General features: G+C 39.9%; 3 protein-coding genes across 7 annotated transcripts; 2 read left to right on the top strand and 1 right to left on the bottom strand.

The window, feature by feature from the left end:
• The first annotated feature begins 1065 nt into the window (after positions 1-1065).
• Positions 1066-14263, top strand: zdhhc23b (zinc finger DHHC-type palmitoyltransferase 23b). Of its 3 annotated transcripts, none has more exons than XM_047349158.1 (5): positions 1070-1358; positions 5972-6169; positions 7683-8375; positions 10009-10176; positions 13495-14263. In XM_047349158.1, the coding sequence occupies exons 2-5, from the start codon at positions 6024-6026 to the stop codon at positions 13760-13762; spliced, it is 1275 nt and encodes a 424-aa protein (XP_047205114.1). In that variant the 5' UTR covers positions 1070-1358; positions 5972-6023; the 3' UTR covers positions 13763-14263. The 3 variants fall into 3 exon arrangements, with proteins under 3 accessions (XP_047205115.1, XP_047205114.1, XP_047205113.1); XM_047349157.1 differs by having other exon boundaries at positions 1071-1358; positions 6006-6169; XM_047349159.1 differs by lacking the exon at positions 10009-10176 and having other exon boundaries at positions 1066-1358; positions 6006-6169.
• A 3595-nt stretch (positions 14264-17858) lies between these two features.
• Positions 17859-44970, bottom strand: ccdc191 (coiled-coil domain containing 191). Its single transcript, XM_047350399.1, has 17 exons — positions 44616-44970; positions 43379-43417; positions 43127-43262; positions 41016-41168; positions 40677-40858; positions 39966-40189; positions 37026-37167; positions 36733-36923; positions 29654-29903; positions 27554-27948; positions 25491-25588; positions 22749-22831; positions 22557-22658; positions 22325-22468; positions 21069-21221; positions 20513-20667; positions 17859-18160 (listed from the first exon to the last, which is right to left on the bottom strand). The coding sequence occupies exons 1-17, from the start codon at positions 44676-44678 to the stop codon at positions 18019-18021; spliced, it is 2652 nt and encodes an 883-aa protein (XP_047206355.1). The 5' UTR covers positions 44679-44970; the 3' UTR covers positions 17859-18018.
• A 2373-nt stretch (positions 44971-47343) lies between these two features.
• On the top strand, positions 47344-65594 carry qtrt2 (queuine tRNA-ribosyltransferase accessory subunit 2). Of its 3 annotated transcripts, none has more exons than XM_047349016.1 (8): positions 47347-47874; positions 47945-48000; positions 51102-51178; positions 51265-51474; positions 52255-52454; positions 58896-59065; positions 64923-65031; positions 65178-65594. In XM_047349016.1, the coding sequence occupies exons 1-8, from the start codon at positions 47657-47659 to the stop codon at positions 65410-65412; spliced, it is 1275 nt and encodes a 424-aa protein (XP_047204972.1). In that variant the 5' UTR covers positions 47347-47656; the 3' UTR covers positions 65413-65594. The 3 variants fall into 3 exon arrangements, with proteins under 3 accessions (XP_047204974.1, XP_047204972.1, XP_047204973.1); XM_047349017.1 differs by having other exon boundaries at positions 47350-47874; positions 58896-59047; XM_047349018.1 differs by lacking the exons at positions 64923-65031; positions 65178-65594 and adding an exon at positions 59154-59424 and having other exon boundaries at positions 47344-47874.
• Positions 65595-117744: the final 52150 nt, after the last annotated feature.

The following is a 117744-nucleotide window of genomic DNA, read 5'->3' as shown; positions in this document are numbered from 1 at the left end:
ACTGATATTTGTCTAAATGTATTTTCTGTTATATAAATAATTTTACTGCCATGTTCTAAATTAAATATTTTTAATTTGAATATAGCACATGCAATAGATATAAATCTAGATACATTAGGAATAACTTGAGATAACTCTGACCACAGCAAAGTGCCTCCAATATGATAACTGGCATGTGCTGAATATGCATCAGTAGGCTTTGGTGCCACCTTTCGGTGCACTGGTTTGAGGTGAAGCCATAACAATAGTCTAAAAAAAACTGTTGAACCTTCACTTTTAAGAGAACCCTATGAATTATTGTATTTTTTAACTTTTATGTTTAACGAACACAAATCCTGTCTCAACTGAAAAATCCCATGCTTCTGACACCATGTGTGATGGACTGAGTGTAAAAGCAGGAGTCACAGGAATCAATACAGAAAAAGAGTTTTTATTTTAACCCAAAAGTTATATTTACAAAATAATGCAAAAATAATAACTAATAAAAAAAAGAAGCAAAACTGAACTCTGGCAAAAAACTTGAACTTAACAAAATGTTACTCATTTTGTTTATCAAATGCATATTTCAACATCTTAAACATGTGTTGATTTGTGTGGACATGTGAAAAACTAGGTTGGGAAGTTACATTTTTTTAATGAAAATAAATTCTTAAACAGAATTTGAGATTTAGGAAACCTTTATTGTTTTTGTCAAAACAAAAATAACATTGGCTTATTTCAGCTTTGGGCCACCCTTAGATTTACAGTAGAAGACACAGTCTATAGATTGGTCTAAGCCAAATTATTCTGCACTGATTACAGATAAAACAGCTTAGCTAGTGAATTAAGATGTTATCCCCCTTGGTGTAAAGGGGACACAGGCTAAGCACGCCCAAAGCCCCATTCATATCACAACCGCCCCTGATGGTGGTGGTATGCGCTGGAACTAAAAGTTAAAAACATGCAATGATTTTAGTCTAAAAGGGAAACCGAACGATGTGGTTAAATGCTGTAAAGTGTTTATGAATTTTCTTTTGTATATAAAGAAAAAACAATTATGTGGCATAAGTTCTGGGCGGGGAAATCTGCCTCATCAGGAAGGAAACGGTTCCTTTCTCCTGCACAACCGCTGGACACCGCTGAGCCAGAACCAGGAAGCCGAACTCGACGAAAGTTCTCTGCCGCCGCTGACACTTTAATACGGTCATTATCCTTCAGCAGGGGCCGGTGTTCGGGTGATCTGCACCGAGCCTCGTGTAGCGGAAACAAACACCGGATACGACCCGGCGGCTGGCAGCACCGAGGCTTCCTGAGGAGGACAGAGCCGACGCTCAGGTGGAGGCCGAGGGGAAACCAGCATGTAGTTGGCCGGTGTTCAGGTAGGTTACGCGTACAGTTGGAAAGACCTGCCTGTGTCTACGGGGAGAGTATAGCTAATAAGGCTTCCAGCGTTATTTAACGCTGCAAACTCCATAAAAAATGTATTGTTATTCCTTTTAATGTTGGAAAAGCAGTTCATTTAGCAATGAAATGAAACTTTATAAACGTCTTACCTTTTTATATAAAATTTACTTACATCTACTCTAATAACACAACAAATTAAAGTCAGTTCAGCTTTTAGGTTCATATGATGTGTAATCTGTAGCTTTCCACCTTAAAAACCGTAAGTTATTCCTTTTATGAAATAAATATCAAATACCGCCTATAAATACTTCCTAGGGGGGCATCGGCAAAAGCAGAGGCTCACCCAGGATGCCATTAACATGACAAAAAAACAGCTGGATTCTTCATATATAATATATATAAATGAATAAATACAGGCTCTACTTCTTTTATTACAGTCAGACATTAAATCATACCAAACCTTTCCTGTTTTAGGTCAGCAATGATGACCAAGTTTATTTATATTTAGTGAAGCCAGGATAAATCAGAATCAGAATCAGCTTTATTGCCAAGTTTATGCATACAAACAAGGAATTTGCCTCCGGTACATTTTGCTCTTTTGTTCTGTTTTTGCATTACAGAATATACAAATTTACAATTTACAATGTACAATATACACATATATAATAAAAAAGGTGCATTTGCAACATCTGTATGCTGTTGTTTTGTACTTTATTGAATGTTCAACAGAGAAACAGCCTGGGGGAAGAAACTGTCTCTGTGGCGGCTGGTTTTAGTGAACAGTGCTCTGTAGCGGTGGCCTGAAGGTAAAACTCTAAACAGTTTATGTGCAGGGTGTGTGGGGTCTGCAGAGATTTTAGCAGCTCTTTTCTTGACCCTAGACCTGTATAAGTCATGGATGGAGGGAAGGTCAGCCCTGATTATTCTCTCTGCAGACCTGATTATTCGTTGCAATCTGGACCTGTCCTGTTTTGTGGATGAGCCAAACCACACTGAGATGGATGAAGACAGGACAGATTGAATGATGGCAGTGTAGAAGATGACCAACAGCTCCTGTGGAAGGTTGAACTTCTTGAGTTGCCTCAGGAAGTACAGTCTCTGCTGGGCCTTCTTTCGAACAGTGTCTATGTGTGAAGACCATCTCAGGTCCTCAGAGATGGCGGTTCCTAAGAACCTGAAGTGGTCCACGGCCGATACAGTGTTGTTGAGGATGGTGAGGGGGGTGTATGGGGGTGGTGTTCTCCGAAAGTCCACCACCATTTCCACAGTCTTGAGTGGGTTCAGTTCAAGGTAGTTCTGACTGCACCAGTGTACCAGTCGATCCACCTGCTGTCTGTATGCAGACTCATCACTGTCCTGGATCAGTCCCATGACAGTGGTGTCGTCTGCAAACTTAAGGAGTTTCACGGACGAGTCCGATGAGGTGCAGTCATTTGTGTACAGAGAGAAGAGGAGTGGGGATAGAACACACCCCTGGGGGGCACCAGTACGTATAGATCTGGATCAGGAGAAGATGCTCCCCAGTCTCACCTGCTGCTGTCTGTCTGTCCACTGACAAGTGGAGGCTGGGACGTTGAGCTGTGTGAGCTTCTGGTGGAGGATGTCTGGTATGATGGTGTTGAAGGCCAAGCTGAAGTCTACAAACAGGATCCTGGCGTACGTCCCTGGACGGTCGAGGTGTTGCAGTATGAAGTGTAGACCTAAGTTAACAGCATCATCTGCTGACCTGTTTGCTCGGTAAGCAAATTGCAGGCGGTCCAGCAAGGGGCCTGTGATGTCTTTCAGGTGCTTCAACACCAGCCGCTCAAAGGATTTCATGACCACAGACGTCAGGGCTACAGGCCTGTAGTCATTTAATCCTACGATGGTGGGTTTCTTGGGAACCGGGATGATGGTGGATCGTTTGAGGCAGCAGGGGACCTCACATTTCTCCAGTGACTTGTTGAAGATCCTTGTGAAGATCGGAGCGAGCTGATTTGCACAGGCTTTCAGGCATGATGGGGAGACGTTATCAGGTCCTCCAGCTTTCTTTGTTTTCATGCGCTGAAAGAGCCTATTTACCTCTTCCTCGGAGATCTTTAGTGCAGGCAGAGGATCTGATGGTGGGGGGTTGGTTGCTTTATGGGAGGAATTTGTTCCCGAATGGGATGTAGAGGGGATGATTTGAGGTGTGAATGGCTTCTTGTCATGTCTGCAGTAGAAGCCATTCAGACAGTTGGCCAGGAGACGACTCTGTTCAGGATGGGTGGAGGGGCTCTTGTAGGCAGTCAGGTTTCTCAGACCAGTCCATACAGCTGAAGTGTCACCAGTAGAAAGGCTGTTCTTAAGCTTCTCACTGTAGCTTCTCTTAGCTGCTTTGATCTCTTTTGTTAGTTTGTTCCTGGCCTGCCTGTACCACGCCCAATCTCCACTGCTGTGAGCTTCTTCCTTTTCCCTGCGCAGATTCACACAGTCTCCTCTTAACAGTTGTTCTAGAGATGTGTCTGCTGCTAGAACTCTGTGTGGCATTGACCTGTTCTCTAATCCGAGCTGCTCTTAACCTGCGATTTCTGAGGCTGGTGATTCGGATGAACTTATCGTCCGCAGCAGAGGTGACTCTTGGTCTTCATTTCCTGGGGCGGTCCTCATGTGAGGCAGTTTCTTTGTAGCGCTTGATGGTTTTTGCGACTGCACTTGGGGACACTTTCAAAGTTTTCCCAATTGTTCGGACTGACTGACCATCATTTCTTAAAGTAATGATGGCCACTTGTTTTTCTTTACTTAGCTTCTTTTTTCTTACCATAATACAAATTCTAACAGTCTATTCAGTAGGACTATCAGCTGTGTAGTGTATCCACCTCCTGCACAACACAACTGATGGTCCCAACCCCATTTATAAATCTTGAAATCCCACTTATTAAACCTGACAGGGCACACCTGTGAAGTGAAAACCATTTCAGGTGACTACCTCTTGAAGCTCATCAACAGAATGCCAAGAGTGTGTGGAGTAGTAATCAAAGCAAAAGGTGGCTACTTTGAAGAACCTAGAATATAAAACATATTTTCAGTTGTTTCACAATTTTTTGTTCAGTATATAATTCCACATGTGTTAATTCATAGTTTTGATGCCTTCAGTGTGAAGCTACAATATTCATAGTCTAAAAACATGCAAGTTAGGTTAATTGGTTTCTCTAAAATGCCCTTAAGGTATGAGTATGTGTGTGCATGGTTGTGTGTCTCTGTGATGGACTGTCCAGGGTGTACCCCGCCTCTCGTCCGATGACCACTGGAGATAGACGTCCTTCAAGGATGAACGTGTTTTGACGTATAACAACTGAATTAGCTTTTGGGCAACCTTTCCTTCAAAAAGCAAATGGTTTTGACAGTGGCTTACTAAAAATGTACCAGAGACAACTCAGCAGGTCTAGAAGGATTCAGGCTGCGGAATCAGCAGTCTCATGGTTACACGGTGACCTGGTCATCCGATTTATGGATGTTACCAACTACAGAGATTTCTAGGTTCCTAATCTTAATCCCACCTGCAGAGACACTCAAAGATCTGCAGCTGTCAGAGCACAGCACGACGCAGACAGGAAACTGCTGTGTCCCTCAGTAGTGGTATGAATTGTTGGATTAGTATTTGTTTAATTTTTGCCAGAAGAGCAGATGTGCTGTTTGAAGCTGCCTGACATCCATTAATCTGTACATGTAAGCCAGTCTGTCCTCTTTTAGGATGCTTCTTGTGAGCTTGTTGTGAGATGCCTGTAGGCTCTGTTGCTGACTCCTGTATCCTTTTATTAAACATATTGGTTGGATTATTAATGACTACTTGCGTTAGCTCACCATCATGCATTCTGTGGGTCAGAGGCTCATTCAGACCTCCTCAACACAGCTGGATCTCCCACTGCAGGGAAAGGCTTCACTCATCCCCCAGATGCTCACTTGTATGTCATCAGTTTGACTGAGGAGACACGAAAGACCTGTAGTTGTTATAAATGTTGACAACACCTCAACCTAAATCCGTCTGAGCTTTAAAAAAGCCAGTGGGCGGAAGCAGTGGAAGGGCTGTCTTGCTGTGAATCATTAAAAGCATGACAGATGTGTGGCAGATGTGTGGAAAGTGGCCGGATCGGGTCAGGTCAAGTGAAGGAGCTTTACTTTGCAGTGATCTGTGGGAAAATGGTTTTGAAACCGCTCCATCGTCTAAAACGTGCAAATAGTTGATAATCTGCTGTATTAAGTGATTATTTCAGCAAAGTGGGCTTGGAGTCATTTTGGCTTATTGTTTTCTTTCCTGGGGTTCATCTGCTACATTTCACATGTCTTAACTGCTGATCTCATCTAGACTGGCTTGGAAAAGTAATTACACTCCTTGAGCTGAATATAAATGCATGGAACACTTTAGATTTTTATTAGTAAGAAATTGTGAAAACCATACTTTTCTTCTACTTCACAGTCATGCACTTCCAAGTGTTGGCCTGTTAGATAAAACCCCAATAAAAAAAACCTGAAGTTTGTGGTTGTAACTTGCCAACATGTGGAAATGTTCAAAGGGCATGAACACTTTTTGCAACGTATAATTTGAACGCTCACTTGAATAACTCGCCAGTGGATGTTTTCTGTCTTTTTGACGCATCCTACAGGCTGCGGTGCCATCGGCCATGAATGAGCAAGCCAAGAGGGAGCTGAAAGAAGAGGGCAAGGAGGAGGTGTTGTGCTGCTGCGAGTATGTGAACAGACACGGGGAGCGAAGCCACGTTGCGGCGTGCTGCTGCGACTGCGAGGACCTGGACGACGCCTGCGACAGGTGAGAGGAGTTCGATATGACTTGGACTCGGTTAGTTTGGAGGTTTTTGTATAATATTCTTGACAAAAGCTAAATGGAGAGTTTGTCAAGTTGTTGTTTTAACCCAGCAACATTATGAAATCAGTTTGGGACATTTGTATAAAATGTTTAAAGAGTGATCGACTGATGATCAGAAATCTACTTAGTCTAATAATTTCTTTATAAATCATCATGCATGTTAGAAATATTTAACCTCCTATAATAATCAGAATTTAGAAACTTTATACACTAGGTCTTTCTTCTTCTTTAAAAAAAAATTTGATTCAACAGTAATGATTAAAAAACCTTTATAGAAACTCAAAACCCAGATAAATAAATTATACACGGTCAAAAGGGGTAAAGGCTGAAGCATCAGCTTATAAATGCATACTCGTCAGAATTAAGTCAGGTTCTCTTTTTTTATGTTCCCAAACTAAACCTTTCTTTCTCTGAATTAAGTGTATATTCATTTAATATTGATGAATCAAAAAGAAGTTTCTTTAGGTTGTATTGCATGATGTACCGTTTTTGTAAAACCGCCTTGTCACAGATTTTTGACTCATACTAATAATTTCAAACCCAGAACTGGACTAAAAATGCACAGTCATGATTCAGAAAGTGCAGTCTATCTATGTCCTTGGGTTTTATGTATGAGGATATAGTAACAGTGATTTGGTCTTTAACAGGTTAAACTACTTGAATCTTACCTGTGCACCAAAACGCAACAGAATCCATTATTTAATAACGCAAATAAGAAAGTAAAATGCCTGGAGCATAAAAGTGTACGGCAACAAAATGCCAGAGTGGAAAGAAATCAGCCATGACATTGTGAGGAGCTAGAATATCATTTTAAGGTCCCCCCAAGGTCATACCAATGCTCAGAAACAGTCCCAGAAATCCAAGAGCTCCACCTCTGATTCTACAGGCAGTTAGCTTGTAAAATATTCAGATTAATCGCAGTACAAATAAGAGAAATATTGAGCAAGTATGGCTTGTTTAGAAGAGAAAGAATCATCTCTCTAAAGATATTTGGCAGCATAACTTTGATTTAGTTGAGACCAGAGTAGAGGCCAAAATGCCAGTGCCATGTTCAAGGAAAACCAAACGCAACATATCAGCACAAACACCTCATAATGGACTTTAAGTGAATCCAAAAAAACATGAGTGGACAAAAAATTCCTCCACTGTGATGTGAGAGACAAATAAAGACATGCATACAAATTAAACAGCTTAGTTAATCCTGCTAACTCAAAGCTAGTGAAACATGACGTGTGCTTAGTGTGCGGCAGTATTTTTCCTTTTGGCCTCACCTTTGTTTTAAATAAAGTCCGTTGAGAATGTGTGGAGGAGGAAAAGGAGTTTATTAATATGCTCAGTTTTGTTTGATAAAATGAAACTGAGACCTGTTTGGCCATTTATGATGAACTCAAACCTGATAGAAACTGTAGAAATGTTATTTTACCAGGTTTTTATGTTTTTGTTTTGTTTTTTTAAGGTTTCTGAAGAGAGAGCCTCAGAAACCTGAATCCCTGTCGCATGTGGCTGCAGTCGTCTCCGATCGGATCCGTGTACCCTGGTTGTGGGGCGGAGCCCGAAAACTGGATCTGTCCATCATCCCTCCTCTTGTCCTCCTTCCTGGCCTGCTGCACCTCGCCGCTTTCCACCTCCTGCTTGGTGTACTGGTTCTGATGGCTCTGCCCGGCCTAGTGTTGTGGTACTACTTCTTCACCCACCGCAAAAAGGGACGCACGCTCTTCTTCCTCAGCCTGGCCCTCTTCTCCTTGGGGTACATGTATTACCTGTTCATCTCAGAGGTGTTTCCACGTGGGCATGTTGGTCAGTTTGAGCTGGCAGCTGTAAGTTTAGGGGTCATCCTCACCCTGCTGGCTCTTATCCACACCAAGAGAGATCCTGGCATCGTTCGGCTGGACAAACATGCTGTCCACAGCACGGTGATGTATTACAGGCCCCCCCCTGCAGACAAAGACTTTTCCTTCAATGTTGGGGCGCAGGAAGTGTCAACGGCTGCAGTCCACCGGATGGGATCATCGGAGGAGGAAGGGTTGGAGCTGCAGGAAAGTAGCCGGAGGAACTGGTGTTCAGTGTGCAGGATTGTGCGGCCGCAGAGGGCGGGACATTGTCGGATCTGTGGTGTTTGCGTGCTGCGTCTCGACCACCACTGTGTCTGGTGGGTTTCATTCATTTTGTCCCAAATCTGAAATGTGCAAAAGTTTACCTTCAGTCTTGGTGGACTGATAAAACAAGAATTGGGAGCACGAGTTTGAATTTATTTTGGATTTTGTTTTTCCTCTACACAGGATCATATTAAGATATACATCCTAATATTAGAAAAACATCCTTTACCTATGTTCTGGAATAATCAGAGCTTATTTTATTTTAAAGCCACCATCTTCTTGGCAGAAAAGATACAGTTAATTTAATCTGGTAGGTTTCTTGGCAGAGACTTGGCTTTTAAGCATTGCTCTCAGATTTTCCGGGCGGTTGAGGATGGGACCGTTTCAGGAGCTTAATCTTATCCTGCTTTATCATTTGTTTTTGTGATCCTTGTCCAGGTGTGTCTACATTTCATCTACCTAGCTAGCTTGACCTGAAGATACGTTAAAGCATTTGGAGATACACCTCTGTCAATATTCAGTCCACTTTGTGCAATGCACCAGTACCACTAGCAGCCAGACAAACCCACAGAATGACTCTACCACCACCATGCTTGGCCATTCATACTGTGTCACAAACATCTTGTTATTTTAGATTTTTTATTTTTTGACTCATCTGACCATAAACGTGCACTCCAGAAGGCATTTGGCTTCTCCATGTGGGCAGTGACAATCTTCTGTTTTACTTGATATGTATATTTCGGAGAAGCGGCTTTGTTCTTGGCTTGTTCAAGGTTGTTCTTGAACATCATAACCTAATTTCTTTCTTCTAATAGAAATAGTTTGGTTCAGGTTAGTGAAATTTGTCACAAGTGGGCGTTCCAACAGGACGACTATCTTAAACATGTGGAATGGCTGAAGCAGGCTAACATTAACCTTCTGATTCTAACTCAGCTCAAAGAAGCGTACCACCCAGACTGTTGCATGCCCAGAGTGAAGCATGGGGGTGGATCAGTGATGGTTTGGGCTGCCATATCATGGCAATCCCTTGACCCAATACTTGTGCTAGATTGGCGCGTCACTGCCAAGGACTACCGAACCATTCTTGAGGACCATGTGCATCCAATGGTTCAAACATTGTATCGTGAAGGTGGTGCCGTGTATCAGGATGACAATGCACCAATACACACAGCAAGACTGGTGAAAGATTGGTTTGATGAACATGAAAGTGAAGTTGAACATCTCCCATGGCCTGCATAGTCACCAGATCTAAATATTATTGAGCCACTTTGGGGTGTTTTGGAGGAGCGAGTCAGGAAATGTTTTCCTCCACCAGTATCACTTAGTGACCTGGCCACTATCCTGCAAGAAGAATGGCTTAAAATCCCTCCGACCACTGTGCAGGACTTGTATATGTCATTCCCAAGACGAATTGACGCTGTATTGGCTGCAAAAGGAGGCCCTACACCATACTAATAAATTATTGTGGTCTAAAACCAGGTGTTTCAGTTTCATTGTCCAACCCCTGTATGTATATATATATATATATATATATATATATATATATAAAACATATACCTACTGACACCAGTTCACTCCATAATGTGCTCCTTCTTGTGTCTGCAGCTTGCATCCATTAGGTTTCATTGTGGTGTTTGGTCTGCTTGTGTGTGTGTCTTTACTGTACCTGTGTTTGTTCTGGGGCAGGATAAACAACTGTGTGGGCCAGGCCAATCATGGGAGCTTCCTGCTCACCCTCGTCTTCTTCCTGCTGACGTCCCTGTACGGCATTGGCCTGGTGCTGCGGAGTGTGTGTCCACAGCAAAACGTCCTCACTGCCTTACTCTACTGCCCCGAGGTTTACAACCAGTACAGGTTCCACTCGGTCCACTTTCCTCTTTTAAAAAATGTCAACTGTATGTTATGCTGCCATTTTAGGGTACATTTTATTTGTAAGTTTCACCAGACTCTTAAGTACAGCCCAGGAACCCTGCATACACTGGCATGTTGAGTTGTTGCACATTTTTTCACTTTACAACCACGAACGTCAGTGTGTTGTATTGGGATTTTAAATGATAGACCAGTAGCCCATCAATAAAACACCAACTCCATTGAAGGTCAAATCATAAAATGATTTGCAAATCCAGTTGAGCCTGTATTCAATACACTACAAAGACAAGATATGTATTAAACTGACAAACGTCATTGTTTTTTTGTGCAAATATTCATTTTAATATATTTTTCTGATATTTTGAATTTGATGTTTGCAACACATTCCAAAAAAGCTGGACAGGGGCATGTTTACCACTGTGTTTCATTGCCTAGGTGGAAATCTTTCCTATTCCTGCTTGATGAGCAACTTCAGTTGCTCAACAGTCCGGGGGCTCTGTTGTACTTTGCACTTCATAATGCGGCTCACATTTTCAATGGGCGACAGGTCGTCTAGAACCCACAGTCTTTTACTACGAAGCCACACTGCTGTAACGTGCAGAATGTGGCTTGGCATTGTCCTGTTGGAATAAGCAGGGAGGTCCATGAAAAAGATGTTTCTCATTCATAATCATCACATTCTTGTCAACATATGTACTGTACCATAGCCTCGGTTGTTTAGCCTTTTGCTATAAATACAGCTGTAAATCCTTTGTTGTATGTCTCTACCAGCTTTCCACATCATTTCTTCTTTGCTATTCCATTACATCCACTTCATTTATGGACAACTTTGTGTTGTTCTGTCCCACAAGATCTCATAAAGTACATTAAATCTGAGGTTGTAACACGAGAAACAAACGTTGCGGTGGCACAAAACGCGTGACCCATACTCGGAGGCTTCAGTCCGCGACGCAGCCCATCGTTAGTTTGACTCCCAGCTCAGGCAACCTCTGCTGCCAGTCTTCCCCCTCACTCCACCCCTTTCCTGTCCGCTTTCTGTCCAAAAAAAAAGAGAAATATAAAGGCCACTATTGCTGCAAGTTTTCAAGTCCTATAAATACTTTTGCACTTCACTGTAAATTCCAAATACATAAGATCCTAGAATTTGAGTAGGATACACTTTCTTTTTACCATGGCTGTATTACAGGTCCTTCTCAAAATATTAGCATATTGTGATAAAGTTAATTATTTTCCATAATGTCATGATGAAAATTTAACATTCATATATTTTAGATTCATTGCACAGTAACTGAAATATTTCAGGTCTTTTATTGTCTTAATATGGATGATTGTGGCATACAGCTCATGAAAACCCAAAATTCCTATCTCACAAAATTAGCATATTTCATTTGACCAATAAAAGAAAAGTGTTTTTAATACAAAAAACGTCAACCTTCAAATAATCATGTACAGTTATGCACTCAATACTTGGTCGGGAATCCTTTGGCAGAAATGACTGCTTCAATGCGGCGTGGCATGGAGGCAATCAGCCTGTGGTACTGCTGAGGTCTTATGGAGGCCCAGGATGCTTCGATAGCGGCCTTTAGCTCATCCAGAGTGTTGGGTCTTGAGTCTCTCAACGTTCTCTTCACAATATCCCACAGATTCTCTATGGGGTTCAGGTCAGGAGAGTTGGCAGGCCAATTGAGCACAGTGATACCATGGTCAGTAAACCATTTACCAGTGGTTTTGGCACTGTGAGCAGGTGCCAGGTCGTGCTGAAAAATGAAATCTTCATCTCCATAAAGCTTTTCAGCAGATGGAAGCAAGAAGTGCTCCAAAATCTCCTGATAGCTAGCTGCATTGACCCTGCCCTTGATAAAACACAGTGGACCAACACCAGCAGCTGACACGGCACCTCAGACCATCACTGACTGTGGGTACTTGACACTGGACTTTTGGCATTTTGGCATTTCCTTCTCCCCAGTCTTCCTCCAGACTCTGGCACCTTGATTTCCGAATGACATGCAGAATTTGCTTTCATCCGAAAAAAGTACTTTGGACCACTGAGCAACAGTCCAGTGCTGCTTCTCTGTAGCCCAGGTCTGGGGAATGCGGCACCTGTAGCCCATTTCCTGCACACGCCTGTGCACGGTGGCTCTGGATGTTTCTACTCCAGACTCAGTCCACTGCTTCCGCAGGTCCCCCAAGGTCTGGAATCGGCCCTTCTCCACAATCTTCCTCAGGGTCCGGTCATCTCTTCTCGTTGTGCAGCGTTTTCTGCCACACTTTTTCCTTCCCACAGACTTCCCACTGAGGTGCCTTGATACAGCACTCTGGGAACAGCCTATTCATTCAGAAATGTCTTTCTGTGTCTTACCCTCTTGCTTGAGGGTGTCAATAGTGGCCTTCTGGACAGCAGTCAGGTCGGCAGTCTTACCCATGATTGGGGTTTTGAGTGATGAACCAGGCTGGGAGTTTTAAAGGCCTCAGGAATCTTTTGCAGGTGTTTAGAGTTAACTTGTTGATTCAGATTATTAGGTTCATAGCTCGTTTAGAGACCCTTTTAATGATATGCTAATTTTGTGAGATAGGAATTTGGGGTTTTCATGAGCTGTATGCCAAAATCATCCATATTAAGACAATAAAAGACCTGAAATATTTCAGTTAGTGTGCAATGAATCTAAAATATATGAATGTTAAATTTTTATCATGACATTATGGAAAATAATGAACTTTATCACAATATGCTAATATTTTGAGAAGGACCTGTATATCATATTGTGAGACATTTTTATTGCACACATTTTCAATGAAAAGTAATCTTTGTGTGACAGAGGTGCTGGCCTCAGATAGTTCTGCACACTCCTGCTTCCTGAGGATTTCAGCTTGTCCTTCAGTATTTATTAATGTTGTCGTCTACAGCAGCCTCTGCTTGGCCACCAACTCAAACTGTGGTCTTTTAGGGATTTACTTGAAAGTACACTCCGTCAATATAAAGTACAAACTTGACACACAGGTAATCAGTGCGTAGGCTTACAAATGTCAATATAATTCAACACTTCTGACTGTGTTTCTTTTTATTTTAGACGATACCAGTCAAAGACATTCAGCTGGACTTAAAGTTCCAACTCATACAAATGGATGTAAAAACCTGCCATCTTCTCCGTTATTATAGTAGATGATTGGAGATTTTATGACAAACAATGGGTAATTGAAATCTGCTCTATTTATTCCCCAGAACTCTCCAGCTGCAAATGAGCATATTAGTCCCTCTTTAATGTTTATTTAAAATGTCTGACTTTACCTTTCTGTGTTCTCCAGCTCTGCTCTTTGCTTCACCTGCGCCTGGTACAGCAGCATTGTGACCGGCGGCCTCCTGCATCTCCTTCTAGTGCAAGTGGTCAACATCAGCTACAACGTGACGGAGCGGGAGGCACGAGTCGCACTGAGGGAGAAAACGGCCCGCAGCACCTGCTGGGGACTCGTCGTGGACACAGGCGTTTACTCAAGAGGTCTGTGGAGCAACTGGTCCGAGTTCATGTCCATGGGGGACAAACTGAAGCCTCCGTCTCCAACAGACTTGGTGTAAGAGACAAAAGGGGAACGGTAGCAACACATCCGCTTCTGTCCACTAGATGGCAGCATTGCCACTTCGTCTAAAATAGCCTGGCTCTGTTGTTGAGAGTGAACATGTCTCCAGCAGAGTCAGCGTTGCTCTAAGGTACTTTGACATTTAGCAGTACTGCTTCCCACCTCAACACCGCGCATTCACTGCCATTAAAATGACAACTGGGACCTCAACTACGTGTTTGGAGCTAACGTCAACTTGGTTACACACAACTATCACTGTGGATGTCTTCCTTTGGCCTTGGACTCTGACTTTACTTCTCGGTTACATTCCAGTCCCTCGGTAGACACCTGTAGTTAACGCTCTCTGCAAAACATTTTTCTACAGCCAAAAATTTAGTATCTGGAAGATTCCTCTGGATTTTGTTTTGAGATTTTATGTTATAGATCAAGACGGGGTCATGCATAAATGAGAAGTGGAAGTAAAATGATACGTAAATAAAACTAAAACAAAATGTGAGAACATTTGTTGGCAAACAGCATCATGAAGACCAGGGAACACGATAGGCAGGTCAGAGTGAAGCTTTTATTGAAGTTTATATTACAAGCTATGAACATCTCACAGAGCTCTGTTCAATCATCTGAAAATGTAGAGTTTGCCACAACTGCAAACCTACCAAGACAAGGCGGTCCACCTAAAGTCAAGTCAAGTTTATTTATAAAGCGCTTTTCAGCAACAAGGTACTCAAGGTGATGTACATGAGGAAAAACATTACAATGATACAAAAAATCAAACAGAGGTAATTAAAAAATTAAAGAGAATAGAATGATGGATAAGAAAATGAAAGGAAAGTTGGACTGAAAACTTAAATAATAATGTTTAGATAACACATTCAAAGGCCACTCTAAAGAAATATGTTTTTAATCCTGATTTGTAGCAACTTAGGTTTTGGCACTTTTACAGTTTTCTGGGAGTTTATTCCAGATTAGCGGAGCATAAAAACTAAAAGCTGCTTCTCCATGTTTAGTTCTGGTTCTGGGTGTGCAGAGTAGATTTGATCCAGATGACCTGAGAGGTCTGGGTGGTTGATACCCTGATAACAAGTCGGTAATGTATTTTGGTGCTAAGCCATTTAGTGATTTTATAAAATAACAGAAGTATTTTAAAGTCTATTCTCTGAGCTACAGGGGGTCAGTGTAAGGACTTTAGAACCGGGGTGATGTGCTCCACTTTCTTAGTTCTAGTGAGGATGCGGGGCAGCAGCGTTCTGGATCAACTGCAGCTGTCTGATCGACTTTTTAGGCAGGCTTGGAACAGATAGTATTAATCAGGGAAGCAGCCAAGATGCTCATGGTAACTCTAGAGGAGCTGCAGAGATCCAGGTCTCAGGTCATGCACTCTACAAATCTGACCGAACGTATAGGAGAAATCCCAATGGGCAATTTACCAGAATCCAAGTAGGGGACTTGATAAGTATATGAACAAATGTGATAATTTAGATGAAATCAAAAACATTTGTGGTGAAAAGTAACACTCCACATCACCCTGAATATGCTGTCCTAGCTGTGAAACTTGAGTGGCAGAACCACTTCCCCCACTTGGAAATGGCAGCTGGTTTCAGAAGATTTTCAGCTGGAATTCACTCAATGACCAAGAATCAATTATTTGTATTTTATTTTGAAAATTGTTGAGTTCAAACCAGGTGAACAACCTTAGAATACAAACAAAAGAAAGATCTAGAAAACGTATCCCAATAAAAATTAACACATCTTACTAGAGATTAACCTTGAAGTAGAAAATACCCACATTAAAACTCACAAAATAAACATATTTAAAACTCCATTCAGTGATAATTTTAACCTTACACTTTGGCAGCTTTTAACTCCTTTACGCAAAATATCATTTAGCAAAATACTTTAACCTTTAATACCTTTTTAAAATGCTTATTTTTAACGGCACTTTGATAAATATAAACCACTTGCATTTTAAATCACATGGCTTTAACACGTTACATTTTTTACCAGAGTTGAATCACATGGCCTAATATGTTAGTCCACAGCTCGAAGACACGGTACAATCGAAAGCTCTCAAAGTCTTCCATTTTTTTTTTTGAATCAAGCCTCAGTCCTGCAGTCTCTTTTCCCAGGGCCAGATTTTCCCAGCACGTCTATCACACACACGGTTTGCTCCTTGCTGTCCTGTGAGCGAGTGCCTCCAAACTCCCCTGGTCAGATCTTCCCCACCTGGAGCAAACAGCCTGCTGCTTCCAGGTTGGGAGACGCACCCAGACCTGCAGGTCAGCTCAACAATCATGCTGTGGGGATGCTGTCCATTAAGCCCCTATTCCACACAGACCATGAATAACAGGCCAAGAATGTCAACATTTTAGGATTCTTAGTTGAATGGTAATAAGTTTCTGAATTCGTAACTGATTTATATTTCTTAGTATGTTTATACAATTCTTCAGCCATCTGCTGCCGAAATCCCGATCCCAAAAAATGTAAATTAATTCTTAACAAATGAATTGGTCAATCCTAGGTGTCCTAATCAATTCTTAGGCATTCCTATGTATTCTTAACTCAATCTGGGATTCATAAACCATTGTCTTGACCACTAAGGGCCTTTGTACCCTCTAAAAACGTCCAATTCTCTCTTCTGTTCTTGGAAAAAAAAGAAAACAAGGAAAATAATGAATAGAAAAATGTATGTATAGATATATTTTTTCAATACAATACATAAGAAATACGAAACAAAGAAAATTCATTATTTTAACTTAGTTTCTTATTACATTTTATGTCCAAGATAAACACTTAAAACAACTTAATTTCTAAATATCAAGTCATCATTCAAATAACTTGCACTCCTGCTAGTCCCTCTTCACTTTTTACTATATCTTGATGGATAATCCCACTAATTGTCAAGAATAGTAACATCGGCATGTTGTTAACTGATTCCTAACATTCGTGCAGCATTCGTAATAGATTCTTGTAAATCGTACTGAATTCTGGACAATATTCGTGCGAATCAAGCCGAACCTCAGGATTTATCTTTATTGTACCTGTGTCGTAACTGAATCTTACGGCATCACAGACTTGGACCAGAAAATTTGCAGTATTCCAAGAATTGTCACAAATCCTACAATTTCGCAGTTCCTGACAATTCTATTATTCGTGGTCTGTGTGGAGTAGTAGCATTAGCAGGGAGAGGGAAGATGGATGGAGTTAAACGCAGGGCAATCCTGGAAGAAAGCCTGTTAGAGGCTGTAAAACACTGCAAAGACTCTGGTGGAGGTTCAACTTTCAGCAGGACAACGACCAAAAACCGTACAGCCATAACTACACTGAAATGGTTTGGATAAAAACATAATCATGTGCTAGAATAGCATAGTCAAAGTCTAAAATAATCCAATTAGGAATCTGTGGCAAGAGTTTCAAATTGATGTTCCCCAATGTTCTCCATCCAATCTGACTGAGCCGAAGCTATGTTGCAAAGAACATGGGCAGAAATATTCTAATACTCTACATGTCCAAAGCAGGCAGACATACCCCTAAAGACCTGCAGGTTCTATTGCAGCGAAAGGTGGTTCTAGAAAGTATTGCCTCAGTGGGGCTGAATAGAAATGCACGTCACACAAAAAACGTTTGGAAACCATGTATCATTTTCTTCCATTTCACAATTATATAAGCTTTGTGTTGGTTTATCTCATAAATACCAATCTAATGCATTGAAGTTTGGGATTTTTATGATATGACCAAATGTGGGAGACTTCAAGGGATATAATTACATTTTCAAGGATGTGTACCTCATTCGTCTTTCCCGAATACTAACTTGTCCCTTCTTTGCCTTGCAAATTGCATCGTAGGCATTCATACCGGATAAATGAAATATCATGGCACAAGGCTAATTAAGGTACTGCGGTAGTTGATTGCATTTGTAAAATTTAAGCCTCTTTGCATCACGTTGTCACACTTCCACATGAAAGCACTCTAATATATTTCATCATGAAATGCACAAGTGTCAGCTTGAGACTGGTGAAGCTTTTTGAAGCTTTCCACTGTTAATACACTTCTAGTGGTAGTCACACATTTATATTTGAATAATTACTCTAATACATCTATGGGCTTCAAATGAATTTTATTTATTTTATTAAATAAAATTGAGAAATGAACAAGCTTTTTTCTTTATCCTATGCCACTGCTGGAGTAACTCTGGAGCTTTTGTACTGTGCCGATTGGCAGCTCATCGCCTGCAGACAAGACTGTTTCTCTCGCAGGCGTTTACAGTGGATGGGAGTAGAAATCAGACAGAAGCTCTGCCACTTTCCTGCTCAGCTTCTGCCTTCGCGCCTCCTTCTCCCTCTCTCTCCGCAGCACACAAGGAAGCTGCCTCCAGGCCTGGAAACACCTCTGCAGGACACGTCTAAATGCAAACAGATGGAACAGGGAGCAGTTGAACACAGAGCAAGTGAGCAATAACGAAGTGGATCAGAGGGACCTCTGGCTAGACAAGATGTAATTAGTTTTCACATGTTGTTTGGCAGCTGGTGGGACTTTACCTGTAGCCTGTGGTCATTTAGCAGAACCAGACCAGGCAGCTGCAGCTTAGAAATATTCATTGAGGTTGACAATGAAGAAATTACATGAAACATATTATAAATAAATAAATCCGTAGACTTAAAAATAAGGATCTGTAGGTTACTATGCCTTCATATTAATATTTTAACTTTTTATGGTTTCAGATTTAAGGTGAAATACCTTCAGAAGGAAATACATTTTAAGTAAACAAAAAGAAGCTGTATTTGACATGTAGGAGTTTTAAGATACTGAAATTAAGGTATGCAACCCAGAAACTGGAATCATTTTAGTTATTCTGTGTCTCTTTATGATGAAAATAAGTGAATGCTTGACTCATAATTACCATACTGGACAAAAGTTGCAAAAGTTAAAAACAAAATAACTTTCACATTCTGTAATGTACAACCATAAACATCAATCTATGTGTACTTGGATTTTATGGGGCACTTTCCTGACCCAAAAAATAGGTCAGAAAAGTTGGGTCTGCAGTATTTGTCATACTGTCATACCCCTGAATGAGATGCAGCCCATTTCCTTTCAGAAATCACCTTTAAAAGAGTCCCCTTTCTTTAATCTCAATATAAACACCAAGGCACACAGCAGACAGGTCAGGGAGAACGTTGAGAAGATTAAAGCAGAGTTGGGTAGTAGATCTACCAGAAATTCAGAGTATGGACACAGCTGTTAAGAACCTACTAAAATCTGGCTGTCCACCTAAACTGACAGGCCAGAGGAGACTGTTAATCAGAGAAGCAGCCAATTGTCATTGTAGGAGCTGCAGAGATCCACAGCTCAGTTGGAAGAATATTTGCTATTGAAAGGAGGCCATAAGGAGTCCTGTTTGTGTTCTGGTTAGATAAAGCCAAGCTGAACCTTTTGGGCTACATGCAAAACACTATATGTAGCAGAAAACTAGTTCTGCACATCATCCTGAGCAGCACAACCGTGTTGTGAAACATAAAGGAAGAATGTCAGAATTGATTGGAAGATTAAAGAAGCTGAATGCAAATCCTGAAAGAAGATCTGTTAATTGCTGGAGAAGACTTGGGACTGGTTAACCTTGCAGCAAGAAGACATCTCTAACATACAACCAAAGCTATAATCGATTAGCTATTGCATTGCAGCTGTATTTATACCAAGATTCTTTCACACACAGGTTGACTCTACTCACTAATTACCATAAATACCCCTTTACTTCCACTTCACATTTATGCACCATTTTGTGTTGGTCTATCACAGAAAACCCTAATAAAATGCATTGAAGTTTGTGCTTATGACGTTAAAGTGGAGTGAAGGCAAGTAGAAAAGGTTACATCTTTCTTCCCTGCAGATATTAATTTCTCAGAAAGCTGCAGTGGCATAAAAAATGGATATTAGAGTTTTGTCTAATGGTTGTAAGCTGAGCAACTCATCAAGCTGGTTGTGGAGCCCAGAAAGTTAAGAGATGGGACTGAAGAAAATGTCTGAGCTTTAGGAGACGTTTTCTAGACATCAAATGATGCTAGTTTGTTCTGTATAGAAAAATCCTTAAACTGACCTGAAGCCAGAAAAATACTTCTAATGTACGGCCTTTAAGAACTGAAAGTGACCACACTGAATTACAGCTCGACTTGGTTTTATCCTGACCTGTATTTCCACATCTTCACTGATATTGTAAATACCTTTATTACATATCCTGAGAATAAAGAACAACTGTCCTGAAGGAGCCTCTTCCACTCCTCTTGACAGGCTGCAGAGGAAAAACATTGGTTTCGAAAAGAAAATGTCTCTCCTCTACAATCAAATCGTCTCTCTCATGTTTTACGCTCTGGCAGCCAAACCCAGAATGCATTTCAGATGTCTACAGTGTTCTTTGAGAAAAGAGATTCAATAAAAACACATTTGATTTTTTGTGGTTTACCAGTCTACCCATAAACACCGGGAACACCAGGACAAAGAAACCCAAATGTTTCAGTCTCCCTGTTCTTGCAGATCTGCACATTCTACAGGTTTTGTAACCATTGAACAAAGAGAAACTGAAAAACATAGAAAGTAACTGTCATCTCACTGTGGCTGCTTGACACCTAAAAGTATCAGACATTTAGTAGAATGATTTGGTTGATTTAAGTTTTTAGAAAGAGCTGATAAAGTTTGCGTAGCTGAGTTCGTTTTATCAGGGCGGTATGAGAACACAATGTTGCAGTCAGTAGGAGCAGACCTATTGTCGTGTTCCTCTGCCAGCTTTCCACAGTCCCAGTCCACTAGCCTCTCCTGTGTCACATGGTCCAGCAGAGCCAGCAGGAACCTTCTCAGAGTGCGCTTCCGATAAAAACGCTCAGCTTGCTCTTCCTGAATCATCCGCAGGTCCCCCAGCTGAAACAAGGATAAGGATGTTGTGACTTATGAGTTAATAAAAAGCAGGAAATGCTGCTGTTTTTCTATTTATTACGTACGCAGCAATAAAGGTTACAAACTGGTTTGAGTTAAAGTTGGAGCTCATTATTTGCTGAGAAAAGCCCCCTCAGCATGATACTTCCACCACCGTGGTTACCAGTGTGGATGGTGTGTTCAGGGTGATGTGCAGTGTTTATTTAATCTCCCATTTAATTTGGGAGAAAATCTTCAGATTTTTTTTTTTTAAACCCCAAAAAACAAAACATTAAACTTGTGGTGTTCTGTCAAATAAAATCCAAATAAAATACATTGAGCTTTTTGTGGTTGTAAACTTAAGAAAACTTTTGCAAGGTACCATGAATGTGCAGGGGTATACCCACTCTCTTCCAGCAGTTCAAGCTCTTACGAAGCAGAAAATGCTGCTGTAGTTGATCAGCACAGGCCTCTCTCTCACACAGGGACTCTCTTGCATACTGTAGCCATCCCAGTGTGCATCGCCTCAGGAGGGAGAGGTTGTGATGACTCTTAGCCAGCTGGAAAGACGTTGGAGGAGATAAAATAGAAAAAAACTTATATTTCCCAAAACATAGCCATGGAAAACATCTTATTTGTCCTAACACAGTTTAAAGCATGTAAACACAGCATCCTTAGTGATCACATACGACAGGAACATTGCTACCTCTATCAAGATGGCCGCAGCAGTTTTCTTTCCATTATAGTCAGTAGTTATTACTTTTAATTGTTGCACTGAACAAGGTTTACATCAGTAAAATTGTATGTGTTGCAGTCCTTCAAAATAAATAGCAGACCTCCTGGACAGTAAAAGCCCGATCATTTTGCGTGTCGACCAAAAAGCTCAATTTGATCAGAACACCTTCTTCCACATCTTTCCTATATCGCCAGTATGGCTTGAGAAAATCCTTCAATGGGACTTCTAGCTTTCTTTCAACAACGGCTTTTTGTGACCACTCTTCAATAAAGGCCAGATTTGTAGAGTGCACGACTAAAATATATCCTATTAAACAATTCTCCAACCTGAGCTGTGAGTCTCTGCAACTCCTCCAGAGTTACCATGAGCCTCTTGACTGCTTCTCTAAATCATGCTCCCCGTGCCTGCCCTGTCAAGTTAGGTGAGCAGTGTCTTTGTGGGTTTGTGCCATACTCTACATTGTTCTGGATCAAACAGGGCTCCGTGAGATATTCAAAGTTTAGGATATTTTATACCCTAACCCCCCTCTAAAATACTTTTATGCTCAACAACTTTGCTTTTTAATGATGGCCCATTACATAAAAACCCTAAACCACTGAAGTTTGTGATTGTAACATGACAAAGTATGGATACGTTTTGGCTTCTCTTTATATGTTATGTACATACAAACAGAATAGTGGTGGAACATTATTTTAACAAATGTCTACAAGAAAATAGATTTTTTAATGTCCATATATGCGGTTTATTTTTTGAGCCACAGTTAGGCTTTGTTGTGATTTTGGAGACATAAGGAGCCTAAACAATTACCACCTGATAAATATAATCTGCCCCACAGCCAACATTAAGCCATATCTTTGTTTATATGTTAGTGGACTTGGAACAGGCTGACTTTGCACGCCGCTACATTTGACAAGACAGGCTGTTTACCTCCATGTTGGCATGTCTTAACTGAATGAGGCGTTTCCATGGCGCCAGGCCTCGATGTGACAGCAAGGTTGTGTTACGGTGTTTACATGCTAGTCTGATGAGCTCCTGATGCCTTTTTAGTTGCCTTTGTCTTTCGGCTTCCCTCTGTACGTCACAAAGGAACATTATTTTAATCTTTTGTGTAATTTGTACTAATTTGTGTCAGGTTTATAAATTATGAAATACTTTTGACCTCTCGCTCCAGCCTCTTCTCCTCCCTCTTCTTTTCTGCTGCCTTGCGCTTAATCTCCTCTTCCTCCCTCTGCCTATGTTCCTCGGCAGCTTTCATCTCGGCCTGAAAATTCAGTCATTAAAATCGGTGCACATGAGCTACACTATTAATGCTTGAACTTATGGTTACTCTGGAAGGATTCGCCAGTCTCACCAGCTTTTCCTCTTCTTTCCTTCTCTTGATTTCCTCGATCTCCTGCCTTCGTTCGGCGCGCTGTCGTGCCCGAGTTTCCATGGCTTCAAGGAGGCAGAGAATAGAGTTTTAATGCAAAAGAAACACTTTTGTAAAAATGCATAATTTTGTAGGCCACTGAAGACCTTGACTCTAGAGGGAAGGTTTTTAGGAATGCATTGCATCACTTTATGCAAAGGAAATGAAGAAGCGGGCATATTTATCAAGGGCATTCCACATAAAGGAGATAAACAGAACTAGTGTGTGTGTGTGTGTGTTTGTATAAAGGTCAGAATATCAGGGAAGTTTAAATCAGGTTGTGTGGAAGTATTTCATGTTTGGAAAAGGCTGAGTCACAACCCCTGAGGAAAGATGTGAAATGATGAGAGGAATCAGCTATCTACCAGCTGGAGAGAGACTACGGGCGTCATGGAAAAGCATCATTTTCTCTATTTCATTCTTTTTAAGGCAAATAAAGATATATTTTTTATTTTACATAATTCATTAACTGATTGATCAAATAGTTTGTTAATTTAAATTCTTGTTTCTTCCAACCTTTAAAGTCAAACTATGTGAGTATTTTATGAGTGCTATTATCTAACACCAGAAGCAGTAGGATAGTGGGTACGCTGAGTGGGAAACTACTGGGCGGCAACCCAACAACCACTAAACCAGAACCAACCTAAAGATGCATAGTATAAAAAGTATAGTCTTCTGTATGAAAGTAAAAGGTTTTCAGCATCCTCTATTTTCTCTTTAATTCAGTGAACCTTTCCTGTACCCTTTGTAGAAAAACAGCCCCAGAGCATAATGCTTCCACCTCCATGCTTGAGAGTGAGGTCTCATCTGACCACAGTACTTTCTCCCAAGGCTTCTCTGTTCACTGGAGCTCCAAATCAGGGGCGACTGATGGTCCTCATTTCTGGATAATTGCACCATCAGTCCAACCAAGCTTCTGGCGGGTGGTCTCGTGGCTCCAGCCTTGTGCAGATCCATCTTGTCCCTGACATCCTGTGACAGCTTGTTAGTTTGTCTATGGTGCTTGAAAGGTTGGAAGACACTGATTCTGTGGACAGCTGTGCTTTAAACACATAACTAGTTGAGATCTGGGGTATCTGTAACTGACTGAATGGTTGTCATGTGTCTATGAAAGTCAGTCCAGGTTGGATCACAGTGAATTCTTCTTTCACCCCAGGATATGTAAATCAGTTTATAATTGTTACGTAATCATTTTATTTGTGATTTTTTAAATGATATTCTGTCTATTTGCATTTTAAATTAAACTCTCATAATAATGTTTATTTCTTTGTTAGTGAGCAAACTCATAAAATCAACAGGCAATCAAACAATTTCTTCTGTGGTTGTTTTAAATTATATGGATGATTGTTAAAGTCTGTTTGCTGGTAATAAAATAGTATAGTCTTGCTTTGTGTTTATAAATGGGTAATGGTAATCAGAACAGGTTCTCTTGTTCTTTCTTAGGATTAATTTCAGACAGCAGTAGCACTGGGATAAGATGCATGAAGACATGAGAAGGTCGAAGGTCAGCTGCTGCAGAATAGACATCTTGGATAGGTTAATCCTTTCCGGTTTATGTAGTGATACGGATGGCTGCCTGACAGGAGAGAAGACCGAGGATGTTTCAGGTGAAGGATGTCATTTAATTTCCAACAGGGTGTGAATCTAAATCTATAAAAGCAATCTCCTGAAGATGGACGGTTAAACGATGCAAGATTTGTCTTGTTTGGTGTCAGATGTGCTGAAGATGGTGGAAGAAGAGGTTTTGGTAACAGACTGCTGCATAGAGTTAAACATTTTGGTTCTGCATATGATTATTTAGACTCCTTTTATCTCTCAAATTAAAAATATATGCTGAATGATTGAATCATTTCAACAGAAAAACAGCATGACATTGAAAATGGTGCTAAAACAGATTACTGAACTGCCTTAACTGGATCATTGGTTACAGTTTCATGCTGAAAGTACCGGCTTTTTATTTCCGCAGTGGTAGTCTTTTTCCAGCTGAACAGGACGTTGTGATTGGTTGAAATTTAGTCAAAATCTCTAGCAGTAATACATGCCTATAAAGTTTGGTTTGATTTTACTTTGTTTTATAAACCATAATCTCTATGAAGCAATCTGGAATTAATGTTAAATTGTTCTGATTTCACTCCTCAGCTGAAGCTGCATGAATAACCAAATTTGAATGTTGCATTTGCAATAACAATAACAACATCCCTGCTGTCCAAGTAGAAGCTATCAACTTAAGTGATTAATAAAGATTTATAGTGGTTGTGTTACACCATCTGGTTTATTATGTTTCCAAATCAGCAAGACCCCTGCAGGCGGAACGGAGGAAAAAGTGTCTCCCTCAGCCTCAACAGATGTTATTTCCATAAACATCACAGATTTTGCTCGGCAAAACCGAAAAGCACACATCAAGCAACCAGGGCAAAAAAGAAGGTTACGGGACATTAAGTTTCAAGAAAGAAGTGTCGAAATACACCTTTTCTGTATTGTTAACATTTTTGTTTGTTTTGCAGCTTCGTACATTTGCTAAAAATGAAAAATACGTACTGATTTTCTATAATCTAACTGAAAGCTAGCAAAAAAAAGAAAGTGAAAAATGTAATGTAATGTACTGTCTGTGTCTCCTTACACTGTACGCGTCTGTGAATGTTCGTTGTTGTTCAGCTTGCAGACTGACAGAGCTTTGAGACTGACCTGTGATGATGGGATGGGGGCAAATCTGCTTCATGACAGGTTTCCTGGAAGGTGCGCTCTGACTATCGGGTTCCCCAGTAGCCCTGGGAGCTCTGCAGCTGGGATGATATCAGCCAGAAGAAAGAAAACCTGTCAGAACCTTTGTTTGCATGCTCACATCATCCTGATGCTTGCCTGACAAATTTCAGTTGGCAAAGGGAAGGGTCCAGTGGCGAGAAGTAATGTCAGACTGGCCATAACTCTGAAACTACGGATTTATCTCCAGTAGAAAATATATTTTCTTTGTTTTCACAATAAATTATCACACAAAAAAAATCTCAGTTCTTGCTATAAAGTTTGAAAGCATCCTTTAGTTTTCTAGGTATTAGCTTTGATTATATTTATCTTAATATTTGAAGCTATTTACACATTTCTAGCACTGATAAAGTAATGAGCACATGCACCACACTATATTCAGAAGTGCTTTTATCTCATTTATTAAATGACTGAGCTGTCAGAACAAAAAATCTGCCAACATGTAACCATGAAGTAATTGCTCCTCATTTAGTGAGGCGTTTTATTCATTAACTGGCACAATTTACATATTAACATTATTCCATATACTCCTTTCACTTTGTAGTGTCTTAAATTGCAATCACATATTAATCTAGGTTTGTAACGTCAATTATAAGTTATTTTCTAAATTGGACTTATAAACTCTTCATAGCCACTTCATAAACTGCATTTTTGCTCAGAGATTTAAATACATTCATCATCGGTATGAATGTCATTTTATATTTGGCCTTTTATTAATTGATTTAAAGTGTTCTGTACCAGGGCGGAATAATCAAACATTCAACTTTGAAGACCAGAACTGACAGCACAAGTTTGATTATTTGGTTTTTTCTATCCAAACAGGGTCAAAATTATACGTACAAGCTCAAATATATGCATACAGCCCTATTATTAATTATCCTTCAGCAAGATGCATAGAAAGTGCACACTTTTTGAAGTAATCAAGTTGTTTTGATATTTATGGCTTGATATTTAACCTCAGAGTTGGTTTCCTGGCATGGACCTAGCTTTTAAACATAGTCCACAAGCATTTAGCAGGATTGAAGTCGAAGTGAAATGTTAGCGTGCTTTATTATTTGCAAAACCAGCCTTCATGTGTCTGGGATCGATGTCTTGTTAGAAAACCATCTAGCTGTTACTTTGAAATGAAGCTGAAGAATTTGGTGGCATTTGTTATTCCATCTACATTGTGCATTAACATTGTGGCCAGATAGGTCAACTTTTGTCTTCTCTGATCATAACCTTTTTATCCAGAAGTCAACTGGCTTGCCTGTCTGAGGAGCCACAAATTTCAGTCTTGCTTGAAAATGTCCAATTATGATGTCTTCATTCTTGATCAACACCTTGTCAGTCCTTGAGCATTCAGTGGTTCTGAATTTCTTCTTGAACATCTTAATATATTTCCTTTCATCCGAGGGTGACAGTTTTCATCTAATGGTGGAAACTTGGACGTAATTTGCTGTTTCGACAGAAAACTGATCCAAAGCTTTTTCAATTTAAGCTTCAGGAATGCCACCAACCTCAAATTTATTAAGAGTTTGTGGACTGTGATTTATGAATGGTTCCATGCCAGGTAACCATCCACTCTTTGTCAATTCCACTAAGAAGAGTGGTCAAATATCCATCCAGAATCATGCCAGAAGCTTGTTCAAGGCTACAAAATGCAAATGGCTGAGAAGCAACATGCTAAGGGACGTTTTAACAAAAAAATAAGTTGGGGTTTATGAACATCTTTAAGCCTCTTGAAATAATTTTGATTAGAGAAAATAAGCAATAAATTAGGACTTGTGGACTGGTTGTTGCTTTTAAATGAAAATGACAGCCAGCCATGACGAATGTATGTGTCCAGATGTAATTAGTAATTATAACTAAATGTCCTCAACATGAGATTTCTTAGTGTTAAATTTTAAGGTTTTCAGAAGAGTAAGTCAGCTGAAATCCCTTTAGTGGTGCTGCTTTGAAAATGATCTCTGGTTGCTTAAATTTTTAATGATGTTCAGCGAGCCAACCTCTGCTCCCCGGGGCCAAGGCTGCAGCTCTTCGCTTTTCGTAGCAATGACAGCTGGGTAAGCTGTACAGTCTTCTCCATTTCCAACTCCAACACCATCAGGCTCTGCTTTTCCTTCAGCTGGGCGATTTGCTCCTGCTGCTTCTTCAGGAGCTTCCTCTGTTGTGTGATGATCTGCTGATGGACAGCCTGTCTGTTTTCAGACTTGCCTTCTGTGCTGAGAACCCCATTTTCTCTTATTCTCCGTCGTGTATCTTGTAGCTCTGCAGCGGTGGGTGCTGCGTGGCATCGGGTCACATGCCATGGTTGCAGAGCCTGGCCCACATGACCCACAGAGGCTTTACCCTGATGTCGTGTAGAGGCATCAAGCACTTCATTCTCTGCTGCACTGTGATCCTTCCACAGAATATATGACAGACCAATGAAGATACGATTAGAATTTGAAACAATCTGCATCTGCTAACAAATCTCCAACACAGGTACATCTAAATAAATTATAATTTAATACATAAATGTTATGGCCAACAAATCATGGTCAACATAACAGCTGTCCAGCAGAGAGTCAGATATCCTTCACAAGGAGGGTGTACAGCAATGAGTCCCTGCTAAAGAATGCTGTGTTAAAGTATATTAATGGGAAGATGAGTGGAAGAAAAAAGTGTGGTTAAAAAATGTGCACAAGCAATAGGGACAACCACAGCCTTGAGATGATTCTGAATGATCCTGAAGCGTTTGGGGGAGATTTATAAAGCATTGACTGAAGCTGGAGCCAGAGCTTCAAGAGTCATCACACACAGATGTACTCAGAATAGGGGCTACAACTGTGGCATTCCTCGTGTCAAGATTCTCCTGAACCAGAGACAACATCAGAAGTATTTTACCCAGGCTAAGGAGGAAAAGAAATGGACTGTTGCCCAGAGGTCCTCTTTTCAAATAAAAGCAAGTTTTGCATCTTATTTGGATATCAATGTCCCAGAGTCTGGAGGAATAGTGAATTAGCACAGGATCCATGTTACTTGAAGTCCAGTGTGTAGTTTCCACAGTCAGTGATGATTTGTGGAGTCCTGTCATCTGCTGGTGTTGGTCCACTGTGTTTAATCAGATCCAAAGTCAACGCAGCCATTTACCAGAAAGATTTAGAGCGCTTCCTTCCACTGATGAGCTTTATGAAGATGCTTGGCACCTGCCCATACTGTCAAAGGTATCGAAAGCTGGTTCAATGACATTGGTGTTCTGGTGCTTGGTTGGCCAGCAAACTGGCCTGACCTGAACCTGAAATCTATGAGGTCATTACACCAGACCCAACAATGCAGACAAGCTAAAGGCTCCTAATTAAAGCAACCTGGGCTTCCTTGAAACCCATTAGTCTTATTTTTATTAGGAACTGAATTTTAGGTGGTTGTTCACTGTAAGTCATAAGCCTTACAATGAATAAAAAATATAAAGGCTTGAAAGGTATCTCTGTAATAAATCTACAGAATATTTGAGTTTCACTTTTTGAATGAAATTATCTTTTTGATGATATTCCGTTTTATTGAGATTTTATCTTAATTCTGACACATAAGCAGCATTTACTTCTTTCTTGACTCCTTCACAAAGAACTCGTTCGACTCTAACTTTATGTTCTTCGTCTTTAGTCACTCAAACCCCTTTCACTTCTTTTTGAGTGTTTGTGACAGTATTATAGAGCAATTCTACAGTCCAACAGAAACATGTTGAAGAAGAACAGGGCACTGATGGGAGGTAATGTTCCACATGGTCAAAATGTCTTAGTTTAAAGTAGAAAACTTCCCCATGCCCTCCTGCCATTCTTCTCTATCCTCCCTTCAGATCCGGAAAACTTTCAGCAGCGGTTTTTTCTTCTTACTGGCCAGCACACTGTGAAAGGTTCATGTTGGGAGAAATGTTAGAGAACAGTTTTGTTATTTTTTTATTACCCAAAAGGAAAGAAAAATTTGGCTTTTTAAGGTCTTCAGGATTGCCCAAGAAAGAATTGGCTTATGTTTTATCATGTTTGTGATCCTACAGTCAAAATGTAAAAATAGGGTCACTTTTTGTTGAAAGCATCAAAGAAATGTGTATGGGAGGTTGCATCCCTCACCTTGACTCCTGTATCCTCTTGGTTCTTAGGCTCTGGTAGGAGACTTTCTGGTGTATCAGCACATGTTTTTATGGCTGTGAGCTTTCCTGCAGCTGCAGCGTTGATCAATGCAGCCATCTTAACTTTGGTCTCCTGCTGCCGGGCCAAAAGGTCCCGTTGTGACCTCTCCATCCGACACCAGAGCTGCCACTCGTTTAGACATCGCCGCAGCAAGCGTCTTCGGTCATTTTCCACAGCCAGCTGGCACTGTCTGAAGGACCATGAAGATTTGTCCAATATTTTATCTTTAATGCTATTAGATCAAGGTGAAATATTTAACTAATCATCTCAATTGGAAAATTAGTTATGTGTTATAGTGCCAGGAAAGCAGTCATACGATCTCAAGCTTAGACGTATTTAGTGGGATTTCTTGTCCAGAGCAACACAAAATAGTGCAGAAATGTAAATTGAAAAGAAAATAATACTTGGTTTTTAAAATCTTTAAAAATAAGAATCTAAAGGGTTTAGCTTGCATTTAAAAACAGAAACTTTGGATTATTTTTTATAAAACCCACTTTCACTGCAAGTACAGCTGCAAATCTTTTGTTTATGTCTCCACAAGCTTTCTAATTCTTCTTTGTAGAATAGCTCTGACTGGATGGAGGTCTGGACTTTGAATGGGCCATGAATGAATAATCTTTGATCTAAACCAGCTCTGGCTGTATGTTTAGGGTTGTTTTCCTGCTGGAAGGTAAAACTCTTCTCACGTCTGAAGGTTTTCTACCATGACTCAATCCCTCTTCCCATCAGCTCTGACCAGCTTCCTCGTACCTTCTGAAGAAAAGCTTCCCCACATCATAATGCTGCCACCACCATGTTGCACCACACCCTTTCCATATTTTTTTTAAGAGATTGTTCTAGTCTTCAATTTAGTCTTCTCCTAAATTGCCAGAGAAAAAGCACCCCACTGGACCAAGAACCCTAATAGTGGGCAACACAGCTGTGAATGGGATTAAAAACTTCTGCAACAAGATAAACACAGAAGTTATGATTGGTACCAGTAACGTGATGTCCGATATCTCCGAGAATATTCTTGCAATCACAGAAAAGCGCCCGTCTCCAGAAAACCTTATTATACACTGTGGAGCCATGGATGACGTGGCTAAGAAAAAATTAGAAGGACTGAAGGAGGATTACACTCGTCTTCTGAATATTGCAGGAGGTCTCAATATCAAGGTGTTTCTCAGCGGACCCTTTGCACCGATTTTCTGTGGAGATGAGGTTTTTTCCAGACTTCTCATGATTAATAAGTGGTTGAAAAAAAACATGTGCCACCACACCTGTGAACTTCATCGACAACTTTAATATTTTTTGGGAAAAAAGACAACTCTTCAAGCAAGATGGTTTCTGTTTGAACAAGCCAGACGTCTCACATCTGATCTCTTCTATTCAGTAAATAATCCGCCAGCAGCTTTGACCTTCAGCAGAGAACATGGAGTATCAACAACAATGATAACGCTGCCAGTTGGCTGAGAAAGAGAGGTCATCACAAAAGGTCTCCCCGTCGAAACCACAGGAAAAGTCGACCCCCCCCGTTATACCCCCCTCCCCCCAAACCCAGACCCAGACCGACACCCCCGGTAAACCCCCCTCACCCCAGACCCAGACCCAGACCGCAGAGAACTCTCCCATCTCCCCACTGAGCCCGCTTTTTGCTTTACCGGATTCTGATAATATGAAAGGAGCTCTTAAAATCGGGACCCAAATGGCTCTGACATCTTCTCCAATCAACACCCCCACATGGCTGAGGCCCTGCTACTAAACAAACATCTTCCAAATGCCGCAGAACCCCACCACCTCATAATCTATCTCCTCCTAATCAGGACCTTCAAATCACTTCTCTGTGATGCAGTCTGGGCCCCAGTGGCACCTATCAGAAATGAGCATGTCCAGGAAAAACCTGGGCCCCTAATAGGAGATAGTTGTAAAATCTCTGTGCTTATACGTGCCAGAAAGAACAAAGCCAAAAGAATAAGAGACAGTAATAAACAATCCAAAAAAAAGCCATAAACTGTCAGGTACAACCAGACACAGAGTTAATATCAGCAACTAAGTCATATAAACTGGCTTTATTGAACATTAGATCTGTCAGGAAAATTATTTTTAATCAATGACTTCATTACTGACCACGATCTTGATGTTATATTTTTAACAGAAACATGGTTACATGAATTTAATGAAGCTCCCATTCTGATAGAGTCGATGCCTCCGAATTACAATTTTCTTTGTGAGAGCAGACAGCAAAGAAAAGGTGGAGGGGTGGCCACTTTGTTTAAAGATTTATTAGAGTGTAAAAAAGTATTTCTGGGCAAATTTGACTCTTTGAATATTTGGCTCTCCAGGTAAAGAGCCCGGTCCGAACAATGTTCTTGAATATTTACAGGCCTCCCTAAGTCCAAAACAAACTTTTTCAGTGATTTTAATGAGCTTTTATCTGTGATATGTGTTGATTATGACTGTTTAATTATTGTGGGAGACTTCAACATTCACATGGACAATCCTGAAGACAGAAGTGCAATAGATCTATGTGACACTCTTAGAAATTTTGGTTTGACTCAACATGTTAAACAGCAATCGCACAAACAGGGACATATTTTGAACTTGATCATCACTAGGGGTCTAAACATTTCCAAGGTGTCTTTAACTGATGTTGCTCTATCTGACCACTTTTCTGTTATTTTTGAAAGCATCATCTGCAATGACTCAGTTTGCCAAAGAGAAATGATAAGAAAACGCATCTTTAAGGACGGTGCTGCTGAAACCTTTAACCAGATTCTACCTCCACTTTGCCCTGTAACACTGTAGATGAGCTGGTAGAAAACTTTCATTCTAAAATCTCATCATTGATTCAATTGGTCCAATTAAAGTTAAAGTCATTTTTGGGAAGAAAATGTCTCCATGGAGAAGTGCTCCACCAGTCAGAAGTGAAAAAAAGGAGTGTCGACAAGCTGAACGCAGGTGGCGAAAGACTGGACTCCAGGTTCACTATATTATCTATAAAGAGAGACTATACAGATATAACCTACAACTGAAAAATGCAAGGGAATCCTTCTTTTCTGAGATCATCAGCAAAGACATTAACAATGCTCGTGCATTATTTGCCACGGTCGACAGGTTAACAAACCCTCCTGTAACTGTAGCATCTGGACTAAACTCTACCAGGGCCTGCAATGAATTTGTTAAATTCTTTACTGAAAAACCCCAAAAGATCAGAGGGGCAGTCAGCACATCCACATCAACTCCAGTACCAAAGTTGTCTCCAACTAGAACTGATTTTGCCAAAATTTCCCAATTTCACCAAATAAACGACAAAAACTTAGAAGAAATCGTATACCAACTAAGCTCTTCTTCCTGCTGTCTCGATCTTTTACCCACAGCTTTCCTTAAGAAAGCTTTGCCTGTAATAACATTTGATTTAACAGAAATAATAAACACGTCCCTTTTGTCAGGTGTTTTCCCCCAGGCACTGAAAACAGCAATTATCAAACCTCTATTAAAAAGAGCAAATTGGACAAGCTGCTACTAAAGAACTACAGGCCTATGTCAAACCTCTCCTTCATCAGTAAGATTATTGAAAAAGCTGCATTTCAACAGTTAAACAACTTCCTAACAACAACCAATCGCTTCGATGTCTTCCAGTCAGGCTTCCTGCTCACCACAGTACAGAGACTGCTCTTGTCAAGGTGTTCAATGACATCCGTATAAATGCAGACTGTGGAAGAACCACAGTGCTGGTATAATTGGACCTTAGTGCAGCATTCGACACTGTTGATCACTCCATTTTATTAGAGCGCCTGGAAAACTGGGTCGGCCTTTCTGGTACAGCACTCAACTGGTTTAAATCCTACTTGAAGGACAGGGACTTTTTTGTGTCAGTAGGTAACTTTACATCAGAGAGCACAAAAATCACATGTGGCGTTCCCCAAGGATCCATATTAGGGCCCCTCCTATTCAATATCTACAAGCTCCCCCTAAATCAGATTTGAATAAACAACAACGTAAGTTATCATAACTATGCAGACGACACACAGCTATATGTTACGATGTCACCAGGTGACTATGAACCCATTCAAGCGCTGGGTAAATGCTTAGAAGAAATCAATGCATGGATGGGCCTAAAATTTTTTCAGCTGAATCAAAACAAAACTGAAGTAATAATCTTTGGACCAAAGGAAGAGTGTTTAAAAGTTAGCACAAAGCTTCAGTTAATACAGCTAGAAACCACCAGTCAGGCTCGAAACCTGGGTCTAGTGATGGACTCTGACCTGAACCTTCAGAGACACATAAAGACAGTAACAAGGTCGGCCTTCTATCATCTAAAGAACATCTCCAGGATTAAAGGACTAATGTCTCAGCAGGACCTTGAAAAACTAATTCATGCGTTCATCTTTAGTAGAAATGATTACTGCAACGATGTCTTCACAGGTCAGCCTAAAAAGTTGATCAGACAGCTGCAGTTGATCCAGAACGCTGCTGCCCGCGTCCTCACTAGAACTAAGAAAGTGGAGCACATCACCCCGGTTCTAAAGTCCCTACACTGGCTCCCTGTAGCTCAGAGAATAGACTTTTAAATATTTCTCTTAGTCTATAAATCACTGAATGGCTTAGCACCAAAATACATTACAGACTTGTTGTTAGTGTATCAACCAGCCAGACCTCTCAGGTCTTCTGGGTCAAATCTACTCTGCATACCCAGAACCAGAACTAAACATGGAGAAGCAGCTTTTAGTTCTTATGCTCCACTAATCTGGAATAAACTCCCAGAAAACTGTAAAACCGCCAAAACCCTAAGTAGCTTTAAATCAAGATTAAAAACTTATGGGTTTAGAGTGGCCTTTGACTGTGCCATCTAAACATTATTAGTTATGTTTTCTGTCCAATTTTCCTTTCATTTTCTTATCCATCATTCTATTCTCTTTAATTAATATTTTTTTTTTTGGTAATTACCTCTGTTTGATTTTCTGTAACATTGTAATGTTCTTCCTTATGTCCAGCGCCTTGAGTGCCTTGTTGCTGAAAACCGCTATATAAATAAACTTGACTAGAAAAAACGCTTTCTAGATTAGCAGTTCTAGAAAACTTAACAGGCTCACAGAGCACTGCTCACGCTTTCTAGAACCGTCTCTCCAACCTGTATGTTGTGTTCTCTGGTCTTCCTGATTCTGTTTGTTTTATGGGTATCACAGTAAAGGGGGGTGTTAATCCAAATGCACGCCACATTTTTTAGATTTTTATTCGTAATATACAGTACAGACCAAACGTTTGGACACACCTTCTCATTCAAAGAGTTTTCTTTATTTTCATGACTATGAATATTGTAGCTTCACACTGTAGGCATCAAAACTATGAATTAACACATGTGGAATTATATACTGAACAAAAAAGTGTGAAACAACTGAAAATATGTCTTATATTATAGGTTCTTCAAAGTAGCCACCTTTTGCTTTGATTACTGCTCCGCACACTCTTGGCATTCTGTTGATGAGCTTCAAGACGTAGTCACCTGAAATGGTTTTCCAACAATCTTGAAGGAGTTCCCAGAGATGCGGTCTACCTCACCCCGAACCGTCTCGATTGGGTTCAGGTCCGGTGACTGTGGGGGCCAGGTCATCTGGCGCAGCACCCCATCACTCTCCTTCTTGGTCAAATTGCCCTTACACAGCCTGGAGGTGTGTTTGGGGTCATTGTCCTGTTGAAAAATAAATGATGGTTCAACTAAACGCAAACCGGATGGAATAGCATGCCGCTGCAAGATGCTGTGGTAGCCATGCTGGTTCAGTATGCCTTCAATTTTGAATAAATCCCCAACGGTGTCACCAGCAAAGCACCCCCACACCATCACACCTCCTCCTCCATGCTTCACGGTGGGAACCAGGCATCCGTTCACCTCTTCTGCGCCGCACAAAGACACGGTGGTTGGAACCAAAGATCTCAAACTTGGACTCATCAGACCAAAGCACAGATTTCCACTGGTCTAATGTCCATTCCTTGTGTTCTTTAGCCCAAACAAGTCTCTCCTGCTTGTTGCCTGTCCTCAGCAGTGGTTTCCTAGCAGCTATTTTACCATGAAGGCCTGATTCACACAGTCTCCTCTTAACAGTTGTTCTAGAGATGTGTCTGCTGCTAGAACTCTGTGTGGCATTGACCTGTTCTCTAATGTGAGCTGCTGTTAACCTGCGATTTCTGAGGCTGGTGACTCGGATGAACTTATCGTCCGCAGCAGAGGTGACTCTTGGTCTTCCTCTCCTGGGACGGTCCTCATATGAGCCAGTATCTTTGTAGCGCTTGATGGTTTTTGCGACTGCTCTTGGAGACACTTTCAAAGTTTTCCCAATTGTTCGGACTGACTGACCTTCATTTCTTAAAGTAATGATGGCCACTCGTTCTTCTTTACTTAGCTGCTTTTTTCTTGCCATAATACAAATTTTAACAGTCTATTTAGTAGGACTATCAGCTGTGTACTGTATCCACCTCCTGCACAACACAACTGATGGTCCCAACCCCATTTATAAGGCTTGAAATCCCACTTATTAAACCTGACAGGGCACACCTGTGAAGTGAAAACCATTTCAGGTGACTACCTCTTGAAGCTCATCAACAGAATGCCAAGAGTGTGTGGAGCAGTAATCAAAGCAAAAGGTGGCTACTTTGAAGAACCTAGAAAATAAGATATTTTCAGTTGTTTCACACTTTTTTGTTCATTATATAATTCCACATGTGTTAATTCATAGTTTTGATGCCTTCAGTGTGAAGCTACAATATTCATAGTCATGAAAATAAAGACAACTCTTTGAATGAGAAGGTGTGTCCAAACTTTTGGTCTGTACTGTATATATATTTTTTAAATACTGCATCAGTTTAATTCCCCTTTAGAGTTCTGAACTGTATGTGTTGGTCTTTTACACAAAATTGAATTAAACACTTGAAAAACTTACTAACAAAATACTAACATGAATACTTTTCCAAGGCACTGTATATTGTGCAACTTGTTGGTGTAAGCCAACTGGGATCCTTTGACCTTGACATTAACCATTACTTGCCTGTTTTCTGTTCGCAGTTGTTCCTCTGTCCTCGCCACCTCTCGCTTATTATGCTCCGCCCACACCACAGCTCGCCATGCTTGCCATGCTTTCAGCTGCCTCCTCCAATCACAGAGGGCCACTGCCTTACCCATATGTATCCTTCGTTTTAACACCACTGAGTGCCATCCAGACAGATGCCTGTGCAGACACTAAAACAAGTACACAAATGCATTAATATCCGTAGGTGAAACCACAATCTGAATCCCCAGACTGGTCTGTAAACTCATATACGGCACAGCTTAGGCACCAACCTTCAGATTGCTCATGTTAATCTTTGCTTGAATCTTCTGTTCTTGATGTAGTTGATTACAGTCCTGCCAATGCTGCTTTGAGGGTAGTGTTGCGGTTGACTCAAGGCTTCTGACCGCTCTCTGCACTATTTTCTCTTTCTCTCTGGAAACCACATATATAGCTGTTGTTGTTTTTTTGTTTTTTTTACTTTTAGGACATATTTTAGGATAAATTACATCAAAGGTTTACAGAAACATGAATCTGTCAGGATAAAAAAGAGAAATGCCCACCACCTTCTGTAATTCAAATATCTACCATTTTCTATTATATGTTTTGATCTTTTTCATGTAGAGGCTTGCAAAGTTTTGTAATTTTAAAGTAACATAGCGTCAGAGGCAGCAGCTCAGGAAAATGATTAGGTTAAGATCTGTTTTTTTTTTCCATCACAACATTTTAAACAGTAAAACAGAAAAAAGTTCATTTATAACATATATATACAGGGGTTGGACAATGAAACTGAAACACCTGTCATTTTAGTGTGGGAGGTTTCATGGCTAAATTGGACCAGCCTGGTAGCCAGTCTTCATTGATTGCACATTGCACCAATAAGAGCAGAGTGTGAAGGTTCAATTAGCAGGGTAAGAGCACAGTTTTGCTCAAAATATTGAAATGCACACAAAATTATGGGTGACATACCAGAGTTCAAAAGAGGACAAATTGTTGGTGCACGTCTTGCTGGCGCATCTGTGACCAAGACAGCAAGTCTTTGTGATGTATCAAGAGCCACGGTATCCAGGGTAATGTCAGCATACCACCAAGAAGGACGAACCACATCCAACAGGATTAACTGTGGACGCAAGAGGAAGCTGTCTGAAAGGGATGTTCGGGTGCTAACCCGGATTGTATCCAAAAAACATAAAACCAAGGCTGCCCAAATCACGGCAGAATTAAATGTGCACCTCAACTCTCCTGTTTCCACCAGAACTGTCCTGTCGGGAGCTCCACAGGGTCAATATACACGGCCGGGCTGCTATAGCCAAACCTTTGGTCACTCATGCCAATGCCAAACGTCGGTTTCAATGGTGCAAGGAGCACAAATCTTGGGCTGTGGACAATGTGAAACATGTATTGTTCTCTGATGAGTCCACCTTTACTGTTTTCCCCACATCCGGGAGAGTTACGGTATGGAGAAGCCCCAAAGAAGCGTACCACCCAGACTGTTGCATGCCCAGAGTGAAGCATGGGGGTGGATCAGTGACGGTTTGGGCTGCTATATCATGGCATTCCCTTGGCCCAATACTTGTGCTAGATGGGCGCGCCACTGCCAAGGACTACCGAACCATTCTTGAGGACCATGTGCATCCAATGGTTCAAACATTGTATCCTGAAGGCGGTGCCGTGTATCAGGATGACAATGCACCAATACACACTGCAAGACTGGTGAAATATTGGTTTGATGAACATGAAAGTCAAGTTGAACATCTCCCATGGCCTGCAGAGCCACCAGATCTAAATATTATTGAGCCACTTTGGGGTGTCTTGGAGGAGCGAGTCAGGAAACGTTTTCCTCCACCAGTATCACGTAGTGACCTGGCCACTATCCTGCAAGAAGAATAGCTTAAAATCCCTCTGACCACTGTGCAGGACTTGTATATGTCATTCCCAAGATGAATTGACGCTGTATTGGCTGCAAAAGGAGGCCCTACACCATACTAATAAATTATTGTGGTCTAAAACCAGGTGTTTCAGTTTCATTGTCCAACCCCTGTATATTAATGATAACATTCAAGCTCTCTGTCTGCACTCAGAGTTTGTAGAAGGCTGCTGGAATTACAATTTAGTTCAAAAATATGAAACCCTTATACAGTTTCATTACATACAGAGTGATATTTATTCATAACTACTTCTGTTAAGTTTAAAGATTAAGCCTTACAGCTATTCAAAATTAAAAATGTTATTTCTCAGAAATGTCAACTATTACATTAGACTAAAAAGGATTTTTTAAATATATAAATGTCATGTTATGGCCTACACAATGATGGAGAACACTGCGGACTTAACAGTTGTCCAGCAGATAGTCGGTTGTCCTCTTTCCTCCACAAGCACGAAAGGTACACCCTAAAAGGTCGTCGCTAAAGAGGCTGGTTGTGCTGTATCCCAGAATGATAATGGAAAGTTGAGTGCAAGGAAAAAGAGTGGCAGACAAAGGTTCCCAAGAAAGCCTTTTTGTCAGTCCTATGCATTTTCTGAGAAACTGCACTTCGGGTTTTCATTATTTCCTGTAATTCTTAAAAATAACAGAAATAAGAGATGATACACACTGTATTTCACTCTGTGGGTGATGATATACATTTCACTTCTATAATTAAATTTCTGAAATAAAGCAACTTTTAGATTGATATTCTAATTTCTCAAAGTATCTGCATCAATGGGGAGAATAAACCTTTTTTTATTTTTTTTCAGGGACAGGGAGTCTAAAGCAATCAGAAAGTTCACTTATAAATCAGGCCGGCCCAAGATGAGATTCCTACATGGACCCAGCAGCAGTTTGTCATTGCAACAATAAATGTCAGTAAATACTGAAGAAAGCAAAGTAAAACAAATCTCCATCAGGATAACTTTCTTCTGCAAGTAGAATATCAGAATATATTTCAGGATCAAAACACAGTTCAAACCCGAGACTTGAACTTTATGGAAGTTCTTAAATGCATGAGTCCTGGGTTAACTTGTACATCTGTGAAGGTATTATTAAAGCTGGATTCCTGCAGGTTGTGGAACATGTGCTGCCAAACTGGTGTTATATTTCAGGCAAGGCTTTGTTTAATTCAACAAGAAAATGGAAACAGATATTCACATCTATATGTCATATTTTATTTAATGTTTGCTCCTGCCTGTTTTATTGAAACGGTTTGGGTCAGAGCAGATCTAATAGCAAACTATCCGATCACGTAAAGACACACCTTTGACAAGCAAAATGTTGCAGGCTCTTCTTTTCCTCCATCAGTCGTCTCAGTCTCACTGTCTCCTGCTTCACCATCTCCTCCTCCCAATGTTCCTGTTGCTTCTTCCTCATTTCCTCCTCTTGCTCCTTCCTCTTCGCCTCCTTCCTGGCATCCTGCTGAGCCTCCTTCTCCCTCTGCTTCCTCTGTCTCTCAGCCTCCCTGCGTGCCCTGTTCTCTCGTACCTGCAGGAGGAACCAGTGGCAGCTTGTGTCCGCTATCCAACTCAAAGCATTCAAATCTGTAATTCAACCTAAGAAACTGAACCTACAGCATGTTGCAAAAGTATTCAGACCCTTACAACATTTTCACATTTTGCTATGATACAACAACAAACTTTAAGATGTATTTTATTGGGATTTTAGGTGACAGACCTATAAAAAGTAGTGCGTATATGTGAGGAGGAATGAAAATGGCACCTGATATTTAACATTTTAGCAAATAAAAGCCTGGAAAGAGTGGCATGCATTTGTATTAAGCAAACTTGACTCAATACTATGCAGAATCTCTTCACTGCAATTACAGCTGCACGTTTGTTGAAATATGTCTCTGAGCTGTGGGTCATTGCAGCTCCGTCTGAGTTACCATAGGCCTCTTGGCCGATTCTCTGATTAATGTTCTCCCTACAACTGGCCTGTTGATTTTAGTTTGTGGACATGCACAGACCCAAACCTGTTGTTGTCTTGCTTCCATGGTGACTGCTGGGTTTCTAAACTTCTTCTGCCTTTCTCGATCATCAATAGACAACTCCTCCATCATCCCAGAGTCCAGCAGCTCTTGCTCCATTAGATCTTGGAGGAAACTCTCAACAGCAAATTGTTCGTCTTCTTCTTCAACCAGACAGTTATACAAATCTGAAATATGATCAAGAAGAAATAAGTACGATTACCTTTTTCAACCAATTAAACTGATTTCCATCCATTTTTGAAGCCTCTGGTGTCAGTTAATATCTGCAGTATTAAGATAACATGATATTAAACATTTTAGATCTGCTGAATAAAATACATTTACCGTCAAACTTCTTGTAAGAGATGGAAGTAGGCTGGGCACTAGCTACGGCAGTAGGTTGAATATTTTCATCCTGGACCTTCAACTCATCATCATCCTCCATGTCCAGCTCTTTCCGTAACTTATCGCTCAGCCAGTCGTCTAGAAGAGCCCGAGCTACAAGAAACAGCAGGTTGTTAAAAAACAAATTTTCTGACACTGATTTTAAGAACTGATGGAATAATGCATAACGTCTTAGTAAAGCTGCCGTTGTATAGATAAACAGATCATGTGAGCACTGTAATAAAGACATTTGTGGTTTTTGAAATTGCAAAGCTGGGATGTGTATAACAATATAAAAGGTGTATAACAACTTACTCCAATTTCCTCAGTTTCTGAACAACTTGTCATACTGCATACTGGTGGAATCCAGAATCTTTTGGGTTTTTTAAGATTCCTTAGTTTGGTTTTCATCAACAACTGTTGTGTTACTTAACTCCTCGAAACTGTTGTCCACATTTATATACAGCTCTAGTAAAGAGGTTTAAAAAGCCCTACAATAAATAAATATTGCATGGCAGTAGTATAAAATTCTAAATTCACTAATAATAAAAAATCCACATTTAAAATGAGCATTCTGAAAAAGATTTATATCAACTAAAAGAAAACTGAATATTTTTTCATTTGTATTTTACTTGTTCAGAGTGTTCAGTTTTAGGTAGTATTGACCATGACTTCCTGTTTTCCAAGAACATAAATTGAATTGAGCTGAACTAAATTGAATCTAATCCAACTGAATGACTTCCTGTTTTCTTGGGATATAATTAAATGTGACGCAGTGGCCCTTTTTTCACTCTTCAAATTGGAAATACAAGAAAACATTCAATTCAAGTAAGCCAGGTAAGTTGAAAACGGCATTATGTCAGGAAATGGCTTTCTATAAGATGACTTTACGCTTACACTTACCCATAACCAACATCTGAGTTATTTATTATAGAGATTAAAACAGCTGAAATTGTGACAAGACTGGAAAAGGACTAAAGTTTATCTTGTCACAATGCATAGTGGGAAGGCTGGTAAGGGAGGTAAACATATCTTCAGCTTTTAGAGAACTGCACCAAAACGTGGCATCATGGGGTTCACCAAGTCTCCATAACAACCACTAAACTTGATGTACATGCAGACCAGCTGTTCCGGAAAAAGCCCAAAAAACGTTTCCGTCCAACCATCCTAAAAGTAAACATGGAGCTTGCTAAACTTTACTGGGTCTTTAACTGGAACTGGATTACTGTAGTCAGATGAGAAAATGATTAAACTTTGGCAACAAATACTTCAGGTGGGTCTGGCACGAAACAAATGATGAACATGCAGAAAAGCACCTTATGTCCACTGTATGATGGAGGATCTGCGATGACGCTGGCCAATTAATCTTCCAAGGGTTATAGGAACTTTCTAAGAACGCATAGCAATCTTTAAGCAGAGTAATGATCCAGAATACATGGCCAAACCAACACAGAAATGATTCGCCAGACACAAAATCAACCCTTTTCCACAAATTACAGTGTGTAGATTACATTTTACAGAAAACATGGCATGAGCGGAAGAGAAGAGAAACGAGCCTAAGAGAGGACCCGAGACTCTGTATGATCTAGAGAGACAGTGTAACAGTGTAAAGAAGAATAGCTAAAAGCCCCTTTCTCTGTATTCTCCAAAGTTGTATATTGTTATAGAAGAGGAACCTACAAATGGTGTTACCAACTTGGATTTCCTTTAAGACCATTTTCACATCTTTAGCTGGGGTGCTAGTAAGTGTGGAGGGTGCAGTGGATACATTAAGCATAGTCTCAAAGTCAAACTCTCTTAAGGTTTTCCCTTAACTTTGATGAAAAACGCTGGTAGGAGTAATTTACGAGAATTATTCTGCAACTACAGTCTGGCAAAATTTAATTACAACAATCAACTGTGAAACTATAGTGAGATTGTTTATTCGGCATTCATATTATTTAATTATCCCCACTGCCTGAAAACACAGACACATTTTTGATGTTAACAACCTAAAGGTTTTACAATCATATAAACATCGCTGCATACAGTTTATCACTACTCTAGAAACCGTTCTCTGTAAGCTGACCTACCTTCACTGTAAGCATCATCATGATCCCTCAACTGTTCAGAGCTTTGCAAAGAGGCAGCTACTCTGTTTATTCCTGACTGAGGTTTCCTATGGGAGAATACTTCAGACACGGCAAACTCTGAGGCCATCTCCACTCGCTGAGGACAGAGACAAAGGCAATGAGACACATTAATGTGGCTAAAAATAAAAGCAGTCTAAAATACAAGAAAAAAAAAACTGACTTTGAATAACCAGCTCAATGTAAAAGTCTCACCTTTCTCCACTCATCAATGTCATCATTCTTCACAGGTTTCTGTTGTTGAAGGACATAAATATATATATTTAGGTAAAATCAGAAACTGAAGCAAATGCAGGTCTCATTGTCACCTTTGCCTTTCTGAAAATCCCCAAACAAGCTCTGTGACACCTTGAGCTGCTGGTGCAGTGTGCAAATTGTGTGCTGAGGCAAGGGCCTGGTGTCTGTGGATTATTTCACAGGAAAGCTCAGCTATCGCCTTAAATCCACAAATTACCCAAGGAATCATTTCCCAGACTTCAAAAGGTGAGCGGTTTACCCGTGGCAATTCCACTATCTCAGTCTCCGGCTGCAACGGTGTACAGCTGCAAGCGTGGCAGTATCTGACAATATACCTGGATAACATTTAACATTTACTTAGAAAAACTACACGTCTATGCATACTCTAGCTGTAATATGTGCTTATCCTTAATTTATCATTATGTACAATGGCTTGAAAAATATTCATACCTCTTAACCTTTATCACATTTTGTCAGGTTACAACTAAAAAACCATTCCATTGTAGTTCTTGTTTTGTTTAGTGTCTATGTCCTGCTGGAAAATGAACCTCTGCCCCCAGTCAAACTGGTTTTCTTTGAGGATTTCCCCACGTTTTGCTCGATCCATCTTCCAGTCAACTCCCACCAGCTTCAATTTCTCTGCTAAAAGCATCACCAAACCATGATAATGGTACTACCATGTTTTACCATGGGGATGGGGATTTCAGGATGCTGTGCAGTGTTAAGTTTAAACTGGTATTATAATTGCACACAGGTGGGCTTTATTTACTAATTAGGAGACACCTAAAAGCAATTAGCCATGGATTTTATTTAGGAATGTGGAAATAAAGGGTTGGACACAAATGCTTGCCTCACATTTCAGATTTTTATTTTGAAAAATGTTAGAAAAAACTAGGAAAAAATGTGCCTTCCACCTAAACATGTGCGGCGTTGTGTTAATTAAATATAATGACGTTTGTTGTAACGTGACAAAATGTAAAAAAGCACAAGACGTATGGATACTTTTGCAAGGTACTGTAACTATATGCTTGATGTAGAATAGGGATTAAAATATCAGAACACAAATTAATTTGACATATTTGAGATAAAAAAAAAAGATTGAGACACTATCTTTTATAACTGTAGGCCGTTTTTTTCATTTTTGTTAAGAATAAATGAGATATTTATTCTTTATTAAAGCGTAAATCAAGCTTACCTTGTTGGCAGACGCGAGTCTTTTCCACCTGAACAGGTGAGAATTGTAACTGAATGATGCCATCTCACATTTTTATACATCTACATAACATTACTATGTAATCTCTAATCCTATTCTGGAGTCGTTTATTTCCACCGTGTACTGCTAACGCAATTAGGCCAACCAGAATGAGTTGAAAAAGTTACCACAGAGTAAAAGAACTAAGAAACGTGTAAACGTAACTAAAGCTAACTTGGATGGCAAAGGACTCTGGGTAATGGAGTGACTAGAACATCGTTTTTCATTAGATCTTGGGAAAATAAAGACTTTCGGTACTACGTGTCCCGGCAGACTTCAGATGTTGCTCTGAAAGGCAAGCTGGTGTTACCATGGCAACGATGTTCACGTCTGAAAACACAAGGAAAATAACGGATTTTTAAAACTGTGTGTGTGTAGGGTGGCACAGATTAAATAACAATAGATAATATTAACGGTCTGTATATATGTTTTAGGATCTAAAACATAGTAAGTTGGTATTTTAGGTGTTCGGTTTATCGCTGTCGTCACGCCATGGCCACGGGTGCATTCAAGTGCACCTCGAACACTACATTATCCATATTTAAATAACTAAAATATCAAATCAAGTTTTGTTGTAATTCCATGTACCCAAAGTCTAAATCCACACATAATAAATGACATCCTTTACTTTTTAAACTCATTATTCTGTATCTAACAGAGAATGTGATAAAAACACAAGTTAGTTCTGTTCAGGTCACTCTTTTTAAAATGCTGAAATATAATAAAATCCAGTGGTTATTAGAAACACCTCCGCCTCAGCCTCTTTGAATAATTGCTTTTTTAATTAAAAAGGTCCAACTGACTGTCCAGTACCATTAACATCAGCACATCAGATATCAGATTAACAATGGAAAAATACTGATGTTTATTATGATTTTAAGCCTTTAGGAGCTATGTCCACTAAACATACTTGGTCCAGTCACTATGTCAGCACAATCCGAAGTTACATTTTTGTAGGCACTATATTGTGGTTAACTTTAAAAGGAAATCAGTGGATAACGTTATACATTTGATGCATCAAAAATGTCTGTGTTTGTATTATTGAGTCTCAGTGCTGCATTTGGCAGTTATAAATCTGAGCAACATATGGGCTTCATCAAGGCTGGTTCTTGTGCCTATCTCTAGGAGTTAGTAGATGAGATGTAGGGTACACAAAGGTCGCCAGCCTGGGACTCTCAAAGGAAGATCGAGTACCCGGAAAGAACCCACTCATTCACACATTTTAAATATGATGCTTGCAACACATTAAAAAAAAAGCTGGGACAGGGGCATGTTTACCACCTTTCCTTTTAACAACACTTAATAAGCATTTGGGAACTGAGGACACTACTTGTTGAAGCTTTGTGTGTGGAATTCTTTCCCATTCCTGCTTGATGTACAACTTCAGTTGGTCAACAGTCCGGGGTCTGCATTGTTGTATTTTGCGGCACACATTTTCAATGGGAGACAGGTCTGGACTGGAGGCAGGCAGGCAGGCCAGTCTAGTACCAGCACTTATTTACTATGAAGCCACATTGTTGTAACACGTGCAGAATGTGGCTTGACATTGTCTTGCTGAAATAAGCATAGACCTCGCTGAGAAAGATGTTGCTTTGATGGAGGATATGTTGCTCCAAAACATGTATGTACATTTCAGCATTAATGGTGCCTTCATAGATGCGGACGTTGCCCATGCCATGGGCACTAACACACCTCCATACCTTCAAAGAAGCTGGTTTTTTAACTTTGCGCTGATAACAATCCAGATAGTCATTTTCCTCTTTGGCACAGAGGACATGACGATGATTTCCAAAAACAATTTAAAATGTGGAGACCGCAGACCACAGCACACTTTTCCACTTTGCATCAGTCCAGCTGAGATGAGGTTGGGCCTAGAGAAGCTGGAGGCGTTTCTGGTTATTGTTGATGTATGGCTTTGGCTTTGCATGGTAGAGTTTTCATTTGCATTTGTTGATGTAGCGACAAAGTGGGTTAGCTGACAATGGTTGTCTGAAGTGTTCCTGAGCCCACATGGTAATATCTGTTACAGAATAGTGTCGGTTTTTAAAGCAGTGCCTCGTGAGGGATCGAAGGTCACGGGCATTCAATGTTGGTTTTCATGCAGAGATTTCTCCAGATTCTCTTTTTCTTTTGATGATAGTCTGGACTGTTGATTACAAAAACTCTTAATTCCTTGCATTTGTATATTGAAAAAAGTTATGGTTAAACTGTCACAAAGCGGGGAAGCTCACCCTATCCTTGCTGTGAACAAATGAGCCTTTCAGGGGATGAACAGGATTTGCAAATCATTGTATTGTGTTTTTATTTGTTTTACACAATGTCCCAACTTGATTGGAAATGAGGTTGTATGATGTACAGTTAACATCTAACTGTTATATGAGTTTAAAGAGTTTTTCATGTGCCCTTAAAATAATAATTCCTGGCAAAAAAAAAAATTTGATTAACTGGATACGGTGCAGAACTAAATTTGATAGTGTTTTGGTATATTTTTATACAGGCAAATTAAGGTCTATGTGCTTTTCAACGCAATGTGTAAAATTTTTGTCTGTTATTAGCACTATTATACATAATATAGGGTAAGAAAAAAAAGATTAATTAAAAGTAGTTGAACGTTAATCTTATAAGAGGCTCCCAAGGAGAACGTGCCACTCACAATTTGGCAGACGTGTTGACGTGTCATTTCCACTGACGTCATAATTCCCCGACATGTAGTTCACACGAGTTTGTAGGGGTACGCCGAAAACGTGCCTATGAATTAGACAAATATAAATATTATGCGTTTGCCTATAAATGTATGGCCTCTACTAACGTTATTTCGATGGATTAAACATTAAGTTAATAAACGGTTTTCTCGCGTCGTAACTTTTGTGTGGCAGAGCTAACTATTTACGTGGCTAATCTCCACTCTTTAATAGTGGCAGCTAAGTGTTGCTCGTTGAATCATTTAAGATATTTTTAGAGGCTTTTTTTAAGAGCTGTTGGTGATGGCTGGCAGCAGGATGAAGCTGGAGTTGTCCCAAGTGGTTCAGGGAAGAGGTCGTTTGGGTCTACTGCAGGGGATAGGGAGGATGGGGCAGCACACGCTGGACATTCCTGGATGTCTTTTGTACACCCACCTTGGCAGCGTCCCCCACCTCACCCAGGACGCCCTGCACACCCTCAGGAGCCTCCCCGCTGTCACCCAGGTCACCTTATCCAACATGTAAGCTGGACCCCTCACACACTTTCCATTACGCACCCTGATTGGTCCCCTAAAACTTATCTCTCTCCAGGGCAGAGCACCAAGAAGTGCTGGAGGAGTTTAAAGGCGGATTTAAGAAGTTTGCAGGTAGAAATCACGTTTCGTTATTTTTAAATACCTTGTTTACACATCTTCAGCGTGGAGGGCCAAAAAGTACCTTAATTTAATACATAAATTGGTAAATAAATATTTACCTGTCACAATTTAAATAAAATTCGAAACGCATAGATTCATTAAACTAATATGGGCATAAATACTTAAATGGAATTGAACTGAATTCACTGGATTTCATGGGATCTTTTGGAAAAGTGTGTGTGCTTGCACCATCCTTTCCCATGTTTCCACAGACCGGGCAACAACAAAACAACAAAAAACTACTTTGGTAGAAGTTTGAGGAAAATTCTGGAAACTTTCCATGACTCACAAGGTACAGTACAGACCAAAAGTTTGGACACACCTTCTCATTCAAAGAGTTGTCTTTATTTTCATGACTATAAATATTGTAGCTTCACACTGAAGGCATCAAAACTATGAATTAACACATGTGGAATTATATACTGAACAAAAAAAGTGTGAAACAACTGAAAATATGTCTTATATTATAGGTTCTTCAAAGTAGCCACCTTTTGCTTTGATTACTGCTCCGCACACTCTTGGCATTCTGTTGATGAGCTTCAAGAGGTAGTCACCTGAAATGGTTTTCCAACAGTCTTGAAGGAGTTCCTAGAGATGCTTAGCACTTGTTGGCCCTTTTGCCTTCACTCTGCGGTCCAGCTCACCCCAAACCATCTCGATTGGGTTCAGGTCCGGTGACTGTGGAGGCCAGGTCATCTGGCGCAGCACCCCATCACTCTCCTTCTTGGTCAAATAGCCCTTACACAGCCTGGAGGTGTGTTTGGAGTCACCAGCAAAGTACGCCCACACCATCACACCTCCTCCTCCATGCTTCACGGTGGGAACCAGGCATGTAGAGTCCATCCGTTCACCTCTTCTGCGCCGCACAAAGACACGGTGGTTGGAACCAAAGATCTCAAACTTGGACTCATCAGACCAAAGCACAGATTTCCACTGGTCTAATGTCCATTCCTTGTGTTCTTTAGCCCAAACAAGTCTCTTCTGCTTGTTGCCTGTCCTCAGCAGTGGTTTCCTAGCAGCTATTTTACCATGAAGGCCTGATTCACACAGTCTCCTCTTAACAGTTGTTCTAGAGATGTGTCTGCTGCTAGAACTCTGTGTGGCATTGACCTGTTCTCTAATCTGAGCTGCTGTTAACCTGCGATTTCTGAGGCTGGTGACTCGGATGAACTTATCGTCCGCAGCAGAGGTGACTCTTGGTCTTCCTTTCCTGGGGCCGTCCTCATATGAGCCAGTTTCTTTGTAGCGCTTGATGGTTTTTGCGACTGCTCTTGGAGACACTTTCAAAGTTTTCCCAATTGTTCGGACTGACTGACCTTCATTTCGTAAAGTAATGATGGCCACTTGTTTTTCTTTACTTAGCTGCTTTTTTTGGCCATAATACAAATTCTAACAGTCTATTTAGTAGGACTATCAGCTATGTACTGTATCCCCCTCCTGCACAACACAGCTGATGGTCCCAACCCCATTTATAAGGCTTGAAATCCCACTTATTAAACCTGACAAGGCACACCTGTGAAGTGAAAACCATTTCAGGTGACTACCTCTTGAAGCTCATCAACAGAATACCAAGAGTGTGCGGAGCAGTAATCAAAGCAAAAGGTGGCTACTTTGAAGAACCTAGAATATAAAACATATTTTCAGTTGTTTCACACTTTTTTGTTCAGTATATAATTTCACATGTGTTAATTCATAGTTTTGATGCCTTCAGTGTGAAGCTACAATATTCATAGTCATGAAAATAAAGACAACTCTTTGAATGAGAAGGTGTGTCCAAACTCTTGGTTTGTACTGAATATGTACTTCAACCCATATTGCCACAGCCCAAGTGTCGGGGTGAAAGCTGTCTTCATCTGGCTCACAGTGCCAATAATATATGACTAAAATTGTGTTTCTAAATCATCCTCATCTGACCGCTCCAGATAGGCATCAGCCCCTCACAACCCTGCAAGGTAGACGATGGAGGGATGGGTGGATTATCCTGGTCCAGATTAATCAGTTTCAAATATGTGTGAATTTTATAAGGTCTTGTTTATTGTGTTTGTTTTGTTGTGAAAAAAATCTTTAGTCTGATATAGAAGGATAGATGGAAATGTTCAGCTTCATTGAGCTGATCATTTAACCTACTAGAACAGTCCTTTTAGACCTAATGTAATCATCAATTTCTTCCTTCCATATTTACCCTTTTCTCTTGTGTCCATTTGCCCTACCTCCCTCTGTTACATATACCTCGGTTAAATGTTTGTCCGTCCTTGTGTTCTCCTTTCCATCATTACTCTCATTCCTACTTTGTGTCCTTCCATCCTTATTTAGTTATATCCTTTCATTCCTCAGTCATTCCCTTCTTGCTATCCTTCGTTTGTCATTCCTTCTTTTCTTCAATGTGTCCTATGTCAATTCTTTTTTGTTCTTCCTTCTTACTTTATGTCCTCTCCCCTGCTTCCTTCCTTCTATTTGCCAGTTGTACACATACCTGCCACAAATTCATAGTGCATCTTTGTATTTTATATTTAAAAATCATCATAAAAAGGGCTGACAAGTCTGGAAAGTTGAATCTGGAAAAGTCTGGAATTTCCACATATTAAATTTGTTAAAACCTTATTAAAAATGTAATATATGATGCCTCTAAAGAAATACCTCAGTGGAATATTGACAATCTCATTACCACACTTAAACTTGACCCTATTCGACTTTGCTGCACGTCAGTCGCTGTGGTGCTGAGCTCTCTTCAGCCCCGACAACCAAATTTAAAGTTAGAAGTATAATCATCGTTTCGTTTAACATAAACTGTCAAGGATTAATATAGTGTTGTCTCTAAAGCTGCAGAAAGCACTGATTTAATTACTAGAAATAATAATTAGGGCCTTTTGTTTTCTCACCTTCTGATCTTCTGCTGCAGCTGGCTTTGCTGATAACTTCACATGCCGTCACATTAGCATGCGCTAATGGAGCACGTCACTCTCTCGGCTTGCTCAGAGCTCAGCTGCTGCTGCTGGCTATTAGATTTTTCAAGTTTGTTCTCATTGAGTGACTTCTGGGCTTTTGCTTTTCAGGCCTTCATGATACTGTGTTGTACTGCTCACTCCACGACCCTGCAGCCCCCTGCCCGACAGGCCACACTACCAACAAGGTCAGCTGTGTCTCCTGAAAGTGGTACTTTCTCACTGAGGCGTTTTAAAGAATGTAATGCAATTGAATGTAATTATCCACCATTAGACGGTGTCAGTGTGGGGCAGCGGTGGGAGGATAGAACTCAAGGTGGATAAGTTCATGGCCCTTCAGAAGACGGTGCAGCCGGACTGGTACCAGAGCATGGCGGATGGGGAGACCTGGCAGACCAGCACCTCTCGGAAGAGGGTTCGAAAGTCGGTGGACCGAACTCTGGCTCATTTGGATGAATGTCTGACGGTGCATCAGAAATCGCAGGTACACAGACGTTCAGCTGTGAGTAAACAAACACAATCTTTTGGAGTCAGTCTTGTATGCAGACAAAAACATTAACCGTGGGTTGATTGTTCGGTGACTGTGGCTGGCATCGCCTTGCAGCTGTTCTTCTGCTGGAAAAACATTAAGATTAGGGTGAATACATTATCAGCAGATGTGCAAGCCTGCAGCACTAAGAATGACAGATTATACTTTTTCGTACTAATAAATGCCACCCTATTCTCTCTGTTTTTGCTGAGTAATCCTCCTTTCAGCCACCAGAACATTTCTGTTTGTCTATTTTAATGTCAATTTCTAGGTTTTTCCACCTTCTTTATCTTTTTTTTTTTTTTTTTTTGCCTGACTGCCAAGCGAATGTTCCTTGACACAATAAAGTGAGAAATCATGTAGAGCAAAGAGAACTGACAGAGTTACTGCAGGTCATTTTTTATCTAGCATATAACCAGTGAGCTGTGAGATTGCTGCCAAGTTCCCTGAATCCCCCCAGTGTGTCTGTCCTCGTCGTGATGTGCAACTGCTTGTTGAGTAATCAAAACCCAAATGGAGTCTGGCAAAGGAAAAACCTCTTAACTTATTTATTTATTCCCCTGAAGAAAAAAAAAACAACTTCTCACCACTAACTTTTTCACGCATCATTTCTATTGATAAAAATAAAGAGTCAGGGTTTTTCTCTTATTTTTCTTCCTCGTCTTCTATCTCTCTTGTTTTCTTGAAGAAGTATTTCCTCTGGTTGTAAACATCAGTGTGTCTTTCTCCTGCCAGGAATTGGATGGAGTCGGTGTGTTCGGGGTGGTAGAGGGAGGGGATATTCTGGAAGAGAGGGTGCGCTCGGCCAGGGAGACAGCCAAAAGGCCCGTGGCGGGATTCTGCCTGGATGGCTTCCAGACCGGCGCTATGGATCAGGCCCTGAGGAGTCAGCTCATCACTGCTGTGACTAAGGAGCTGCCCGAGGACAAACCCAGGTGGGACACTGACAGATACCTGATACCAGTGTTATATATTCCCAAGAAATCTAACAAGTCTTTAAGGTGGACTAAAAATAATTTAGTGAAAATAGTGAAACTGACCCAATATATTAAGCAACAAAAAATGGGTGGTTTATCCCTGTCCAGATTAATCGGATTTCAATGTGTTCATTCTGTATGCTCTTGTTTATTACATTTGTTTTAATCTGAAAAATAAAACTTAATTGGATATAGAAGGATGGAGGGAAGTGTTTAGTTTCATGGTGGTTGTAATTCAACCCACTAGATTAGTCCTTTTCAAGATGTTCTTGGCATACTGATTTATAACCTAAGCTTGCTTTAAATTTCTCTACATGTTTCTACCTGAGCTGTCTTCATGACGCCGTTTTTTCGCTAATATTCTTTAGCAAACCTCTCAGGCCTTCACAGGATAGCTGGGTGTTTACTACGATTAGGTTAATCACAGGTGGACTATGTTTACCAGGGGAATTGGTTTTCATTGGATTTTATTAAGGGGTATCAAATAGGGCTGAATTAAAAAGCACACCACACTTTTCTGATTCTTATTTTTAAAAACATAAAAACCATACAGAATTTTTTGTCCACCTCCCAATCATCTGCTACTTTGTGTCAGTCTCTCACATAAAATCCAGTTCAAATACAACGAAGTCTGTGGTTGTGAAAAGTTTGAGTTATTTCTGCAAGACACTCCACCTCACATATATCTACCAGATTAGAAGTAATTGAATAATTGTCTCATTGAAACTCCGGGTTGAAGTTTTGATAATGTCTCTTACATAAAAAATGATCTTTTGTGTGTGAGGTTTATTAGTTCAAATTAATTTATTTTAAACTAATTTAATTTTTTTGAAATGCGCTTCACAGTTGGTTGATGCCCAGTCAGTTAAGTTTCTGCTTTCATTGAATGTAAATGAAACCCAGCAGCTTGGTTTCATCCTGTTTCTTCAGTCTGACAGCCGTCAATGTCGCAGCTCAGTCTTAAAGGAGACATGTCATGATCAAAAAAATAAAGCAACACTTTGAAAACACATCAGATTTTAATTGGGGAATAAATCCTGCTGGACAACCATACAGATATGAAATGGGTAATGTGTTAATTAGAATAGGAAGCCACATCTTTTGATGAAAATGAAAATTATCGACAAACAGAGGGCTGAGAAATTTGAGTGAGAAAACTGATGTGGCAGACTAGTCCAATTAGCTGAAATGTCATTGCAGCATCTCAAAATGCTAGTTTTTATGACCCCCATGTGCTTGCATGCATGCCTGACCGCGTCGGAGCATGCTCTTTGTGAGATGACGGAGGGTGTCCTGGGGCACCTCCTCTTAGATCCTGACCAGGGCATCACTGAGCTCCCGCACAGTCTGAGGTGCAACCTGGTGGAGTCAGATGGACCTTAACATGATGTCCCAGACATGTTCTATTAGATTTAGGTCAGGGGAGCGTGGAGGCCAGTCAGTGGTATCAATTCCTTCATCCTCCAGGAACTGCCTGCAGACTCTTGCCACAAGAGGCCGGACATTATCCTGCATCAGAAGGAACCCAGAATCCACTGCACCAGTGAAGGGTCTAACAATGGGTCTAAGGATTTTATCCCAACACCTAATGGCAGTCAGGGTGCCATCGTTTATCCTAGACAGGTCTGTGTGTCCCTCCGTGGATATGCCTCCCAGACCAACACTGACCAACTACCAACCCATATCAGGCTGAACAATGTTGCGGGCAGCATAAAGTTCACCACTGCTTCTCCAGAGTCTTTCATGTCTGTTACATGAGCTCAGAGTGAACGTGTTCTCATGAAACAATCGTCTCATCTTGAATGTGAATAAAACACAGGAGATAATTGTAGATTTTACAAGAAACAACAATTGCTCAAACACTATTTCCATCATATAAAAAAGTGGAGGTGGTGGAGGAGTATAAATACCTCGGTGTTCACCTGGCCAACAGACTAGAGTGGAGATGCAACTGTGAAGCCATCTACAAGAAGGGACAGAGCAGACTGTACTTCTTGAGGAAGCTTAGGACCTTCAGTGTTTCCAGCAAGATGCTGCATATCTTCTGGGGAAGCAGCATCAGAGCCAGGGACTTAAAAAAGCTCAACAAGCTGATAAAGAAGGCTGGTTCTGTTCTGGGGACTCCTCTGGAACCTCTGGAGATCATTGTGGAAAGACGGATTCTTCATAAAATGAAGAACATTATGGAGAACCCTGAGCATCCTCGTCGTACAACACCAGAATGTCTTCAGTCAGAGGCTTCTTCAGATCTGCTATAAGACGGATCGCTGCAGGAGATCCTTCCTACCCACAGCCATCAGCATCTACAAGTACTAATGGGAGACGTTGGGCCCTCAGGCCACCCTCATGAAGTCTGTTTCTAATGGTTTGGTCAGAGTCTTTCATACCAGTGGCCTGCAGGTGCTCACATTTTTGGCTCTGTCTGTGCTTATCCTGTTCTGCCTTGGACAAAGGAGCAGACACTGGTCCTGCTGATGGGTTAAGAACCTCTGATGGCCCTGTCCAGCTCTCCTAGAGTAACTGCCTTTCTCCTCCATGTTCTTGAGACTGTGCTGGGAGACACAGCAAACCTTCAGGCAACATTGATGAGTCGTTCTGGTGGACTTGGACTGCCTGTAGGGTCCAGGTATTGCCTCATGCGGCCAGAAGCGGCACTGACCCTGGTCAACCCTGAAAAGCAGTCAAAAAAATGAGGAGAGAAAATATCTGTGGCCTCCACCTGCAAAACTATTCCTATTTTTGGGGTTGTCTTATTGTTTCCCCTTTAGTGAGAACCTGTTGTTAATTTCATTAACACTAAAACAGCTGACACTGCACTGATTAACAACCCCCTCTACTACGTAGCTGACTGACTTTAAATTTTTTAGCAGTGTATATAGCGTTTAAAATGAAATCTTGTTAACTTAAAGAAGCAGGTGGCATGCTTCAGTCAGAATACAGCAGGATTACAGCATGAAGCGTCTCTCTTATGGCTTATCTATAACTGTTTTGGGGTGTGTGGTTGCCCATTCCATTCCTCCTTTCTTCTTCATGGGTGTGTGATTCTGGAGGCGTTTGAATGCACAAGGTGTTTTTAATCCAGCTACAGTTGAAGGGTTTCTACAAGTACAGTACGTTGGATGCAAGACTTTATTGAAGACTGCTATGATGCAAGTAAAATGAAGTATTATTGACTTGAATTGAATATTGAAAAATAATTTAAGAATTTACTAAATAACCATAATTGAACTTACTTCATAAGTTAGCCATACTGTTGCCCTTTAAACGTGTGCTTTTACCCCTAACCCCTTTTTATGCCAGTATATAGAAAGAGTTTTAACAGGTGTTGGTGATGGGTTTTAGCTAGCTATTCCAGTTTTCAGGTCCAGCATCGTTAAATATACACTATCCTATGATAAAGGAACTGATGGTGGATAAGAGTAACGAGATTTTTTATTTCCTGAACACAACAATAATTCTGGTTTAGGAGCAGAATATCATCCCTGTCATGATTTTAGACCAATCATAACAGGAAAGACTGTATGTTGCTGAAATTTCTCCCAAACGACCCTCTGAGATGCTTTTCAATGCAAGAAGCAATGATTGGTTGACCTATTAACAGGGATGCACCGATTGCAGTTTTCTGGACGATCACCGACCTTTACAAAGCCTGATCTGCCCATTCCGATTTTGGCCCATAGCAATTTTTTTTATAATTGACACTGTCAGGTGTTAAATGGTCACAATACACCTTTAAGGTTCCAATCTTATTTATTAAAAAACACTGAAGAATACCCATAAAATAATACAAACTTGTTTTAACTGCACACGAGTCGGTTAAAGTTAAGAGCATTTTCCTTTAGTCTTTCATTTTTCACATTTTAAAAACAAAACTTGCACAACAGGTTGGAGAATTAGATAAGATTAGTGAAAAAGATCAGTTTCACAAGTAAGTATCGTCCGATCACCAATCACTCAAATTTAAGGAAATCAGGGCCGATCAATTATTAGGCCTGAATACATGATGTTCTGCTCATATCCCCCCATCTACATTTGAGGCTTTGCTCATTGATAATTTATAACAATACTGATAATATATAATATATAGCCACAGTTTTGTCAGAATGAATTATGTTTTATTGAAGTAAGCTATTAAAACATTGCCCCACAGTTACAAAGGCTGAGCTCCAGCGTCAGTTCATTATTCAGTTGCTTTCTGTAAGATTTTAAGCCCAGCGTTCAGATATTCACATCGGAGCACATTTCTCCATTGGTATCCACCCCAGCTGCTTCTACTGTGTAGGACTACAGTAGAACCAAGCCTTGGGATCTGATACAGTAGAAGATTTCTGTGTGCTTACGATAAGATGCCCGCATTAACTGAAGGACGGTTAGATCGCTGATGTGGATACACGGGGCGCATCAAAGCGCACCTTAGAAGGCTCCTCCAAGCCATGAAGAGGAACTTGCATTCCTCCACAAAGGGCTGTGCCTACCTAGGTCATGGAGGTGTTGCAAAACGGCACTAACTTTGAAATAAGACGAACTAAAATATAAGGAATGCTTTATGTGTATTGTTTAGTTCTCGTTTATATAAATGTTCCCTGTAACCACATATGAAACAGCCTGACATGAACAAAAAAACTTTTAAAGTTTTTTTTAGGCAAACACATTTCAAGAATGTCACCAAAACTGTTAAAAGAGCAGAAACAACAGCTGTGCAAGTAAGTCAGGATCACAGGCTTAGGTTCAACCTATTTAATAGGCTCATCTCCTCATAATCACGGGCCCAACATCTTTCAAACTTTGCACTGAAAGAAATGTCACACTTTCCCAATAATGAGCTTTGACGAAATAAATATGGGTTCGTGTCCAGCCTGGTTTGCAACAGGTTTAGTTGTTTTCAGCTTTCTAGTTATATTTTATTTTCCCCTTGTAGGGGGCCCTTGTAGCCCAGGTAAATATGAAGTCGTAACAGTTCCTTTACACTCTGATAAACTTATAAAATTAAAGTTAAATCATAAAGATCCTTCAGTTACATTTATAAAAACTCTAACCCCCCGCTTGAATAAAAGTACGAGAGTTAAAGGTTGTATTTTTCTAGATTATTTTGGGTGTGAGGTTATGTGGTTGGAAAGGAAGGTAAATTTACTTTAGGGCTTTTTACACATCCTTACCCAGGATGCCTGTCTTGCAAGGTTTGAACTGGAACCTGGGAGGAGATAATAGTGACAGCCCAGAGTTTCTTTCTCCAAGGTGGAGCAGTGAGATATTTTTCCAGCTGACATCAGAACTGCTCACTGAGTGGAATATTTTAAACACTAGATGCTATAAGAAGTGACAGCATTTGGCTTAAATTATGGATTTCTGAGCTGGTAGGGACTCAAATATATCCTCTCAAGCACTGAAAAAGTTTTCTTTTACATATGTCCTCTTTAAAAGTACCATCTTGTTTCTCCAATAATTTGCATCACCTGAAGTTTTTAATTTATTTGTACTGTGCTAAATATTTGGAGAAATATCTTATGAACTCCATCATCAGTCCTGGACATAGATGGTAGAAGGGGTCAGAATTTGACCTGGCTGCTCCAGAGGGCCCAGAATATCGGCTGGTGCCGCCAGAGACAACATGCTGTTAGTTTGTTGATGGGCTGTCATTGAGCCACTCTCCGTGGCCTCAGCTTTGGTGAAACCTCCTTTAATCCTTCACTCTGCAAGGTCACAGAGCTGCGTTGACAGATGCAAATGTGCAACGATAAATCAGCCCTGACTCAGCAAATGGTAGCTATCAGATGGATGTTATGATAAAACAGAAACGTTGACATGATGATAATTTTACTGGAGATGCTTAATGTTAAAAAAATCTGATTCTTTAAAAGATATTCAAATAGACCTCTGTGCCTTTTTCTAAAGATACGAGGACAAATGTTTGTCTGGAAATTGTTGTGTTCTGAGCTAAATTAGCATGTTAGAAACTTTTCTGCCTCTGAAGGCTCACATCGACGCTCCTATTGTGGTGGTGGTGGAGGAACTGCGCTTGTTGCTAGAGGCTCTAAGCGTTATAGTGGAGCTGCAAGCAGCAGTAATATGTTACCAGGAGCTCCCTGTGAGCTTCGATTCGTTGGCTGATCTGGAACACCATGGGGCATCCCCCCTGCTGGTACTTCTAGCTGGAGGGAGGTGCAGCTTCCAGCCAGAAAGTGGAGTGGAGTCATTATCGGATGCTAAATTAGGCTTGACCTTCATGCCTGCAGGCAGAGAGTGAGAGGCAGCCAATTTTATGGAAAGCTCAAAACACACAAGAGGAGGAGTGAGAAGGCATGCTGCAAATGTTTGTGCACATCACTTGTCTTTATGTGCAGACATGTTGTATTAATGTTTAAAACTTGTTTGTTGACTATGTGTTTGTGTGTGACTCAGATTGCTGCAGGGTGTAGGGCGACCTGATGAGGTGCTGGCGTGCGTCGAAGCAGGCGTAGACCTTTTCGAGGGCTTCCTTCCTTTCCAGACGACGGAACGAGGCTGCGCTCTCTGCTTCAGCTTCGATGTCCCACTGGACCCGGAGAGCGCAGGTACAGCAACCCTGACAGGTGTGGTGAAGAGCTGTGAAGCTTCATCTCTGTGGCGGCTTAAACTCATCAGATTTGCCTCACTGATAATAATCTCTTTGTTTTCCAGGTGTAAGAGCCCCCACTGATTCCTCTTAACTTCGATACTGCACCGTTTCTATGTGATCATCTGTATCAGTAGGGGTCTAAGAGTATATTGTGCATGGCAAATGTATTCCGATCCTTTGAACTTTTCCACATTTTGCCACGTTACAACAACAAACCTTAGGGTCATTTATTGGTTTTATGACATAGACCAACACAAAGTAGTCTATAATCCTAATGGAAAAGGATGGTTTTGGCATTTTTATAATGTTTTGCAAATAAAACCCCCAAAAATGTGTTGTGTGTATATGTATTCAGCCGACATAGTCAATACTTAATGGAACCACCATAAGCTTGAATTAAAGCTGGAAGTCTTTACCAGCTTTGCAGATCTAGAGACTGAAATGTTCCCCCATTTGCCACTGAAAAGATGTCACGGTGCCTAAGAATTGACAGCAGTTTATAAGTCTTACCAAAGATTTAGAGCTTTCTGAACTTTAACTGGGCCATTCTAACAAATGAATATGCCATTCCATTGTAGCTCTGGTTGTATGTTTAGGGTCATTTTCCTGCTGGAAGGTGAACCTCCATCTCAACCTCTATCAAGGTAACTGATGCATTAGTTTTGCGACACAGATTATGTTTTACTTGTAGAAGAAAAAATATAATTTTGGTCTCCTTCTACCACTTGTTTGGTGTGTTCCCCTACATGACTTGTAGCAAACTCCATTGGGACTTCTTATGACTTTGTTTCAACGATGGCTTTCTTGTTGTTATTCTTCCTTGAAGCAGTCATCTTTTTTTTTTTTTTTGAGTACACGACTCAAAGTTTTCCTGTGAAAACCTCTCTTACCTGAGCCTTTTTGTCTCTACAACTCCTCCAGTTCAACTTAGTAACTTCTCTGATTAATGCTCTACTTTCCTGGCCTGGCAGTGCAGGGGGATGGCCGTGTCGCCTTAGGTTTGCAGTCACACTGCCAACTCTTTCCATTTTCTTTCTGACCGGTCTGCTGTGTTCCCTGGTCTGCATGATGATGGTTGTTCCTTAATGCTCTCTAACAAACCTCTTACGCCTTCACAGAACAGCTGGATTAACACTGAGATTTAATTTCACACAGCTAGACTATTTACTACTTGGGTGACCTCTGCAATTTGTTGCATTGGATTTGGGTTAGGAATATCAGAGTAAAGGAGTTTGAATACAAATGGATTTTTAGTTGTGAAAAAAAAAAAACACATTCTTTTCCTTCCACTTTGTAATAATTCAAAGCTTTTTGTTGGCCTATCACAGGAATGACAATAAAAACATCAAAGGTTGTGTTTGTAACATGACGAAATGCAAAAAAAAGTTAAAGGGGTGTGAATACTTTTCAAGTGGCACTGTATCATTTCCATTTAATTTGCATGAACCTCTGTTGTAAATGTCCTGTTTCATCTCCTTCAGGGCTCAGATTTCCCATAAAACTGCTGTCTTGTACTCATTAAGCAGCGCTCTGTAACTGTCACTCAGTTTAAGACATTTTCAAACTGTGCAGCATTTATAATTTAGTTTTTTTTGTCAATCTTTCTATATGCTAATGACCTTTTCAGGTAAAACCACCTTGCCCAAAGCAACAATGTGACATTTTAATGAAACTATGGTGGAAAAAAGATACAAGATGCTGGCATTTAACTCCAGCAACTTGCAAAAATATGTGCCTGAAGCTAAATTAAATCAGCGTATTTTGGAAGTTTTCACATGAGGTCTTTTCTCAGATTATAATGACCCCTTATTGGAATTTGGACATCATGGGAAATTTGATTCCTCCTGCATAAAATAATTTATTTAGCTTTAATTTAATTCATAAAAGACGTGCAAATGGAGAACCAAGATTAGATTACAGTAAGAAAATATGCTGATTTATGAGGAAATGTTGGAGATGTTAGCGCATTAAAAACATTGTGATCAGCTTTGATGTTTTTAATTGCACAAAGTTGCATTGAACTGATACAACTGAACTCATGATTGATTAATGAACCTAGTAGGATTTCTTAATTTTCAAAGGGGGGGCCTCTGATATTTAAAAAAAAAGCACGCTTGTGGTTTTTACACGGATGTAAAGGAGCGGTCTTTCCACGCCCCTGAGCAGGGAATTACACCACGTTCAATTACATCTGAGTGGTTTAGTCTAAAGGCCCTGCAGAATGTTGTCAGTACACAAACAGCCCCTCATTTAGTCTCAAACTGCAATAACAGCCGGTTTTCTCCTGATGAATGGGAAATAATTTGTATTTAGAGTTCACGTCGGACATAATGGCTGCTAAAATTATGCATGCATGGCAGTGTGTGGAGATCGGTCTTAGATTAGTTAACTCGTTGGATAAAAGAAAACGGAGCAGGTGAAATGAAATCAATAGGATATCTCCTGAGCAGCTTCAGCGATGTAACAATTAGGTGCGACCCCGTCACTCTGATTGTTGTCCTTGCTGAGGACCTGAAGAAGTGGAACGGAAAGAACTGTGGGTGAAAGGCTTCACTGAACTGTCCTGATGGTCGACTTTGTGGTTAATTAAAAAGTTGCGTTAAACTCTCCTGACAGAGTTTGGCATATGGGAGCATGTAGTGTCAGAAAAGGGAGTAATTGATTCTGGGCTGGGTGCATAATGGAGTTCAGTGGAGGTTAGAGCATTAATACTGTCAAACCCTGGGAGAAACTGTAATTCCCCCCTCTCAGGCAATTATGATACCCCATGGGAAAGGTCACAACCCCCCCTCCCTCGTTAGGATCCTCTGACACATCCAATTGTTGACTCGGTTTACCCCTTATTTCCTTTTCACCCTCTGCTAGTTTTCTTGGGTCACACTGAAATTTCAGAACTTTCTCTTTTCATTCTTCTGTCCAGTCCAGGGGAGTGGTGGCCTAGTGCTTAGAGAGCATGGTGTTGGCGTCCTGAATGTGATTTTCTACCTGAACACATGCAGAATGTTTATATCTGGAACCAAGAGCGCAATGCAAAGTTCTGTAGAGCCACTTTAAAAAGTGACACTAAAACAGTACAGAGAGGACTCCCAGCTACTGCTATACTCTGCTATTTGGGAACAGCTGCAGTGGAGAAAGAAAGGCGGACTGAATCAAAACTTTATATTAGCGAACGCATCTTTCAACAATAAATTGTTGCTCCTCATTATCTTGATCACAGTTCTTGTGACTCTGATGTCCAAATATTATCTATGAAGTTTGCACAAAATACTGATCAGTGAGCTCCTGCTGTTGGTGCTTTTGCAAATTTGATGTCATTAACCTGTGCAGTACCTGATTGTTGGAAGATGCACAGAGTGCTTTTATTAGTCTAAATGTTTTCACTCCTCAGAAGTCACGAGCAAAGGTTAAAAGCTAACTTGATGTTTTCATAGGATTTAATTAGGAAAGTAGCAGTCAGGTGATGCTAATCAAATGTACCTGATCATGTGATCCTATGAAAGTAGGAGTTTGCTGGCCTGAAGCATACAGGTGTGTGGTAACCCTAACCCTGCCAAGTTAGATCGGACCTCAGCTATTACCTTAGGGACGCATTAGCAATCTCTGAAGGGTTATAAGGCCAGGTCCAAATAGCTTATCCATTACTCTACAGCAAGAATGAATATTCAGAAGAGGAAAACGTTTAAGAATTTTTCCAGCAATGGATGTTCCTGCAGATTCAACCAAAAGTCAGAATATTCAGTGCTCTGAGCAATCGTAAAGGAAAAAACATAGCTACAGTGGGTGTCAAAAGTTGACAGCCATGTTAACATGCCAGATTTGTAAAAAATTAGTTAATGTATCATTTCTTCTACAATTCTACGAAAAAGTGAAAAAGCTTCTATACCCTGGTTACAAAAATGCGCACACTGTCACACCGTATAAGCATCTCTTCATTCAATTTTAGCGTCTAGTCTTGTTTGGTAGGAATCCGTCAGTATTCCACATCTGGACTTCGGAATATTCGCCCACTCTACCCTGCAGAAGTTCTTCACATTTATCAGATTGTCAGTGTTTAGATCCTGTCCACAGCCCTGTTCGAGCGACGCTACAGATTCTCTTTCAGATTTAGTGGACTGGCTATGCTATTGCCAAAATTTGATCAATGTGAAAATGCATCAGCGTATTTTATAAAGATATTTTAGCATCAGAACATTAGAAATGAAGCCAGATCAGATTGTACCATGCACAACTGAGTTCCCATGTATACATTTTTTACCAACAAAGAAACATTAAACTATTCGTCTCAAACTTTTACAATGCATTTTTTGTAAACCACGAAAAACATGCTGTTATGCTCTTAATGCTACCATTTTTGGCCCTATTACATACATTTAAACCAAATGGAGTTAATTACAGTTCCTTGCTTCCGTTTAATGGCTGTCTCTGTTTAAATACCTCATTGATCTAATTAGTTGTCACAGGTGGTTCATTTAATGCAGAATCAGTTTATGAATTTCTGCCAGGCAAACAGTATCTGTTGGGGACTCTCCAGATGGTTCTGTGTTACAAACCAGCTGGCACGTTAGGTTAGCTGTGTGCCGGACATCTGCAACTTCTGTGTCTGAAAATGAAACCGTCCTCTCTTCTCCTAAGTGAGCGCTTGTCTTACTGAGCGTGGCAGCACGGCAGCTTAGAACAGCAACTTTGATTTTCTATCTTCAGAAAACATTTCATTTTGTCCTTCATGGGGTGGTTGTAAAGCTAATGTAAATTCAACGAGAGGTTGGTTTCTGGTTGGAATAGGAACACACTGATCTGATGATACACAGTTAGTTAAAACTAATGTACTCTTCATACCAGAACAAACAGAGCTATGTTTGCCTCTTAGAAATCCCTTCGCCACAGAAAGCCTGAACACATCGTCACCCTGGACACCGTGGATTTCTCCAGTTCAGTTTTCCCTATTGCCAGTTTGTATTCGCATATTGTTCCTTCCTATCTCCATTTTATACTTGTAAACAAACCATTTCTGTAAACCCACCTCCATCAGTTTCCTGACGGGGAGGGTGGGAAACAGGTACTGAGAACGGAACATGTAAAACTGGCTGGAAACAAGATCATTGGTGACGCACCACCTTCTGCCGTCATTTTCTTGGTAATTAAATATGAAAATAATACATCATTGAGAAATATTTGAGATAAATAGTAAATTGCTCAAAGGGGTGAAATAATCCACATATCAGTTTCCTGCTAAAAAATCCAAAAAACGTAGTTTATATCTGTTTCAAAGCCTTCAAACTTCCCATTATCCCTCTGTTGGTTTCTGTATTGCTGCTGCTCTCCGTATTTGTAATGCATAACTTATCCTCAGCACAGGTGACATCTCTCTGCTTTGCATTTCGCCATCGTTGGTTGAGTTTTGTTTAGTCCCGTTTTCTTCTCATGCTTATCTCCCCAGCATTATGCTGCAGACAGACTCAATTATATAATGTTTTGTTTCTCTTCACTCCAGTTCACCTTTTTGCTTATTTCACAACTTTATCCATTTTGCACCTTAATTGACTGTAGATCTTTCTCTAATCCTGTGCTTTACTACCATTTCCTTTACTACCTCTTCCCTTGCTCTTTCTCACCATCCCTCGTGCTCCTCTGCAGTTCGTCTCACTATTCTCCTTTCTTGTTCAATTAGGTGGAGTAAACCCAAAGGGAGGACCCATCTGTGTAAAACAAACTTTGACATTCACAGCATAACCAGTTAGGATTTATGCCATGGCACGGGAGAAAACACAGGATAGGATTATAGGTTGAATGGTTTGTTTTGAAATTATTAAGGTGCATTTGTGTTTTGGCAGTGCCAGATGAAGAGCAGCACACAGCGAGGGAGACGCAACCGAACAGAGATCTTAATTGGGATGATCAAACACACACGACGCGCTTCGAGATGAATCTCAAAGACAAAAGGTTTGTAGCGGGATTTGTGAAACCCCCCATGGGGTTTCACAAGCAGCCGTGCTCGCAGACTCTCTGCTTTGATGTGGTTGATTTACATTTACTCTGATTGTTCGTGAAGTCGACTCAGCTTGAGCTTTCGATGAACTTCTGTCCAGGTTTCAGGATGACTTCAGGCCACTGGTGGAAGGGTGTGGCTGCTACTGCTGCAGGAACCATCAGAGGGCGTACGTGCACCACCTGCTAGTGACCAATGAGTTGCTGGCTGGAGTCCTGCTCATGATTCACAACACGAGCCACTACCACAGCTTCTTCAAAGCAATCAGAGAAGCTTTGGCCAATAAAAAAATGGACCTTCTCAGGAGGCGTGTGCTTGGGAATGGAAAGGAGTAAAACGGATAAGTCGGCTGGAACTAAGAGGGACAAGGAGGCAGAAAATGTTTTTCTAAACTGGCACAACACTGTTACAGGCAATTCTTTCCCAGGCACATTTTACTGTAACGCTGCACAGATCTTCAGATGACTTTTTTTATATCCAGATCTCTGAAAAATAAAGAATCAAAAGACCAGATAAATATTGAGCGTTCCGTTTGTGTTCTTGGTTCACCTCAGGTTCACAGTGGTTGTTCAAGGATTTTATCCTAATCAGCAGGCAACAATAAAAATAATAAGAGTCCATTAGCAGATGCTTTGGAAATTCAGAAAGCCAAGGACAGAAATGACAGGAATAGTTTAGAGTTGTTGAAGTGAGGTTCTACTTTACATTACATGTGGTAGACAACTTCATTTAGTATAGATCCAGATTATTTGGGCCTGTAGGCTGAAGCCAATGGCTATCGTCAGAGGGGTCGAAACTAAAGCGGTCTCCTAACATCTTAAAACAAATCCAATAAAAAAAAGTCATTGTGATGTGTACAAATGCTATTTTCTGAATATTTAAACAGCAGTCATGACATTTGCACTAGCTGGTTATTTACACAGAAGCCTGTGATTATTTACTCAGGGGAGGGTAGGAAACGCGTACCGAGAACGGAACATGTAAAGCTGGCTGGAAACAAGATCACAGGTGACGAACCACCTTCTGCCGTCATTTTCTTGGTAAATATATGTGAAAATAATTAATTAAAATAATATTAGTGTAAATATCAGTCCAATGCAAGCATGAAATTGATTTAAAAGATTTGATAAATATTATTTGAATAAACTGGTTGGAGTTCTGAACTTTTATAAGACCGTAAAAGTTCACTGTTGTGTGGGTACCACTTGGACTCGCCATCAGCCTCTGGGACTATCGAATCTGGATTTATACAGAAAGATGACACCAAGAGAGTAATCTACTGCAGGTCAGATATTAACTACTTATACCTGCTTAGAAGAAGCTCACTTTAATATTCTTGAATTATTCCTTTGAGCTTCAAGTTTTGAGCTGTTCGGTGGGTTGTCCCTGCAAACTCATTCTGCTTTCCAGTTTATTCTAAATTGCTACATTTATCCCTTAACTGGAAATACTAGCCTACTGTTTACAAAGTAATCTTTTATCAAGGTTAAAGCTGACCTTTTTTTCATATGTTGTCACGCAGAACCAGTAAAGTTATAATTCGGCGAAGCTGGTATAAAAACAAGTAAAATGTCAATACTTACCGAATTGACTGGAGTTTTCTCCAGCTGTATGAGCTGGCTGAAATAAGGCTACTACACCTTTTCTTCGCTAACAGGAAAGTTCAGATGAGCAAATTTATTCGTTTAAAATTTTGTCGTGGGAACTTAAGAACCTCCATCCATCCCTCCTGTTGAGTCAAGACTGTTTTAAAATTACAGATGGCAAACTATTATCTGCATGTCTGTGAAGAAGCACACTGCAGGCTCTCCCTCAGCTATACATGTGTTTATATCTTTATCCTGTACATAAAACCTAATCTTGGTAGGGAAATCTGACATTAATTTATAAATTTGAAAATTAAACTTTAAAAAATATACAGCAATTGATTGGGATCTCTGGTTTTGAGTCTGGAAATGTATGGAAATGTGTCATGGAAAGTGTGCAGGTACACTAATAGCCTGCTATTTACGCTATAAAGAGAAATGACAAAAAAACAGATAATAAAAGATAAACAGAAAAACATAATATTCTGCTAAAGAAGCACTTGAATATTGATGCAAAATTTTACGAGTGTTTATTCTATATTTACTCACAATAACAATATTTAGTCACAAGAACAATAAATAAATTATATAGATAACATAATTGCAATAAATGCTGTATTTTAGCAGTAAGGGTGGTCATTATTGGTTTTCTAATATAAAGCAGTTAGGTTTATGTTTTTTGCGTAAATCTCGTGAGGCATTTTTTCTAAAGATTATGATACCATTAGAATCTCATGCCGGTCCTTGTCTAGTTATAATATCGACTGAACTTTGTAGCTTCAACTCTTCCTACAAGTTGAGCCACTGTTTATTAAAAAGGGAAGCCATTTCAACAGGGGTCATTGCCCCAATAGATCCACCCCTGGTTGTGCCCATGCTACAGGATGACAGTTCATTTAATGTGAGCAGACAGCCAGGAGAAAGGTGTGTTTGTGAATAAGAGTTGGGATGCTGACAGCGACTAAATCCTTGTGGTGGCCTAACTACTGGAGGATACGATGTTTATGTTTTCAGTGGCTTAGCAGCACATAGTAGAAGAAGAAATCAGGATAATTTATTACAGTTAAAAAAAAACATTATTCTTGTGCTTAGTATAAACAGTTCAAATTGATATGTCTAGATCAGATGCTTCTGGATTGTCCACTTCCCGGCTAGCAGGTTGTTTGTTGACAGCTCCACCCTTCATGCTGCTGACAAAGGATAAAGATCAGATAGAGATAGGGGTTTCTGCTGCCTCCCGTGCAGTGATGGAGCAAAGCTCCTTGTGAAGGTGAGAGGGTATAATTGACTGCCAGAGTGTGCAAATGTCTTTGGCAGGGACAGGGGACAGACGTAGTAAGAGGAGCGTGTGACATACAGTACAGACCAAAAGTTAGGACACACCTTCTCATTCAAAGAGTTGTCTTTATTTTCATGACTATGAATATTATAGCTTCACAATGAAGGCATCAAAACTATGAATTAACACGTGGAATTATATACTGAACAAAAAAGTGTGAAACAACTGAAAATATGTCTTATATTCTAGGTTCTTCAAAGTAGCCACCTTTTGCTTTGATTACTGCTACGCACATTCTTGGCATTCTGTTGATGAAATTCAAGAGGTAGTCACCTGAAATGGTTTTCACTTCACAGGTGTGCCCTGTCAGGTTTAATAAGTGGGATTTCAAGCCTTATAAATGGGGTTGGGACCATCAGTTGTGTTGTGCAGGAGGTGGATACAGTACACAGCTGATAGTTCTACTGAATAGACTGTTAGAATTTGTATTATGGCCAAAAAAAGCAGCTAAGTAAAGAAAAATGAGTGGCCATCATTACTTTAAGAAATGAAGGTCAGTCAGTCCGAACAATTGGGAAAACTTTGAAAGTGTCTCCAAGTGCAGTCGCAAAAACCATCAAGCGCTACAAAGAAACTGGCTCACATGAGGACCGCCCCAGGAAAGGAAGACCAAGAATCACCTCTGCTGCGGACAATAAGTTCATTCGAGTCACCAGCTTCAGAAATCGCAGGTTAACAGCAGCTCACATTAGAGAACAGGTCAATGCCACACTGAGTTCTAGCAGCAGACACATCTCTAGAACAACTGTTAAGAGGAGACTGTGTGAATCAGGCCTTCATGGTAAAATAGCTGCTAGGAAACCACTGCTGAGGACAGGCAACAAGCAGAAGAGACTTGTTTGGGGTAAAGAACACAAGGAATGGACATTAGACCAGTGGAAATCTGTGCTTTGGTCTGATGAGTCCAAGTTTGAGATCTTTGGTTCCATCCACCGTGTCTTTGTGCGGCGCAGAAGAGGTGAACGGATGGACTCTACATGCCTGGTTTCCACCGTGAAGCAAGGAGGAGGAGGTGTGATGGTGTGTGGGTGCTTTGCTGGTGACACTGTTGGGGATTTATTCAAAATTGAAGACATACTGAACCAGCATGGCTACCACAGCATCTTGCAGCGGCATGCTATTCCATCCTGTTTGCGTTTAGTTGGACCATCATTTATTTTTCAACAGGACAATGACCCCAAACACACCTCCAGGCTGTGTAAGAGCTATTTGACCAAGAAGGAGAGTGATGGGGTGCTGCGTCAGATGACCTGGTCTCCACAGTTACCGGACCTGAACCCAATCGAGATGGTTTGGGGTGAGCTGGATCGCAGAGTGAAGGCAAAAGGGCCAACAAGTGCTAAGCATCTCTGGGAACTCCTTCAAGATTTATAAGGCTTGAAATCCCACTTATTAAACCTGACAGGGCACACCTGTGAAGTGAAAACCATTTCAGGTGACTACCTCTTGAAGCTCATCAACAGAATAACAAGAGTGTGCGTAGCAGTAATCAAAGCAAAAGGTGGCTACTTTGAAGAACCTAGAATATAAGACATATTTTCAGTTGTTTCACACTTTTTTGTTCAGTATATAATTCCACATGTGTTAATTCATAGTTTTGATGCCTTCAGTGTGAAGCTACAATATTCATAGTCATGAAAATAAAGAAAACTCTTTGAATGAGAAGGTGTGTCCAAACCTTTGGTCTGTACTGTATAAACAGCAAGGTAGAGTCCCCCCCCCCCGCTGCATGTTGAGTTACCCTAACTGCATCAAGCTTGGCAAAGAAGTAGGTTGAAGGATTTGCTGTCATTAAGTAGATGGGAGCTGAGCATAGGTACCTGAGTAATAAAAGCACAGAACTGGCATGGAATGATAAGAAAAAAACTATTAAAGCCTTTGAGAAATGCGGTAAAATCTAAAACAAGCAGTGCTCCCCAGACCATGTTCATTTCAAGGTCTTATGGTTTGGAAGCGGATAGAAAGTATTGCGGGAAAGGGTATAAGAGGCAATCTGCCACATTAGTCTGTAAAAATAGAAGCGATTAGATCTCGCCCTTCCTCACCAGGAAATCTGGTGCAGATTCTTCACCCTGAAACATTTCCAGATGACGTTTTCAGCCAATGAAAAGAACGCCAGTGTATGTGACAGAAACTGAAAGAAAGGTCTGCACAGCTAACCCACCCATGGTGGTTTCATCTGGTTACAGCTCTAATGTAGTCTTTTAGAAGACTTTACTGCTGACTGATGATTGAATTTGCCTCTCAAAGGTCTGAACGCCTTCAGTTCATTTACACAGATTTATTGAGCTTGTGGTTGTTTGTGGTACAGTATAGCAAAACACAAATGTAATGAATAAAATGACTTTAAATAGATTAATCTTTTATTGCAAGAAATAATTTGGTTTTTTTTCTCAAACTATTTTCATAAAAAAACACTTATTTTTAAAAATTCTTTAATTAGCAAAATCAAAGGTGGAATAATTATGTATTACCTATATAGTACCTGTGTTGTCAATACTTTATACAAACTTCTTATTCAGCAAGATTACACTTAATGTTCTTCAGCACATCTTAAATATTTCACAACCTTTGAACATACAGAGTGAGGACACTTTGACTGTCTCTCTAGACCAGGGCTATCCACAGCGCAGGCCAGGGGCCCTTGGAATAATTTTGTGTGGTCCCCTGAGTTGCAGTTTTGTGAGGTCTGGAGAGGTTTTTTTGGACCTCACTTGCCAACCTCTTCACTGTGGAGGCAAGACCAGCTTGGATCCTTGTCTATTCCACTGGTTAAAGTAATTGGCTTCTGTGTCATGTCGTTTTTGCACCCCAGGAAATATAAGCTCATTGGTTGCTAAGTAGAAGCCCCTAGAAATTCATTTCAAATGTATGTATTTTATGTTTTTTTTAAAGGGATGGTGGAAGCTGCCTGTTCAGGAGCAAAGAACATTGAATTTTTCCAAAGCCTAAAAATATTGTTAAGCGCTTTTGGACATAATTAGAAAAGTGTGTTTTATGTACATGCTGTGACACAGCTAGCTGATACAGGAAGTTACAACAGGTTCAGTTTAAAACTCACCCTCAGAAATAAGAAAAAAAGTATTTTTCCCGTGTTTAATGTTAATGTGAGTTTCAGTGTCTACATAAGACATGTATTCTTCAGTACTGACAATGTAGTTAGCCATTAATGGTCCCATGTTACAAAGTTCTTTGATAATAACTCTGGAAAACCTATAAGAGTTGTGGCTGCACAACTTTGATAAAACCTCTGTCTTTTGCTGGTAGCAACACCAACTATGGATAAAGGTGTCACCAAAACGCTACCAGTTTGTTTCCTTAACTTGTATGGTAGCTCTTTATCTTGGATGCAAGTATTGGTAGGAACAGGCTAACAGGCAGTTGATGGAAATTTCTTACGTTTTAAGGTGTTCAGAAACTCCTTCAGCATTCTTCCAACAATGAGCAAACTTGGGCTCTTTTGGGTAGCTGCTCAGAGCTCTGAAAGTGCAAATAATTTGGGCAAAAAAGCAGCAGTGTTGTAAGAAGGTTTGAAAGTGGTTTAGAAGAACTGGTTGAGGTCCAGGTTATAATAAATGTTTCTGAATGTCTAACAGAATTCCTAAAAAAGACAAATCAAAACCATGTTTTACTACAAAAAGACTTACAGGCTTAAAACACCACAGAACTGATGCACACTATTAAAGTGTTGAGGGTATTTTAAGATAAATCACGAACACAATCACTTCTCAGTCTCACATTAAACCAGGGTTAGTTGAATTTCTCATCCTGTGACACTACTGGTCTAAATTCTAAGAAAGGCTTCACATTTTTAAACTACTGGGAACTTTTTTGCAGTTACCTCAGAAAAAATGCCTGTTGTCAGAAAGCAGAATGTCTTTCACAGACTCTAAATCAATCTGAGCAGTTGACCTTGAATTGCTCTAAATCTGTGGACACCAGTGCCACTAGGCCTTTTTTATTACTGTGTCACATTCCTCAGTATTTACTAACTGCGTTCCAAATAAGATCCCAGACAGAAGCTGGCAGTGTGGGAAAAATGAAAAATTACACGAAAGGCAAAAAACAGAAAAAGCTGAAACCTGTGGTTTGCTGAGGATTGGTTTCAGCTTTAGGAGTTGGAAACTGAAAGATCGCAACATCAAGTGTGGGATTTTTGACAATAATAAGTAACAACGTGGTTGACAGAAATGCCCAGAGTAACAGTGTTTATTATAAGCTGTTTTTACAAGATGCCCATTTTTCTGTACGAGTACATCTCCTAAATAAACATCTATGTGTTGGATTAAACTGTCACTCTTTAGAGACATTTGTTGTTAGACAGATAAATTAATTAGATTAACATTAGTAAAAAGCTAATATAAGATTAATGTCAAATTGTCCAGAACCTATAACAGATTTACTACCAGGATTGGCCTGTATTTAGCTTTGTCCATCTTTTCCAACAGCTTCTCAACCTGCGACAAACAGCATCCCCACACCATGATGCCACCACCACCGTGTTTAGCGGTGGGGATTGTGTGTTCATTATGCTGTTTGTTCACTAATGTTTTCTAACACCATATTGTAACAGAACAGCTGGATATATAATGAGAATAATCACTCACACCCAATTACTGTAGGTGACTTCTGAAGGCAAATGGATGCACTTAATTATGTGTAGGGTTATTGTGATGGCCTCAACCACACATTGGTAAAATCAGTCCACACACTCATTAGTTCATTTTGTTTTGCACTTAAACATGTGTTTTAGTAATGTAATTCTTTAATTTCTTTACTTAAACTTAATCATGAAGCACTGTGTGTTTTTTATTTTTTTTTAGTTACCTGGTTTGGAGGGTTCGCTGCTTCCTGTCTGGGCAAGAGGCCTGGCCCATGGATAAGGACATTATAGGCACAATGTCAGATGAGCAGGACCAACCATTTGCTTGTCAGCAAGGGGGGTGTTTTAGGTTTAGTTAGATCATTTGGTCCTTAGTATTGTGTTTAGTTCTGTTTCCCCTGTTGGGTGTAAACGGTCTGGCCAAATCACTGTATAAGTTACCCTTCTGTGTCTTTGTGTTAGGTCAGTTTTGTGAGTTAAGGTGTGTATATGCGCAGTTAATAATCTGTAAGTCACTTTATGAGTAGTTATATTTAGTTGACCCCTTTTTATGGGCCATTTAATTATATTTTTTACTTTGTCATTTTTGGAAAATATTTTTGGGTGAAATAAAGACTCACTTTGAAGACACTTTTCCTCTTTGCCTTCGTTTCTTGGTCCCTCACAGGTATTTTAAAAAAGGGGACTACATAGTAATGTATGCCAGCCTTTCTGTGCTACTTTGTGTTGTGGTAATCACATAAAACCCCAATAAAATAAATTAAAGTTTGTAGTTGTAATATGACAAAATGTGAAAATGGTCAAAGGTGAATGAGTACTTTTGCAAGAAAATTAGTTCTCATTTACCTGTAGGTTTACCAAAGAATACGTGAAAGGGTTTCTAAACATTTTACAGATCAAAATGTGATACTTTCCAGGTCAGGTTTAAAAATTATTCAGATTTTTAACATATAAAATTTATAACATTTGAATACAAAAAGGTTGCTGGTTGAGTTTTATAATTATATGTTCCTTAAATCATGGAACAACACAATGCTCACGTTGGCTTCTGATTCAGTAAATTGGTGAAAGGCTATTTCACAGTTTTTTTCTCTGTTTTGTCATCTGGATGAACTTCGATCAGTTCTCTATTTAATCCGTAACACTTGTCAAGTTTGGCCTAAAATATCCTGCAGTAAACACGCATTCTTTTAAACACAGCTTGACATTTTATAACTTTATTTTGATGATTAAAATTCAGACTGTGAAGTCATGAATCAGAGATAAAACATATTTTTTATGTTTTTGAAAATTGAATATGTAATAAAGACTAAAGGAAGCATAAAAGTCATAAATACTCAAAATTATCATGTCATATTTCATGCTTTTCATGAATGTGTATGTTTGAGAAAGAGAGAGCAACATGAAAAAAGAACTTGAGTAACTAGATGAGAAAGTAGACAGAAACGTTAAAATCTCTCTAGCAGCTGTAAAAGGTCAGAAAGTACAGAGATGGTTTAGGTGCAAAATGGGGCAAAACAGGCTCCATTTGTATTTAATGTTTATTATTGTGGAAGAATGCAAATTATTTGCCCCACGTTTTATTCTTTTTACCCATGTAGAGGCAGAGTATCTCTTTTGCTTCTTAAAATGTATATTAGTGTTTCTAATGTAGGGGTAAACAAAGCATACCATTTATTTAACAAGTTATTTCCACCTTTTTAGCTGCAGTTTCAGCTTCAGCTTTAGCTGCAGCTGTAAGGCATGGCAATAACAGTGGACTGAGCATGGGGAATTTATATAACATACTGCATTGTATTTGATCGCAGAAAGATGGAAGCTAAGAAATGGGAGTCGATGTGTGTGGCTGTGCTGCAGTGTGCATTATAACTAGCTAGGCCTCTGATTCTGAGCAAAGTCAGATAAATCTTTTCTACAGCTGTGTTTTCCATACTTTATCTCTTAAAAACTAGTTCAAATCTTGAGTGATTTGTACTGCGGCCCGGAACTGACATGGGGGAAAAAATATATAGCGTGTGCACAAAATATTAATTCGTTCCCACGGAATACTAATTTGTGCCCACGAAATATATATAACGTGTGCATGAAATACTAATTCGTTCCCACGACATAGGTATACATGCGCACGAAATACTAAAACAGCGCACTTTCTCAAACATTTGGAGGAACAAAACAACTGGATGGACAGGGATAGTGTGATTGAGTTTTATTTTAGGCAGGGGAGGAGCTACAAAGAGATTCTGAAAAGCCTGGCATCGCAATGAATTCTCATTAGTGAGAGGCATTTAAATAAAATATTGAGAGCCAGGTGTTCTCTTCCTGCTTCAGTTTCCTGACTGGCCGGGAAACACAGGGGAGACGCTTCCTCCAGGGCCGAAATGGTTGTTCACTTCGGGGTTAATTCCCTGTACTTGCGTGTCACGGGGGGTGAGACTTCTATAATAATGAAGGGACCGGATTGCTGAAGCAGCTGAGTTTTTAGTAAATGTACTGCACGCTGATTGTACGTTAAATGTACCATGGCCAGCTGAACTTCCTCCCTGGTTGCCGTCGTGCATACTGCCAAAACACACAACTGCACGCACACTCTTCTTTATGGTCCCAGTCTGACAGGGCACATACACATTTACACACCCACCATACACTGAGTTACACACTTTTGAGTTACACATCTGATGCCTACTTCGTGGGTACAAATTACTATTTTGTGGAAACGAATTCGTATTTCGTGCGCACGCTATATATATTTTTTTCCCCAGGTCAGTTCCTGGGCACCGTAGATTTGATTATTAAAGTGGGTTTTTGTATAATCTGGTATTTATAAATATTTCATTTGGAAGGTAAGGTATGGATCCCTGAATATGCGTAGGATCAATTTGCAGCTAGAAGCTGAGGGATGCCAAATATGGAACAGTGAATGCATGAGGCTGTGTCTAAAGGTCAACAGAGAATACTTTTACAGTGCAGCTTCGTTATCTCCAGGTCTTCTATGCAGGATTTGTAACCTTTGATATGGGCCAAGTTGAAATAAAATCCTCTATTGTTCAACAAGTCCATGTCACAGAGTACTTCTCTGAGGTGTTCGCACATCCGCAGTGGAAAAAAATGAACAAACACCTTTTTACACAACACCACAAATTCAACTATTAAGCAAAAACCCAATTGAGGTTTTTATGTGACGTTACAACCCCCAAACAAATGTATTTTATTAGGATTCTATGTGATAAACCAACAGAAAGTAACGCATAATTTTAAAGTGGAAGAAAATTGATAAAATAAGATGTACAGCCTGGATTTGTATTCAACTCCCTGTGCCCTAAATAAATCCAGTGCATTTATTTACATTTAGAGGTGACTTTATCAGTAAATAAAATCCACCTTCGTGTTATTTAATTTCAGTATAAATCCAGATGTACTCTGAAGGCCTCAGAGGTTTGTTAGAGCACATTAGTGAGCAAACAGCATAATGACAACCAAAGAGCACAGCCGACAAGTCAGGGAGAAAGATGTGGAGAAATCTAAAGCTGGATTAGGTGGAAATCAATATTGCAAACTTTGCACATCTCACAAAGAACTGTTCAGTCTATCTTCTGCAAATGACAAGAAAACCCAACTGCAAACCTACCAAGACATGGCCACACACTTAAATTGACAAGCTTGGCAAAAAGAGCATTAAACTGGCCAGAAGCCCATGGCCACTCAAGAGGAGCTGCAGAGATCCACAGCTCAGGTGGGAGAATCTGTCTAATGGACAGCTACTAGTCATACACTCCAGGCATCTGGCCTCTATGAAGGAGAGGCAGACTATTTAAATTGTTGAAAGAAAGCCAAAACAACTGGCAGAAGCCACGTTAGGGATACATATGGGGTAGAGGATGCTGTGGTCAGAATGGAATAAAATGTAATGCTTTGGCCTATATGCAAGACAATACTTGTGGAGCAACATTAATATTCTGAATATGTCATCCCACGCAGAGACAAGGTGGTGGCAGTGGCTTTGGTGATGCTTCAGCTGGGATAGAGAAGTTGGACGGAGCTAATTACAAGGCAATGCCTGAGTAATATCTGTTAGAGGCTGCAACAGACTTGAGACTGGGGCAAGACAGCAACCCTCAACATACAGTCAGAACTTCAGTGGTTTGGATCAAAGCTTGTACGTGTTCAAAAAAGGGACCAGTCAAGGTACAAACTTATATTCAACTGCAAATTTGCTGCAAGACTTGAAAAATGGCATGCACAGAAGCCTTTCATCCAAGTAGTCCAGTTTCAGCCTCTAGATGCACAAAGCTGGCAGGGACATAGTTGTGATTGCAGCGAAAAGTTCTACAAACTATTAAATCAGTAGGCGAAATACAAAGAGCATGCCACACCTTTCAGATTTGTATTTACTAAATATTTTGAAAACCGTCAATCATTTTCTTTTGCCTTCACATTTTTTCGTAGAACCAGGTAGAAAACCCATCAGATTTAGGGTTTCAATGTGACAAAATGAGAAAAAGTTCAAAGGCAACAAATGATTTTTAGAAGCCACTGTGGAAACAATAAATTGCAGAACTTGGTTTGTTACGTTTTATGTAAAAATGTTGTCTGGTGACAGGGAAACCTGCTGTACTGATGTCACTGTATCACTTTTTTTTTTCCAACAGCAATTCTTTCAAATAATGAGCTTTCTTTGTTGGATAGACATCAAGCAGAAGTAAGAGCATCCATCAGTAATGTTCTCGCTCATTTTCTGCGCCTCTTTCTCTGTTGCACTGAGTGACACCGTGCACAATTTCCATGTAAAAAAGCTCAAAATGACATAGTCAGCAGGTGGCCCTCACTCCTCATTTCAACCAATTACACAGATGGAGCGGGCCTTTCAGGCTTGATTGCTGCAAGTTTTTCTTTTTCTCCCCTTTCTTCTCTTTCTGCTGATCCAATCTATGTGAGCCGAGCCTCACATTTGTCTCACTCTTCAGATGGCAGCTGGATGGTTATCTGCTGTTGTGACAGCACAACATGAGAAAGAAATGAGGTCAGCTACTCATTCAAAACAGACTGGCAACATGACAACATCTGATAAAAAGTGCGGTGGGTGTTATCAGGGAGGAAATGATGGCCTGTGAAAGGGCTTAGCTGTGAGGGATTCTGTTTGTAATAGCAGACTGTCCAGAGACGGGGGACAGTGCCAGTATTAGTCAGTTTAGACAGTCTGCTGAAAGCTTAAATCATTGATTTGACAAGGTGTTGCAGCAGCAGCCGCAGCAGATAGTTCCACTGGGGACCAGCCCATGGCAGGCCTCGGAGAGTCTTTCCCTTACAATTTTATCCAAAAAACATATAAAGACAGACAAAATGAAAAATAAACAAACTAAATTTCCCAAAAGGGCAGCAACGAGACTAAAAGCAGCACAAAATCCCCTAAGAGAAGTTAAATAGCAGCAAAAAGAGACATGAAAATAACAGTAAAACAAAAGAATAATGCAAAATTATCATATTTAAAAAAAACGTAAATAAATAGAAATCAATTAAAAGGGGAACTTCAACAAAACAACCGCAGAGAGACTGAAAACAGACTAAAGGAACTTTAAAAATAGCATAAAATGACTAAGGTGATGTTAAAAATGAGCAAAAAGACAGGAAAACTAAACAAAAACTAAAATGGAATGAAAAATGTTTCATCAAACAATAGCCAGGCAGAAAACAGGACAAACGTTCTTAAAAATAGCGCAACATAACCACAGAACATCAATCTGCTAAAAGAATCAGACGGAAAAACAACAGAAAAACAGAATGTCAAATGACCAGAAAGATCCAAAACATCCATCCATTGTCTATGCTTTCTTATCATGAATAAAGATTTAATAAAAGGTGGAATTACATAAAACAACAGCAAAAAAACTGACAACAATGTAAAAAGCACTTTTAAAGTGCACAAAATAACTATAGAGGCATTAAATATCTGTGAAGGCAGAAGAATCTGACTGAAAAACACACTAAAACTAAATAAAATGCTAAAATTAAATAAACTACATAAAACAACTGATAACAGAGAAAGCACAGAGAAAGAGCTATAAGAAGAGGCAGAAAAATCAGCCTGAAAAATGTCAAAACAAAATGGAACGCAAAATGACATGGACCGAAAACAAGCACTAAAAGACATGTGGTCAGATACTTTCATGGCCTAGTTTTCTGTGATAATGACTGAGTTTTGTTCTAAAACTTATGCTGTAGGGTTTTCTTAAGTTCTAGCTGTCATCTACAAATAGATGTTTCAATGGGTTTGCATTACTTTCGTTTAATCTCATCTGCTTTGTGTTGGAACTAATTCTGAATATTTCATCGTCATTCATAACAACGGTCCTGCGAGCCAGATTGTTTTTTAACTTGGTATCTGCAAACCCAGTCTGGTCCAGCTTTATTTTTCTGTACTACAGAGTTCAGCCAAGATACATCACTGAACCATACTGCTGCAGTAATGATTCTCTGTCAGCAGAGATCAGGTTTTATTGGTTGCATTTTATGAAATGATAAGAATACCAGTTAGGTGATTTCCAAACAGGCTTAACTAAAATCCCTACTCACTTTGCCTGGAATTGAATACAAATCTAAATTCAAAGCACTTTGTAAAATCTGGGCACTTTCCGAAGTTTTTTTTTTTTTTGCTATGAATATTTAATGCTTTGCATGAAATTAGATGAAGTTATTCAATTCCATCACAGCGCTACGCCTCGTTTTTTATTTGGCTCGGTTAAAATATTCAGAGAACTCTCAGTAAATTATCATATTTGCATCTAAATAGCTGTTCTCTTAATCAAATCTCAAACAAATAACAGTTTTCTACCAAAAGGAAGAATAATTGTATTTCAACCTCAATATCCTGACTAGTTTTTCCTATTATACTAATTTATTTTGATTTTGAGACATGTAGTGCCTTGCAAAAATATTCACACTTCTTGAAATTTTCCACATTTTGTCTGGCTTTCATGTCGTGAACATTAAAAGCATGAATTCAATATAAACTAGAGTCTCTGTTAGGCCTTGTGAGTCACAGTTTTAATTATTTTAAGCTGTTAGTTATGCTGTGACTGTTTTTAGTTTCTATTTGCTAGTAGACATTATGAAGATTAATACACATTTGTTTTATCTGAATGGCATGTTCTCATGTTTTCCCATTTTGAAAAGATGCTAAGAGACTATCTGTGCCCCAGAGGAAGTCCGGCTAACTAATTAAATGCTGAGACATTCTAGTCAATATATAGTGCTGTAAGAAAATATTGGAGACATTTCAGATTTATTTTGCTTTTGCTTTTCTGCCACAATTAAATGTTTCAGATCATCAAAAGAAAGTTTCACATCACACAAAGATAAACTGACTAAATACAAGAAGCTGTTTTTAATGATGACTTAATTTAGGGAGAAATGCTATCCAACCAACCTGGCCCTTTGTTGAAAGGTTATGCCCCCCTAAACCTAAAAACTGTCATAAGGTATTTGTTATAACTAACAATATGTCTTTTACGTTGCTGTGGAGAAATTTTGGCCCACTCTTCTTTGCATAATTATTTTTGATGTAGCCACATTGGAGGGTTTTCATTAATAACAGCCTCTTTGAGAGCATGCCACAATTTCTCAATTGGATTTAAATCTGGACTTTAATTGGGCTAAAACCACTGTTGTCACATCAGTCCACAGACTAAAGATCTTGGGGATCATCAAGATTATTTAGAAAAATGTGAGAGGGGTTATGTTGTTATCGGTCAGCAGTGGTGTTGCCTTAGATCTCCCTCATGGAGGACATTTTTGCCACTGACCTTAACTGAAACAAGTGAGACCTGTAATGCTATAGATGTTGTTCTGGGTTCTGTTGTGACGTCCTGGGTGAGTCGTCCATGGGCTCTTGGAGTACTTTTGGTAGGGCAGCTACTCCTGGGAAGGTTCACTAGAGTCCCAGAAATGGCTTTTTATTAGCTTCAAGACTGATTATTTACTTGATAACTTTATTGTTTCTCATCTGTTCGTATTTCTTTAAATCGTGACAGGATGTGTTGCTTTGTGAGATCTTTTAGCCTACTTCAAGTTGCCAGACAGGTTCTGTTAAAGCAATTTCTCAATTTCTTAATTAATAAAAAAAAACATCTGTTGTATCACAGTTAATTCATGATTTAATAAGGGAAATAATTACTTTTCACACATTGCCAGATTGGTTTGGATTTTTTTTCCCTTAATAAATGAAAACATCATATGAAACTGCTTCCTCCATTTACTCAGGCTATCTATGTCTGATAATGACATTAGTTTGATGATCTGAAACTGACAAAATACACAAGAAATGTCTAGGGAGGCAAATGCTTTTTCACAGCACTGTAAATAAGCATAATTGCGAAAATGGTTTTGTTAAATTTATTTTAAAGTACTTATTTTGGATGCCAGTGGTTTTCTGAAAAACAAGTATTTCTTTACTTGAAATTGTAGAATTCATCAAATTGTTTTTCATGATGACTTAATGACATAAAGACTTTTTATACATCTTTAATATTGGTGCTAATATTTCTGAAGGGTCCTGTATCCAATGCTTTCTGATAATTAATATTTATGAAGTTTAGGGACACTGTACCCAGTAGTTTGTTGTTTATCAGATATATATGCACACATGTGATGGTCTGACTCTGTTACATACATTTTATATGTCTAAAATAGCTTTGATACAAAATTAAAAGATTGTCATTTTTGGCAGAACATGTTGGAGATGCAGCGTGCCTAAAGAAACTCTCAAAAGATGCTGAATACATTATGGTTACGGTCCTGCAGAGGCAGAGCTGTCTGTAAATAAGCAGAATTCATGATGAAAAAGAAATAGAGTAGATACCAAACGTTTGGACATACCTTCTCATTCAAAGAGTTTTCTTTATTTTCATGACTATGAATATTGTAGCTTCACACTGAAGGCATCAAAACTATGAATTAACACATGTGGGATTATATACTGAACAAAAAAGTGTGAAACAACTGAAAATATGTCTTATATTCTAGGTTCTTCAAAGTAGCCACCTTTTGCTTTGATTACTGCTCCACACACTCTTGGCATTCTGTTGATGAGCTTCAAGAGGTAGTCACCTGAAATGGTTTTCCAACAGTCTTGAAGGAGTTCCCAGAGATGCTTAGCACTTGTTGGCCCTTTTGCCTTCACTCTGCGGTCCAGCTCACCCCAAACTATCTCGATTGGGTTCAGGTCCGGTGACTGTGGAGGCCAGGTCATCTAGCGCAGCACCCATCACTCCCCTTCTTGGTCAAATTGCCCTTACACAGCCTGGAGGTGTGTTTGGGGTCATTGTCCTGTTGAAAAATAAATGATGGTCCAACTAAACGCAAACCGGATGGAATAGCATGCTGCTGCAAGATGCTGTGGTAGCCATGCTGGTTCAGTATGCCTTCAATTTTGAATAAATCCCCAACAGTGTCACCAGCAAAGCACCCCCACACCATCACACCTCCTCCTCCATGCTTCACGGTGGGAACCAGGCATGTAGAGTCCATCCGTTCACCTCTTCTGCGCCGCACAAAGACACGGTGGTTGGAACCAAAGATCTCAAGCTTGGACTCATCAGACCAAAGCACAGATTTCTACTGGTCTAATGTTCATTCCTTGTGTTCTTTAGCCCAAACAAGTCTCTTCTGCTTGTTGCCTGTCCTCAGCAGTGGTTTCCTAGCAGCTATTTTACCACGAAGGCCTGATTCACACAGTCTCCTCTTAACAGTTGTTCTAGAGATGTGTCTGCTGCTAGAGCTCTGTGTGGCATTGACCTGTTCGCTAATCTGAGCTGCTGTTAACCTGCGATTTCTGAGGCTGGTGATTCGGATGAACTTATCGTCCGCAGCAGAGGTGACTCTTGGTCTTCCTTTCCTGGGGCAGTCCTCATGTGAGCCAGTTTCTTTGTAGCGCTTGATGGTTTTTGCGACTGCACTTGGAGACACTTTCAAAGTTTTCCCAATCGTTCGGACTGACTGACCTTCATTTCTTAAAGTAATGATGGCCACTCGTTCTTCTTTACTTAGCTGCTTTTTTCTTACCATAATACAAATTCTAACAGTAGGACTATCAGCTGTGTACTGTATCCACCTCCTGCACAAGACAACTGATGGTCCCAACCCCATTTATAAGGCTTGAAATCCCACTTATTAAACCTGACAGGGCACACCTGTGAAGTGAAAACCATTTCAGGTGACTACCTCTTGAAGCTCTTCAACAGAATGCCAAGAGTGTGCGGAGCAGTAATCAAAGCAAAAGGTGGCTACTTTGAAGAACCTAGAATATAAGACATATTTTCAGTTGTTTCACACTTTTTTGTTCAGTATATAATTCCACATGTGTTAATTCATAGTTTTGATGCCTTCAGTGTGAAGCTACAATATTCATAGTCATGAAAATAAAGACAACTCTTTGAATGAGAAGGTGTGTCCAAACCTTTGGTCTGTACTGTATGTCACTCAGTGCATCTATGAAGCTTAGTGATGTGTTTTAAACTGATACTAGACAGATTAAAAAGCAAATCTATGGTATTGGCACAAACATAGCAGTTGGTTGGACTGATATTTGGGTTTTATGTTGTTTTTGCTGACAATAGAAAAGATGCAAAGACAAATTTTAAGTACTCGCAACCACAAGACATCAACTAACAGCCAGCTCATTTAAGAGGTTCACCTCAATTTCACCCTATCAAAAACAATCAGGACAGCATGAACCGAGACTGATCTGACACCCTCTGCAGCTCCTGACACTCTCTTTTGTCCCCATGGAAACCATCTCCCCCTCTTCTGACCACCAGAGAGGAGTAGCAGTCGGGATGTCGGCTCTCTGCTGGCCATAAATGATTGCTTGGTACACAGGGGGCCAAATGACTTATTAGCTCCCCAATGTATCTCAGGATTCATTTATACAAAATAAATCATCAGCTGGCAGTCTGCTAAATCAAATGGGGCAGGCCAGCCCTGCTGGATGTGCTGAGTGAATTTTTGATTTCAGGGCTGCAGCTCAGAGCATCGTAATGTACAAGCACAGGTAAAAGTATTCTGCAGAAATACAGAGAAGGTCATAACACAACATTTTCCTTTAGATTTATTGTTTAACATCATGACCGTTCCTCCTGTTTTGTATAAATGTAATCAGAGTTGATATGATGGAAGAAAAAGGTTGAATAACTTTCTTTTTAGTGTCAGATGCTCTGTTGCCTTTCTGTGTCTCTACATGTCTGTAAATGATTTTATGTCCAGCTTGTGATGCACTCTGCATCACAGTGTACTTGCGATATTGCAATGCTGGGAGGATGCCTGATTGGTTGTCATGCTCGATTATTATAATTTATGTTGTGAAAAATCCTATTTGTTTGCATGTGGCTTCCCTGGAATTGGTTTCATGGGAGTTTTCTTTTTACATTCAGTGTTCTCATAACACAACAAAGTGTGAACATGTCGAAAAAGTTGGATTCCAGTAAAAAATCCATAAGAAAAACCATATTAAAACCATTTCAGTTTTATTTCAGCCTTTTTATATATAAACTGAGCACAAAAAAAGAGGAAATTTGTGCATGGTCAATTATTTCTTTGCTGTAACATGGTTCTTGGCAATAAATCTAATGCAGTTGGAAACCCTGTTTATTTTAATTTAAATTGTGCCACATTTGTAAAAAAAAAAAAAAATGCATTGATGGGTGGAGTAGCACCGTTGAGTATGTCAGGTTGCATTCATAAAAAAAATAAAAGATCTGCCAATGCCAAACAACTTATTCTGCAACTGACTCTTGTTTGATGGTGTTTATTAAATTGTTAAGTTTGAAGAAGCAAGATAGATCGACAATTTAACAATTTATTTATTTAACAAACAGCAGCCTCAGTATTGCTTGGGAAGATCGTACAAAATCAAAACAGCCTCACATTTTCTCCCCACGCTGGTCACCAGCATGGTCACACACTACTGTGGGATCCCATTCTTCAATACAAAATTTGTCGCAAGTCAAGGTGAATGTGTTAGTCACTCCGGCACAAACGGTAAACCCAAGCTGATCCCATAAGTGTTCACTGGGGTTGAGGTCAGGACTGAGGTCAGAAGGAGTCTCTGATAAAACTCGCTCTGTGGGGGCGAAAGCAGAGTTTAGTTGCTGTGTGTAATGATATGGGTTGCAGAATTTCATCTGAATAACTTCCTGCCTTGACATGGCCACAAATGATGAAAAGTCTTGTTTTCCACCAAGGGAGATGATGCCCCACACATCCAAAAAGTCTCTACTAAAATCTGTTTGGCGTTGGCTGAGTGGATGTGATGCGTTCTTCATGGGTGCAATCCACATCCAAAACACTGCTGTTCAACACATAACTGCACTTTCCTTACAACCATGGCAAAATGGAAGGTGAATAAACAAGCTTTAATTTATATTTAAATTAAAATTTAAAATTTATTGCCAAAAAAACATTGCTATCACAAAGAAACAGTCAGTCATTTTCTACCACTTATTCCATAGAGGGTCACGGGGGAGCTGGTGCCTATCTCCAGCAGTCTCTGGGCAGGAGGCAGGATACACCCTGGACAGGTCGCCAGTCCATCGCAGGGCAACACACAAACAACCATGCACACACTCATTCATACACCTAAGGGCAATTTAGTTTGACCAATTAACCTAACAGGCATGTCTTTGGACTGTGGGAGGAAGCCGGAGTACCCGGTGAGAACCCACGCATGCACGGGGAGAACATGGAAACTCCATGCAGAAAGATCCCCGGCCGGGAATCAAACCCAGGACCTTCTTGCAGCAGGGCAACAGTGCTACCAACTGCGCCACCGTGCAACCTTAAATTTGTCCATGAGGTAAAAACACATTTTCTACTAATAAATGCACCTGGATGTGCATAAAATGGTAGCATGAATCACAGTAATCATCTATAGCAGTTTTTACCCTACTTTATTCAAAGAGGGCCCGGAAATTACTATTTGATTGTATGGTTAAACAGTTTTACTGTTCTTAGTTTTACAGTATGCTCTACTATACATTGGTTCAACATAAATTTTATCAAAGGATAAAATACATAAATAAAATACAGGATTTGTTGGATAATCATGCCAGTAAGTTACTGTTATCTTAACGATACACAATTTATAGTGACCACATGATTCAAATTCAAACTCCCTTAAGTTACAGCCCTCTGAACAGTCTTTACTTCAATCACTGAAAGTTGCATGCTCAATCTAAGGCCAAACAACCCAGATTAACACCAAATTAAACGGGGGTAAATATGATTTTAAACTGGACAATAAAAGTATGCTGTTATGTTTCAAGCATGAGCAAAAATATTAAGTCAAGGTGTCAATATTTTTAGAGACAACTACTATTTCTTTTTAAATAAACTGATAAACGTCAGAGTGAATAAGTCAATAAATTATTATATTTAAAAAAAGAAATCCCAAAACGTTTTGAAAATCAGTTGACATTCCTGTGTTCATGGAGGATTCTGGGCCACCAACTGTAATTTACCCACTATGGAAAACTGAGAAATGCAAGCCGGACAGCAGGGACTGGCACCACTGGACACAATACATGATGAAGACCTTTTTTACTACTGTGTGCTTGGTAAATCTGTCAAGTATTTTAACTATGCAGATAATTATTAATGAACTAAATTAGAATTAAAATAGCTCAGAAAACTATTGACACACCTGCAATGACATTTGTTAGAAGTCTCATTTAAAATGACATTAAAAGATCCTTTACATGAGTCTGTCTAAGGTGAAGTAACAGATAAATATTAACAACCCAGATCCTGTAACAGTTACTGGGAGTGATGGAAATTGGGTAGGTAGTGTTGACTTCATGGTTTACGAGTCTTCTGGGTTGAGGGTGGAAGCTGTGAGCCTTATTGTCCTTGAATTTACACTCCTTTAGCACTTTACTGATGATGGTCATACGAAGGGACTGTTGTGGGTATATTCTGTCCTTAACAATGTTCTGGATCCTCTAAATGACCCTGGTGGTGTTATTGCACTGTAGTGATGGCAAGGCTGCTACAGGCATGAAGTGCAGATTTACATTCCACACTAGTTGCTGAGGATTTTGACTGACATGCCAATTCCCTCGCCCTTTTAACTGTCCCATTTGAGTTTCCTTGGCAAGCTAGTGACTATAAGATCCTCCATGATTTGGTTCTACTGAATTCAAAGAATATTTTATGCCCTCCATCTTAGCCTGACTAATGTATACTGATTAGGCATAACATTATGACCACCTGTGTGATGCTGTATTGGTCCCCCTGTAGCAATGATAAAGCTTAAAATTCTCATTAAAAGTCTCATTAAATATTTTATCTGCTTCAATCGAATGAAAAATCCCTCTGAGGCATACAGGTCCGTCTCAAAATATTAGCATATTGTGATAAAGTTAATTATTTTCCATAATGTAATGATGAAAATTTAACATTCATATATTTTAGATTCATTGCACACTAACTGAAATATTTCAGGTCTTTTATTGTCTTAATACGGATGATTTGGGCATACAGCTCATGAAAACCCAAAATTCCTATCTCACAAAATTAGCATATTTCATCCGACCAATAAAAGAAAAGTGTTTTTAATACAAAAAACATCAACCTTCAAATAATCATGTACAGTTATGCACTCAATACTTGGTCGGGAATCCTTTTGCAGAAATGACTGCTTCAATGCGGCGTGGCATGGAGGCAATCAGCCTGTGGCACGGCTGAGGTCTTATGGAGGCCCGGGATGCTTCGATAGCGGCCTTTAGCTCATCCAGAGTGTTGGGTCTTGAGTCTCTCAACGTTCTCTTCACAATATCCCACAGATTCTCTATGGGGTTCAGGTCAGGAGAGTTGGCAGGCCAATTGAGCACAGTGATACCATGGTCAGTAAACCATTTACCAGTGGTTTTGGCACAGTGAGCAGGTGCCAGGTCGTGCTGAAAAATGAAATCTTCATCTCCATAAAGCTTTTCAGCAGATGGAAGCATGAAGTGCTCCAAAATCTCCTGATAGCTAGCTGCATTGACCCTGCCCTTGATAAAACACAGTGGACCAACACCAGCAGCTGACACGGCACCCCAGACCATCACTGACTGTGGGTACTTGACACTGGACTTCTGGCATTTTGGCATTTCCTTCTCCCCAGTCTTCCTCCAGACTCTGGCACCTTGATTTCTGAATGACATGCAGAATTTGCTTTCATCCGAAAAAAGTACTTTGGACCACTGAGCAACAGTCCAGTGCTGCTTCTCTGTAGCCCAGGTCAGGCGCTTCTGCCGCTGTTTCTGGTTCAAAAGTGGCTTGACCTGGGGAATGCAGCACCTGTAGCCCATTTCCTGCACACGCCTGTGCACGGTGGCTTTGGATGTTTCTACTCCAGACTCAGTCCACTGCTTCCGCAGGTCCCCCAAGGTCTGGAATCGGCCCTTCTCCACAATCTTCCTCAGGGTCCGGTCACCTTTTCTCGTTGTGCAGCGTTTTGTGCCACACTTTTTCCTTCCCACAGACTTCCCACTGAGGTGCCTTGATACAGCAACCTGGGAACAGCCTATTCGTTCATAAATTTCTTTCTGTGTCTTACCCTCTTGCTTGAGGGTGTCAATAGTGGCCTTCTGGACAGCAGTCAGGTCGGCAGTCTTACCCATGATTGGGGTTTTGAGTGATGAACCAGGCTGGGAGTTTTAAAGGCCTCAGGAATCTTTTGCAGGTGTTTAGAGTTAACTCGTTGATTCAGATGATTAGGTTCATAGCTCGTTTAGAGACCCTTTTAATGATATGCTAATTTTGTGAGATAGGAATTTTGGGTTTTCATGAGCTGTATGCCAAAATCATCCGTATTAAGACAATAAAAGACCTGAAATATTTCAGTTAGTGTGCAATGAATCTAAAATATATGAATGTTAAATTTTCATCATTACATTATGGAAAATAATGAACTTTATCACAATATGCTAATATTTTGAGACGGACCTGTAGATTCTATTGTATTGCCTATTTTAAATGCAGAGTGAGATTTTACCACAATTCATAAAAGAATATTTAAAGATTCACAATATTAAGTTACAACTGAATGTAAGAAAATGTGAGAGAAAGGTCTAAGATGAACTAGATATTTAGAATTTTATTTCAGTGGATTAAAATTCTTACTTTGTCAAGAGTCCATTATAATCTCGAAAGTTTAACCTCTTGTAGACTGTTGCAAATTAATCTCAGACCATCACACAGCCAAGGCTGCGTATCTTTATCACTATTACCTGTAGATGGACATTCCACATATAGCAAGGATGCATTGAAGCACTTTGTCATCTAATGGTTGGAGTATATATATGTATATATATAATGTTGTGTGTAAAAGACTGTTTAGAGTTTGGAAGAAGAAATTAACTCAAAGTTGGCCACAACTAAAATTCCAGACATAAAACTAATGAGGAGATGCCTTATTATGGTCCCAAATGTTGGTAGGTGAAGCTACCGTTTCTCTGATTGGCTGACAGGAATATCTTGACACACAGTTACAGTTTCAGTTTGTAGGTTGTCTTGTAAAGAGGAGGTAGCTGTTGGCTTCTCTGGCCCAGCTCGTTTGTTTTCCCACTTTGTATTGCTCTGAAGCCATTCTTAAGAAAGTTACAGAGTAATGTAAAATAGTTTGAGGAGAGAGAGTAAACAACAGAACTTGGCAGAAAGTTTAAGCAACAAAAAAAACATGTGGCACAAAAACAGTTACACAACTGAACATCATTCTGGCTTCTCCATTGTCCCCCTTTTCCTTAGGAAGTGGGGACAATGATGGTGGGCTGAAAGCAGGTGTTCAAGCAGAAGCTTCTATTAGCAAACCATCGTTTGAAGATGTTATCTATGCCAGCTGTTTTCCATGGCTTTGTTCTGAAAGAACCCCTGTAGGTCACACAAACTGTGGTGCGTCTGGTTTGGTAAAGCAATCAGAGACCTTTCCTGTGGGGTGGCTGTATTGTAGCTACAGGGGTTGGACAATGAAACTGAAACACCTGGTTTTAGACCACAATAATTTATTAGTGTGGTGTAGGGCCTCCTTTTGCGGTCAATACAGCATCAATTTGTCTTGGGAATGACATATACAAGTCCTGCACAGTGGTCAGAGGGATTTTAAGCCATTCTTCTTGCAGGATAGTGGCCAGGTCACTACGTGATACTGGTGGAGGAAAACGTTTCCTGACTCGCTCCTCCAAAACACCCCAAAGTGGCTCAATAATATTTAGATCTGGTGACTGTGCAGGCCATGGGAGATGTTCAACTTCACTTTCATGTTCATCAAACCAATCTTTCACCAGTCTTGCTGTGTGTATTGGTGCATTGTCATCCTGATAAAAGGTCAAATATGTTCAGTTTTGTAGGGGAGTGGATAAATGAAAAGGCCACAAAAGGGATTCAACCTTTACTGGTGAATGTAGGCGAGCGGAGAAGAAAATTCTCATTTAGCATAAAATCAAATCTGCCTTTCTTGCAGAAACAGTAAGAGGGAGTGGTGCTTGAAGGGAATGAGTATTATGGAAGGTGAAACACTGATGCTGAAAGTTACTGTGGCCCATTGTTGCAGGAAGAACTCCTTTCTGCTTTTTTGCTTTGCAGGGAGGTGGTCTTAAGGGATTTGATGAGGAGGCACATTTAGTTTAAGAGCTAAATGTGCCTCCTCATACCGCTATAGTTTGTCAAGAAAGACATGAGTTAGACAGCTACAAAACTAATACATTTAAATGCCCTCATGTTTGGGGGTTTGAAGGAGTAAAGGCTTTTAAGGATCGTGACCTTAGGTGGTTACCCTGCTTGGAAATACTGCTGGTAAGCAAGAATCAACCAACTGCAGGCTGGCTACTTGAGCTGAGAGCCTAACCAATTAACCAGCTAATATCGGCTTGTCTGTATAACTATACAAAGAAAGACACAGAAGTCCAATATTCTGTGCAATAAACACTTGAGATGCACTACTTAATTTTGGAGGCGTTTACTTTTTTTAACTAAAAAATATGTGATATAAAAACCATAAATAAATCAGTTGTTGGCTGGAGCTGCTTACCCCTTTATGGTTTTACCCGTATAATCAGTCTGAAGCATTGAAAAGACTTACATTTACAGGTTAATACATTAACCTGTATATACAGTTGGGACTGATTCTTTATTTGAGACTTTCTGAATTTCTAACATTAGCAAAGTTGGGTCATTCACATAGGAGGTTCTTTGACACGTATCCAGACATTTAGACAACATCTATGAGCATAACACATCAGCGTCATAATAATATTGATATTAAAAAGGCTCAGGGCACCATTTGCTTTGGTAAACAGGTTGTTGCAATTAATTGTAAGACCTAAATTATACCTCAGAGTCCACAATCCTGTCTAATTAACCACAAAGCCTGTGGGACGTCCATATTCAATTCATTTCAATTCAAAGATACTTTATTGATCCCCGAGGGGAAATTAGAATTCCAGTACAACCCATCCAAACATACATCATGACACAAGACAAGGGGGGACGGGTCACCGAGGCTTTGCTACCCACTCACAGGTGCTGCCCTTGCTAGATGAGAAAAGAGGCCACATTAGGTGAGTAGAGGGAGAAAATCATATTTCACACTTTATCCTTAGCAGGATACAGTTTGAGATTGCAAAAAACCTCAGCACAAAGAAGCAACAAGTTTATAAAACAACATGCCGGGAACGGTGAAGGTGGTGTGAGGGGGTGCATATGTTTATCTTGAGCATGTGTGTGTGTGCAAGTGAGTGTGTGCAAGTAAGTCCATGAAGCACTGTCACAGAGACCATTGTCCTTGATGATATGATGTAATGTTCATCAACTGGCCACACAGTTCTGAGCAGCTCCACAGATGTTCTCAGGGAAGGGAGGGGGCAGAGGGAGCAGAGCGTCATGTTTACATAACTTCCAGGAGAAGTTGAACATAGCCAGCCATCAAGGCTTTGCAGAAAACAATAATTATTTGGATTAGGCTGACTCTTAATTTTCCGTCAGCCTTGAGAGTCTCGCTGGTGCTTCACAATGGCCAATCCAAACAGCCAAATTCCTGGTCTTTCGCCAGATCCAAGCGAACAACTTTCTCCAAGATTTATCCCATTTCACCCCTGAGTCCAGGAACCGCAACCTGCCTGCGATCCTGTGTAAGGACCATATCCAGTCTTGGATTCAGCTCACGTAACATCTCAGTCTGAGTGCTGATCGCCCTGAAGATCCCATCACACATGCCAGGCAGCCTTACAATGGCCAGAACAGCTGCTGACATTCTCAGAATTTCTCGATATGCCAGGTAACCGCTGACTCCAAAAAGCAGAAATCCTGATATCAAACATCAAATTATATACATATCTTCCACATCCTCAACTGACAATATCGACAAACACACAATCCTCCACTTCTGCCAGGAGTCCATTGTGTATGCAGAGAAAAACGTCCAATCCGAACAAGTTGGGTTCTCCTTCACCCTGTCTTCTCCTCGAGAAAATTTGATCAATTGCATTGAGAGACCAGCTGACCAAATCCATAACTATGAATTTGGAAGATATGCAAGAAGAGGCCCAAAAAGAAGACAAGACACAGAGCTGAAGCAGGGCAGATATGGGAGGGGGTGCGGGAGACAGGGAAAAAGCGTCCTCCTCCACCGAGAGCAGAAAGAAGTGTAGCTTTTTGTGTCTGTATTGTTGTACATGCCAGCAGAAAACTGTAAAAGTCCCAACCAGAGGGTAGTGCCAAACAAACAGTAGACAAAAAAACTGACAGATCATGAGCAGAAATAAAAAAAACAAAAAAACACGGAGGCTTGTTTTAAAGAATTACTGTGAGGTGATATCTGCTGTTTGGCAGTGTGGATAATTTATCTCTTGGGGAAAACAAGGATAAAAAAACTGAACAATATTCTGGCGAGAAATCACTTTATTCTTTTCTTCTTCCCCCTCATCTGAGCCACATACACCAGCGCATGATGGCCCTCTAAGAAGCTTTAGTAAAAACTGTATATCTTTGAATGAAATGCGATTGTTCCAGGCCCAGCAAGGACACTTTTGAGGTACTCAGAGTAAACAGCTAAATGTGCGAAAGGTCAAATCTGAGGTGTTTGTTGGCACTGCACTATTTTAAATAGAACCAATTTTTTGTATTTCTGTATGAATACTGTAATACTTCTGCTTTTTAAGGTCTATGATACTGTGAGAGCGTCCTACAGACTCGTATCTAGTTGCTGATAATAAACTGGTATTAAGACTAAAAGTAAGACTTGAAATATTTTAAAATGTTCTGCCTCAGTAACAGAAACCAGTGACACATTAATTCATGGCCTCTAGTTTGTATGTTTATAACAAGATCAGAATAATTTGTCTAATATGGCAGTACTAAAGTGTAAACAAATAAAAGCAGGGGTTGCCCTTTAATGCATTATTATGTGCGTCATTCTCACAGAAGTCTTTGCTAAAAAGAGACCAAACACTGACATTGCCCTTAGTCAGCCTGAAATCAATTAAGGTTGATTGCTAGAGTTTTACTCTTGAGAGCAGGACTCAACATCTTGATTACAGGTCCTTCTCAAAAAATTAGCATATTGTGATAAAGTTCATTATTTTCCATAATGTCATGATGAAAATTTAACATTAATATATTTTAGATTCATTGCACACTAACTGAAATATTTCAGGTCTTTTATTGTCTTAATACGGATGATTTTGGCATACAGCTCATGAAAACCCAAAATTCCTATCTCACAAAATTAGCATATCATTAAAAGGGTCTCTAAACGAGCTATGAGCCTAATCATCTGAATCAACGAGTTAACTCTAAACACCTGCAAAAGATTCCTGAGGCCTTTAAAACTCCCAGCCTGGTTCATCACTCAAAACCCCAATCATGGGTAAGACTGCCGACCTGACTGCTGTCCAGAAGGCCACTATTGACACCCTCAAGCAAGAGGGTAAGACACAGAAAGAAATTTCTGAACGAATAGGCTGTTCCCAGAGTGCTGTATCAAGGCACCTCAGTGGGAAGTCTGTGGGAAGGAAAAAGTGTGGCAGAAAACGCTGCACAACGAGAAGAGGTGACCGGACCCTGAGGAAGATTGTGGAGAAGGGCCGATTCCAGACCTTGGGGGACCTGCGGAAGCAGTGGACTGAGTCTGGAGTAGAAACATCCAGAGCCACCGTGCACAGGCGTGTGCAGGAAATGGGCTACAGGTGCCGCATTCCCCAGACCTGGGCTACAGAGAAGCAGCACTGGAATGTTGCTCAGTGGTCCAAAGTACTTTTTTTGGATGAAAGCAAATTCTGCATGTCATTCGGAAATCAAGGTGCCAGAGTCTGGAGGAAGACTGGGGAGAAGGAAATGCCAAAATGCCAGAAGTCCAGTGTCAAGTACCCACAGTCAGTGATGGTCTGGGGTGCCGTGTCAGCTGCTGGTGTTGGTCCACTGTGTTTTATCAAGGGCAGGGTCTATGCAGCTAGCTATCAGGAGATTTTGGAGCACTTCATGCTTCCATCTGCTGAAAAGCTTTATGGAGATGAAGATTTCATTTTTCAGCACGACCTGGTACCTGGTCACAGTGCCAAAACCACTGGTAAATGGTTTACTGACCATGGTATCACTGTGCTCAATTGGCCTGCCAACTCTCCTCACCTGAACCCCATAGAGAATCTGTGGGATATTGTGAAGAGAACGTTGAGAGACTCAAGACCCAACACTCTGGATGAGCTAAAGGCCGCTATCGAAGCATCCTGGGCCTCCATAAGACCTCAGCAGTGCCACAGGCTGATTGCCTCCATGCCACGCCGCATTGAAGCAGTCATTTCTGCAAAAGGATTCCTGACCAAGTATTGAGTGCATAACTGTACATGATTATTTGAAGGTTGACGTTTTTTGTATTAAAAACACTTTTCTTTTATTGGTTGGATGAAATATGCTAATTTTGTGAGATAGGAATTTTGGGTTTTCATGAGCTGTATGCCAAAATCATCCATATTAAGACAATAAAAGACCTGAAATATTTCAGTTAGTGTGCAATGAATCTAAAATATATGAATATTAAATTTTAATCATTACATTATAGAAAATAATGAACTTTATCACAATATGCTAATTTTTTGAGAAGGACCTGTAAATGCTGATCAAATCCACAGAGGGGTTCTTTGTCTTGAAAAATGCTGTAAAACAAATCTCCAAGACAAAGATAGCTGCAACTAGCTGCTAGTATTTCTGCTGTGTTATTTCATCTGCTCTATTAGCCAGCCAGAGCGTCATCATTTACTTTCCGTTCAGCAGGTCTAGTTGTGGCATGAAAAGAAATAAAGACATGTGGGAGCAAAGGGATGGCAGAGAAATGAAGCTGACAGCAGCCTTTGAGGAGCGCAGATGGCCAGTACAGAGAGTAAAATTTTAAGTGGAAGAATGAAAAGCATGGAGAGAAATCCAATTGCTGTTGCTCTTAAACACGAACCTTTCTTTCTTCTCGCTTTTTCGCAGTTGAGATTGCCGTTAGCATGAAATTAAAAGTTCATACGAATTCGATGGGACTTCAAAAGCTGATCCGCTTGTCGAACTTCAAGTCACATCACATATCTACTTTAACTGAGCACGGACCACACTCAGGAGCAAGTGGTCTGTTTTTAAGCAGGTTTTTTTCTTTAAACATCCCCCCTGCAGACACAATTTAAAAAGCACTGGGGCATCTTTCATGAAAATTGAATTTTGTCTGAAATAAGTTTTGCAAAGATTATAGTTATAAAAAAAAACAAAAAAAAACTGAAACCCGAAGCATTAAATTCCAATGCATTAATTTGTAAATATTCTGTAGCCTTGGGGTAGAGGCTTACCTATCACTTGTCTCCTCCTACAGCTTTGGTCTCAGTAACCAGTGTTATTCTCCTGTAAATGGTCTAACTTTCTGATTATAAATGAGCTCTAAGGATTTGTTTCCCTATTTAAAGCTGCAATAGGGAGTTCTGAGAAAATCGTAGCCTGAAAGTCTGAACAGGCACACCTTACAGGTTGCTCCACCTTGCTCTGTGCTGTGCTACAGCCCTCCCTCACCAGCTCCTCCCTCCCTAGAGATGAAACATGAACAATATGCTTTACATTGACAATGGTCTGCCCATCCTTTGACAACAAACTTCGTCCTCAAGTCATCATTAACGCAGACATTAGCACAGCTGCAGCACACAAGCAAACCTTGAGCTTGAACGACAGTATGCACTATGCGGGGGAGGGGTGTGAGCAGCATGTATAAGAGCATGATCAATACTGCGAAACATTCCTCCTGGCTCTCATTGGTTGTTTCTGACAGGGAGCGGTGTATTTCTCCAAATAGCAGCAGGACCACTGGGAAGAGCCAGAGGAACTTGATGTTTTTTCACAGATTATCTGTCTCATATTGTACTGTCAGGACATAGTGACAGTTTTAACAAATATGTGAAAAAACAAATTTTTTTTTAACAAACGTTACCTACTGCAGCTTAAAGAATACCACAGCCATCATGTACAGTACTTTTTGAGGCTATTCATGGAGCTTTGACTTTTTCAAATTTTATGACCACAAAATTCTATGTATTTAATTGGAATGAAAACTGATAGACAAACACAGTGTTGGATAACTGTGAAGTTCAAGAAAAACTATACTTTGTTGTCTGGGTGGTAAAATTTGTTGTGAGGAAACATGTGAGTGCACTCCAAAAATCTGGCTGCCATGCAAGAGTGGCCAGAGGAAAGCCATAGGACGTACTGATTGAAGATTTGCCTGAAAGCAGCAGCAGTGAAACATGGTGGTGGAAGCATTATGCTGTGGGGATGCTTTTCTTTAACAATAGTAGAGCAGTAGGGGAAACAAAATATATGTGGAAGACAGCACCTTGGTAAGCTAAGATCAAAATGAAACTGTCATATCAGAATAAGAAAAAGAAATATGGTGCAGCTGTTGATGTACTGGGAGAAGAGCAAACAGGAGGTGCTGATGGTCATGTTTTCCCAGCTTCACATGCTGCTTCCTGTCTTTCAGGAAGTTTGTGATTCACCAGCAGGTGGAGTCAGGCATGCTCAGCTGGGAGAGCTTGTCCTGCAGCAGGGTTGGGATGATGGTGTTGAAAGCAGAGCTGGACAGTGATGATGGTGGATGCTTTGAAGCAGGTTGGCAAATGGCATGTTTCCAGTGAGGTGTTAAAAATATCTGTGAACAGCTGATCAACAGCTTTAGGTTGAGGATGGGAAGACACAGTCTGGTCCAGCTGCTTTGTGGGGTTTCTGCCTCTTAAACAGTCTATTGACTTCCTTCTGTGAAATGGAGAGGGGAGGAGGTGGAATGGGTGATGTCATAGTGAATGAAGCAAACTCACGGGGGAGTAAAATGACTGATGTAAATCTCTAAAGAGATATAAATCTCTTAAACTTTCTCTTGGTGCCTATGATTGTTGACAGCACTAGAGTCTCACTCTTTAACAAACATGACATACACTTTTTGGGCTATATACAGGTCATTCTCCCCAAAAAAACACTGTGGTGGCAGAATCATGCTGTGGTGGCATGCTGTTCTTCAGAAGAAATGGAAATCTAGTCCAATTGAATGGGAAGAGAGAGGGAGCTGTGGGAAAACCTGTTAGAGGCTGCAAAAGACTTGAGACTGGAGTTGAGGTCCACCTTGCAGCAGAACAACGACCCTAAACATACAGTCAAAGCTGCTGATTTAGATCAAAGCATATTCATGTGAAAAGATGGCCAAGTCAAAGTCCAGTCCTAATTCCAATTAAATTGATGTTCATAAAAGATCTCTACACAACATAACTGAACCTGAGCTATGTTGCAAAAGATATTTTGCAAATATTTCAGTCTCTAGCCTCACAAAGCTGGTAGACACGTACCCCAGATGACTTGCAGCTGTGAAAGTTTGTTTAATGAAGTAAAACTCATGCATGTCACACTTTTCAGATTTTCCAGTATGTGTTGGTCTGAGATCCCACCAAAATACATTGATGTTTGGGACTATGACGAGACTAAATGTGGTAAATGGGGTATGAATACTTTTGCAAAGCTGTGTAGGACTTTTACAAAATGCAAATTTTGGACAATGCAGAGATAATCAGGTCTCCATGGGTTGCCATCATGCTCTGAACTCAGTCATTATAGAAAATACATGAATAACCAAATTTTGGTATCTGCTAAATCAAGAAAAATATTAAAAAATTTATTAGTGCCACAGACATTCCCATGTGACCCGAACCTGCTAACAGCAGTAAAGAGTAGAGAAACAATATCAAAGTCTCAGTGTGTCCACAAAGATTTCTCTTGCTTCACAACACAAGATGTTAGTTTACTGTCAGCCAAACAAGTCTAATATGTTACAGTGCTTTGGGGGTAAAAAGTCGAAATAGGTTTTTATGAATTTGGAGTGCAACCTAAGAATGAACCTTCATGTTCATTGTAGATTAACCACATAAAACAAGCAATCCTAACAAAAACGTCTTTGTTTAACATTATTGTCAATTAATGATTTTTGTGCACCCCTTCAGAGCATCAGTCAGATAGAGTGGATGTCACATTTTGTGGTTGTGAAGAACAGCAGTGTCAACAGGACATCGGCTGGCGCATTGCGGATGGATGTATTTTACTGAACAGAAAGATGAAGGAAATATCAATTCTTAATAAATATTAATTAATCAATAATCATAATTCTTACATTGCCAAGATGTGGAATGACAGACTTCTACTAAGAAGACTGAATGCTGAAACTGAATCAAAAGGTAATTTAACAAATAATGCAGCTTTTCAGTTTTTAACATATTTTTCTTCTAATAGATTTTTTTTTCTTTCTTTTGGACTGTACAGGATGTTAAATTAAAGGTATTGACAGTTTTAAAATAGTTTATTATGGTTTATTTTTTCACATGACAATAAGCTGGCATTTCAACAGGGATGTGAGACCTTCAACATCCACTGTAAAAATCATCCTCCTGAAGAAATAGGTCTTCAAAAGTAACTCTCGATTTGTTTTGGGAAACATGCTTTGTCACTAAAACTGTCTTTGTGATGGATATACTCAGTTGCATTTACTTTGCAGGCAATTTCCTTTTGTCTTGATTTAATCAGGAGATAGATGTCCTCGTGACTTAGACGTGCATACAATGTGTTGGACTGATAGAACCTCTGTTGGATGCTGTCTCCTCTCCCCTAACTTAAAGCTTCTCTTCAGCACGTGCAATCTGATAGAGGAATGCTACCACTGCTCCAGACTGAAGGGAGCACGCGTTGCAGATGAAATATGGATCCAAACACTCGCTGGAAACCGAAGAAACTCTGGCTCTAGTCCAAAGACTCGTCAGTGCTGACAAATAGGCTGTCAGACAGGTACGAGTCCACACAAATTTCACCTGTTGTCTACCTCGGCACACCACAAATCTAAAGCACATAGGAGGTATACCAGAGAAATGACTCCAGCTCTGAGATGAGTTGGACAGATGAGAAAACTCAAAGAGTTATTTTCAAGCAGAGCCAAAGTTATTTGAAATGCATACGATGGGGCTTTGGTGTGCAATCAGCACCATTTCGCCAGCTTCCTTCGTCTTCACTGAACCAATGTGATGTTTTTGACATTAAAAAACCTGCATTATGCACACATGCATGGTGGTGCTTCATGAAACATTCATTAGTGCTTGTTACATTGTTTACTCTCTGGACTGGTTGTTGAATAAAAAAAGATTTGTTGAAAGTTTATGGCCTACATCGTTTTTTTTTTGCCTTCTTACAGAAACAGTACACACACGGTGCTACCATGGCCCCATTGTTAGTGCAGTTAAAGTTTAGCTTAAAAAAACGTTTAGAAAACAAAGAACATCTCACTTGAGAAAACACATTTTATAGCAGCTAACAGTACAGACACTGAAACAAGTGTGGGACATTAATATCTCAGGCTGCTGGTCCCGAAGGCCTTGTGTCTCATAGATACCACGGTCCTTAGCATGTCTCCCTGTCACCTTTACACAAGGGAGAGTGCATTTTTTATTTCTAAATTCACTGAGCATTGGCAAGACTTTTTTTAATTTTTATTCACAAGCTACTAAAAGTAGGACATTGTTAGAGAAATCTGACTTCTAAGTGCAAAGAGAACACACCGTTGTGGACACACCAGTCAGTCGGCCGGAACCTGGAATCATCTAGTTTTCCTTGGATTGGCTCTGAGTGGTAATCAAGAGGTCAAATGATTAAAAGTCAGAATTTCTTTTACCAATTTATTAAATGCATCAAAACTACAAAATACCACCATGAGCACTCTTATCAATGCATCAACCATGTACCCTGATGCAATTATTTGAGTTAAATAAAACTCAGATAAAAGTTAGAGACGTATGCTTTAATAAATAAAATACATGAGGACAATCTTGTAACTCCTTAATTTTAATCTGGATTCATATATATTTTTATCCCCCCTTGAGGGTGACATTTGTGGTTCTTAGTAAAATGTCTCGATAACTAGAATTTCCTTTTCCCAAATTTTTGGTTCATGACAAAAGAGAATAAGATTCCAATCAGGAAATGTTTACATGCTTGCGGCCCCAATTTAGCTGGTCACATTATAACCGCTTGCTATCATGTGAGTGTTTTGTTTACTGGAGAGCAAGTCTGACAGAGCTCTGTTTGAGGCTGCTGAGTTTTACAGCCACAAAGCAGTCTTATACTCAGACAAGCCCCATGATGAAACCTGCGTACAAGTCTTCTGCCTGCATCTCCCGGTGCTTTTGGACTCTTTTTGGACACACACTTTTTCAAAGAAAGCTTGTGCCCATGTGATGATTCAAGCTGAGGTTTTTTTCTTTGTGAATTTGCATTTTCCGTGATGTTGTGGCTGCCGCCGATGTTTGAGCCAGCTGGGTCAGGCTGTTGTTGCCAGAGATGTGGAGGTCAAACTCAGAGTTAGCTGCAGGGGCAAAAGAACAGCTGGGTGGAACAGGATACCGCCTGCAGCTGAAGAAAGGCCAGATCCCCTTCTGTCTCCCTACTGTGTGCACATGTGTTCCCGCCAATCTTAATGCGTTAATATTTTGTCCTCCTTTTGTACAATGCTAGGCACTTCATTTGCATGCAACCTCGATTCTGCTTTTTGTGAATTGGAGGCAATGTCAGTCTAGCTTTCGTAATAAGACGATAGAGACTTGTTAAAGGGAACCGTCTTGGTACTCATTAAGTCCCTCACAGATCCTCTGTACTTCCAGATTTTAGCAGGCATATAAACGACACAAAAGGAGGGTAGAGAAGAAGCTGGGGTGAGCAGACCCTGAGGGAGGTAATAGAAAGTCAAAGGTTGAAAAGAAAATGAAAATATTAAGCACAGATATCAACAGACAGGAGTGAAGAAGGAGGGAAACAATTTATTTTCTGAAACACCGACTTCTGGAAGAAAGAGATTGTTATAAGATTCTGTGATTGACTGGGATTGCTCCTGCGCTGTTTAGACAGCCCCTTTGTTATTGTCCAACATTGGGCACTCACACTGATCTCAATTGGGCCAAGGAGCGGCCAAGTGTCATGGGAGGAATCATGTGAAATGAAAGTCATCTATTTGTGCTCATCGATTAAACATTGTTCCCCGGGGGTCTTTCAATCAGCCGATTTAATGAACAAGTTTCACAGGACTAACAGACAGCAGGAGCCTGCAGCTGGAAGAGAAACTGGGAAGGAAAAGCAGAGTTTTAAAGAAGGGGAGGTGTTAGATTCAAATATATATTCTGTAAGATAAATGAACAACTGCAGACAAAGGACAGTTGCTGGATTAGAGTGAAAAAAGGAAGCAGTCAGATGTGCATTTGTTTTTCAACAAATTTACAGTTATATTTAAAACACAGCAAAATGGAAATTTCTAATAAAGGATTTCATAAAAAATACGTTTTTAAAGAGCGTGCTAAAGAAAAATGTCCAGTGAGACTGTGAGAATACTACTAAAAACCTAGGATCGGCTAAAAGGTGTTTCAAGGTGAATTGTCAACTGTAGAACATTTATGACAAATATAAAGCAGAGCCAGCAATTTTTGTTAGAATTGTGCAGTATTATTGCTGCTGTGATCGATGTCATGTTTTTGTGGCTCTCTTTGCCACACCAACTGTTTCCTTTCCCTTCCCACTCTCCCCCTATTTTTAATCTGAATCTAATAATAATATCCTCAACGCCAGAGCATGCTTTCTGTTCATAGTTGGGCCGATAGCTTTGCTAAAGGTTTGTGATGTGACTCTGCTGCTGCAAGGAATGTGCTGTGGACATGACCTACCATCAATATTTCATAATATCAAACTCACACAGTGCGCCGTGTCATTTACAATCATTAAGATTGGACAGTGTGAGAAATACATTTACAAATTGATGTATAAACAAGTTTGAACATGCAAAGCCTGAAAAGCTACCACCAGCCTATGAAAGTAATGGGACACTGATGTAGAATATTTAACATTACACATCACCACAATACAGTCACCGTACCACAAGCACACCATCCCTCCTGTGAAACATGGTGATGACAACAATCATTCTTTGTGAATGCTTTTCGGGACGGGGAAGGTGGTGGGACTTGATGGAGAGAGGAATCTGTTGGAACCTGCAAAAGACTAAAGACTTGGGGTGAAGGTTTACTGATGTAGGACAGACTTAATGAGATACAAAATGTCAGAAGTCCAAAAAAGTGTTTTTTATCGCAACTACCACTAAGTTCTAGAAGCAAGGCAGCCATGCTGGTTTTTGAGATCAGACTTGGTGTGAAACCAACATATATGGATGTTTCTGTAAATACTTTGTCAGAGTTAGACACACTGATAAACTCAGAGAAGGTATGCAATGAAGACACAAGCGAGTCAAAGTTATCTTTGGGCGGCCAGGGAGAGACAGTCCGTTCTCTTAGAGGAGCTGCCCTGTGTCACAGCCTTTTACTAAAGAAAGGAAAAAACAAACACTCATGTTACAGCATCGTGGGTGTGACCACACACAGTTTCACAAATGCAAGTCCTACTGAATAAAACTGGTTCTGTCCAAATACTGATACAGCACACATGTCCACATCTGGCACTCAAGCACACGAAGATTGGCTGGGGTGCGAACAGCCCTCTTCCTAGAACTCCCACGCACACACACCTGTTCCTGCTCAGTCTGTATAGCAACCACCCAAATTCAACTCTAAGGCAAGATGACAATTCTGTTAATAGTTCATAAAACACTCAAGATAAATGTGAAAAGTATTCAAACCACTTCTATCAAAGTTCAAACTAAATAAATGAAAATGTATTTTAATGATAAATCATTTAGGACAAAGAACCTTTTTAAACCAAGCAATGATAATTTATGTACAAATCTCCCAACATACTTCTAACTTGAAATTTGGAATATTCAATTTCATTGTAATAATGCAAAATAATACATTATTCTTTATACTCATTTCCACTGAGCCAACATTCCATTCCAATTTCTTTTTCCAAGTTACACTGTTCTTCTGTTTTAAAATATTTGTCAGTATGGTGGTAGTTGGAAAATTTACTATTTGTGGTGGCGCAAGAAAACCACTGGTTTAAATCAAAGCATATTCATGTATTCATGTGTTTTGAATGGCCCAGTCAAAGTCCAGAACTAAGAGAATCTGTTGCAAACTTAAAAATTGATGTTCACTGATGCTCACCATCCAGTCTGTGAGGGCCTGAGCTATTTTGCAGAGGCTGACAAAGCTGGTAGAGATATACACTAACAGACTTGCAGCTGTAACTGCAGTGAAAGGTGGTTCTACAAAATATTGACTCAGAAGGGCTGAATACAAATGCATGCCATACTTTTCAGAATAAAAGGAAATTAACACGTTTCCTAGGCCTGTTTTTCCATGTCTTAGTTCTTTATAAAATAAGCTTTTTGAATTTGGAGTCTTGTTTAGCCAGATTATTTTGAGCCAGTGAACAGGAAATATTTTAATTGTTAGTCTAGGTTTATTTTAATTGTTCACAGCTTTTAGCCACAGTACAGTTAATGGCCTCTGTCTTATTATGAGCAAGCATGATGTCTAAGAAAGCATGCATCCCACTGCAAAGCAGACAGAGATGAAAAGAGAAATAGTAGCAAAAGAGAATATTGGGTGTGAGAATGCAAATAAGGACTGTGTCACTTGAGTTACTTGTGCAGAGCAGCAGACAAGAAACACAGAAGAACGAGGGGAAATGAAAGCAGAAGTCTGCTGGGTGAGCAAGGAGATGGGGTGTGCTTCTACAAGCTGGTTAATGTAACCAATTCAATCCAGGTGCTCGGGAGGATGCGGTAAATATTTAGAAGGAGATACAAACCCTGAGAGTGTGATACATTTTCCTCATAACAATGAAACGAGAAAAAAAGATCATTTGTTTTTTTCTTTTTTGGTTGCATTTCCCAGCTCTGGTGCAGAACGTCTTATCAAATAATCAGCATCCTGCTTGAAATGGACCACAAGCACCACACCAAAGTATGTAATTAATGAGTCACTGTGGCATTTCGAGCCCTAATACCTAACTACACCACATTTCATGCTGCATGTGCTTTGACCTCTATAGAACTGAAACACGTCATTCTTTTTTCTGTGTTTCTATTCCCTCACTTGCATGTGCGGCTGTGGACTTTTGCAGACACATGGATGCATATTTTACCTCGTAAACTCATTACATTGCACATCACTCAAGCAAAGGTGGTCCAGAAGTCCCAGTGCAATCACTCAACACACAGCCAGCTCCCGTTGGTCCAGAGTGACAAAATGTGACGATGCATAGAATGCATCACTTATAGACAGAGTGGCTATAAAAATGGGGACTTAAAAGCTATAAATAACTGGCCATAAAACGGTAACTTAATGTGATGACTCTCATAATAGTGAATCGTAGATTTAGATGCCATGAGAAAAAAATGAGGGTTGAAGTTCACACACTATGTCACTGGAAGTCAAAGTAATTTCGGACTTTTAATGATGCATTTGAACTGTTGCTTTTTTTCAGGTATGAAAAATGATACAACAGACATTCCAGGTGGAATACCCACTTGTGTCCAAGTTTTAACCATCTAGATGTTGAGGTAAGGTACCAGTACAACTGAAAGCTTATCAGACCCTTGGTATGATACAACCACAACCAAAACCATGCTTTAAATTTGAAAGCCTCATGACTTCTCCAAGCACACTTCTTGTCATTGTAGCTAATCATTTCAATCTCCTTTATCCATCTGACCATAAAACCTTTCTCCAGAAGCTGTTTTGCATTTCCAGGTGGCCAGGTGCAATTTTCAAAGGCTTATTTCTTTCAAGCAAAAGCTGTTTCACAGCGGATAGCAAAACCAGTGTCCCAGCAGGTTCCAGTTCACGGCAGCCTTGCTGGTTCTGGATTAGGGACTAGAACTGGGAGTTCCAACAGAAAAAGCATCCCAAGCACACATCAAATCTGAATTGAGAATGATAAATCGGGCTTCTTAAAGGGCATCTCCAAAACCTTTTCCAAACCTCGTTTTTATTTACTTAATTTTTTTTATTTACCTGCGACAAATATAGTGAACATTGCTCCATATGTATAATACAAAGTAGATAGTATGCACACGGATTTCCATTTGTTTTTGAAATTCCTTGAATTTGTTTGTTGAAGTACCTGCCAATCCTGAAAAAAAGACTGGCTAAAATAAAATTTTAAAGGCCTAAAGTTCCAACATGCCTACCTGGTAAGAATCTGTAAACTTCTGATTACAACTGGATTCATTAAACTCCAAATACTGGTTGCAATCATTACAGCGGCTTTATGTTTCTCTTGACAAAACACAAGGTCATCAATATTAGGGAATATTCCCTTCACTGAGCTTTCTTCTTTGGAAAAAATGAGCAGGCATTCCAGTCAGATGACTCCTGATTGGTATGAAGGAGTCGTTCCAACCCCAACACTGTCTTTTTACTTCTCTGCTGGTCATTAACTCCTGAAGTAGCTCCCTCGTCGACACTCAGTGTAAAGATAATAACCAGCCGGCCGCATTGTGATGGTGATTTGGAGGGCAGAAGTATTTGCCCTTTAATCTCTTCCACAGGAATGGATCGCAAGAAATGTTTAGACAGTGCAGTCTCCCAGAACGATTGAAACCCATTTACATGTCTACGTGCATGAGGATGAAATTGGGGAAGCCGAGTGTAAATGTTTCTCATGGGCACATTTAGGAGATCAACTTTTTAATTGATTTTTAACATTGTACATGCAAATGCAGAACCTTGTCTGCCTATTCTACAATAGGTCTTTTGCAAAAATCTTTACCTGCAAAAATCTGTTCATCAGTATTTCCTAGTTTGCTTCACAGAACACAGACTTTCCATTAATCCTTTGTCATGTTGATAAAAAGTTTTTAATAAATGATTTATTTAAGTTTTTCATAACTTTTTTAATAAACTTAGTAATAATTTTCAAGCTAACTATTTTATAGTGCACTATATCATACCTTTTTCTTTTTTTTTTTAAAGAACATGAAGCTGATCTTTGGTCAATAATAGGGTTATTTGCTCCTGTAGGGCCTGCAGTGATTTGCTTAACCAGCATTGTACAGGTACCCTAGTAAGAAGGACTGGTGGTGTTCCTTTAATTTAAATGTTGTAACTTTCAATGTTTTTTGCAACCAGAAAACAAATTATTCCAAACAGCCAAATTTGTCTTAAGCGAGAGAAAAGTGTAGTAGCGTTCTTTCAGCCAGCTGACTCCGTCTGTCTTTGCTGGAGAATGAAGAGATTCTTGGCATCTTGATTTTAAAGTGTTGCAAAAATCTACTCACATTGAAAAGCCCTCTAAAAGATCCCCTTTCCCCTCTTATTTACCAATATGCTGCATCACTAATCATCTAGAACTAATTACATTTAATTACATGAAATTGCTTCCTTGAAACCACGGTGCTACTAATGAATGTTCGTCACGAACCCCACAAAGAGCAGTGTCCTCTCGAGGCTTCCAATCCTCCATTTGTTCCTCTTACATGTTATCAGAGGAGAGAGATAAATGTGGCAGAGGAAACATTAAGGAGACTGGAGGGAGTTCAAGGCATAACTGCACCTTTCAGGGTTAGTTTGCAAAAGCAGGTTAAGACGCTGTCGGGGCAAGAGAAGGATTTGAATGCAATCAGTGAGTTCCCATGAAAGCTGGGAAAGAATAAAAAGATGCACAAGGTCCAGTTAGGTTTGGTTTCTCCACACGCTACAATAAATGTTCAATGCAGAATAAGCCTGAAACAAAGTAGGGCTACATCCTGTGATTTGCTAATGTCAAATTTAATTAGTTACAAATATTTTAAAAATTGCAGATCTTCTTATCCCATGATGATAGCAAATTCTTAGATGTCTAAAGTCAACTCTTAGAAAACAACTCCACCTCCTAATTGAGGGGCTTACTAGATTTGGAAAACATTTCCAATGTAATGAGCACTTCAGGCTTTTAAAAAAGGGCATCAATTCCTGAGCTGAGAGTGGAAGAATTTTCATCCCCTCTTTTCCATCTTGTTCCAACTTCAAATCTTTCTGCATTCACTCTACCTCAAAGGTGTCAGTTCTTCTTTAAGGTATAGGATTTCATTGTCCTTCTTTAAAAAAAGCTAAGCCAAATATGCTTTCTCAGCTTTTCAGCCAATATTTTATACACTGTCCAGAAAAACATTATAATTTTTATTGTTAAACCTTTATTTATATAGGTAGTCTCATTTGGACACAAGTTCTCATTAACAAGCAAAGACCTTTTAGTCACCGGTCACTTCCTGTTGTAAGTCGGCGGGGCTAAAGTGATTTCAGCAAATATTTGCGTGACTGTGTTGAGTGCTGGTCTGTGATGACACACAGAACGTCTGGTGCTGCTGTAACCTTGTTTGTGGAAGTTGTTACACATTAGTTTTTTATGACGAGAAGTCAGATGTTAAGGCTTGGCCCTGCCCATAGAATCTGATGCAGCAAAAGTCAAACGCTATTGAGCTGACAAAGATTCTTCATATCCAGTTTGGTACAAATCGGATCCTGCATGTGTGATCACACCCACACGCTTTGATGCAGCAAAAACCTTTTTATAACTTTTGATCCGCAATGCTTTTAGGAGCATAATGAGTCATTTTGAAGTCTGTAAGTTAAAAGCTACGGGAGGAGTTTGATCAGATACGACATGTGTAAACAAGAGAAAATGGCTGCTTTGATCCAAAGTGGCCAACTTCCTGTGAGGTTTGGACCATGGTACCGAGAGACTTTTTTTCTTCGTAAGTCCTGAGAAGTTACATATTTGTACAAAACATCATAATCCTTGGTCAAAGCATGGCTTGTGGCTGATTTTTAAAAAATATTCTAGGGGACGCTGTGGAGGAATTAGGCTACACCAACCAAATATTTGACTAAATATCTTTTGGGGACTGGACTAAGACCGATCGTATTGAATTTGGTGTAAATCAGATGTTATGTGTGAAAGTTGCGCTCATTCCTGTTTGATGGTGAAGGATTAATGAATGTCATCTAAGATTTATATGTGCTATTAGACAAAATTTCAACCTTCTGGAGACTGTCAAGGAAGGTCAGTCAGCTTACTAGCCTGTCATTTGGTTGTCAGTGAGCGAGGCTAAGGTAATGTCATCAGTTGACCATGCCAACGTGTTCAGCATTTGTCCACGATGATACACAAACAATTTGGTGAGGATCCAATGATGTATGATGGAGATAAATTGGAATTTTCTAGGGGGCACTGTTGATCGAAACGTTTTCGTATATGTTTAAGCCTGCAAAAGGCCACTTAATAATGGAACAATAATAAGAAATCCTGTGATTACAATAGGCCTTCACTGCTAGGACCTAATAATGGGTAAGATGGCTGCATCCAGTTATGAATCTTAGAGCTCCATCATAAGTCGAATCCAATAAATTAAGAGAATTGTGTGAGGAATTCATACAGTGCCTTGCGAAAGTACTCAGCCCCTTTGAACTGGTCAACCTCTTGCCACATTTCAGGCTTCAAACATAAAGATATAAAATTTAAATTTTTTGTGAAGAATCAACAACAATCGTGAAGTGGAATGAAATTTATTGGATGTGTCAAACTTTTTTAACAAATAAAAAACTGAAAAGTGGGGCGTGCAATATTATTCGGCCCCCTTGCATTAATACTTTGTAGCGCCGCCCTTTGCTGCAATTACAGCTGCAAGTCACTTCGGGTTTGTCTCTATCAGTTTTGCACATCGAGAGACTGAAATTCTTGCCCATTCTTCCTTACAAAACAGCTGGAGCTCAGTGAGGTTGGATGGAGAGCGTTCGTGAACAGCAGTCTTCAGCTCCTTCCACAGATTCGCGATTGGATTTAGGTCTGGACTTTGACTTGGCCATTCCAACACCTGGATACGTTTATTTGTGAACCATTCCATTGTAGATTTGGCTTTATGTTTTGGATCATTGTCTTGTTGGAAGATAAATCTCCGTCCCAGTCTCAGGTCTCTTGCAGACTTCAACAGGTTTTCTTCCAGAATGGTCATTTGGAACAACATTGGATCATTGGATCATTCAGAGATTCTCACTGAACTTCTGGAGTGAGTTTGCTGCACTGAAAGTAAAGGGGCTGAATAATATTGCACGCCCCACTTTTCAGTTATTTATTTGTTAAAAAAGTTTGACACATCCAATAAATTTCATTCCACTTCACGATTGTGTCTCACTTGTTGTTGATTCTTCACAAATATTAGAATTTTATATCTTTATGTTTGGACCCTGAAATGTGGCAAGAGTTTGAAAAATTCAAGGGGGCCGAGTACTTTCGCAAGGCACTGTAATATAAGCTTATATCTACTGATGCCACCATGGAACCAATAGCAGGACAAAAAAAGTTAAAATAACAGTCCCTAACAGAGTTTTTAAGATAAATCCCAACTTTTGTTATAATAAAAATATTTTCCATTAACAATAAACAATACAACATTTGCTTATGCCTACAGCTCAGTCCTAACACCCATAACATTTATTTATGACTATAAGTCAGTTTATGTATATTTTATAACCTAAACAGATACCTAAACTCTTCTAAAAATTCAAGCAGCAACTCAGTGCAAAAAGTCCCTAAAACATTTAGGTGGCTCAAGGTTTAAGCTTTATTTTCAGCACTTTGTGTTTGCTGGAAAAGTGAGATTGAAAACGTCCAGTTTGTTTGACTAAATTCCACATTCATTCTGTCCTACAACCCCAACCAGCTTTGAAATAACCTGAATCAAATTTCCACACTGCGTGGCACTTTTTTTATCTTTAGTAGGTTGTATGACAAGAAGCTGAGTACAGGAAGGTGGTGGACCGCTTTGTGGCATGGTGTGGAAACAATCATCTCATTTTGAACGTGACTAAAACAAAGGAGATGATTGTAGATTTTAAGGGAAACAGGAATAAGTCCAAAACTATTTCTATCATGGGAGAAGAAGTGGAGGTGGTGGAGGAGTATAAATACTTCGGTGTTCACCTGGACAACAGACTAGAGTGGAGATGCAACTGTGAAGCCATCTACAAGAAGGGACAGAGCAGACTGTACTTCTTGAGGAAGCTTAGGTCCTTTGGTGTTTGCAGCAAGATGCTGCAGTTCTTCTATAAGTCTGTTGTGGAGAGTTTGATCTCTTCTGCCATCATCTGCTGGGGAAGCAGCGTCAGAGCCAGGGACTTAAAAAAGCTCAACAAGCTGATAAAGAAGGCTGGCTCTGTTCTGGGGACTCCTCTGGAACCTCTGGAGATCATTGTGGAAAGATGGATTCTTCATAAAATGAAGAACATTATGGAGAACCCTGAGCATCCTCTTCATGAGACTGTCCTACAACAACAGAGTGTCTTCAGTCAGAGGCTTCTTCAGATCTGCTGTAAGACGGAGCGCTACAGGAGATCCTTCCTGCCCACAGCCATCAGCATCTACAACGGCTCTTTGAGGAAACCTTCATAATATGAGCTATAACAACATTTAATTTCCCTTTGGGATTAATAAAGTATTTTTGAATTGAATTGAATTGTATGCAGTGTTCACTAATGCTGTTTTAGTCACTATTAAAAAATAAATAATGGGTGCATTATTGAGAGTTTAATGGCTTTGTGTCCTTTAGGTCCCACCTGTTGCACATTTTTGTTGGTCTTTACTTAATCCAGCAACTTCTGCCTGATTGTTGCAAATTAAACATCTTCGGAGGGTTCAAGTAGGATTGACTGTACTAATACTGAATACTTTATTCTTTAATCTCTTCTTGAACATGTTCTTGAACCATTTTTATGACAGAAAAACATTTTTGAGATAAAGTTGAATCTTTCAGCATGAACAGAATAGATCTGTTTTTGCCATCCTAACAGATTAGCTCCACAAAATTATTCTGCCTCCGTATGATTAGCATAGCTTACCTGAAAATAAAACCAGTCACACTACATGTCACAGGTGTGACTGTGTGTGAACACATTATCCTGCCAACCTGCTAGAACTAATTTGCCACCACTGCAGGATTAGTCCTATCCCAACATGTGACCATGCAACCTCAAAATGGCATCAACCGTTCAGTAAATCAGCACCACCAGGGAGGAGAGGATGATTATTGTGTTGCTTTGGTACACTGGTGGGAGGAAGTGTTGGATGAAAGAAGTCTGTGACAGTCTCAAGGCTTGTCGCCATTACTGACTGTAATCAACATCTTGATCCATCCATCATCGCTACCCATTGTTAAATGCTGTAAGTGCCTATCACAGGGCATCTTCGTCCACCCACAGATAGACACAAAGCCTGTTAAAATCCACCATGACAAAAAAGGGAACTAGATGGGGAATAGCTATTTTTGCAAAAACCAGGGTCATCGATTCATTCTTTCATTACACAATCAGTATAGGTTGTAAGCTGGGACACATTAACCCATTTATCAGTTAACTGTCTACAAATGTTTAACAGTATGGAAATAAAGTTAGAGTTTATAAGCAAAACTTTTCAGCACACCAGAATAATTATACAGGAGGACTTTCATTCAGGGAAGCATCCTCTTCCTTCTGAAACTCGCTGATAAGCCTGCGTGAGCTGTATTGCATTCATTCCTTACTTCCTCCATGTTATTGGCAAAGTCATTTCAGTCAAACCCTCCTGTTACCTTCTACTTACCGAGGCATTTCTTTGCTCTTGAGCCTCCCCTCTCAGTTAGACCTATTTAGAAACATTCTACCCTTCACAAATGCACACACATGGAAAGAAAGCACCTGTTTGTGCTTCCCACATACATGCATACGTCAGCCAGTAGTTATTTCCCTACAGGACATGCGTGTGTTCTCTCAGGCATATCTTGCATGGTAATATCAATTTGTCTGCCAGAAATGATGCAACGCCGGAAGCTCAAATCAGTTTGCAGATCAGCTCTAACACTGCAAATGCATAGCTTTGAAAATGTCTTCTTTTGTCCTGTTAGAAGCAGACCATCCATTAAGTTCACATAACAATAATACTGTGTCCCTTTTACTTTGTCGGTCAGAGAAGGCAATGATGACACAACCAACATAATCAGTTCTAGCTACAATTTAGAAAACCTGGAGAGTTTGCTAAATGCTGTGCCCAGGGACTAAACAAACTACCATAGCAATACTAGCTAATAACAATATGTACCATATGGCAAAAAGTATTCACTCAGCCATCAAAATCATTAAACTCCAATAACTGCCATGGGCACAGATCAAGCACACATGTCCAGTCATGAAATTTCCTCCTACTAAATATTCCACAGTCAAGTGTTTGTGGATTAACCAAGCGGCAGTGACAAAGAACTACAGCAATATAACCATCCAATTGTACACCACATAATATCTCAGAGCTGGATAAACAGATGCTAAGGCACATGAGGCACAGAGGTCCCCAACGTTTTGCAGAGTCAATAGCTACAGACTATTGACTTCAAGGATCATTTGGCCTTTAGATTAGCTCAAGAACTGTGCATAAAGAACAACATGCAATTGGTTTCCATGGCTGAGCAGCTACTTCCAAGCCTTATATCACATTGCAGTGCAACACATAGGATGTGGTGGTGCAAAGCACGCCGCCACTGGACTCTAGAGTAGTGGAGATGCGTTCTCTGAAGTGATGAATCATGCTGCTCTTTTGACAGTCCAATTGATGATTCTGGGTTTGGCATTCATCAGGAGAACAGCACCCTCCTGACTGCATTGTTTCAATTGTAAAGTTTGGTGCAAAGGGGATTATGATGTGGGGCTTTCAGGAGTTGGCCTCTTAATCTTATGGCTTCACAGACTGTTTTTGGTCTATGAGGAACCACCCGTCTTCTATTCCACAAAAGTGTTTTTTAAAATTAGTCTAAAATTAAAATGGAAAGACGCGTTAAAATGTATTAATTAATAATTAATTCATTTGTTATATATTTTCAGTGTTTTGGCTGGCTCACAAATATGATGACAATTAACCTGTAAGCACAGAGTTAGTAAGTATTACAAAGTAGTAGTAGTAGTAGTGCTTTGTAGTGTTTCTTTGCATCTTGGTATACTGTTTAAACACACAGGTAAGCTAAAAGTGACCTGTTTTTTAAACTTAATTTGCGGCTTTTGTGGCCATTTTGATGTGTTCAAATAGTTTTAGCAATTATGTGGTGCTTAGTAATGTATTATATTTCTATATTTTTTATTTTATGCTAAAAACAATACTAATAACTTGCTAATGTTAGCAAAAGATTAGCAACTATTGTAGCTAACAAGCAAAATTTACCACTTTAACTCTTTACCACTGTCATTGTATTTTGGATGAACCATACCAAGTGCATGATAACACATGGATTGATTAAGCATGCAACATATTACAAATAATGTACTTTCCACTTAAATACACAAATTTGCTCATAAACAAAGAAAATAGTGTCTTTGATTGGGTACCACAGTGCTATCAAAATGGTTGAAATAACATAATTAACTAAGCATGCTGAATTTTTTTTTATGGGTATAATGTTTTCATCAGCATAATTAAGTTTCCTGACAGGCAGTTACTTAAATTTTGTTCTGACAAAGGAAATACTTTTATACTGTGACTAGGTTTCCAAAATATTGTTTTAGGTTAGCTGGAGTCTTGGATTCATATATTTATAATTATGATCTTCCCAGCAAGTAAATGATTCAGTTGCTGGAGAGTTCTTCTCATTTACTGGCCCTCTCAGTGGTTTTGTAATTAGGGTAACCGATGGCTCTGTTTAGCAAATTATCAAGAATCAAAAACTGCAGCTAAATTTGTCCAAAAGTAAAACCATGAAAAGTAAAACATATATAAACTTAAATAAATAATTGTGTTAATTAGACATTTTGTAATGTTAATGTTAGTATTTGAAAGGCTTTATGACCCCAATAGGTTTTAATTTCTCCAGCATATATTTCTCCCAAAATCAAATTGAAATAATGAATTGCTTTATAGTATACTTGCGCTCATTGACCTATTTACCTACCACCAAGTTTCAGCTTCCTTTTATCCTTTTTACATATTTTTTCTCTTATGAAACCCAGATCTTACTATGTTAAAACACTCATTCATTAGTCAGTTTCATTTACTCCAGTTTTTCCCTCCCCGACTCAACTCTGCTACTTTTTGGGGGTACTCTTGAAGCATTAAAGAACAATCTGACAGAAGAACTCTTAACAGTAGATGGTGCATAGCTTCATCAGAGGGTTCAGAGCACATAGAGGTCCAAATTAGAGACTTCAGATCTGCAGCAACCTGCAGTGCAGCTCCATGATGGCTTTTCCAGAACCAGCAGGAGGCTAGCAGCCAGGACTTTGAACACTGTGAGAACTTATAAAGCTTAACATATTGGTGGTGGGTGAGAGTACTAGCATATGAGCGTGAAATGAAGTGTACAGGTCCTTCTCAAAATATTAGCATATTGTGATAAAGTTCATTATTTTCCATAATGTCATGATGAAAATTTAACATTCATATATTTTAGATTCATTGCACACTAACTGAAATATTTCAGGTCTTTTATTGTCTTAATACGGATGATTTTGGCATACAGCTCATGAAAACCCAAAATTTCTATCTCACGAAATTAGCATATTTCATCCGACCAATAAAAGAAAAGTGTTTTTAATACAAAAAACGTCAACCTTCAAATAATCATGTACAGTTATGCACTCAATACTTGGTCGGGAATCCTTTGGCAGAAATGACTGCTTCAATGCGGCGTGGCATGGAGGCAATCAGCCTGTGGCACTGCTGAGGTCTTATGGAGGCCCAGGATGCTTCGATAGCGGCCTTTAGCTCATCCAGAGTGTTGGGTCTTGAGTCTCTCAACGTTCTCTTCACAATATCCCACAGATTCTCTATGGGGTTCAGGTCAGGAGAGTTGGCAGGCCAATTGAGCACAGTGATACCATGGTCAGTAAACCATTTACCAGTGGTTTTGGCACTGTGAGCAGGTGCCAGGTCAGTGCTGAAAAATGAAATCTTCATCTCCATAAAGCTTTTCAGCAGATGGAAGCATGAAGTGCTCCAAAATCTCCTGATAGCTAGCTGCATTGACCCTGCCCTTGATAAAACACAGTGGACCAACACCAGCAGCTGACACGGCAACCCAGACCATCACTGACTGTGGGTACTTGACACTGGACTTCTGGCATTTTGGCATTTCCTTCTCCCCAGTCTTCCTCCAGACTCTGGCACCTTGATTTCCAAATGACATGCAGAATTTGCTTTCATCCGAAAAAAGTACTTTGGACCACTGAGCAACAGTCCAGTGCTGCTTCTCTGTAGCCCAGGTCAGGCGCTTCTGCCGCTGTTTCTGGTTCAAAAGTGGCTTGACCTGGGGAATGCGGCACCTGTAGCCCATTTCCTGCACACGCCTGTGCACGGTGGCTCTGGATGTTTCTACTCCAGACTCAGTCCACTGCTTCCGCAGGTCCCCCAAGGTCTGGAATCGGCCCTTCTCCACAATCTTCCTCAGGGTCCGGTCACCTCTTCTCGTTGTGCGTTTTCTGTCACACTTTTTCCTTCCCACAGACTTCCCACTGAGGTGCCTTGATACAGCACTCTGGGAACAGCCTATTTGTTCAGAAATTTCTTTCTGTGTCTTACCCTCTTGCTTGAGGGTGTCAATAGTGGCCTTCTGGACAGCAGTCAGGTCGGCAGTCTTACCCATGATTGGGGTTTTGAGTGATGAACCAGGCTGGGAGTTTTAATGGCCTCAGGAATCTTTTGCAGGTGTTTAGAGTTAACTTGTTGATTCAGATGATTAGGTTCATAGCTTGTTTAGAGACCCTTTTAATGATATGCTAATTTTGTGAGATAGGAATTTTGGGTTTTCATGAGCTGTATGCCAAAATCATCCGTATTAAGACAAGAAAAGACCTGAAATATTTCAGTTAGTGTGCAATGAATCTAAAATATATGAATGTTAAATTTGCATCATGACATTATGGAAAATAATGAACTTAATCACAATATGCTAATATTTTGAGAAGGACCTGTACACTTTTTGGCAGTAGTGCACTAGACCTCCCCCGCCTCAATTGTTTCCTGCAAAAAAACATTTTGAATGAATACCATTTTCATCCATTTTTTTTTGGCTGAGTAAGCTCTTTATGAGCTTGCATTGCCTTCAGCATACAGGATGCCTTTCAATATAAAAACAGATTGCCATGAAGTTGGATGAACACTGAGAACTGAACACTGATCCCAAAGGGTCAAATGCTTTTGTTTTAAATTACTCTTTAACCTTTCCTTTAGCATCTATTAAGGACAGATAAAACATTTTTAGCATCACAGCTGATAAAAATGCACAGCCACAACCCTTGTTTTGTTTCAACCCCCTGGCGATCACATATTGCTGAAAGTAATTATATTCCAGTAATTGCCAATTTGAAGTAAAAGGTGAAAAGGTCTTCACATGCTAAATAACACACATGCTAAATAACTGTGAAATAGTATGCAGGTACTTGACCAAAGTTGTATATTTATACTTTAAAATGTGCCTCAATCACATTAATTTGGATAGAGACAACAAATAATGTTTATTTCTCATCTGATCCCCTTCCAGCCTCAGTTTCATTTACGTTTAGATTACGTCCATGAAATATGAAATTATTTACGTCCCCCACTATGAATTATGTATCGATTTGATCTTCAAGAAGGCAGAGTTTTCAATAGAGGGGGACCATTAATCTGTGCAATGTATTATTGATGTTTACATTAAGGGGACAACAACCGGAATGCTCCTTTCACATTACAGCGTGCGTCCATAAATAAAAGCAGGCATAGAAACATGCACAGAAACCCACATGAGGTGCATCATCATCATAAGCACTTCCAGCTGAACACGGCTGAGTCAACGCAAAGGTGCAAAACTGTCAGGGGAGCAGGTGTTTGTCTCTAACCAAAAAATAAGAAGATGTGCGGTAAGAGGAAAGGCTCCATGTTCTTTTCCCCCTAACAAACTCCACAATCTTCAACACCTTTTTTCCTACAGAAATGTTGGATCTGGCTTTGCCAGTTAATTTTTTGCCCGAGACAGCTCTTAACTTGTATAGTATGCTTTAAATTATTCTTACTGGCCAGACTTTGCTTGAAAATCAATTAAACTAACATTACATATTGTTCCAGTTACTAGTTGTTCTAAAATAGTGTTAATAGAGCTTCGCAATATTAGGGGAACATATAATTTTGATACAATTTGTAAATTATGATTAACATACATTTTGCTGACTCTTGTTTATTTTCCATCCTTACAACTTATCCTTTATTTTATGTCAGCTTTAACATGTCAGCCACTAAATATGTCCATATTATGTGGGTTAAGGGCAGTTAGAAACGATATAACTAGCCAAATAATTATAATAGCATGCATAACACAAGAAATATGATATCGAACCAAATATGACATCAAAGACTTTCTTTGCAATATCGCAAACACAGATATTGCTGATATAATTGGATTCAATATTTTGTCCTGCTCCACTTGTTAATTTGCAATTTTATTATTTTCTTTATTTATTCTGTATGTAAATTGTTAATAGGCAGAGTTCTATTCAGAAGAAAAGTCAATCAGACTAGATAAAAATCCTTCAGGATCCACGTTTGAATCTGTCTAAAATAGTCATCCAGCAAAGGGTTTACTAAAGCCAACAAATCACCTTAAAACTTGCTTGTT

Source organism: Girardinichthys multiradiatus, chromosome 21 (assembly GCF_021462225.1).
Source record: "Girardinichthys multiradiatus isolate DD_20200921_A chromosome 21, DD_fGirMul_XY1, whole genome shotgun sequence".
Classification (NCBI taxonomy): domain Eukaryota; kingdom Metazoa; phylum Chordata; class Actinopteri; order Cyprinodontiformes; family Goodeidae; genus Girardinichthys; species Girardinichthys multiradiatus.
The sequence above is the reverse complement of the archived record's forward strand: the minus strand, read 5'-3'. Positions and strand labels throughout refer to the sequence as shown.

Bases quoted from the DNA above. Each gene is read 5' to 3' on its own strand.
- ccdc191 (XM_047350399.1), bottom strand. From the start codon at position 44,678: ATGGCATCATTCAGTTACAATTCTCACCTGTTCAGGTGGAAAAGACTC. The intron at 43,263-43,378 runs GTGAGACTTTTA...CTCTGTCCTCAG, and splicing joins ACATTGATGAGTGGAGAAAG to CGAGTGGAGATGGCCTCAGA. The intron at 25,589-27,553 runs GTTGGCTCGCTG...ATATCATCCCAG, and splicing joins CTTGGCCCCGGGGAGCAGAG to CTGCAGAGCTCCCAGGGCTA.
- qtrt2 (XM_047349016.1), top strand. From the start codon at position 47,657: ATGGCTGGCAGCAGGATGAAGCTGGAGTTGTCCCAAGTGGTTCAGGGA. The intron at 47,875-47,944 runs GTAAGCTGGACC...ATCTCTCTCCAG, and splicing joins CAGGTCACCTTATCCAACAT to GGCAGAGCACCAAGAAGTGC. The intron at 65,032-65,177 runs GTTTGTAGCGGG...ACTTCTGTCCAG, and splicing joins ATGAATCTCAAAGACAAAAG to GTTTCAGGATGACTTCAGGC.
- zdhhc23b (XM_047349158.1), top strand. From the start codon at position 6,024: ATGAATGAGCAAGCCAAGAGGGAGCTGAAAGAAGAGGGCAAGGAGGAG. The intron at 6,170-7,682 runs GTGAGAGGAGTT...TGTTTTTTTAAG, and splicing joins CTGGACGACGCCTGCGACAG to GTTTCTGAAGAGAGAGCCTC. The intron at 10,177-13,494 runs GTTCCACTCGGT...TGTGTTCTCCAG, and splicing joins GAGGTTTACAACCAGTACAG to CTCTGCTCTTTGCTTCACCT.